At 35.3% G+C, this 144,179-nt stretch overlaps 10 protein-coding genes and 1 pseudogene across 21 annotated transcripts; 4 read left to right on the top strand and 7 right to left on the bottom strand.

Annotated features, from left to right (window-relative positions):
• Window positions 1-4,720: 4,720 nt before the first annotated feature.
• LOC115970346 lies at window positions 4,721-5,896 on the bottom strand. The gene is made up of 2 exons (XM_031089992.1): window positions 5,596-5,896; window positions 4,721-5,334 (listed from the first exon to the last, which is right to left on the bottom strand). Exons 1-2 carry the CDS (start codon window positions 5,894-5,896, stop codon window positions 4,721-4,723), a joined length of 915 nt encoding a protein of 304 aa, XP_030945852.1.
• Window positions 5,897-7,948: 2,052 nt separating this feature from the next.
• On the bottom strand, window positions 7,949-8,761 carry LOC115970345. The gene has a single exon (XM_031089991.1). It carries the CDS (start codon window positions 8,759-8,761, stop codon window positions 7,949-7,951), a length of 813 nt encoding a protein of 270 aa, XP_030945851.1.
• Window positions 8,762-16,816: 8,055 nt separating this feature from the next.
• Window positions 16,817-27,473, bottom strand: LOC115971060 (long chain acyl-CoA synthetase 1-like). 5 transcript variants are annotated; one of them, XM_031090733.1, is made up of 20 exons: window positions 27,369-27,473; window positions 26,016-26,181; window positions 25,589-25,652; window positions 25,420-25,509; window positions 25,239-25,295; window positions 25,092-25,140; window positions 24,433-24,509; window positions 24,277-24,316; window positions 24,112-24,206; window positions 23,401-23,568; window positions 23,007-23,117; window positions 21,812-21,899; window positions 21,652-21,718; window positions 21,452-21,527; window positions 21,051-21,168; window positions 18,470-18,715; window positions 18,243-18,382; window positions 17,457-17,639; window positions 17,193-17,312; window positions 16,817-17,106 (listed from the first exon to the last, which is right to left on the bottom strand). In XM_031090733.1, the coding sequence occupies exons 2-20, from the start codon at window positions 26,159-26,161 to the stop codon at window positions 17,077-17,079; spliced, it is 1,965 nt and encodes a 654-aa protein (XP_030946593.1). In that variant the 5' UTR covers window positions 26,162-26,181; window positions 27,369-27,473; the 3' UTR covers window positions 16,817-17,076. The 5 variants fall into 5 exon arrangements, with proteins under 5 accessions (XP_030946593.1, XP_030946594.1, XP_030946597.1 ...); XM_031090734.1 differs by having other exon boundaries at window positions 27,364-27,465; XM_031090737.1 differs by having other exon boundaries at window positions 27,326-27,416.
• Window positions 27,474-46,537: 19,064 nt separating this feature from the next.
• Window positions 46,538-47,164, top strand: LOC115970344. Its single transcript, XM_031089990.1, has one exon. The coding sequence runs from the start codon at window positions 46,538-46,540 to the stop codon at window positions 47,162-47,164; it is 627 nt and encodes a 208-aa protein (XP_030945850.1).
• Window positions 47,165-48,055: 891 nt separating this feature from the next.
• LOC115970343 lies at window positions 48,056-54,938 on the top strand. The gene is made up of 2 exons (XM_031089989.1): window positions 48,056-48,246; window positions 54,266-54,938. Exons 1-2 carry the CDS (start codon window positions 48,056-48,058, stop codon window positions 54,936-54,938), a joined length of 864 nt encoding a protein of 287 aa, XP_030945849.1.
• Window positions 54,939-72,409: 17,471 nt separating this feature from the next.
• LOC115970017 (DUF724 domain-containing protein 6-like) lies at window positions 72,410-86,334 on the bottom strand. Of its 3 annotated transcripts, none has more exons than XM_031089670.1 (10): window positions 85,713-86,334; window positions 84,075-84,494; window positions 82,500-82,976; window positions 81,040-81,151; window positions 77,555-77,695; window positions 75,035-75,222; window positions 74,434-74,527; window positions 74,249-74,353; window positions 73,594-73,752; window positions 72,410-73,520 (listed from the first exon to the last, which is right to left on the bottom strand). In XM_031089670.1, the coding sequence occupies exons 1-10, from the start codon at window positions 86,247-86,249 to the stop codon at window positions 72,721-72,723; spliced, it is 3,033 nt and encodes a 1,010-aa protein (XP_030945530.1). In that variant the 5' UTR covers window positions 86,250-86,334; the 3' UTR covers window positions 72,410-72,720. The 3 variants fall into 3 exon arrangements, with proteins under 3 accessions (XP_030945530.1, XP_030945529.1, XP_030945531.1); XM_031089669.1 differs by having other exon boundaries at window positions 74,434-74,530; window positions 85,713-86,333; XM_031089671.1 differs by lacking the exon at window positions 77,555-77,695 and having other exon boundaries at window positions 74,434-74,530; window positions 85,713-86,332.
• A 986-nt stretch (window positions 86,335-87,320) lies between these two features.
• On the top strand, window positions 87,321-89,674 carry LOC115970015 (nifU-like protein 1, chloroplastic). Its single transcript, XM_031089668.1, has 3 exons — window positions 87,321-87,810; window positions 89,004-89,137; window positions 89,238-89,674. Exons 1-3 carry the CDS (start codon window positions 87,489-87,491, stop codon window positions 89,424-89,426), a joined length of 645 nt encoding a protein of 214 aa, XP_030945528.1. The 5' UTR covers window positions 87,321-87,488; the 3' UTR covers window positions 89,427-89,674.
• Window positions 89,675-91,098: 1,424 nt separating this feature from the next.
• On the bottom strand, window positions 91,099-92,558 carry LOC115970014. The gene is made up of 5 exons (XM_031089667.1): window positions 92,167-92,558; window positions 91,931-92,049; window positions 91,625-91,813; window positions 91,481-91,532; window positions 91,099-91,398 (listed from the first exon to the last, which is right to left on the bottom strand). Exons 1-5 carry the CDS (start codon window positions 92,434-92,436, stop codon window positions 91,273-91,275), a joined length of 756 nt encoding a protein of 251 aa, XP_030945527.1. The 5' UTR covers window positions 92,437-92,558; the 3' UTR covers window positions 91,099-91,272.
• A 3,268-nt stretch (window positions 92,559-95,826) lies between these two features.
• On the top strand, window positions 95,827-96,540 carry LOC115970342. The gene has a single exon (XM_031089988.1). The coding sequence runs from the start codon at window positions 95,827-95,829 to the stop codon at window positions 96,538-96,540; it is 714 nt and encodes a 237-aa protein (XP_030945848.1).
• A 5,006-nt stretch (window positions 96,541-101,546) lies between these two features.
• On the bottom strand, window positions 101,547-103,061 carry LOC115970341 (annotated as a pseudogene).
• Window positions 103,062-119,681: 16,620 nt separating this feature from the next.
• Window positions 119,682-128,038, bottom strand: LOC115970013 (SWR1-complex protein 4). 6 transcript variants are annotated; one of them, XM_031089666.1, is made up of 17 exons: window positions 127,509-128,038; window positions 127,311-127,397; window positions 126,551-126,616; window positions 126,404-126,463; window positions 126,184-126,240; window positions 124,862-124,991; window positions 124,541-124,608; window positions 124,266-124,358; window positions 124,114-124,161; window positions 123,362-123,538; window positions 122,935-123,045; window positions 122,298-122,393; window positions 120,687-120,758; window positions 120,553-120,586; window positions 120,392-120,460; window positions 120,180-120,268; window positions 119,682-120,003 (listed from the first exon to the last, which is right to left on the bottom strand). In XM_031089666.1, exons 1-16 carry the CDS (start codon window positions 127,620-127,622, stop codon window positions 120,222-120,224), a joined length of 1,329 nt encoding a protein of 442 aa, XP_030945526.1. In that variant the 5' UTR covers window positions 127,623-128,038; the 3' UTR covers window positions 119,682-120,003; window positions 120,180-120,221. The 6 variants fall into 6 exon arrangements, with proteins under 6 accessions (XP_030945526.1, XP_030945523.1, XP_030945521.1 ...); XM_031089663.1 differs by having other exon boundaries at window positions 120,553-120,610; window positions 127,509-128,037; XM_031089661.1 differs by having other exon boundaries at window positions 120,392-120,450; window positions 120,553-120,610; window positions 127,509-128,037.
• Between the last annotated feature and the right edge of the window lie 16,141 nt (window positions 128,039-144,179).

The following is a 144,179-nucleotide window of genomic DNA, read 5'->3' as shown; positions in this document are numbered from 1 at the left end:
GACAGAGTGCACGTAATTGTTAGTAAGCCATGCAACCATTTAAACATGGGAATGTTTTATTAAGCCTCCTGGGAAAACAGTTCATGAAACAACAACTTAGGCTTTTCTTACAGAACTTCTCTCTTTTTCTTTCTCTTTTCCTTACTTTTTACTCTCCAGCTTTTTTCTCCTCCGATCGTGGGGGTTTTCTTCTCTTATATAGCATCCTTCGAATGATAATGGCCCTACACTTGTTGATCATCTGGGCCTCTACTTGAGTGCCTGTCCCATAGGACATCATCCTCCTTTTCTGTGAGTTGCACTGGCCAAGATAATACTGTTCTCCTGTCCTCTCCACATTAATGTGGCTGAAAAAGTAGCTTCCTTGCATTTAATGCGGCAGTTGTGGTTGCCCCCCTGTGCATCCAGCATTTTCCTTCGATTTGGGACGTTTTCCCACTATGCGAAGGGTGTGTGTTGGACTCCCATTTGATGCGTCCGAGGAGACATTCCTCCTCGGACGCCTTTTTAACAGGCCCGGCCCGGCCCAACAGGGTTGGGTTAGAAGTCCTCTGGCCATATCCTCACTTCTTGTCATGGTTGGGCCCCGCATGGGTGCCAAGACCCACTGTTGACTGATGAACTTTACCCCTATAATAGCCCCTCAAAATTCCGACTCTTTCTTCTTGATCCGAGGAGGAAAGGCGGGATTTTGATACCCACTGGATAGTTTGCTGGGGATCCCTGCTTTGCACGTGCGGAGGCGTGCCCTTACGTGCCTCATTAATGCTGCAGGCATTTATTGACCCTGGGGAAAGTAACTGCAGCTTTTGGAGTTTTACGCTCTTTCAATCCAACGGTTGGAGACCGGATCAACGGTGGACAACATTTCATTTGCTCTAGGCGGGAGTGTGTCTGTCCAACTCCCTCTGAATATATAAGGTTTTGGAAGGCGTTCCTTCCTCGCTTTTGACGAACACTCCAGTATTCAGAACACCTTAGAGTCTTCTCCTTCAGCGCATTCTTTCCTTCGCCGCCGTTCTCTTGAAGGTTCCGTCGAGCGCCTTACCCGTAAGTGCACGCTTCTTCTTCGTTACTCTTCATTAGACAGACTGCCTTCACGTTGTCTAGGATTAGAGGGGATGGGTAGGCTTGAAAAAATGGTAAACACTCCGGCCGGTATGGCGGGCTTCAGGGCGAAGTATCGTATTCCACCGGAGGTAGGTTTAGAGTATTGCCACCAGGAGGAAATTTTTTTCAAGAGAAGAACGGGGGAAGTCACAATTCCAATGATAGCCTTCGTGGAAGGAGGAATGACGATTCCAATGGGGAGAATAACTAGGGACTACCTACGTTGTCATAGGTTGGCCCTACACCAGTGCACCGCGAACCTGTTCCGGATCCTGGGGTGTGCCGACGCCTTAAACGACCAGATGAACCTCGGCCTTTCATGGCACGACGTGGTTCATCTTTATGAATGCCATAAGCTCGGCGACTCATATTACCTAAAGTCCAGGACTGACGAAGTGAGGTTGATATCCTGTCTTCCCAAGTCCAGCAAAGGCTTGAAGGACGACTATCTGATCGTCTCCGGACCATGGCATGACGGCCTTCACTGTCCAACTAGGGCAGGAGAGCCAGGTGGGGTGTCATAGAATTAGATTCCGTGGGGAGGACCTTAGTTTCGAGCTCTCCCCCCTTTTTGTTTTTCTTTCTTTCTTTTCCTTTTTAAGCTTGTTGGTTTGGTTGCATGCCTCCTCGGACTAACACAAACCCTGTAACGGCCTTTGCAGACAAGGAGCGAACATCCCCTCGGCTGAGCTTGGTCAACGTCCCGGCTTTAAATTTCCTCCTGCGATCTGAGATTTTCGTGAGCGAGGACGGACAATTACGGTCGGCTACTTTGATTTTGGACTATGTTCCTCTCACTCGATCCTTGGTGGACCCCGGCCAAGCTATAAGGGCTGGCAGTCCTCTATTGGCATGTATTGACGTATCCATATCGGGGTTCCTTGCTTCAACAGACTTACCTCCTGTTCAGCTGCCTCCCCAACGTGCCTTTCCCCCAGTGGTTATCCCGGAAGAGGAGGCTGGTTCTTCGCATTCATCCTTGGAAGAACAAATAGACCAGTTCCATTTTCCCGAGGAAGGAGAGGTGTCGGCCAGGGTAGTAGAGCTCTCAGACTCCGACGCCGATTTAGACCGTGCTTCAGCGGCTCTTGATACTGGTCTAGTCATCGCACAAGTTGACACCAGCGAAGAAATTGAAGAAGAAGGAATGGACTTGAAGCTGAGGACAGGCCTCAGGGGCCTTCTATCCAACAGGAGTAAGGGGTAGTCCTCTAAGGATGCTTCGAAGGAACAAGCTGCCACTAAGGCTCCCGTTCCTCCTCTCCCTCCCCCCTCGTCAAATGCGGCGCTGCAGCCTATGCCTAACTTAAGGCGAAAAAGGCAGGTAGAAGAAACGGAGGAGGGAGAGATTGGCCACGAGAAGGCCAGGCCTCAGAAGAAGGGTAAGGAAACGAAAGAGCCCCGAGATAAGAGGACTAGGTCCACTGATACCTGAGACGAGGCGGCCTCTCGTAGGGAACAACGACCATGGTCGCCTCGGATCGAATTGGACGGCGCCTCGATCCCCTGGGATGCGACCCTATGGGAATCCCAACGAGAGCAGGCATCATACTTGGCCGAGGCCCTGCAGCAACCTCTTCTCTTGCCTCGTGATATGGAGGGGCTCAGAAAGACTCGCTAGCCAGAACTTTTCATGTCCTTGAAGAGGGACATGGCCATGGTAAGTGGAATCTTCTATCTCGTCCCTATATTGCGCACCCTATTATCGTCATGTTTTAATAGGGTTTTTATTTACTTCCGAGCGCAGGTCACTCAACAGATTTTTGTTGCGGAGGAATGGGCCAAGAAGACTCGCGAGGACTTGCATAGGGAGGCTCAGTCCCGCTATGCCGCCGAGAAGGCTGCTGGTAATCTCAAACAGGATTTTGAGCGTCAGGACAAAGAGATAAAGGAGGTGAAGAAGGCTCATGCGAACGTGGAAGCCGGCCTTAAGAATGCCGAAAAACAAGCTGATGAACTGCGCATAAAGCTCCGCCAATCTGAGGAGAAACTTACGGCGGAGCAGCAGGCGGTCTCCACGCTCAAGGCTGAGCTTGCAAGGACCAAGGAGGAGGCCCGCTTGGCCAGGGAAGCTGCTGAGAAGGCTGCGACGGCCTCCTATGAGCGTGGAGTTCATGATACTGAGGCTAGGCTGGCCGAGGAGGTAGCCATTGTCTGCAGGGAATACATCACCACGTCTTGGGGCGTAGCCCTGGATCGGGCAGCTGTCCCAGCAGATTCTGATCTCAGGAAGGCTGAGAACATCTTCTTCCCAAAGGATGTACGCGAAATTCTTGACCAGGATGCCTCCAAAGAGCCTCTTCCAACAGACTCCCTTATTCGTTGGGGGCGATGAGCAGGTCGCGCAGGACAAGCCACCTGAGGACAGCCTTTCCATAAGCGCGATCGTCGCACAGGCCAAGGAGGTTGCCCCGGGGACCCAAGCAACTGATGGTCAGCCCACTCCTGCTCAGGGCTCTTAGGAGACTAGTGTAGGATTTCTTTGTCTCTTTTTGTATTTTGTTTTGTTTTGCCTCGTCAGTGTTTGTAAACAGAACTGCTTTTAGATTTTAATGACAAAGGCTATTTTCTTTCAAATGTTATTGTCTATTCCCCCCTTTTTTTTTTATCATGAATGGATCTCTATTTCTTCACTAACTGTTGATAACCGAGCATAAGTGAATGAATACGCGAATAGAACGATAGTTAATAATTAGGCGCACTGGCTGCGAACCTTATTTTTCCAAGTCCCTGGTCTAGAGAGCCAGATAGGATTTGGGCCCTATTTAACACTTAGGGAGAACTGCACCGCGGTTAATTTCCCCCAAGTCTGTGGCCGAGGAGCCATGCAGGACTTGGGTTCTGTTTAACACTCGGCTAGAGTAGCTTAAATGTTAATTTCCCCCAAGTCTGTGGTCCAGAGGGCCATGCAGAACTTGGGTTCTGTTTAACACTTAGTTGGAATTGCTTCGTGGTTAATTTCTCCCAAGTCTGTGGTCCGAGGAGCCAGGCAGGACTTGGGTTCTGTTTAACACTTAGTGAGAACTGCCTCGTGGTTAATTTCTCCCAAGTCTGTGGTCCGAGGAGCCAGGCAGGACTTGGGTTATGTTTAATACTTAGTTGGAATTGCGTCGTGATTAATTTCCCCCAAGTCTGTGGTCCGAGGGGTCAGACAGGACTTGGGTTCTGTTTAACACTTAGTGAGAACTGCGTCGTGATTAATTTCCCCCAAGTCTGTGGTCCGAGGAGCCAGGCAGGACTTGGGTTCTGTTTAACACTTAGTGGGAACTGCCTCGTGCTTAATTTCCCCCAAGTCTGTGGTCCGAGGGGCCAGGTAGGACTTGGGTTCTGTTTAACACTTAGGAAGAACTGCCTCGTGGTTAATTTCCCCCAAGTCTGTGGTCCGAGGGGCCAGGCAGGACTTGGGTTCTGTTTAACACTTAAATCAAGCAACTGCACAGCAATACGACACCAAAGATTACATCTTACATTAATAACAGTACCTTTTCAGGTTGTTTACATTCCAAGGGCGTGGAACTACACGTTCATCCAAGTCTTCTAAAATGTAGGCTCCTACGCCAGCTACGGAAGTGATACGGTACGGTCCCTCCCAGTTTGGTCCGAGCTTTCCCTATGCGGGGTTCCTCGCAGTGCCCAAGACTTTCCTCAGTACTAGATCTCCAGGCGCCAATGGCCTGGACTTCACCTTGGCGTCATAACCTTGCTTGAGCTTCTGCTGATAGTTAGCTAGGTGGACCATCGCGCCTTCCCTTCTTTCGTCGATGAGGTCCAAGCTCTTTTCTAGAAGTTTGTCATTGGCAGCGGGACAAAAGGTGGTGGTCCTCTGGGTTGGGAAGTTCACCTCTAGTGGAATGATAGCCTCGGCCCCATAAGTTATTGAAAAAGGGGTTTCCCTTGTGGACCTACGAGGCGTGGTGCGGTATGTCCATAAAACATGGGCTAACTCTTCCACCCATCTTCCTTTTGCGTCATCTAGTCTCTTTTTCAGTCCGTTCATTATGGTCTTGTTGACGGCTTCTGCTTGGCCGTTACTCTGGGGATAAGCTGGCGTGGAATACCGGTTAACAATTCCCAGCTCGCTGCAATACCTTCTGAAGGCTTTGCTATCAAACTGGAGCCCGTTGTTCGACACCAGGGTGTGCGGGGTGCCAAACTTGGTGACTATATTCTTCCAGAGAAACTTCTTGACATCGACATCCTTAATGTTTGCCAACGCCTCAGCCTCTACTCATTTGGTGAAGTAGTCGGTGCCGACGAGAAGAAATTTTCTATTCCCTGTTGCCTTGGGGAATGGACCAAGTATATCTAGGCCCCATTGTGCAAATGGCCAGGGACTGGACATTGGGTTTAGCTCTCCACCAGGCTGGTGTATGCTCAGAGCGAATCTCTGGCATTGGTCGCACTACTTCACATAATCCAGGGCTTCCTTATGCATGCTCGGCCACCAATAACCTAGCGTTAAGGCTCTGTGAGACAAAGACCTACCCCCCGTGTGACTTCCGCAAATTCCTTCATGTAACTCCTCCAGGATGAGTTCTGCAGCCTCTGGATGCACACATAGCAAATACGGCCCTGAAAACAAGCGTCTGTAAAGCTTGGAGTCCTCCGATAACCAGAATCGAGTAGCCTTTCTCCTGATTTTGCCAGCCTCAACCTTATCGTCTGGCAAGGTGTCATGCTTTAAGTACAGAACGATAGGGTCCATCCAGCTCGGTCCTGCCCTGATGTTATGTATTCCAATCCCATTTGCCTTTTTTGTTGATGGACGGAGGACCTCTTTTACCATAATGACTCGAGGTAGGGGTTGAGCCAAGGAGGTAGCCAACGTCGCGAGAGAATCAGCATGAGTGTTCCCACTTCTGGGTATGTGCGTCAGGCGGAAGTGATGAAATTGGGTCTGCAGGTGCTTAACCCGAACTAGATACTCTTACATTCTTTCGTCCTTTGCTTCTATGTCCCCATTTATCTGCCCCACAATAAGTCTTGAATCCGAGAACATGTCTACAGATTTTCCCCCCAACTTCCGGATCATTCCCATTCCTTCCAATAGCGCGTCATATTCGGCTTCGTTATTCGTGGCTGCAAACCCGAGTCTCAATGACTTCTCTATGGTTACCCCTTCAGGTGAGAGCAGGACAAGTCCTAACCTTTAGCCCCTTTGGTTCGCTGCGCCATCAACGTGCGCTTTCCACCAGGTGTTTTCATGCTGGGAGACCGTGCTGATCATCTTCTCATCAGCCCCTAGAGGTCCTGCCACGTTTTGTTCCTCTAGCGTGGGCTCCGCAAACTCTGCTATTAGGTCGGCAAGGACCGGGCCCTTTACAGCAGTACGAGGCATGTACCTAATATCGAAAGCGCCCAAGATCGTTCCCCACTTTGCAATTCTGCTTGTGTAATTGGCGCTGCGTAGGACAGACTTTATGAGGAGTTGTGTCAGCACCACCACAGTGTGCGCTTGAAAGTAGTGTGGAAGCTTTCGCGTGGCCTGGACAACAGCCAAGATAGCCTTTTCGAGGGGAAGATAACGTGTTTCTGCCTCCTGCAGTGATTTACTAACGTAATAGACTGGTCGCTGTGTGCCGTTGTCTTCTCGGATTAGCACCAAGCTCACCGCATGCGAGGCTACCGCAATGTAGGCAAACAAAACCTCGTCGGCATTTGGACTGGACATAATTGGTGGTTGGGCGAGGTACTCCTTTAATTGTTGGAAAGCTACAGCGCAGTCTTCATTCCACTCAAATCCTTTCCACTTGTGTAATAGGAGAAAGAATGGCTTGCATCTATCTGCTGAGCGCGAGATGAAACGGTTTAAAGCTACTATCATACCAGTAAGCTTCTGGACTTCTTTAGGGTTCCGAGGAGGCTGCAAGTTATGGATGGCTCTTATTTGGTCGGGGTTAGCCTCAATGCCTCTGTGAGTCACCATATAGCCTAAGAATTTTTCAGATCCCACTCCAAACGAACATTTGGTTGCGTTCAGCCGTAGTTTATACTTTCTTAGTATTTGAAAAACGTCGCCAAGGTCGTCAATATGGTTGGGTGCCAACTTACTTTTAACCACCATGTCATCTATGTACACTTCAATATTTTTACCAATCTGCTGTTCAAACATCTTGGTCATCATCCTTTGATAGGTTGACCCGGCATTTTTTAGGCCGAAGGACATCACTTTATAATGATAATTCCCAACTGGGGTGACAAAAGCAGTCTTCTCCTAGTCTTCGGCGGCCAATGGTATCTGGTGGTAGCCCTGAAAAGCGTCTAGAAAGCTCATTCTAGGATGTCCGACAGTTGAATCTACCAACCGGTCTATCCGGGGCATAGGGAAGGGATCCTTTAGGCACGCCTTGTTTAGGTCGGTGAAGTCTACGCAGACCCGCCATTTCCCGCTCTTCTTCCTTACCACTACCGTGTTAGCCAACCACTCGGGATAGAAGACCTCTTTGATAGCCCCTGCTTTCTTCAATCTTGTGACCTCTTCTATCACGGCGTCAGTATGTTCTTTCGACGGTCGTCGAAGGGCTTGCCTTTTAGGTGTTATGGCCGGGTTCACGTTAAGGCGGTGGCAGATGAAATCTGGGTCGACCTCGGGGGCCTCATAGGGGTCCCAAGCAAACACGTCTAAATTCTGTCGGAGGAAGGCAGTCAGCGCCGACTTCTTTTGGGGCGGCAATTCCGAGCCAATTTGAAAAAACCTGTCAGGGTCAGATCTAACAAGTACTTTTTCCAACTCCTCACAGTTCACCTCCATGACTGGTCCTCCTCTGCCCGCAGTTGGGACCGTAGTCAGTAATTACTATAAGCCGCTCTCGGCTGGCGTGGAAGTTAAGCGATCCTGCTACCGCAAGATTGCCGACACCATGCATTGCCTAGCTACTCCCTGGTTCCCTATTATCTCTTTGATCTGACCTCCTGACGGATATTTCACCTTTTGGTGCAAGGTGGACGACACAGCCCCTAGTGTATGAAGCCATGGCCGGGCCACGATGGCTGTGTAAGGGGAGTATGCATCCACTACAATGAAGTTCACTTCTACCACCTCTGAGTCTGTTTGCACAGGCAACCTAATCATGCCTCTCGGGATTACGACCTTTCCTTCAAAGCTAACTAGGGGAGAATCGTATGGCAACAGGTCTTCCTGCTTCAAGTTCAATCCCTTATACAAATCAGGGTACATTATCTCCACTGCGCTGCCTTGATCAACCAACACCCTTTTGACGTCATAACCTCCTATCCTGAGTGTCACGACTAAGGCATCATCGTGGGGTTGGATAGTTCCTTGTTTGTCTTCTTCCGTGAACCTGATTAATGGCGTGGTGCTCATTCTAGCCCTCTTGGATTCCCTGTCATCTGGCTTAGTCGGGAAGCTGCTCACTGACATTACCCTGAAGGAGACAGAGCCTGTCCTTCCAGGAGCGGCGAGAATGACATTAATTGTGCCAATGGGTGGCCTCAACGTACTTTGTCTGGTTTCGTTGTTCGACGGTTCTTGCCATCCTTCGGAGCGATGCAGCAGATGTCTCATCTTCCCTTCTCGGACGAGCCGGTCTAAATAGTTCTTCAGGTTTCTGCAATCATCAGTAGTGTGACCGGGCTCCTGATGGTATGCGCAATACAGGTTCTGATTACGCTTCAAAGGGTCGCCTGCCATCTTGTTCGGCCACTGAAAGAAAGGCTCATACTTCACCTTCTCTAGGATTTTGTGAAGAGGTTCTCGGAACACAGCATGGACTGCCTGAGCCCTAGTAGATCCGGACTGCTCTACATAGTCCCTTCTCGGCCTGTTGCTGTTGTTAAATCATTCCAACCTGAAGTCCCTCCTCTCCTGAGGGACGACCTTCGCCTTACTTTTCCCCGTCTGCTGGTCCTCCTCGACCCTTTTGTACTTGTCAATTCGGTCCATGAGTTGGCGCACGCTGGTGACTGGCTTTCCAGTGAGGGACTTTCTTAAGCCGTGTTCGGTCGGCAAGCCCCTTTTGAACGTACTGATGGTGACGTCATCATATTTCCCTTCGATTTCGATCTCGTTATACATTTCCCAGTATCTATCCGAGTAGGCCTTCAGCGTCTCTCCTTCCCGCATGGACAAGGATAGGAGGGAATCGAGGGGCCGAGGGACTCTGGTACTGGTGGTGAAACGGGAACCGAAAGCCTGCGTCAGCTGTTTAAAGGAATCTATGGAATTCGGCTGGAAGGAATCGAACCACCTCATCGCCATGGGTCCTAAGCTAGATGGGAATATCCTACACATTAACCCCTCATCCCTGGCGTGGACGGCCATCCTCTGATTAAATTGGCTCACATGCTCCACTGGGTCGGTCCGACCATTGTATATAGCAAACGTTGGTTGATGGAACCGCCGAGGAAGCGCTGCCCTCTCTATCCTACGGGTAAATGGCGACCGGGAGATGCGATCCAGGGCCTTACTCATGGCATCGTTGGCCAGGCCTTGGTAAGATGGGCTCTTGTGGCTGCGTTTACGAGGTCTCTCTTCCTTGTAGGAAAAGGTCTCGCTGGGGGGGTTCCTGATCTTCGCCGATATTCATTATCCTCGTCACTGCTAGAGCCCGAGGAGGGTAAAGGACGTTTCTGCTGTGCTCGGCGCAGCTTTTTCTTCAAGTCATCAATCTCTTTTCGTAAAGCCTTTCGATCGTTTTTCTCATGAGATGCATGATCCTTCCCCTTTGAACGGCTTTTACTCGTATAAGAGGTGTTCACGCTTCCCTCTCGTTAGTTATCTTGGTCGTTCCCTCGTTCGACATTTAAAAAATTGTCCTGCCGTTGAGAATCTGCACGTCCGGTTTGGCGCGGGCCTGATCCTTCCATTTCTTACTGTTGACTTGTCGAGACACAAATTCTTCCCACAGACGGCGCCAATTGTAAGGGCGGATTTTGGGGCCCAGGCCCAGTGAGCAGGCGATTCTGGCCCAAAAGACCCTCAACAATGAATTTGTAGAGAGTGGGTCGAAGAACTAGGTCAAGACAGAGTGCACGTAATTGTTAGTAAGCCATGCAACCATTTAAACGTGGGAACGTTTTATTAAGCCTCCTGGGAAAACAGTTCATGAAACAACAACTTAGGCTTTTCTTACAGAACTTCTCTCTTTTTCTTTCTCTTTTCCTTACTTTTTGCTCTTCAACTTTTTTCTCCTCCGATCGTGGGGGTTTTCTTCTCTTATATAGCATCCTTCGAATGATAATGGCCCTACACTTGTTGATCATCTGGGCCTCTACTTGAGTGCCTGTCCCACAGGACATCATCCTCTTTTTCTGTGAGTTGCACTGGCCAAGATAATACTGTTCTTCTGTCCTCTCCACATTAATGCGGCTGGAAAAGTAGCTTCCTTGCATTTAATGCGGCAGTTGTGGTTGCCCTCCTGTGCGTCCAGCATTTTCCTTCGATTTGGGACGATTTCCCACTATGCGAAGGGTGTGTGTTGGACTCCCATTTGATGCGTCCGAGGAGACATTCCTCCTCGGACGCCTTTTAAACAGGCCCGGAACGGCCCAACAGGGTTGGGCTGGAAGTCCTCTGGCCATATCCTCACTTCTTGTCATGGTTGGGCCCCGCATGGGTGCCAAGACCCACTGTTGACTGATGAACTTTACCCCCACAATTGTTATACTAACACAACAAATTTCACAATACACAATTATTAAGGTGTCAATTTTTTATAAGTCGAAATAAAATAATAAAATATGAGACTATAACCAATCACAACTGAAAAAAAAAATGTTTTGTGAAAATGTTGTAAAACTTGTTGTTATCACGATATTTTCACAATTGTTAAGATCTTAATTTCTTATAGATCAAATAAAAAATTGCTAGGTCCATAACATTTTCACATTAATTTCACAACAAATTATAGGTGATAAACTACTATTGATGGATTAAAAAGTGATATCAGTTGTGGGTTCATTTTAAAATTAATAACAACTTGCCATTTCGAATTTTTTATGTAATATTATGGAGATAGCATTTCTATAAAATATATATATATATATATATATATATATATATCAAACCGAAATTTACCATGGCTAAAAGTAAAAGTATTATGAAAATATTGTGACATTTTGTTATGTTCCTAAACTTCTTTTTTGGTTTAGTCAAATTTGGTGAGCAAAAATTCATTGTTTCACGCACAATTTTCTTTTGTTGTTGTTGTTGTTGTTGTTGTTTTTTTTTTTTTTTTTTTTTTTTTTTTTTTTTTTTTTAATTTTAATGCATAGTTTAAAGTGATTGTTCCAATTAAAAATCAATAACAATTTATCATTTAAGATTTGTTGTGAAAATGTTGTAGATATAACATTACTCTAAAATAAAATTATAAAATATCATACCAGGGCCCACCATAGCTAAAATAAAGGTATTGAGAAAATATCATGACATTTATTGTGTTCCTGACATTTTTTATTTTTTTATTTTTTTATTTAACTAATTTGTTGAGCCAAAATTCATAATTTTACATACAGTTTTCTTAGGTTTTTTTTTTTTTTTTTTTTTTTTTTTTTTATATTGTTTAAAGTAAAAAACACATAGTTTTACAATAAAAAAAAATTATAGAAAAAAGTACTTTCCCCCTTTATGTTTGGAGTAGTTTCATTCCCCCAACTTTAAAGTTTATAAAGTTGTGATTTACAACTATGTTTTATATTAGCTTTATTCCATGACAAAAAGTGTTGTAATTGCTTTAATTTTGTTCCTTGTATTTTGTGGGATTTTATTGTATTGGGTTTAGTATGAAGTTGGTGAAGACTCAAGCTTAATTGAAGATTAATGCATTTCGCGACTAGCTTGCGAGAAGTTCGCGAGAAGGGTTCCTGCGAAAAGGGCATGTGAGGAGCACATGACTGGAAGCTAAAGAGTTGTGCCAGGCTGTCGTTTTCGCGAGTGTCTCGCGGGTAAGGCCTTCCCGTGAGGTAGTCGCGAAACATTCTGCTTAAAGGATTTTTAAGTGTGACTTCCCTACCCTTCACCTATACTATATATACCCTCATTACCCACAAATGTAAATGAGGTCATTCAGAGAAAAAAATCCTAGATAGGTTTTCTACAATACACACGCCCATCTTTTAGAGAGAGCTATTCATCCTTAGTGAGAAATCATTGTAGTCTCTTCTCCTTCCCTCTCCCATTGTCATACCTTGAGAGAAGATTTGTACCCAAACACAACCCACACATTTTCAGAGTCTTTTGGAGCTTGGGAAGTTTTGGGAAATTGCCAAAAGAAGCCGGTGAGGCTTGGCAGATGCAATCAGGCGTATTGCGGGATTTGGAGAGCTAGACAAGACACGGTTCTGAGAAGCCTTGTTAGAGTAGGAGTTTAGAGGGCTTAGGTACATCGGGCAAATTAGGCTTGGAGGGTCTTTTACTAACCCATGTATCCCAACTGATTGTCTAGTGGATCAATTACCACTTGGAGGGCGGTGGAGAGGTTTTTCGTCGAATTCTTCGGTTTCCTCTTCGATAACATATCGGTGTGTTATCTTGTGTTTGCATCTTTCTTCCCTTACTCTTGTGCTTTACTTTTATTGTTTGTTGTTCATGTTTATGCACTAGAGTAGTATCAGTTGATTGCGCTTCATTTACTCTTATTTCCGTACTTAGATAAGTTAGAGTAAAAGCAATCTAGCCGTAATTTATTGGAGGTCTAAACAGCTCTTGTGTTTTTTTAACACATTTTCGAGCATTCAAAGTTAAATAATTTCCTCCTTTATATTTTGTACACAAGCATATAGTCCCTGCTGTTACTCTCTTGATTAAATCCTAACAAAATCTTATGATTCCTAGAATATATTTCATTGTGCAATATCTAAAATGCCTCACTAAATTTTAATGTCCCAGAAATTTTCTTTGTATATTTTGAGTTTTATGTGTTAATCATACTTAAAAAGTAAAAATGGTGATCTATGGTATTCTATTTTTTACCTAGAGAACACTAATTTATTAGAGGTTTAAATCTTCTATATTTATAATTTTATCTAATAGAAACTTCAATGACATATGTCTTTTGTTATGTTGTTCTTTTTATTTATTTCTTTTATTTATTAAAAAAGTGTTCATTAAAAATTAAGTGAGCTAAGTATCATAGTTAGGCTCATAAAATAAAATGATAAAGAAGGAAGTATGTATAACAAAATATTCATTGCAAATTGTTGTAGGTATTTAATTTGATGTAGAGTTTCAATTGTAGCATATATCATCATTTATTGTGAAAATTTAAATATTGTGACAATGTTTTATCAAAACTTAATTGTTTATTGTTGGGAGATGATGACATTTATTATCATTCTTAGTATAATTTTTTTTGTGAGTAGATACTGTCTTTAGTAAATAGGTTCTAAGAAATTATTATACTAAATAAATAGAGAGCCATATGTTAAATAATTATTCTAAATTTAAATACATGATTTGATACTACAAAAAAAATTCCTATCTAAAATTTTTTCACTCAAGGGGCAGCACGTGCAACCGTTACGAGTGCTTTCTAAAAGTGAAAGTTCAAATAGTGTGTAAAACACCTATGAACGTTTAGACCCTCAAATACAAAACTACCAACACAAACTTATAATCAAACAATATATGTGTGGAATATGAAATATAAGCTATAACCAAATTGGTAACACACTCTAAACCATTATTAATCACAATCACAATAGTAATTAAAAGGTAAAGAGAAAAGGAAAAAAGATGCAAACACAAAGATAACACAGCAATGTGTTATCAAAGAGGAAACCGAAGTACTCGACGAAAAACATTTCCGCCGCCCTCCAAGTGGTCAATAATCCACTAGAGAATGAAGTTGGGATACATGAATAGCAGAAGACCCTCAAAGCCTAATTTAACCAGTGCACCTAAGTCCTCTAAACTTCTTGTTCCAATAGGGTTACGCCGAACCTTGTTTTCTCTAGTTTACCGAGTCCCGCAATCGCCCATTACATCAATCAAAATGAATTGGTTCCTTCTGAACTGCTTCCCAAGCACCAAAATACCTCCTCACTGATATGGGTATGGTGAGATAAGAATTTGGCTAATGTACCTCTTAAGGATATGTCAATGGAAATGGTGAGAGTAGAGGAATTTGGAGAATCAAAAGATGAAGATTGTGGATGAGTCAATCTTGTTTTTCTCTAGGGTTTCTCTCTCAAAATTCTCTCTAGAAGCTCTCTACATTTCGTGGGTATAAGGGTATTTATAATCAAGTGTATGAGGAATGCAAAGAGTCAGTTACAACCAAACAGGGCATTTTGGCGACTTGACCTTGCGACTGGAATGAGCCATGAGTTTAAGTCGCAAGCTAACTGTCTGGCCAGACTGGAAGTTTTGTCCTGTAGTACTACAGCTGGCGTGACCCTTTAGCTCCCCCTGCATACTTCACATGTGTGCTATTCTAGTGACTTGCCAGTCGTGAGCCAGTTGTGAGATCCAGTCGCGAGACTCCCTTAAATTACACACTTCTTGAGATTTTTTCACACTCTCTCACACACTACCCTTACATAATTCCCACCTAAATATAGGGTATATAATTGCTAAATTACAAGAAAATTTGATACGGAATAAAGCTAACACATGATTGAATAAATTCAACCTTACAAAAAGAATATATGTTAACAAAAGTTTGAAAATATATATATATATATATATATAATATTTAAAAGTGCATATATAGTTGCCGCTATTGAGCATATTAGCGTAACATTTTGCTCTATTCGGTTCGTTTAGTGTAGTTTGGTCCACTTAGGTCCATTCAGTCAAGTTTAGTGATGGTTTGAGAGGAGGTTTGAAGAAAGAGAAGTTGATTTATTGACAATTACGTTACCTTATCAACCAAATATTGGTAAGTTCTTGATAAGATTACAATTTTATTATGTTATCAAAGTCTTGTACTTTTATTTTTTCTAGTATAAGTTATGGATTTGCTTAAACTGCTTCTTCTTTAAGCTATTCAAGACGTATAGACGACGAGCTATTTGTAAGGAGTACTAGAAACAAATTTCAATCACACATTACATTATTTACAAAATAGCTCACCTTATACAATATTTGAATGTAAAATACATTATGTTCATTGAAAAAAAACTCACAAAATTTAAAACACTTTCAAATAACAAATATAGATAGATTTTATTTATAAAATCTAATATATCGCATCAACTATACTTTGTTAAAAAATAATCATATCATTTTATAAAAGGTTTAGTACTAACACTTATAAATCTCATCTACTATTTTCATTTTTCACTTAACCAAAAAAAAATTCATCAAATTTTTCTACACATTATGCGGGTGACTAATTTTATGCTAAAAGTTATGAAATATATATATACACATACAGTTACACACATAGGGAAATTTCTTTTCTTAATGCCCCTATTCTCCTTTCATCCGGAGCTACCGTGACTTGGGCTCATTATGCTATACTTGTGGGGAAGTTTATGCTTTAGTATCTCCCATTTCATTCGCTCTATTATTCATGGGCTTTCAAGGAATGAAATATTATCAAGCACCACTTCATTATTTCAAATAGTATTTATGGTTCTACCTTTTTCTTAGCAACTGGCTTTAATGCTTTCATTTGATTATAGATACTCTTTTCTTGATCATATGTAGTATTTGTCAATATCTTGGTCATTTGACCAAAAGAGCATCATGTTGGCTTTAAAGCAGCTATGCCTGCGCGTGCATGCGTGTGCGCACGCGCGCGCGCGCGCGCACACACACACACACATATATATATTAGGACCGTCCACGGGTCGGTTTTGGGCTCAACCTGAACTTAACCCGCTCAAGTTGAGTGGAACAAGAACAGACCCGCAATCTACCACCGACCACCACGGGTTGAGTCGGCCGGGTTTAGGGGAGTGAACGGTCGGTTTGGTTAAGTCCGATGATGAGCGACAACGGGTGGAGGAGAAGATCTATCTTCATCGATCTGAGTTGAATAGGCCGACCGGATCTAACGGAATATCGCCGAATTTGAGTAGATTGAAGCCCAATCTAATCAAGAATAGCCGGATTTGAGTAGATCTAAGTCAAATCTAACCAAATATCGTCAGATTTGAGCAAAGGAGGAGGCAAATCTTGACCGGATTTGAGTGAATCTGAGCAAATACCACCAGATTTGAGCGAAGGAAGACCAAGGATGGCCAGATTAGAGTTGAGGAACACCAGAACGTCGCCAGATCTAGGTAATTTTGGCCCTTTTTTTAGCATTTTCTGGTCGGATCGAGTGGCTTGGGTTTTAGAGACCGAAACCCGCCACTTGACTCGCTGGAGTTAGGTTTCAGAGGTTAAGACCCATCATCGATGGCCGGAGGTGTCGGATTTGGCTGTGACGGGTCGGTTTGGCCGAGTCTCTGGGTTGTTTGGACAGCCATAATATATATATAATATATATATATATATATTTTTTTTTTTTTTTTTTGAGAATTTCAACTTCTAGGAATTGAAATTCACAAAAATTAGATTTCTTAATAACTCACATTATTTTATTTTGGGTATATTAATTGAATTTATAAATTTTGGGAATTTTGTAAAAGAACAACCAAACTTTAGCATGGGGTGGCAAAGAGGGATTTTGAATGATTCATCTAATTCATTGTGCTGGTTGGATTGAGTAACAAAATAAACAAAGCTCGGTAGCTAGGGCCGTGACATTTTATATGTAGGCCAACAAGTGTACTTGTGCTTCGTGGCATGCTATGCACTTGGTAATTTTGATATGTTGGAAATGAATTATTATTATTATGACCAAAATCCAACGCATAAGAGGACTAAGATGTAACACAGTTTCACACTCTACATTTTTCACACTCTAAATTAGTATTCAGCAGAGAAATTACACCAGTAGGACAACAATTTTGTAGGCAATTTGAGGAGAGGGACAACTGATACATTTGCATACACAACTCCCGTACCAACTGTCTCTTATTAATCCCAAAACCTTTATTATTGCCATCCAGTCAAATTCCATAGAGTTTGTCAATTTGTGCCTGTAAAATATGCAGTTACTCACTTAACTTAGGCTTACAATGATTTAATAGAAACTCAAGGAGAAGAAGAGAGGGCTTCAACGTACCTGATACAATTTAAGCAACTTATTTCTTTTCTTCTTCATTGTTGCTGTTACCAAATCTCTTTCCATGTCAAAGGGAAGGGGATCTAGAATGATTCCTTTGATTTGTTCAAAACCTCTCAGCTGGTTTAACAAAAGGGAAGCAATGTATTTTGGTAAAAAGAATAAAAGCTAATTACTGGCAAAGAGCTGGTAGTCATTACTGTTTCTCAACTTATACGGGGGAACACAAACATGTATGAGTTTATTTGAAACAGGTATTAGTACCTTGTTTCTCTCAGCAGTAAACTTCAGCTCAGCGAGTACATAATTCTTTAACTGATCAAGGGAACACAGTTCAGCGAATGAACCCACATGACCATTTGAATATGCCCACTTTTTGGCGTTTTCTTCATGTGGTATAACTACTGCAACTAGCTTTGACTTAAGGCTGTTCCCATATACCCAGATCTTCAAAACAATGGAGATATTATCAACTAAGCTATATATACCCATTATCAAAATCTAATGACTGAATTATAAATTTTTGAGAAATTACAATTTATCCTATATGTGGTTTGGCCATATCACAATTTAGTACATAAGCTTTTAATTGCTATATTTGCCCCCTAAGGTTTTGACTAAAATAAAACCATTAGGGTTCCATCCAAAGACCTATTAATGATTTCATTTTAATCCAAACTTCAGGAGGTCAAAATGTAGCAATTAAAATATTTAGTGGGATTCAATTGCGATAGGGCCAAACCATAAGGGGCAAGTTGTACTAGAACTTTAAAAATCTGTCCACAAAATGCAAAATTTGTTAATTTGGATGGAATCCTAACAATTTCATTTTCAATCAAATTTTAGAGGGTGGTCAAACATAGCAATTGAAAATTTTTATGAACTAAATTGTGATAAGAACAAACCTTAGAGGGTGGATTATAATTTTTTTTTTTTTTTAAATATTGTTTAGGCATTCAATCAAACCTTAGGGTCAACTATATTATTATTGTTATTATTTTTTTTATAAATTTTTTAGACATTCAATCAAAAACAGGATAAGATGCTCACATCTTCAACAATTGGAGTGATAACATAAACATTTTCCAAATGCTCTAGTGCAACATACTCTCCTTGGGAAAGTTTTATGAGATTCTTCTTTCTATCTATAATCTTAACAACTCCATTTGGAAGCATTTCCCCTATGTCCCCTGAGGATGCCAAAGAATGAAAAAATCAGGACACACACAAAATTCCAAAATAAAACTAATAAAAACAGGAAATGACACTTCTCAAACCTGTATGAAACCAGCCATCTTTGATGGACTCTCTTGTTAATTCAGGATTTTTGTGGTACCCGGAAAAGACACTCTTTCCTCTCACACATATCTCACCACATGCTCGCTCCCCAAGTGGGTTGTAACCCATCTCTGGGACCTCCTCAAGGCGCAGCTCATTGTACAAAGTAGAGGTACCGACAGTACCAATCATGCACATCTCATCAGGAAAGCCCATAGTAGTTGGTCCACAAGTTTCTGTCAACCCTGTAACACAATGGAACTTGTTCAATATGTATGAATGCGGAGTCCATGGTGTTAGGTTGGCAAACCGTGAACAAAAATCATACATAGTGCATTTAAAGTTTATTTGAAGTCCACATATTCCAGTTACTGCTCAGTAAGAATTGAAAAGTTAGGATTCTCGACACTTTCTCAACGCAGTCTATCAGTCGAGATCTGCCAATAATGTTGATCGATTGAGAACTTATGTCATTCAATCAAGAATCTTGTTGTTAGAATCCTATTTCAGCCCAATTATACGTCAGTGCTTCTAGGGTTTTGTTGATTCCAAGCTGAGGTATAAAAGAAGACCTAGAGCATGTTATTTCAGAGTTTTTGGAAGCTGTGCATTGTACACCTAGGGTTAGGGTTAACCAAGCTCTCTTAAAGCGTCATCTGGAGATCAAGTGGAAGATAACTGAAGAACTAGTGATTTATTTGAAGTTGCTGCATCCAGTACACATAAAAGCTGCTGGAAACAATCTTCAAGATGGTTTTGGAAGTCATAAGTACCACAGATAGAAGAATCCACGGAGTTGGAGTTGTGTGGGATCACGTTAGTAAGTCTACATGAGGTAATAGTAAATTCAAGGTTAAATCTATTTTAAGAAGTGAAATTTTGGATTTGCCTGTTCCTAGTCATCATGATAAAGAAAACTTCCATTCTATAATAATGGATCTATTTTACTTTGGGGTTGGTGGTTAAACTCTTGAAGAGTTTTTCCTGCTTTAGGTTTTTCTCTTTGTCACCGTATTGTTTGTCTCATTTATTTCCTTTGTGACATGGTATGCATTGTTTAACCAAGATCTGACTCACATAAATAATTGATTGCTTAATTTAACTTGGTTTAAAATATGTTTATTGGCACAACCGGGTCTAAATTTGTCCCCAAAAAAAAAATGCAGCATTAATAATGAAATCAACTCCTTGGCCTAGAGAAGATTTCCACCAACCCTAACTAAAGCATAATATTTCAAATAGAAAATAATGTTCATGTTTGTAGGAAGGATGATATGTGAAGCAGTTTTGAAGAAATAAAAAATATAGCTGTCATAGAATACTCTTAAAATGGGATAAAAAACTTTATAGAAGTCTGCTGATTATGCTACTTCATCAAAATCAGTTAATATTTATGGTGAACTGTGTAGTGCTGGTGTTTCATGCTATTAAGTTATGGTTTTTTACATAACATTTATGTTGGCTTTATTCCATGACAAAAAAGTGTTATAATTTCATTAATTTATTTCCTTGTATTTTGTGGGATTTAATTGTAATGAGTTTAGTATTAAGTTGGTGAAGATTACTCAAGAAGTTGATCTCGCGACTTGGCTTGCGAGTGGTGCAACCTGTGAAGGTCACATGAGGAGCACATGCCGGAAGCTAAAGAGTCAGTGAGTTTCGCGACTCATCTCGCGACTTGGCCAACTTGCAAGATGACTCGCAAAATGCACTGACAGCTAGGATTTTAAGTGTGACTCTTATACTCTTCACCCATACTATATATGCTCTCTTTATTTACAAAATTGTAAGGAGACTATTCAGAAGAAAACCCTAAAAAGATTTCTACAACACACCCTCCATTTGAGAGAGAGCTACTCATCCTTAAGTGAGAATTTCTTTGTAGTATCTTCTTATTTCCCTCTCCTATTGTTATATCTTAAGAGGAGATTTGTACCCAAACACAACCCACACATATTCAAAGTGTAGAGAGTGTTTTGGAACTTGGGAAGCATTGGGTATTTTCCAAAGAAGCCGGTGAGGCTTGGCGATGCAATTGGGCGGAATTGTGGGATTCGGATAACTAATGAAGACAAGACTCCGAGAAGTCCGTTGATAGCTGGAGTTTAAAAGGTTCAAGTACTTTGGGTAGAATAGGCTGGAGGGTTTTTCTGGTATCCTTGTACTCTAACTTATTCACTAGTGGATCATTTTGACTTGGAGGGTTGCGAAGAGGTTTTTTGTTGAGTACTTCGGTTCCCTTTTCAATAACACATCTCGGTGTTATCTTGTGTTTGCATATCTCTTCCCTTACTCTTTAAGCTTTATATTTGTTAATTACTTGCTTGTGGTTATGCCTTAGAGTAGTGTTCCAGTTTTATTACAACTCATTTATTCTTGTTCCGCACTTAGTTAAGTTAAAGTAAAAATAATTAAGCCATAATTTAAAATTAGGGGTCTAAATTAGCTATAGTGTTTCACACTATTTGAGTTTTCACATGCAAATATAGTTTTAGCTCACACCAGAATATCCTCCTTGTTGTAACTAAACCTTCATGGTCTGTACTTGCAATGTGTACCACTACAAAAAGAAGTGCTTACCATAACCTGTGACAACAAAGGCACAACAAGTAACCCGCAAGAATTCTTCCACCTCAGAGCTCAAGGGTGCTCCTCCAGATAATATTAGCCGGACTCGACCACCTAATCTGGCTTTAATCTAAACAAAATTGACAAAAATAAAGGACATTTCAAAGTCAAGGGAAGCTTTTCTGAGCTAAACTAACGTATTGTTTGGATAAACAGGAAAGACAATAATGTAGAGAGAGTTCCATTTTAGTTTGGTTCACGTTAATATCAAGATTAGACTTGGTATTAACATTCTAGTCATGGTTGCAAATCTGGAATTCAGATTTGGGCCATGAGAACAGCATTTTGTGAGCTTCTGTTTGTGGCCAGATATTCAGATTTGAAACACTAGTACATAAGGAAAAAGATGCTACCTTCCTGAATGCCAACAGATCAGCTAATGGTGATGCATTTTTCTGTTTACACCCAAACTTCATCCAAGCAAGTTTGCTGTATTGTAATAGAATGGTACAATAGCGTCATAAAATTAACCTAAATCTTATTACATAAGAACTAGACAGAAAAGCAATTATTATGAAGTGAACATGTTGGAATATATATAAGACCAACTTACTGTCTGTACAGAATGTCAAAAATTTTTCTCCTTACTGGATTGAGTTCTTGTAATGCTTTTTTTATACCTAAAATAAAGTTGAGCAGGAGCGGATAAGTTGCTTAGCCAAAATTGATGATTTTATAAAGTTTTGGCTGACACAGATGACTAGTTTCCATACCTTCATGCACTCTTTCAAAAACTCGAGGTACCCCACCAAAGAGTGTTGGCTTCAGCTCCATCAAATCATCCAGCAATGCATTAAGATCCTTCAAATAAGACGTCATAATTTTAGACAAAAACATATAAAGGTCAAAGAGTCATGAGAAAATTATGGACCATTAGAAGTGAAATATAGAGTTCTACATGCTAATATTTGGATTCTTTAAAGCAGTGGGAAATTATACACAGCATTACTCCCTTTGAAGAAAAAAATGGAAATTAACTATCCTTACCCCGCCCCCCCCCCCCCCCTCCCCCCTTCCCCCAACAATGGCACCACTACCACAAGTTACCAACTATTTATACAACCATCATCAGCACACCACTGCAATACCTAGCACCCTGACAGTACCTTTTCAATGCTGACATTGGTGAATTCCATATTCTGATTCTTTGCTCCATGATGCAGCCATGGAAGATTAATTTTCCATTTACTTTTGCAAATTCATCTATTCAAGAATTATCTTTTGGGGTTCACATGTGAAGTTAAATTGAAATATAATTTGTGTCATTTTAAAGGTTTGAGTATGAGTCTTTTTGGATTAAAGCAGGGTTTTTTTTTTTTTTTTTTTTCAACTTTTTTTTAGGGTTAAATTTATAAATTCTACAATTCCTAGGAATTGAGGGCATTTTGGTACTTTAGAAGTCTAGAATTTTCTAGAATATCCTAAATATCTTAGACCAACCCTGCTTAGAAGTTAAGCAGGTCAGGTATAGATTGACTTGTTTTTCACTCCGAGTCCAAATCAGGTATTCTCCTTCGGGTTTGGGTTGGGTTACAGGGTCCGAATTCAATTCTGCCCAGTCTACTAGTACTTATCAAAACCCTAAATCCCCTCTAACTTTCTTCTACCAAATAGCTATCAAATCCCCTTTTACTTCCTAACACAACCCCATAACCCTTTCTTCAACAACTCTAAATCTTATTTCCACAAATCCTACTACACTTTAATCCACCACAATCACAAGAAGGCAAATTCCTCAATTTGTCCTATGTCACTGCATCAATCAAGCATGAGAACAATTTATGTGTGTGTATACATATCATCTCCCCCCCCCCCCCTCTCTTTTCTGATGTATACCATATAGATGAAAGAAATAAAAAAATGAGGCCCAAACTTCAAACAAGTGATGAAGTAGTTTCAGCAGCATACCCCATGATAGTAGCCAACAGAAGCACCATTACGGAAAAAATACTCTTCAATCACGCGATCAAGGATATGAGCCAGGGGCAGGAAAGAAAGATACACATCATCTTCATTCATCTATCCAGAGTAAAAATTGCATTTTGTTAAATGGTGTTGATCCATCAAGTTTAATAATGAATACAAAACATATCACATGGTTTCAGTTGATAGGGGAGACACATACAAAGTGAAACATAGATTTTGCACAACAAAAGTCCTTATCTGTGTATTTGGGACTCATGCAAAGGAAAAGAGTCACCAGAATTTTATATAGCTTAGCAAGATGTCATGGAGATTAATTAAACAACAAGAGAAGAGATATGTAGAAAAAACCTATCAGCTGTTCAAGAACCATGTTTACCTTGTCTTCAAATTGTGCCATAAATAGATCCATCCCTCTTATAAAAGAGGCAATGTTCTCATGTGTTAACACAACACCTTTAGGATCTCCACTCGTGCCACTTGTGTACATAATTGTGCAAATGTGGAAAGCCTGAGGTGGACAAATCTCTGATGGGGTTTCTTTTCCCTGATGAACAACAAAATCTTAAGATCAACCAAAACAGAAGAAAGCATGCAAATTGACAGTAATATGTTGTCAGTGAGAATGAGACATTTTAAAGTTAGTTAACCTAAGCTTTGATGAGAAGTAACCCATATATCTTACAAATTTTGGGGGGAAAATGAATTCACTTTTTATGCAAAATGGATATATGGGACATGACAACACACAGCATGAATTCCACTTAAATTTGCATATAAGATGGGCCCAAACACACAATGCTCGCATAGCTGTGAGAGAGATCCACAGCATAGATTTATTTAAGATCTTCAACTAGAGATATACTAAGACCAATTCCAGGAAGATAGAAAAAAGCGTCAAAACATATAGAGCAGAGCACAATGAATCGCAAATACTAGTTCTAATCTAGTAGAAGATGTACAAGTACTCTTTTCTCTTTAAGGAAAAGTTACTACTGAAGAAAAAGAAAACACATGTTCTATGTTTATTTACATTATACGCAGATTAGTTTATTGAAAAAATATTCAATCAAGACAATGGGAAACTGACCATATAAAGGAACTCATTCCATGAATATGGTTTTATCCTAATTTCAGCTGCCTTATTCTTCTCTTCCTCTGTCAAGGAAGTGAAGCACACCATAACTGCAACCACAACCAAACTCAGTAGAAAGCCTTAACATCGACCAGACAGCAGTTATTTAGTCATTCTTACTTTTCAGCCGTTGAGCAGATTTACAATCAGGATTTAGTAGCTGCAAATACAAGAACATTTGTCCAATCAGAACATCCATTGCTTTTGAAATGTGAGCTCATGTGATTAAGCATATCATTTTATCACAAAGCAACTCAATTTTTTTAAAGTTCTTACTTCTTTCACTTTTTTATCCTGGACAAAAACAAAATCAACCTCTGCATGATCGAGAATAAAATTGACAGCACCTGGCCCTGCATCCAACACAACCCTTAAGTATTTATTTATATTTCCAAAAATTATATGTAGAAAAAAAAAGCCTCAAATCGATGAAATGTTCCAAAAATGAAACTTGAGAATAGAAATTAGCTGCTGAAAAATACAAGAATGAATCAGGAATTAGAAAATCCATGACAAAGTGTACTAGTGAGCAATGTACAACCAGGCAGGAAAGCCAATGATTCTAGAGGGTCAAGATATGAGAGTCAATCAAATTAACTCAATTTTAATAAAATTTTAATATGATGCTTTCATTTGGACCAGAAACTGAAACAAAAATAAAATAAGACACATTTCAAAATTAACCCTGGCCCTCAAACGTGGTTTAGGAGAAAAAAAAAAAGCAATAAATGTGAGGGTCATTATCTGGCAAAGCTTCTACTTGAACAAAATTAATGAATGCCACCAAGCATGGTGGACGGTGGACCCATCTCTTGCCCAAAGAAGTCAATTTGGAAGCTTTTAGGTCAAAAGAATCAATGCTGGTCCTTGAGAGAGAGAGGGACCAAAAAAAAATTAGGACAGAAACTAGGAAAATTTGCAAGAAGAATGTTTACCAAGGGTATCATAAAGAGGCACACAAACCAAACTGTGGGCGTTGCAAGCCTACACAAAATTTGAACAGATTATTCATTTCAGATTATCAAAAGATAAAACACTTTTACAAAGAGTGAAACAAGGCTGGAGAAAATGTCAAAACAGACCTCCATGGCCATAATCCACTGAGGGCAGTTTGATCCATAAATCCCAACCCGGGAGCCCTGTCAGAGGAATATCAAGAAAGCCAGAAATAAATAAGCCTACTGAAAGAGAATAGCTCTAGTTGCCAAAAACTTTTATTTAGTATGCACTCTAATCATAAGCCCCTAGCATGTGTGGACTTACAGGTTCAGCACCAGATGCTCGTAATGCAGAACCAATACACATGACTTCATCATAAACTTCCTTGTATGTCTTCCATACATAAGGTCCTAGCTAAGGATCAAACAAAATCACAAATCACTTGTCAAAAATACTTGACACAAATATAAAGATTACTCCAAAAGATAATTACCTTCCCATCAACAAATTTACGCCATCCAAGCATCCTATTTTGAGGATTCTTCTCCACAGATACGCTGCATAACAAGACCCTTAGATAGTCAAGGAAATGAACTAAAGAAGAATTATTTATCTTTGAAGCATCCCCCAAACTAAAGGAACAATGTTAATCTTTTTTGGCCTATAATAATATAAAGCCTTGGCAATCACCAAAAGTCAAATTTTAAACTATGTTGCAACTTTGATCATAAAAGTTAATTTGGTTACTCAAGCTGTTCACTTTACAATGGTCTGTAGCTTTTGTTTTCACCTTTATGGCCTGGTTCACATAATTTAACATATTTACTAAGAAATATAGCAGAAGTTGAATCATATGTGATATGCAACACATCCTTGCCTTTTGTTATGACTGAAAACAAATCATTTATGAACAGAAATACCTGAAAACATCCCAAGCTGTACTAATATTGGGATCAGGTGGAGGAAACTCATTCTTGGAGAGTAAATTACGATACACAGGACCAACTGCTGGCTTCTCACCTAGGCCTTCTCTTCCCTCTTCAACCTTAGCTGAAAAAATCTTCATTTTTTTCCAAATTCTGAAACCTGGACAAGAGAAGTATCAGCACATAGACTTATAGATTCAAAAGTCTAGAAAATTTATGGCACCACTAAATCATTTAGTCAACGGTCAATAAAAAGCATACGGAAATGGTCAGAAACATGATTTTCTATTGGTCCAGATAATAAGTGCTAAAACTCGACTACTGTGAGATATATACAAAAAAACTCTTTTCAGATAGTGTAAGCCCTTCACTATTCTGGCTTGTTCTGGAATTGAAGAAATTGAGATGTGTCTTTTCAGTGCCAAGCATTCAAAAACAGTAGAAAATTTATATACCAAAAACATTAAAATAATTGCAAAATTGTATGCCGCAAGGCTTGTAGCTCAACTTGTACTTCATGGCATTTCCAAAGTGCAATATTCAAATTCTCCCTTCCTCAACAATCAAATTATTAAATTATAATTAAAAAAAAAAAAAAAAAGTCATATGCAATTCACCCAGAAAAGGAAGGAAAAATTAGTCTACTAGGCAACTGAAAAGCACCATTAGAATCTTAGATAATCTGAGTATGACACCAAATATATAGCAAAGAAAAAAATCATGAATGACCGAACTCTTTAAAAAAATAGGGTCTATAAATCAAAAGAGAAATTTCTTTTACAATACTTAACTAACATGAATTAATGCAAGAAACAAAAATGGAGGGGACAAAAAGAACAAGAGAAAAAGGTGATGAACACATTTACCTGATATGAGAAATATGAAAACAAAATTACAAACCCAAAGCTATGAACATTTTAATGTCAGAGATGGTAAAGAAAAAGAAAAAAGAGTCAGCTGGACATAGTTTTAGAACTTAAATAGTATATCTAAAACCATATGCAAAAGTCCACAGGAAAAAGAAAACAAAATAGAACTCAAATGAAAAACAAAAAGAATCTTCATGACTCATGACGCATATGACGCCATCAGTGATCACACTAGCCGCATAAAAAAGGTTGGCGCAAACTAAACCATGGTCCTTGGAAACACTGAAATTAATCCTCAGACACACACAAGAAATCCCATTTGACAAAACAAAAGGCTTATATTATATTATATTATATTATTTTAATTATTACGCAAACAGAAGGGTTAATTCACAAAACCACCATAACCCCTTTATTAAGCTATCATAAACCAACCTCTTTCGCATACATAAAACACACACACACACAAAGACCTTACAGAAGCTAGCAATAGAGTGTGGAACTGAAATGATGCAATGGTGGTGGAGCTTATGGGGAAATGGAATTGAATTTAAAAAGAAGAAAAGAACAGAAAGGCATGGTTGTTAATGAGTTAGTTGTAACGGATGGAAAGTAATGGTGTTTGATGATGCATCAGTGCTTTGCATTTATGACATTAACCAGACACTACAAAATTTCACAATATGTTATTTTGATTTACGAGGGACTGACATGCAGCTTACCACGATTTGTTAAGTGGGTAACACAACTCGCAGGTCACGATATACATATGCTTGTCTTTCAATTTGGACAGACCAACAAACAACTCAAGCAGAACACAAGAAATGAATGAAAGTGATAACTTGGCCGTGTTATGGCTTTTCCTACAAATTCTTTGAGAACTTGACATGTCTGTACATGAACATGACCATATTATATCATTGATTACTATCTTTGCTTACTGTTTCCTTTTTAATCAAATTTAAAATGCCCACCAATCAACCGTGCATTACAACTAAAACCAATTATTTCCTTCAATCAAATATATTTCCCCAACAACCAACCATTATAATCTATATATATATATAAAACCGAAGCCTCTGCTAGCACCACAATTTTCCACGCCAGCACAATAAAACCGAAGCCTCTGCTAGCACCACAATTTTCCACGCCAGCACAATATTTAAAAAATAAAAAATAAAAATAAAAACATTATAACTCCTCAAAACCCTAACAACTTTACCCCTCTCTCAAGTTAAGAAATATAAAGCCACGGTTTCTGCAAACTCTCTCTCTAAACGTAAATATCAAATTCAACCCCTTTAATTTCTCTTTATATTTTTGAGGCTTCTATAGAATTATAGTGAGTTATGTTGATTTTGTTTTGTGTATGTGTGTGTATAGATGGTCATAATACTCCAGTATTTCAAGAGAAGTTTGTGTTTTCGTTAATTGAAGGCCTTAGAGAGATAAGTGTTGTAGTTTGGAATAGCAATACAGAAGACGATTTCATTGGCAGCGGAAAGTAATTACTTTGTCTCATATTTTTGTTTTTTGAATTGATTTTGTGTGCTTTTTAGACCCTTTTGGATTAATTTTGTTAATTGGGTGTTTTTTTTTTTTTTTTTTTTTTTGATAGGGTCCAATTGGGGAAGGTTCTTTCAAAGGGTTACGACGATCGCACTTAGTTTCTGTATACTAATAGTTTCTGTATACTAATAGTGGGGCGTAAGTGCTATAAATTACTAACCCTTTTAAGTGTATAATCTGTTTCTAAAATTTAAGTGGATGGAGGGGTTTAAGTTTGCTCAAATTAACAGAATTTTCACATGTTCTTGTAGTGGAAAGGCTTTGATAGTTTTATTGAGTTAATTAAAAGTCCTGATATATTAATAAGTTTGGATTATATAGTAACACAATCAAATTAAATTCGTTGCTACCCGTAGAATACTGTGTGAAGAAGTTGTTACAATGCTTAAATTTTAACTTCATTTTTGTTCACCATTGAAAAATCATATAATCAATTTCCAATTCAGTGTTCAAGAATTAAACCAAAATTCTAACTGCGCTATCATAAAATATTATTATTAATATGAATTTTATGGAGTTACAGTGTTCAGGAATTAAACTAATCAGTGTTCAGGAATTAAACCAAAATTCTTTTAAATTATCTATAATATTTTGTCCTTTGAAAATTTTCTCTCTTTAATTTTAGTATATTGTGTTTCTTAAGCTATAGAGAGATTTTCTTTGTTTCTTATTTTCAATAATAAATCATTTTATTGCAATACTGGTAATTGTTTGAGAAATCCAATATGTTCATATCTCTATAAAATAGAGAATAGTAGAAGCCAATTTTATTACAACTACTTAAATTGAGTTGACTTAATTCCGTACAATTACAAAGTATAGCATGAAAGATAATTGAATTAATTGTTGTAATTTTTATTTTTTTCCATGTTTTGAATTTCCTCTATATTATTATTGCAATTGAGCAAAGATTGAGAAAGTAACATTACTACTCTAATTTGAAGTTTAATGCGTCCTTCTCAAGTCATGGTCTTTATTTATATATTTGTAGTTTATTTTTCTAACCGTTGATGAGAAATTAAGGCTCAGTTGCACAATATGTGTAAATTCTTCAGAAGGCTACTTTAAATAGTAAGTCAATGTGTCTCTTACATTTGGGTATTAGTTAGAATTATTTTCAAATGATTGTACTAATAAAAGTGAATGTGTATAAATTTTGTTTAATTATCCCGTGCATCGCACGGGTTAGCGACTAGTTTTAATTAAAACCAATTTTATAGAGGCGCTACATTCATATTTAATGGCCAATACCAACACCTAAGGGATCATGTATGTTATTTATTTTTATTTTTATTTTTGATTTCCTTAAATTATTGTTTCATCAATATCCTGCTGTCAAAAAGGTAAGGTCCACCTGAAGGGAATAGTGCTATCGAAGAGTTGAAGAAGTACTACAATTACCTAATATCAATTAATGTGATGCAGAACGATGCATTTTCAAAAGCGCGTGGAGAAGAAAAGGACAAAAAGATACGAAACTTATTAATAGATTGAGAACCCCAAGCGGTGAGAAATTAAATTCCCCAACAAATTTTATTTAGAAATAATAAACTCTCCAATATAAGATTCCCAAATTACATCAAGCATGGAAAGAATTCTTAGGGAATGTTAGGTACATTGAATGAAAATTACTACAGAAATTGTAATATTTATTATTAGTAATAAAATGTGTTGTAATGCAATAACTAAACATATTCATTAGTTTGATTGTGAGTTATAACATTAAAATGAAACTTAATATTTATTTTAAGAAATATTTTACTCATACAATTATATTTCTTTAAAATTTGTTATTTTTAAATTTAAGAGAGATATGTGTTTTTTTTTAATGATTTTTTATTTATATAATTGTTAGATGTATATGAAAAGTTTGTTTATTTGGAAATATTTTAAGTTTTGAAATTATTGCACTTACTAAGGAATAGCTAATGTAACATTTTTAAAAGAAATAATTATTCCTCATTTTGAAGAATAACTATTCATAAAAAATGACTATTCCTTATAATAAAAATATAACCAAACTAAAGAATAACTAAACTATAGGAATAACTATTACATTATAGCGTCTATTACAGTCTACTAAACATGCCCTCAGTAATCAAATTACAGCAAATATGGAAGTTTATAACTAGGTTAGGTCCCAATTTTTTTATTATTAAAAGTTAGAACCCTAAATTTTTTAACACATAGCTTCAAGTCTATGTCAAATTTGATTGTCATTGAAAAAAATAATACAATTTTTTTTTTTTATTATTTGAGAAACAGACACACACATATAGGGGAAGGAGGATGAGATAAGGGAATACACTCACACGCCAACACCAAAACTGCATGCGGCAGTTAGTGTCCAACACCAAAATAATACAATTTGTTCTTTATTATCCAATACAATCATTTTTTTTAAAATAAAACTAGCCGATCGTGTGATGTGTGTGTACGCTGTAAGTTCATTTTGAAATTTTTAATAAAGAATTTATTTATATGGTTCGTGTATAATACTCATTATTTATTATAAAATTTTGGAAATTAATTTCAATTATATTACACATCACTTAAAAATAGAATAATATAAATTGTTAACATTAATATAGGTCTGAACATGGATATATTTCTTAAATTGAGTTAAAAAAATATTTAATTATTCACTAACTTAAGCACACAATTTTTTAAAATTATAAATTCCATGTGTTCTTAAATATGCTTTTATCCACCTGGTTTGATTTTGTTTGCATTATTATCAAAGTCATTAAATTTGAGCAAAAATACCAATTGTTTCCATATAAATTTTAGGAAAAAAATAAATATAAAAATTCATTTTAAATAAACAATTAGTGTACCACCTATTCATAATTAAGAAGTGAAAATAAATACCACCGCACACCCTTGGTGCGATGGTCACTCCACAAGTACTTGTAGAGTGTGGGGGGCAAGGGACAGGGTTCAAGTTTTCAGGAGGGAGCTTCACACACATATACACTTAGATTAGGTTAGAGTAGAATTCTATCTTGTATAAAAAGTAAAAATAAAAAATAAAAAAGAAGAGAGAAGTGGAAATAAATGAATTTAACCGATTAAACTTCTTGACGTATAACAAATTTAGGTCAATAGTGTCTTGGACTTCTTGGTTTAAATTACATGTGATCTAGCATAATTTTTAGCATGTATACACTTACACTACTTATTTAATTGTTATTGAATTTGTATTTTGACAAATACACTATTAAATTGAATTGCATTATCCAAATTTCAATGCAACTAGAGATTAACAAATATTTCATTTATATATAAAAAAATTTGTTGTATTTTCAAATTATACATAAAAGATGAGTTTATAAATTGAATAATAAAAATAACATGCTATTGACATAAAAATTGGCATGCATGTTAATAAGATAGAAAAAATGTAACATAACGGTTAGATTTTAAAAATAATATTTCAATCAAAATTTATGTAGTGAAACATTACACCATGTATAACTTGATCCTAACTCATATATATTCTCTAAAAACTCCTAAATTAAACTAGTTTTTGCAAATTTTATTAATATGAAGTAGTCATTAAGTAAAATTTACAAATAATTTAAAATTTTTCATTAATTAAAATGTAGGGGAGGTGAAACTTTTGAAAAAGAAAGAGGCTTATGAACCCTACCCTAAATGCAGGGTAGTGTTTTTATGACCTTGTACAATTCAGTACACATGAATATATATTGAATGTAAGCAAAATCTAGATCTTATAATTTTTGAGACTTTAAATTTTGTTGTTTTAATAATGCTATCTATGACAGAAAGAAAAAGCAAAGCTACTCAGCCCAAAAAAAGAATTAAGGGCATGTTAGGTAGACTGTAATAGGCACTGTAATATAATAGTTATTCCTATGGTTTGATTAGTCTTTAGTTTAGTTATGTTTTTATTATAAGGAATAGTTGTGGGTGCTCGAGGATCGAAGATAAAGTTGAAGGGTTGCAGTATTGGTGTAGGAATGCCTCGGGCCATGGGCCCGAGGAAGGGAACAGATAAGTCAAAATACTCTATAATGTTCTAAGTAGGAGCTGGATCCTGAAGAGAAAGGAAGTTAATGGACATTAGGGAAGCTTTTAGCCTGGTGTAGTCTGTTGCATAGGAATGGCAACGGGTCGGGTTTGGATCGGGTTTCTTTATATCCGGACCCGACTCGCGGATCTGTATCTGTTACCCGAACCCGACCCGATTAATAAACGGATTTTTTTCCAGGCTCCAAACCCGGCCCGTCGGGCCCCGCGGGCCCCGACCACTTTAGGGCCCATTCCTAAGCCCTAATGGCCTAAACCGTGGCCCAATTTTTTTTTTTAAAAAAAAATTCCGTAATTAATTTAATAAATCTCAGATTCTACACTAATTTAATTTATAATAATTATTTTAGATTTCTACAATAATTTTAGATTTCAAATTTCACATAAATCTACAATAATTTACTTATAATTTCTCATTTTCCCTTTCAAAACACAACCCCAAATACAGAAATCACAAGAAATAATACATAAAAATCACAAACCCATACATAAATCCTATACACATAACCCAAATACATAAAAAAAAAAAAAAAATTCTTCCTTACAACAAGATTTGCCGCAAGTTCAAATATATACAAAATAAATCCCCCAAATCCAAATCCGGGACCATTACATCAAGTTCAAAAATCTACAAAATAAATCCCACAAATGAATATACACAATAATACCCCTTTCAGGCACCAAGTAATGAACCCAAAAAAAAATGAAAAAAAAAAAAAGAGATCTTGGTGGTGGCAGATCTTGGCGGAGATGGCAGATCTTGGCTGAGCTACACTTGGAGAAGACAGATCGGAGCTCAGAGAAGACAAAGAAAGAGAGAAACAAACCAGTGACGATCTTGAGACCGGCGGTGACAGAGCTTGAGACTGACAATGACAGAGCTTGAGGCCGGCGGTGAGATCGTGTGATGGTAGCGGTGACAGAGGTTAGAGCTTGAGGTTGAGTCCGTGAGTGAGAGGGAGAAGAGAGTGAGAAAGGGAGAGGAGACTGAGGCTGTGAGGGAAATGGATGGAGAGTGGGACGGCTGAGTGTGAAAGATGAGAGAAAGTAGGGTTTTTTTAGTTTATATATATATGGGGGGTTTTTTGGTAATTTTATACTTAAACGGGTCGGGTCCGGGTCGGGTATGCCAAAAACCCGGACCCGACCCGGACCCGCTTCGGGTTTTTTTTAAAAGACCCATACCCGACCCTATTATTTATCGGGCCGGGTAAAATCCGACCCATTAGGGTCGGACCGGACCGGGTATCCGCGGGTCGGACCGGACCGGGTATCCGCGGGTCGGACTTTTATTGCCATCCCTACTGTTGCATCCTTATCAAATGGTGGGCAACAACTTTATCAGCCGCATTGATGAGGAAGTGACTTGAACAGTGTAAGTCACAGTTAAGCAGGATCCTTCCACCATCTTCTTCAGATGTTAAAAGCAACAAGTGTCATGAAAGGATGAGACTTAGGTGAGAATGGATGGTTAAGATATGATAGGAGTAGAAGTATATAAGGAAAGGAAAGAGCACTAAAAATGAGATCGAGACAATCAAGAAGCAAACAGAAGGAAGAATATTGGGAGAAGAGAGTGAGCAGTGTTACTTTTTGTGTAAACTTAGTCTCCATGGGAGAACTTGTGGAGAGCTTGATACTCATTTATTTCTTAATACAAACCTTACTTTTCCCTGCTCTTGTCATCGGGCAAAGCCCTCTATTGTTGTTTGTTCTCTTCTCTTACAAATTTCATTGATTTGGGCCAAGGTTGAATTGCACAACCCACTACTCTAAGTGGGCTTGGGCTACCAAATTTTCTGGTCCGTACAATAGTCATTTCTTATAAATAACTATTCTTCAAAATGAGGAATAACTATTCCTTAATAAGTGCAATAATTTCAAAACTTAATATATTTCCAAATAAACAAACTTTCTATATGCATTTAACAATTATAAAAATAAAAATAAATAAATAACACATATTTCTCTTAAATTTTAAAAATAACAATTTTTAAGGAGATATAATTGTATGAGTAAGATATTTCCTAAAATAAATCTTAAGTTTTATTCTAATACTATAACTCATAACCAAACTTATGAATAGGTTTAGTTGTTACATTATAACACATTTTATTCATAGAAATAAAGATTACAAATTCTGTCGTAATCCCCATTCATTGTATCAACCATACCCTAAATAAGAAGCAGCTGAGGCTGCTGAGCGAAAGCTCCTTTGGTTTCAAATTTCAACTTTCAATTTTCAAAGGCCGAAGAGGCGGAGCCGAAGGCCCAATTAAATGAAATGTAGTTTCAACAGATACATCACATTCAAAAAATCTTCTCTATCGGCCTTGGAGGAGGTAATTCAGTAATTGCCAATTAGCCATCATCCATCAATAGTGGACTGCAATGTTTTTTTCCGACAATTTGATAATAATAACTAATAACTGGGAGAAAAGATTTGAATCCTAGATGTTAGGGACCTACTAAAAAATACTAACTAATTAAGTTATAAGGCTTTTTGACCTTCACTTGAAAATTAGTCTAATTAGATCAATGAATTTGTGGATTTATCTTTTATGATGATTCTTCCTTAATTTCACTTTTCTACATTTACAAAAATTATTATAATAATTTAAATTCAAATATATATATATATATATATATACACTACAAAAATATTTAATTAACTAACCAATGTCCTGCATTATGCACCTATATCCTATAAATTCACTTTGAAATTTTTTTTTTTTTTTTTTAAACTCGTGTGTAATACTCATTACATGTTATAATATTTAGGGAATTAATTCTAGTTATATTACACATCATTGTAAAGAAAGAAAGAAAAGATAAATTTTTATTAAAAATTATAATTAAGAATATATAGATATATATATATATATATATATATGAACTTCTTTTTTAAGTTTCTTGGAAAATATTTAAATTTTTACACAGAAAATTCTTGGTTTACATTGTAGACATTTGCATTGCTAGTACAATGTAATCTTATAATTAATCACCAATTTTTACATTAACTTAAGCACACAATTATTTCAAAATCTAAATTGAAAAAAACCACAAATAATGAAAGAACAAACATTGAGATCGTGACACCACACCCACGGTGGCACCAACATCTTTTTTTGGCTTTGGCAATGGATAAAGTATACCATGTTTCGGTAATACCAACTCAGCATCTGTTTTGGTATTTCTTACCCAATAAATGAGTGACACCTGTTTCAAAAAATCACATCAAACTACTCTAATAAATTAATCACAATCTTCTATACTATCAGGAAGATAAATTAATCATTTATTGAAGTAGTCTGATGTGGTTTTTTGAAATAGGTGTCACTCATTTATTGGGTAGGAAATACCAAAACAGATGCTGAGTTGGTATTACCGAAACATGGTATACTTTCTCCTGGCAATGACTTTGACAACGTGTATGGTAGTGTGAAGCTTTAATGCTAAGAGGAGGAGGAGGATGAGATTTGCGCTTAGGTATGAAGTTTGAAACTATTGTGTTTGTGGTTTGGTGATTTAAGTAGGTTATTATTTTGTGCGGTAGGATGTATTCAACTTTACTAAAATGATGATGTGGTGTTTTCTTATTGGAAGGTGTTAAATGGTTTTGCACCGTGATTGTTTATAATTTAAACCCTTATGTACTCTTTTGAGTGTTATGTTGAGTGTGCAGTGCTTGTGTTTTGTTGTTGTGCCTGTTTTCTGAAAGAGTAAGGAAGAGCACGATACAATTTGTAGGTTGGATTGCTGCAGAAAAAAGCTATGGTCACATCACACCTCTTTTTTGTAACCTTAATGTCTAGGCACTCATAACCCCTCTACACCATTGAATATAAGGGGAAAATGGGCTTTTGCCCTTATTTTTTAAAATATCTAACACAATATCCTTATTTTGAAACTATTAAGCACCGTGTCCCTATTTTGAAACTTGATTTTTAGAAAATCGAGTTTCTCATAGTCGATTTTATGTTTATCGAGTTCTAGGTGAGTTTTTGCAACACTGGAGGAGCACCCATGGCTTTTCCCAATTAAAAAAAATCTGGTTGGAACTCAATTTTACTGAAATCGAGTTCCAGGGAAAAAACTTAACTAAAATTCGATAATCATAAAATTGAGTTACATTGAAACTCGATTTTTAGAAAATCGAGTTACATTGAAACTTAATTTTTAGAAAATCGAGTTTCAAAGTAGGGACATGGTGCTTAATAATTTCAAAACAAGGAAAATTTGCTGGATATTTTAAAAAAATAAGGGCAAAAAGCCCATTTTCCCCTTGAATTTCATGTAAAAGGATCGATCCACCTTTCTTCACAAGGTATACAATGTTGATGCAGCCTAATTGCTCTACCCAGTTGACATTAACACTTTTGTTAAGTGTAAGTGGAATATTGTGGTAAATTGATAGTTGTAAGTAAAAGGACGACATTAGAGATGGACCTAAGTGAGAACTAGTAAAAATTTGCTAACTCAACTATTGTGAAAAATATTGTGAATTTTTTTTGTGTATTACTTTTTTTTTTAGAAGTGTTACATTCACAATATTTTTCATAACAAATCCTAAGTGTTAAGTTATTACTAGTTCTAATTTGAACCCACCACTTAAATTATTTTTTTGCCATCAATAACATTTTGTAACAACTTATTACGTACTTAGAATCTGTTGTAAAAATATTGTGGACGTAGCATTTCTCACTTTTTTTTTTTTTTTTTTTCATTTGATAAAAAAATATTATTTTATTTATTGGTTAATAAATAGGTTTAATTAACACTATTACAATGATTAAAATTTGGAGACATTTTTTCTACTTGAGGTCTTAGGCGACCGCATCCATTGCTTATATAATAAAGCAAACACTGTTTTCATGTAAATACTAAATACTAGCTAGAAACTTATGGTTCGTTTGGATTGAGGGGGAGGGGGAATAGAGCATAGTAGAGTAGTTGGTCCAAAATTAGCCTATTTTTAGCCAACTCTACTTTACTCCCCTCCACTCCCACTCCTTTCCCCCTCAACCCAAACAGGCTCTTAGCATCATATATAATCTTAAGTTACACTTAGAGACATTTAGTTTGCTGTGATGTTACATTACAACATAATATTACATTATTATAATCTTATATTAATGTAATATTACATTATTGTAATCTTACATTGCATTATTGGAAGGTAATAAGATTAAGATTATGTAATAAATTTTGTAATTTTAGATTATGATAATGTTAGAAAAAATAAATTAAATAAAAATTTTAATATTACGTAATATGCATTGTATTAAAGACATATCTCAATGAACCAAAAGCTGCCTACAAGATAGTTTAAATTCAATAATAAAGGCATAAAGGCATGCATTGACCCTCGACGTTATAAACCTAACTAACGAGATTACATGATGCTTGAAAACCAGAGAGGAGGCCATTAACAGGCTGTATGATGTGCTTCTGGAGAGTGACTTGTCCTTACGAAGAAAAAGAAATTGACATTAGAATAAAACTATAACATGGGTATTCCTGAGGTTTTTACCGACAAAGAGTGAGATGATACCTGTCCATCGTAAAGTCATAACAGATGAAAAAGTTGTACACAGTTAATAAGTGGGTCAATTCCATTAAATGACTTATTATATTCATATAAGAAAATATCATTTTTATTCAACATAAATTTATATTTTAAGTATAGAATTGAGTAATTAAAAAATTTTAATGGTTATATTAATAAATTCTTCATTTTAGATAGATTTAAATGAACTAAAATGGGTAATGTTTATATTGATCCAATATTAAACCAGTACATGTTTATTAAGGGTCTGTTTGGCCCTGGATTTTTTGAATTAAAATGCACGTTAATGGAAGAAAATGCAAGAAGTAATGCGTTTAGCTTTGTGTTTGATTAAAATTCATATTTTTGAAAATGGTAAAAAGGCTCGGTTTCGAAACGCAATGAAAAGCAGCTTTTTCGAAAATACGGGTGTAGAACAGAAACTGCGTTTCCGAACCAAAGTTCCATTTAACTGTGAAATGCTTAAAATATCCTCTTACAATTGAAGACGGACCAAAATACCCTATCAAAAATTCATTGCCTTGTCACCATGCCTTGCTGCTGTTGTTTATCTTCTCTCTAGTTGTTCTCTCTCCTCTCTAGCCGACAAGTTGAAGTTTGTTGTTTCCTTGCCACTGTCCTCACCATTTTTCATGACCTAAATGTTGTGGGCACGGGCAAAATTTGGAGTAAAGAGGCAAAACTTTACTATGAAGTAGAGCCATTGTAGGGTCTTGTTAGCTTTATGATGTTGTACACTGATACATCATACATACAAGTTTGTCTATAAAATAGCCATTTATACATTTACACCTATAATCTCATGTTTTGATAAATGTCTACTTATTTATTAAAAAATAATTTTTTTAAAAAAAGAGGGTACTTGTCACCATTACACTATTAAATAAAATATTATTATTATTATATATCTAAGAAGATGACAAACGAACCTAACAAAATTATTATTATTATCTAAGAAGATGACAAACGAACCTAACAATATTATTATTATTATTAATGCATTTGTTAATATTCTTGACATATTTTTAAAAATTATTATTATATATTTTAGAAGATGATAAAACATAAAAGAACCTAACAAAATAGTTATTATCATTATTATTAAAGCAATTCTCAATTTTCTTAACATATTTGGCTTAAAAAAAAACTTTGGTTACATTAAAAAATAAAAAAGACCAAATATTCTTAACAGCACAGTGAAGTCCTTTTTGGGAATTAACACCCAAAACAGCTACTTTATATTAATGTTATCCAAACACTTATTGTGAATTAAAAAAATAGAAAGCACATTTTTTTACATTTTTTTTCCAAACGCTTATTTTTTGTTTTAAAAATTGTGTCTTTAAAACGCACATTTTAAAATTCTATTTTTTTAAAACGCACTTTTTAAAACAATTTATCCAAATAGGTCCTAAAACAAGTTAAAATAGGTCATGCTTGTGCTTGTTCAACCTAACAAAACTTAGATATTAAACATGTTACATGGGTCATATCGTGTTAACTTGCTTAATACGATTATTAAATGGGTTGAGTTAGGGTTAAGAGAGTCAACCTCACACTGGAGGCCATATCGGTTTGGCCAGCGGAATGATATATTTTGATACTGGTTAATACCGATGTACTGTTTTGGGTTTACCGCTATTTTTTTATATTTATAAATATATATAGATATATATATATAATAAAAATAAAAGTTTACCATAAAGCATTACCTCCATTCAGAACAAATTATTAATGGTTTTAGTCTTTAGTATCAACTAAAAGAAAAAAGAAAAAAGAAAAAAAAGAAAAGAAAAAGAAAGCTTAATTGTTCATTGCATACTAAGAAAACAAATAATACAAATAAGTTACTATTCTACTCTTACAAAAATTTGAAAATTACAAAACTAAAAAAAAAAAAAAAAAGGCTTTTTTTTTGTACTGTTGATACACCTGGTATCAACTGATACGCCTGAAATCAGTCCGTACACGGCCAGTACGGCTGGTATTTAAACCGGTATGAAATAATTGCGTTTCGGTACTGATGCACATACCAAAATGGTAAATACCGACCGGTATGGTACGGTATCGATTATCTTGATTAGGGTTGACCCATGTCGTTAAATACCCTTGTTTTGACATGACATGAACACAATATGTTAATACAAATTGTCACCTCTAGTGCATTGGCCAGTGAACTTATAGTAATTATGCTATAGTTATGGAGTACAATAATGTCATACCCTCACCTCTCACATAATAATAATTCACACCAATTAAATTTATGGTGAGATTCATTATTTATGTAAGAGGAGGGAGTACAACATTATTAAATTCCAAAAGTACCCAATAATGTTTCTTAAAGTTCGCCTCCAACTATTGATGACAAACCAATAACACACTAAATAAAGAGCAAATTTTTTATTTCTAAAGATTTTTTTTTTTTTTTTTGAGAAACAAAGAGAAATTTTTTTATTTCTAAAGTTGGAAGCAAACTAAGTGTGAAAATGTTAATGAACAAGTTTAATATGGAATTGTTAGTAGAAAATGGTTTATGATGGTAATGTCTCTTTGAAAATTTAATTTACGTCCAACCTAATTATTGGATTTATTTTATGATGGATTTTTATAGTAAGGTAAAAAAGTTCAGCTTAAATTAGTCTCCAAAAAAAATTATCATTGCAAAATTTGTAATTTCGCTCGAGTAAAGATCACAAAGTTTAGAAGGCTTGCTAGTAGGCTTCGTCCAAGCGATCATTAAAATCAGGTGGAGACTTCGCTCAACACTTAAAGCTCTTTGCTGAAAACTTTTTTTTGAGAACCACTATGCTGAAAACTTCACCTAACTAAGCTGCAATGATTATAATCCCCAGCAACACATTTTACCTAAGCAATTATACATTATTTCGAGATTACCCAATAATTTTCCTATTTTGACATAGAAATTTGCCAACCCAAACCCAAACCAAAGCCTAAACTCTTTCTAATCTTGGACACCGACTTTATTTTCTGATTTTAATTAGGCTTAAATACACATTTAGTCCTCAATCTTTATCCATTGTTTCAAAATAGTCTCTATCCTTTGAAATAATTCATTTTAATTCTTATTCTTTAATTGGTATAAAAAAAGAGTTGGTGCCTTTATTTCTTGTTTTGATTTTTTAATTGAGATTGTTCAATGAAATTCGAAGGATTTTGATATCAACAAAAGAGGGAGGAAAGTGGAGGTTTTCTCTCTAGGTTTCCTTGGAAACTTTAGAGGTGAAAGAAAGGGCTTTCATAGCATGCGGGTTGCCGTCAGGCAAACTCTCTCTCCACATCAGCGGTAGAACAGTTTTACTTGGGAGAACATATGGATGACATTACAGAGAGATGCGCAGGTCTAAAGTTATCACTAAGGGAAGATGCTGAAGTGGAGATCAATGTGCCTCTGTTAGAGGATGGCCCAGTTCTCATTGGGAAGTTTTGTACGAAGCGAAGAATAAATCTGGAGTCGGTGGCTAGAGTTCTGAAAATGGTGTGGAAGGCCGAGAATGGTTTCGAAGTAAACGATTTAGGCGACAACAAGGTGATGTTTTTGTTTCACACAACGGAAGACATGGACAGGGTTCTCCTACTTAGCCCATGGTCCTTTGATAAGTATCTATTGATTCTGCACAAAATGGTACGTGGTGAGGCGGTGAAAGACGTAAAGTTTGAAAAGTCTCCCTTTTGGATCCAAATCCATTAGCTCCCCACCATGTGCCAAACGAAGGAAGTGGGAGAAAGCATCAGTGCTACTCTAGGAAAGGTGGAGAAAGTGGATGCCAATGGGAAAGGTTTTTGTTTGGGAAACTCTTTACGCATAAGAGTGCTCTTGGACATCTCCTTGCCGTTGTATCGGGGTCGGAAAGTTCGTCTAGGTGAACAGGGCCTGAAATGGGTGGATCTCAAGTATAAGAGACTCCCAATATTTTGCTACCTATATGGGAGAGTGGACCACGATGAAAAGGAATGCATGCAGGGGCTTCGAAGCAACAGCACCCTATGCCCAGATGAGAAGCAGTTCGGACTGTGGTTACACGCGTCGCTGGACAGATATCAAAAGCCTCAGACGATAACCACGGTAAAAACTGGAGAAATAAACACAGGGGGAAAGGAGAGTGGATTATCGGAAAACTAATGTGTGTGTGAGAAGGACTCCAAGCTAGTAAAAACACCGGCGGAAAAAGCATATCTAGGCAAAGTGATAGGGGTGGGAATCTTGAGGGCTGACGTGGTGAAAGTAGGTGACCCAACAACTCACGTCAAACTCAAATCCCCGGATATCCAGCAGGCCTTGAGTTTCGAGCAACAAATCCGGGATATCGATGCTGCAATTAATGGGGAGGGGACTTATGTCCATTTTGAACCACGCAAAGAGGAGATACTGACAGGGAAGGAGATCACGCAATCTCTGACTGATATAGCACGGGTAAAGGAGGAGAGGGCCAGTACAAATGGGCCGGTTCAAGAAGCCCAACACCACATGGCCATATTTAAAGCACAGAGCCCATCTACCATGCATGGTAAGTTACAGGATGCTAGCTTGGGCTTGTCAAGTACTGGCCTGAACTTCACTTTAGGCCTTGCATCCCCAAAGAAATAAAAAGCCCAAACTACAAGAAAGGCCAAAGGAAGTAAGCTGAAGAAGTATAAAGAAAATAAAGGCCCAATAGGGAAAGAAAGAGCTGTGGACTGGTTAAGAAAACAAGCTCACGGAGACGACACAAGCAATGAGACAAAAATGGAGATTGATCATTCAGAAGTAGGAGTAAAAAGGAGAGCCCGGTCACCTCTGTCTGAACTAGTCAATAATGAAGGTAATGGGAAACGAATTAGAGTGGAAGGGGAGGTCAAGAAGCTGGGAAAAATATTAGCTCAACACTTAGGATCGGCGAAGGCTGGTAACCAGCCCCGCCGGGTGCAATGAGTGCTATTAGCTGGAACTGTAGGGGGCTTGGGAACCCCCTAACAGTTAATGCACTCCAAAAGGTGATTTTGGAAAAAAGATCCCACACTAGTCTTCCTCATGGAGACTAAGCTGGATATTACGGAGATGGATAATATTAAACGAAAAGTAGAAAAGCAGCAAGGCCTAGTGGTTCCTAGTATTAATCGGGCAGGTGGTCTAGCCTTGCTATGGAAAAATTCTATGCAAGTAGATATATAGACATACTCCCCACGATACATTGATGCAATTGTAACTGAAAAACAGGGGATGAAGAAATGGTGATTCACTGGTTTTTACGGACATCCGGAGACTGGAAAAAGGGAGGAGTCATGGAAATTAATGGAAAATCTCAGTCATAGAAGCAACCTGCCGTGGGTATGCATGGGGGACTTCAACGAAATTATGCATGCCAAGGAGAAAGAAGGTGGTGGTGTAAGGCTGGGTGGGAAATGCGGGCTTTCCGTGGGGCGATCAACAAATGCCAACTAAGGGACTTGGGGTACGTGGGCTCAGATTATACATGGAGTAGAAGGCTTGGAAGTCGAGGGTGGGTCCGAGAAAGATTGGATAGGGCTCTGGTATCAATAAATTGGGATGAGACCTTCCTTGCAGCAAGACTCTTTCATGTTGCCACCTCGATTTCAGACCACTGTATACTAGTTCTCAAGGAAACAACCTACCCAAGGAAACAAACTACCCAATAAAACAAAAGCAATGTCCCAAGGTGTGGAGATTCGAATCCATGTGGCTTGAGGATGCAAGTTGTAAAGAGGTGGTTCAAGGGGCGTGGGACATGGGAAAGTCTAGGGAATCTCCTTGGCTTTTGGAAACATGCATTGAGGAATGCCAAGTCTCCTTGAAGACTTGGAACAAGCAAACGTTTGGCCATGTGGGAAAACAAGTTGTTAAGCTTCAAAGAAGAATCCAAGCTCTTGAGTCCATAAAGGGTGATACTACGATCCTAGAAACAGTCCATGCAACTAAAAAAGAATTGAACAGGTGGCTTGGCATTGAAGAAGAAATGTGGCATCAGAGGAGCCGAAACAACTGGTTGAAGGCAGGAGACAGAAACACCTCCTTTTTCCATACAAAAGCCTCAAATAGGCTCCGTAGGAATACCATCAGCAGGATTTTGGACGCAAATAATTTGTGGCATGAGGATATGGAGCAGGTCGGGCAAATTTTTGTGGATTATTTTGATCAGCTTTTCTCTACCTCATAACCAAGGGTGGAGCGAGATCTTTTAGATGCTATTCTTCCCAAGGTCTCAAAGAGGAGGAACGCTACCCTCACTAAAGATTTCCATGCTGGAGAGGTGGAAAAGGCCCTAAAACAAATGCACCCCCTTACTGCCCCAGGCCCAGATGGTATGCCTCCCTTATTTTATCAGCATTTTTGGCCCACGGTCAAGTCCATTGTTATTATTACTGCTTTGAATTTCTTAAACCATGGTATTGCCCCCCCTAAGTTCCATGATACTCACATTGTTCTTATTCCAAAGACAAAGAACCCTAAAAAAGTAATTGACTATAGACCAATATCTCTATGTAATGTGGCTTACAAAATAGCCTCAAAAGCTGTGGCGAACAGAATGAAATTGGTTTTGCAGGAAGTTATAGGTGGGAACCAAAGTGCTTTGGTGGCAGAACGTCTCATCACCGACAATGTATTGGTGGCGCACGAGCTGATGAGCCATATTAGCAAGAAAAAGAAAGGAAAATGTGGGGAGATGGCGATTAAGCTAAATATGAGCAAGGCATACGACCATGTCGAATGGGACTGTTTGCAACAAATCATGCAGAAGCTTGGGTTTCATGATAAATGGATTAGTATTGTGATGCGGTGCGTGACCTCGGTGAAATATGCTGTTCGAATCAATGGGCAACCATGCGGCCATATCCAACCAACCTGCGAATTGAGGCAGGGTGATCCACTGTCACCATACCTCTTCCTCATTTGTGCTGAATGCTTATCGGCATTGCTTCATCAGGCCACCCACAGGAAAGCCATCAAAGGGGTGGCTGCCTCAGCCCGGGGTCCAAGGGTGTCACACTTATTTTTTGCGGATGATAGTTTGGTGTTTGGAAGAGCTTCAGTGAGTGAAGCAAAGGAAATCCAACAAATCCTAAAGGTCTATGAACTCTCCTCTAGCCAACAATTAAATAGCAATAAAATCTCCTTGTACTTCAGTCCCAACACCGACAATGCAACAAGGGAGAGAGTGAAACTCATGTTCGGTGCTCAGGTCATCAAGCCCCACGAAGCCTACCTCGGCCTACCATCTCTTGTGAGAAGATCAAAAAACAACACCTTCGCCCATCTCAAACAGAGGGTGGCTAACAAAGTGTCGGGGTGGAAGGAGAAGCTTTTAACACACACCAGAAAGGAAGTCCTAATTAAGTTGGTAGCCCAAGCAGTGCCTTCGTATACAATGAGTTGCTTTCTACTTCCCAAGAAATTGTGTGAGGAACTGACAGGAATGATCAGACAATTCTGGTGGGGTCAGGTAAAGAATGAGAAGAAACTTGCATGGCTGAGCTGGGACAAAATGTGCATGCCAAAGGACAAGGGAGGGCTAGGCTTCTGGGACCTGAGAAGCTTCAATTTGGCTCTGTTGGCTAAACAAGGATGGTGGCTGCAAACAAACTCCTCATCCCTGTTTTGCCGAGTATACAAAGCCAAATATTTCCCGCATTACAGTTTTGACGAGGCAACTATGGGCCAAAGTCCGTCATATGCTTGAAGAAGCTTGATGGCGGCTCAAGGAGTAATTCGAAAGGGAATGAGATGGCAGGTTGGGTCAGGAAACAAAATCAGGGTGTGGAGGGATAAATGGATTCCTAGGCCAAGCTCATACAAGGTCATTTCACCAGAGTTACAAAATCCAAAGGATGCTCTGGTTTGTGAGCTCATAAATAGAGCATCTAATGAATGGGATATTGACAAGCTTAGCCGATGGTTCGTTCCCGAGGACAGGGACACGATATTAGGCATCCCCCTGAGTTCATCCATCACCAGTGACAAGTTGGTCTGGGCAGAAACTAAGAATGGAAAGTTCACCGTGAAAAGTGCATACACTTTGGCACTAGAGGAGCTCAAGAACACAGAATCGACGGAATGCTCAAACGGAGTGGCTAGGAGGAAATTATGGAAGACAATTTGGAACTTGAATATCCCACAGAAAATTAAGCATTTTGCATGGAAAGCGAGTCGGAACATCCTTGCTTCGAAGGAAAATCTGGCTAAGAGGAAAATAACTCCGGACGGAGTGTGCGAACTATGCGGGAGAGATGAGGAGTCCACTGGCCATCTTCTTTGGCTCTACGAACATGCAAAAGAAGTTTGGAAATGCAGCAAGTTTGCCTTTCCTTTTGAGTTCTCAGTGAATGGAAAGTTCCTTGACGTTGTTGAGTGCCTACAACGGTGCGAACACCATCGGCCTAGACTGTTGGAATAGTTCATCTCAGTCTGTTGGGGCATTTGGAAAAACCGTAACGATCTTCGAATGGGTGGCAAGGGAAAGGCTGGTCGAACCATCCTAAGAAACGCCATGCTGCTGGTTGAGGACTACCGTGTCGCAAATGCTCCCAAAACAGAGCACATGTTGGCTCCTATTGGACCGGTCTCCTGGAAACCTCCAAGTCACGGGTTTTACAAAGTGAATATTGACGGGGCGGTCTTCTCAAAAAGGAAACAAGCTGGGGCAGGGGTGGTCATTAAAGATGGTGAAGGAGAAGTGATCGCTGCACTTAGCAAACAGTGGAAATTCCTATTGGGAGCAACTGAGGCCGAAGCAAAAGCATGGGAAGCTGGTATACTCTTTGCCAGGGACGTGGGGATCAGAGATGTGGAATTTGAGGGAGACTCGTTGGAAGTTTGCAATGCATTACAAGGCTTGACATCCCCACCCTCATCTGTGGCTAATGTTCTCACCGATTTTTTAAACCATGTCTCACATTTTAGGCAATGGAAAGTGTCCCACATTAAACGGCAGGGAAATGTCCCTGCCCACTTACTAGCCCAACATGCTCAACATGTTGGTGATTATGTTGCATGGCTAGAGGAATGCCCTAGCTTGATTGAGCATGCTTGTGCTCAAGACAAATGTAATCTGTTTTCTTGTTTTCAATGAAGCTAAGTATTTCCTATAAAAAAAAAAGAGGGAGGAAAGTAGTTATTCAAATACTTTATTTATTTATTTATTATTTTATATATCTGATTGGAGATAGAGAAAATCAATCCAATATAATTAAACGGCAGGGGTCTTTTTCACATAAACGTAAAGGGATAAAGACTAAAGTAAAAAGTTTCAAAGGATAAAGATTATTTTGAAACACGAAGTAAATATTGAGAACTAAAAATTGTAATTAAACATTTCAATTATTAACAATTAGGCCCTGAATTTGAAAGCAGATGCCAATTGCCAATTAGCATAGTTGGCATGGTGCGTGGAAGAAGGCAATGTCCACAGGGACATCATAACCCCCACCTTCCAAACTGAACAACAAAAACTCTGTCTGCTGTGCCCACCTCTTCTAGAATTAAAAAACTCTTGTAGTTATATAATCAATACAAGGCCAAAATTGGGAATTAATCCTGTTTACCAAACAATATAATTAGTAAGCACTGTTACAAAACTATATTTTTAACTAACATCTTGAGTTTAAAAGACTCGATTTAGGGCTTATAAATCGAGTCTCAAAGACTCGATTTCAGTGTTCTGATCACGTCTAATTGGGCGTATTTTCCACATGGCATCCACTTGGAAATCGAGTCTCTAAGACTCAATTTATAAGCCAAAAAAAAAAAAAAAAATTTAAGCCTAAGTCTTTCATGTACAAGCCATTCCCAGAAATACCCAAAAAAAAAAAAAAAATTAAGAAATCCCAGAAACACAACAATCCCAGCACTGCCTGATCTCTCCTACAAAAATAGAAATTACAATAGAATTTGTTTCATTCTTCTGAAACAAATTTGATTCATCAAAAACACAGTTTGATTCGATCATTTGGTTCAATCAAAAATGGCTTTCAGCACCAAGAGAGGAGGAGGGAGCTGGGCCAACTCACTCCTCCCATTCTCATCAAACAACCCCAAATCCAAGCTCACCCGCAAATCCTGCAGGCGATTCTCTCTCAAAGACTTCATCTTCGCAAACTTCTTTACCATCGAGCTCATCGTCTCCCTCATCTTCTTCCTCCTCGTGATCCTCCGGTATGGCGTTCCGAGACCCATCTCTTCCCACTTCAACAAATCCAAGGTGGGAAATCTACGGTGAGCAAAACGTAGGCCCACGATGGCAAACCCAAAAATGATCCGGCCACCACTCCATCTACCACTCCCAACCCAGCCACCGATTTCATCCAAGCCCAGCCAGCCACCACTCCCAACCCACCTACCCAAAATCAAAACCCACCCATCACTCCACCACCACATACACCCCAGCAACCACCAACCAAAAAAAAAATAGCAACCCTAAAGAAGAACAAGCGTCAAAACCACCGATCAGCAACCACTACTGCCTAGATCCATCACCCCCACCACCTACATGCAGTCCGCAAACCTAGATTAAAAAAAAAAAAAAAAAGGATTGCAGATCCGGTGAGAGAGGAGAGACGGGGAGAATGGTGAAAAGGAAAGAAAAGAGAGTAAACCCAGATTTAAAAAAAAAAAAAAAGGATTGCAGATCCGATGAGAGAGGAGAGAGGAGGAGAATGGTGAAAAGGAAAGAAAAGAGAGAGAGTAGTGAGAGAGGACTTGATTTGTAAGACATTTTACTTAATTTATAAAGGGTGGACTTATAAATCGATTCTTAGAGACTCGATTTCCAGGTAGACGCCACGTGGAAAAAATGTCATATCAGACGTGATTAGACCATGGAAACCGAGTATTAAAGACTTAATTTATAGGCCTAAATCGAGTTTTTGAGACTTGAGATGTTAGTAATATATATAATTTGAAAACAGTGCCTACTAATTATATTGTTTGGCAAATAGTGTTAATTTCCAATTTTGGCCATCAATACAGTTTTTTGGTTTCTGGTTTGGGGAAATTAATTCCATGGTCTTAGTCTCACACAGTTGAACAAAGACTTGGGGGATAGAGATAGATTGCAATATAAAATTTAAGTATAATTTCTTAAGGAATAGTTTTAAGACCACAAATTATTTCACAATTTTTTTGCCACAACTTTGACATGATAGACTATGAATAGTTAACCATCACTTACACATAGACCCACTATTTTTTCTTCATCAATCATACTCTGCCACGTCATAATTGTAGCAAGAAGTTGTGAAAAAATTTATGGTCCTAGATTTTTCCTTTCTTAGGTACAATACATTATGTTTTTTAATTAAATTCAAACAAATAGTAGCTGTAAGGGCACGATTTGGAGCCCAAGCCCAAATGTATGGAGTCCTAGTCTAATAAGCCCAATACAATGAATTTGTAGAGTATGGGTCAAAGAACTAGATCTTAATGAGTTGTGCAACAGCTAATGTTGAGTTAAGAGACAATCAAGCACAAATAAAAGACATCGGTGTCAATGGATTTTTAGTTCGAGGAGGCCAAAGTTTAACGTATACTGATCACAATTGAATATTAAGATTGTTTAGTATGCTACAGTGTTCTCTCTCTCTTTTTTCCCCACCCCCACTCATGGGGGTTCTTCCACATTATATAGCTCCTTTCTGATCATCTAGACCTTACACTTGTTGATCATCTGGATCCCCAATTGAGTAGCCATCCCATCAGACACCCCTTTCAACCTTTTGTGAGTTGTGGCAGCCAAGGCAGCACTGTTCAGAGGTCCTCTCCACATATACTGATCACAATTCAGCTACTTTTCCTTAGATATTTTGAGTTTCCTTCTCTCTCACATGTTCATGGGACGCATTTCAATTGCTAGAGTACACACTTGATCTGCATTTGTCATGTCCGAGGAGGGGTTCCTCCTCGGACCTCCTTCCCTTCATCCCCCACTGATGAGACTTTTAATGGGAGTTATTTAATAGTTATCTTCTCCTACTCGGACTTGTTAGTGTCCTTAGATAAGGCCCAAGGCCCAATACATTAATTTGGGCCCTAATCCCTACAGTAGCAATGAATTTAATTATTCTTGAAAAAAATAATTATTTGTGTTTCATTGATCAATGCAATCACGTCTTAGAATTTAATTACGGAGAAAGTTTGGCCACAAATTCAATTAAAAAATTTAACATGCCTACATATTTTGAATATTTAATCATTAGATTGCATGTTCTTTATGTTCTTAACACGCATATCAAATTCTGTGTCAATCTGATATTATTTACTATTTGATCCATAAAATTATTTTTTATGCAAAATTTTATATTATAAACACTTGAAATTTAAACATTTGATTAATGACATAACTATTGATCTTTAATCTTCGAGAAATTTTGGCAAGCACGAAAGATATAAAAAGCAAATGTTATCTAATGGTAGATTTGTCAAAATTCACATTTAATGAAACAATATTGACTGGAGTTGTAGCCATTAGCTATAATTAAGTTTGTAACTAAACTTTGTCATTTAATTATTATTGGATTATGGCATTTGTTATTGGACCATTTAGGAAAATTTAAAACTACTTATATAGAAAATAAAAAAAAATAAAAAAAAAACTCTAAAAAAAAAAAAATCAATTACTTTATTATTTTTCTATAAAAAATTTCTAAAAATATTTCCTCTCCTAATATGGTGGTTTTGAGAGTTAGGGTTCCATGTCTTTGAGAGTTGGGGTTAATTTCATGGAACATGCATGTGAAATCAACTATCTGCTTACCTTTACAGCTTGCTGGATCACTTCAACAATTTTACCTTTTCAATTTGGCTGTTGTATTAGTTGCTTTAATGATTTGAGTTGACTACATATTTTTCCAACATCGTATAGCCAAAATCTATAAATCTTGTGAAGTTGTTCTTGTAAGATTGTTAGGTAATAGGTAGGCTATTTTATGAGTGTGGCCCTACTAGGATGGGACAAATCTTTAGGCTGATTGACCCAATACAAAGGGCTTCACATGGAGGTCCTGGTCCATCTCGATTCTATGGGACAAGGACCCCGACCCGGGAGATAAGAGATCTTGGTAGTTAAATATATTTTTGTTTGGTTTTCTTTCTATTAATCACCTGCCTAATTGGGAAATAATTGAAACTCTTTGGAGTATAGCAATATGGTCTCACATGAATGATATATTGATTTATCATAAATTTATTTAGTATGATCTATTGTTATGTGAGAGGATGAAACACCGTATTTTTAAAGTAATAATTACTATTTAATTGGCCTAAAAACTGCAAAGCCTCTTGCATATATCTAATATATTCATGTTATAATAATGATTAAATTCACAATTTTTTATCAACTCAAGCTTTAGAAAAAAAAAAAGAAAAAAAAAATTATCATGTTACAAGTTTTCAGAGGTGAGGGAAGTATTAAAATAATGACTAAAATTTACAAGTACTGTTGTGGATACATCAATTTCTTCTTTTAAAACAAGGATTTTCTATAAGTTATTGAAACAAGTGATAGGTTATTAATAATTGAAAATACTTTTTTTTTTTCGTACAATGATTTCCCACATATAAATTTCAAATGCAGATTTGAAGCATATAGCATGGGGGATTCGTGTTACTGTGAATACTATATAAACTTCTCAGTCTTCAAAACAAACCCTAAAACTAGCTCCATGCCTAATTCAAAAAAAGTGAACAATAAATCGACAGGGAAATAATCAAATAGAAAATATGAAACAGTGAATGAAAGGTCTGTCTCTAAAGTCTAATCATGAAAATATCACAGGTAATCTTCAAAATTCCTGCAAAGAAACAAAATTTTCACGATCCCCTATAAGTTGTAACACTAAACCATCCGACTAGTATCATTTTATGTGTAAACAGTTAATTATGTCACACTTAATCTCCCTAAATTTTCACATAAAATAATATCACTTTGCATTACATTAAACCGCGTAGATTAAATGTTACACAATTAACGAATTACACATATAAAACAATACCACAAAAATATAACAAGAAGTTGTGTCATTCTATTTCTTATTAAATTGTTTCATTCTATTTCTCCCTTGATCTTATCTCATTTAGTTCTTATCCTTAATGATTTGTGGCAGATATCCACCAATATTAATGCCACTTAAATCTGCGATTGGCTTGTGCAACTAGAACATTAAGTATTCTACCAAGATCCCTTTTTTTTTTTTTTTTTTTTTGAGAAACTATTCTACCAAAAAACTGAATTTGTACTTAAGTTTTTAGAAAAGAATATAAACTTTAAAGGACTTGGTTTAGGTTTAGTGTTTCAAGTTTATTGGATTCAGTCAGATAATGATACGTGTCTAAAAGTGAATACATATCATCATCTCAACGGATTCAGTACTACTGGACACTGAACCTACCTTTTCTCACTTTTGGAAAGTACAAATATGCTTTAACTTTAACATACTTTCAGTAAAAAAAATTAAATTAATTGTTTCAAAAAGACACTAATATCATGGTAAGTAACAGACCTCTGTAACTGTTAGGGGAAATATAAATTTTTGAGACAAGTGCTTTTTTAATAATTATTAAGATTATTAATGATGATGCCGTGAAATCACCAGTGAGCCGCACAGTCACGCTCGCCGCAACTAGCAACCTGCAAAGAAACGAGAAAGTGATCTCGCCGTGGGCACCGGTGTGGTGTCGACCGAATACCCTCCGACGATCAAGTTAGTATTGTTCTCAACTCTAGGGTACTAGAGAGGGTATTTTTGCGTACCTTGATTTGCGAGAGTATTCAAGCTTTTATAGTAGAAGAAGGTCGATTTTTCCTCTTTGGACTAGAAGTCTTTTCCTTGTAGGACTATGAAATCCCTAACGTGATGGGCAGATATTTCCTTGTAGAGCGAATCTCTTCATTAAGGCGGATCTTCTAGAATTGCCCTAGTGCGAGCCTCCTGATTTTCTGGGATTCCCTTTGATTCTAAACGTGCGTATCAAGCATTGTATGCGGGACTAAGCCTTGGGCCTCTGCTTAATGTCGGCCCATGATCCTGAATCCGTCAGGCCCAGATGTTGCACAATTTTTTACCCATCAATTAAGATTACATCATCAACTTCTTTTACACAAAACTTTCCTGCCAACTTTTAAGACATGTTTTTTTTTTCATCCTCTCTCACATAACATTGCTACTTCCCTTGACGGAGAAAAAGTCTAGATCACAAAATATTTCACAATTTTTGACCACAATTGTAACGTATGTGATAGAGTGTTATTAGTGGAAAAAAAAGGGTAGATTCATATATAAATGATGGTTAACTTTTTACAGTCTGCCACTTTAAAGTTGTGGCAAAAAAATTATGAAATAATTTATGATTCTAAAACTACTCTTAGACTAAATCTACAACACCACAAAAGCACAAGAGAGGGTGTAACAAATTCGGTGAACTTTTTGGTGTTGATAGACTTTTCTTTTTATCAAACGTTAAAGGATACATCAACTTGTTTTTAAAAATGAAAATTGTTTCTTTTTGGATTATCTTAATCAAAACCTTGATTTTAGCTCACAAAAGACCATTTATCCTTACATTCCACAATGAATCTTTACGATAATGATTTTAGCACTTGGTTAGTAATGAAAATTTTAAAATATGTAAAATGATCATTTTGTCTTTAACTCAATTTTAATCGAAAGTAAGACTTTTTATGATTGTGAAAGGGAATGTTTATACTTATTTCTTTATTAGACCCATCACCGGCACTTTGCACGTGCAATAAAACTCTTCTCTATTTTTATTTTTTATTTTAGGCTTAATGAAATAATGTTTAAAAGTGAGATAAAGATATTTTCCTAGTTTTTAGGATTTCGATAAAAGTTTGAAAGTCTAAAACTTAGAAACTCTTTTAAAAATAATAAATTACTCTTTTAACTAGATTGTGTTTTTAAATTTAAAATTATTGATCTAAAATATAAGAGTATTTTAGAGAGTTTAAGATTTGTGTAAGACTGGTCAATCTTCACCGACGCAGCATTGTGCCTAGTCCGATCTGTGCCCAGTGCCAAAACTATCCTGAAGACGCTCTCCATGCAATATGGTGTTGTGAAACCATCAAAGGAGCTTGGTCGGCCTTGGAGTGGATCCGTTAAACTGCACCGCCACAGCCTGCATCCTTTAGCGAACTACTAGCTGGATTCCTGTCCTGTAGAGAAGAATTCAGAGCTGAGATCTTCGTGACCAGTGCGTGGTTCCTCTGGAATAGAAGGAATGCTGTCCATTTTGGCCGGCCCTCATTGCCTGTGGATAGCATATGCAGCAGAGCAGGAAACTACTTGCAGGAATTTTTGCAAGCCCAGATAGAAGAGCCAATTCCAATTCGTCTTCCTCCCAGTCAGCAGTGGCGTCCTCCGGATCATCATTGTTTAAAAATAAATTTCGATGCAGCGGTGTTTCGTCGACCAAGTAAGGCGGGCATTGGTGTCGTTATCCGCAACAACGCAGGTGAAGTTGAAGGTGCTCTGTCCTCGTCCATTCCCATGGCCCATTCGGTGGCTGATCTTGAAGCCTTAGCATGTTTGAAGGCTGTCCAGTTTGCATTGGAACTGGGTATTACCAGAGCAGTGTTTGAAGGCGATTCAGCAGTTATCATTAACGCCCTCCTACACGGTGCGGGTGCATTTGCTTCTTTTGGCAATACTTTGGATGATATTCGCATGCTTTCTTCGGTTTTTCAGTTTGTAGAATTTATTTTTGTTAATCGAGGTTGTAACTCGGTAGCTGATGCTTTGGCCAAAAAAGCTAAGCTTTTAGTTGGGGATCAGGTTTGGCTTCATGATGTGCTAGCAGACATTGCCCCCTTAGTTAGTTTTGACATTCATTGAATCTGTTAGTTTTTTTTCAATAAATTGTCCAGGTCCTTGATCTGGTTTCTCAAAAAAAAAAAAAAAAATTTGTGTAAGAGTATTTTAGTATGCAAAATGTTGAAAACCATAAAAGAAACCCTATTATTAATAGTATAAATATTTTGTATGTAAGGTGTTTTGATAAAGTGTAATATAATGATGGATTTGTTAAAAAAAATTAAAATATATCCAATAAAAAGTTATTAAGCAATGTAATATGAACAAAAAATTATATCACTTAGTTATAACTTAAACCCAATTTTTTCAAAGTGAGCATGCATATATATATATATATATATATTTATATGAGTTAGAGCTATGAATGAATCAAGTTATTTTAATACTCATCTCGTTTATAATCCTATATAAAGAGTAAGAAATTTCAAAAAGAATTAAATTCCATTGTCTTTACCTATTTGCTTTGTGTTTCATTCTCCTAACGCCACTATAGTAAGTCCTTTCCCTAATAAAGAGTAAAAACTTGCAAAAAGAAATGAAAAATTAAAACCTAGCGACCCTATTTATTTACTCTCTGTTTCATAATTTCTTTCTCCAACGCCACGACAAGAAAGTTCTTTCCCTTGGAGTTGGACCCATTAGTACCATCTCTTACGAATGGATTGAGATCAGTATTGCACCTGATGCAATTCCTATAAATGGTTGAGATTGATAGTTGCAAAAAGTAATTTTTAATCTCAACAATTGATTCAAAAAAGTTAAGAAAAAATTTAAAAGAAGTTGTTGGAAATAAGAGAAATATTGCTTGACTTCTCCTTGGAAATTACACAATATGATTTTACCAAAAGAGATAGTGGAGATGAGGCGTGGACCAAGTCACTATCTTGAAACAAATCGTGCTGTCTACAGTTTATCCGATGTAGTTAGACAAATAATTTCTGCATGTTGTCTCCAAGATACAACAGTTCAGCCACCTTTGCTGATTATCCTTGTGAGCCTATACTGCTCATAGGATATAAGCTCTCTATAGCACTTTCTTTCCCAAAAAATAGAGTAAAGACAAAATATTTATTAAGAGTAAGACGCAGTAGATGATGGGCATTTTGAACAATAACAAAATTGATTTTTGAAAGTCTATAACTTGGTAATCCAAATAAGGTGATATGATAAACTTTTATTTCTTTCTATATATATAATATAATAGCCGGACATGAACTTGTCTTTTGCCAAAGTACCATATGTTGAAATCAATTAAAAGAGTCATAACTCTATTGCAATTAATAGCCCATAAGGTGGGTGTTCTTTTTTTTTTTTTTTTTTTTTTTTTTTTTTTTTTTTTTTTTGGAGGAAACAGTAAACAGACTTATAATATATTACATAACCAGAGTACCACTACAAAAGGGCCTAACCTTTAGATAGAAAGCTTTTGGTAGTTCTTTCGAGGGAACTAGGCCTCTTAAAGAGAGAGAGAGAGAGAGAGAGAGAGGGAATGTAAGAAGAAAATTGCATATGCTTGTTGCTTTGTTTTATTACTCCCCAGATTTTGCTCTTATAGTAGAGCAATCTGTTATACAATTGGATGCAAGTACAATTCTGTTGTTCAATCAGTTATATACAACTAGCATAACTAACCAACTTCTAGGCTAGCTATGTAATAGCAATGATAGGTATAATAGCAATACTCCTCTTATTCCATCCTGCCTTTTAAGACCTTGTCCACAAGGTAAAGCAATTACATTACAACTGTTGAACTCAATAAAGCTCTAGTTACAATACAATTACTGGACAAAGCAATACACTACAATACAACTACCGGACACAACACTTCACTAGTGCTGTGACACACATTAACATAGTATCTTGTTGCAGAACTGCAGAGCAACTCAACCATGCGATGCTACAGACTTCAAATTCAGCCAAACCCAACAATGCACCCCCCAACAATACACCAGAAAATACAGCTACACCCAACTTCACCAATACACCAATTATAGCTACACCAGAGTTATACAACTCTCAGAATACTCTCCTTCCCATCATAGAACCTTGCCCACAAGGTGAGGAAATCGAAGTTAAAGCTTGTAAAGAGATTCCCAAGTTGCATTTTCTAGTGATTGCCCTTGCCATTGGACCAAAACCTCAGTAATGGATCTACTTCTGAGTTACTTAAACCTCTGCTATAAAATTGCAGTAGGTTCAGGGTTGAGAAAACCATCTAAGTCAACTGGAGGAATGGTAGGGAAAGGAGTAATGTGAGCACCCAACTTAGGCTTCAAGCAAGAGACATGAAAAACTGGGTGAAGCAGACAACTAGCAGGCAAAGCTAACTTATAGGCCACCTGTCCTACCCTCTGCAGAATTTAGAAAGGACCAAAATACCTGGGAGATAGCTTGTTAAACCCTTTAGCTCTAAGGGACAATTGCATGTAAGGTTGAAGCCTCAAGTAGACCCAATCATCAAGATATGGTAATTTTGAAAAGCTAGTTCATTCTTTCATAGGATTGAATTTTTGTTGCCATGATAGAAACTTGGTCCTTCTTTGTTTTAAACAATAAATTCAATGCTCTTTCTCTTGCCACATACCAAAATGCACACGAAATATAGGCAATCAATCAGAAGATAGATGCTCTCACAGGCATGTTGCAAAATTTGACTTAGACTGTGCAAGAACTTAAGACTAGCTACTCCAAAAGGGTCAGCATCCCCAGCTTTTCAAGAAACAACTTTAGCACCAATCCCAAGATCAATGAAATTGGAATTTCCAAAGTTCAGAGGTGAAAATCCATCGGGCTGGATGTATAAGGCTCATCAATTCTTTCAATTGTATAATACCCCACCTAATCAAAAGATTTTGTTGGCTTCATATCATATGGAGGAAGAGGCACTGATTTGGTTTCAAGAGGCAGAGGAAGTTGGCCAATTCACAAGTTGGGAAGCTTTTGTGAGGGCTCTAAACATTAGGTTTGGAGCAATTGCCTATGATAATCCAATGGAAACTCTGACTAGGCTAAGACAAGTTGGTAGTGTGGCTTTGTATAAGGGTCAATTTGAAACACTGTCCAACAGGATCAAAGAATTATCTGAGAAGCATAAACTAAGTTGTTTTTTAAGTGGTCTTAAGGATGAAATTAGATTGCCTATCAGAATGTTGAACCCCCAGAATTTGAGTGCTGCATATGGTCTTGCAAAGATCCAAGAAGAGTATTTAGGGGCTAGTAGAAGGAATGCAAATCCAAAACCTTGGAATGAGGGAATCAAAAACTCAATTCTTGGTCGTCCACCAGTGATCAAGAATGATCCTAAAGGTTCCAAGCTACCAATTCAGAAGATTTCTCTTGCACAAATGGAGGAAAGGAGGAAGAAAGGCTTGTGTTATGACTATGAAGATAAATAGCATATAGGACATAAGTGTAGGACTCCAAGAATCTTTCTTATGGAAGGTTTACAAGAAGTGCCTAAGGAGGTTGAGCCAAATGTGCAATTGGAGGAGGTGAGTGATGTCTATAATTCTCAATAGGAGTTGCACCAGTTTAAAGAAAGTAGATGCCCTGAAGGGTTTGTAGAAATCACTCTTTATGCATTGTTGGGTAGCCCATCACTAGGCACTATGAGAGTTTGAGGCAAAATCAATCATCATGATATGGTAATTTTGATTGATAGTGGGAGTACTCATAATTTTCTGGATGAGGCATTTTGGAAATCGTTGAAGTTACCAATTTCGACTCAAGACTGTTTTGAGGTTAAAGTGGCTAATGGGGATGTCCTACAAACTAAAGGAGCTTGTCATGAAGTTCAAATCAGGTTACAAGGGACTCTTTTCCAGATGGACTTGAATGTTTTTCCCTTGGGGGGATGTGATGTGGTCTTAGGGACTTAGTGGATGTACTCATTAGGCCTTATTCAGTGGAATTTCAAGAATCTTACTATGCAGATTGACTACCAAAACAAATCAATGCTGCTACAAGGCTTGAAATCCTCTACTCCTGTTCTTCAAGAGGGTGACTAGTTCTTTAGGCCCCCAGTCAAGAAAGGGCTGGTATTGTAGATTGTGTCTTGCTCTTCTCCGCTTCCTCTAGTCCAACAATCATTAGCCATTTCTAACCTGTTACTTGGGTTCAAGCAGGTCTTTGACATGCCAATTGGCCTCCCTCCTATAAAGGCTCATGAGCATCAGATTATTTTGAAGGAGGGCTCTTCTCCAATCTATGAAAGACCTTAAAGGTACCCCTTTTACCAAAAAACTAAGATAGAAAAAATAGTGCGTGAGTTACTTGAAGTTGGTTCCCTTAGGGTGAGTCATAGTCATTTTTCTTCTCCTGTTTTGCTGGTTAGGAAGGCAGATGGTAGTTGGAGGATGTGTATTGACTATAGGTCCTTTAACAAAGCCACTGTTGAAGACAAGTACCCCATTCCTGTTGTAGATGAATTACTAGATGAGTTATGTGGTGCATCCATTTTTTCTAAATTGGATCTCAGATCAGGGTACCATCAAATTAGAATGAGGGACTGTGATTATGAGTTTCTTATTATGCCCTTTGGCCTAACCAATGCTCCCTCTACCATCAAATTATAAACACATGGTTAAACTTACACTTAACCAATGTGGGACACTAGGATCATAACATAACACCACGCTCTGCAACCAACGTCCACAACGGCTCACTCTAGCGACATTGACCCGTTGGTAGCCCTTTTTTTTTGGTGGCTTTACTCAATTATCAGTAATTTTAATCCAGCCTCTAGGTCGCCCCTTTTGGGATCTGACCACAAAGTCGCAACTCATTTGATCCCATACTCAATGAGCTATGCCCGATTAATCAGGGGGGTGGTTGGCTCTAATACCAAATGATAGAAAGCTTTTGGTAGTTCTTTCGAGGGAACTAGGCTTCCTAGAAAGTTTAGAGAGAGAGAGAGAGAGTTAGAGAGAAAGAGAAAGAGAGATAGAGAGAGAATGTAAGAAGAAATTGCATATGCTTGTTGCTTAGGTTCATTACTCCCCAGATTCTGCTCTTATAGTAGAGCAATCTATTATACAATTGGATGCAAGTACAATTCTATTGTTCAATTAGTTATACCACTGGACATTCAGTTACACCACTGGACCAACTAACTACTCCCTATACAACTGGCATAACTAACCAACTTCTAGGCTAATTGTGTAATAGCAATGATAGGTATGATAGCAATACTCCTATCACCTTGTAGTAGTAGCCTAGGGTTATAAGGACTGAAGTTTTAACACACACACCCAATGTGGGATAAACATCTTTTTTTTTTCTTTTTTCTTTTTTTTTGAGGAAAAAGTAATACTTATTATAACATATAAATACGAAAGTAGTATATAGATTTTTTTAAACTAGCTTATAATATATTATATAACCAGAATATCACTACAAAAGAGCCTAGCCTTTGTAGATAAGGTGGTTGAAATTGAATACCAAATGTTTAGAAAATTTCAGAATTTAAAATATTTCCAAAAGTTTTGACTTTCCATTAATGTTTTCCTTTAAAACTTTGACTATACATAAGAATTACAACCAGGAGTGGAAAGCAAGTTGTAATGCTATAAACCATGAACGGTAAATTATATAAATATATAGTTGTATAAGTTTCTGATACTTTCCATCCATAAAGTTACAATTAATATATTCCAAAAAAAAGAAAAAAAAAACGTTTGAAAGCAAAAGTTTATAAAGGAAAGCATATATAATGAAATAAAACTAAAAGCTGGCAATTGATGGTACTAAATAATCACGTTAAAGATAGGAAAACTTTCCTAACTAAAAACATTGACGGCAACTTTTCAAATTTTAATTTATATTTGAATTTCAAATTTAGCAAATAAACCGATTTGTCATAAAGGGAATTATTTCCTTAAATCACTTAAATGAGCATTAAAATTGTGGGGCCCAAATAATTTATGGACCGGGCCCATTTACCCGTGAGGAGGCCAGAGGCCCAAGCCGAGGAAGGCTATGGCCCAAGCTCGGCAGGATAGCCCTGGGATTCAGCCGAGGACAGTTCAATCCTCGGCAGACCCGAAGTCCCACCAGAAAGAGGGGTAAAAACGGTATAGGACTAAAACTAGGAAGAAAAATCTAAAATATCCAGGGAAAGCTGCCCTTACTGCCATTTAATACTCTGAACCTGACAGAGCTGTATTCTTTGGCTTTTACAACCACCTCCAACGACTTTGGGTATGGACTGATGGGACAAGTATCAGTCTTGGAAAGGTTGACCCTATACGTGGACGAAGGACAATGAACGCAGGCCGATATAAAAGGATCATTAAAATAATAATAAAAAATTTTATTTTGTCATTAAAAAATGCCAAGTCAGCATTTAAATTTTAAAAAATAATTTATTAATTTTAATTAAATAAAAAAAATAAAAAACAGAAATAAAAATAAAAAATCACATTAATTGATATTGAAGTGTGTCTTGAGCAAGAATAACAAGAACACAAACTCAGATCTAAGAACACAAAATTAAAATCCAAAAATCACAAACCCAATAAATAAGAACATCAAATTAAACCTGAACAAGGAATTAAACATGAAAACAAACACAAAACACAAACCCAAAAAATTAAAATAAAACCAGCACAAACCCAATCTCCATCCTCCCGTACTCCTGCTTCTCTCCGACCTTGACCTCGCCGCCGAGCCTCTGAACAATGAGCTGCAGCCCATAACAAATCCCCAAAACCACGATGCCGTTGGCCTCGGCCCATTCGGGGAATTTAGGCGGAAACGAAGGGGAATCGGGGGTGTGGACGGAATGGGGTTCGCCGGAGAGGATGACGACGCGTGGGTTGAGAGATTCGATGGTGGAGAGCGGGGAAGTTCCGGAAATGCAGAGGGAGAAGATGGAGAGGGATTGGATTCTGCGCGTGATGAGATGGGTGTATTGGGATCCGAAGTCTAGGATCAAAACAGAAGGCTGGTTTTATTTTAATTTTTTTGGGTTTGTGCTGGTTTTATTTTAATTTTTTGGGTTTGTGTTTTGTGTTTGTTTTCATGTTTAATTCCTTGTTCAGGTTTAATTTGATGTTCTTATTTATTGGGTTTGTGATTTTTGGATTTTAATTTTGTGTTCTTAGATCTGAGTTTGTGTTCTTGTTGTTCTTGCTCAAGACACACTTCAATCTCAATTAATGTGATTTTTTATTTTTATTTCTGTTTTTTATTTTTTTATTTAATTAAAATTAATAAATTATTTTTTTAAAATTTAAATGCTGACTTGGCATTTTTTAATGACAAAATAAAATTTTTTATTATTATTTTAATAATTCCGTTTGCCACATAAGTCAGTGTCCTAATAGCACTAACAGAAAGGACTAAAACAGAAAGTGTTTTTCTAAATAGGGATTAAAAGCAGTAAAAATAAAATATAGGGACCAAAGTGGGAATCGTGTGAAAATGTAGGGACAAAAATGTGCTTTTCGCCTAGTATTTATTGCACACTCTACCAATAGTGGCAGTACTATCACAATGAATTAATGCAGGTGGAATAGGTTTCTCCCACATGGGAATTTCAGATAATAAATCACAAAACCAACTTGCTTCTTCACTAGCTGAAGATAAGGCAATTAATTTTGCCTCCATGGTGGATTTAGCAATAATTTGTTGTTTTTTAGATTTCCAACATATTGCTCCACCACCTAAAATAAATACATAGCCAGTAATGGACAAAGAATTACCTAATAAGGTGTTCCAACTAGCATCACTATATCCTTCAAGAACAGCAAGATATCTTTGATATAGCAAACCATAGTGCGCAATTCTTTTTAAATATCTCATTAATTGAGTCATGGCATTCCAATGCTCAAAATTAGGTTTGCTAGTAAATCTTGCTAGAACTCCTATGGCATAAGCAATATTAGGTCTAGTACAATCAATAGCATATCTAAGACTACCAATAATACTAGCACATTCCTTTCGATTGTAAATATCATTTTCATCTTTAGTAGGAAATAGATGCACATTAGAATCAAAAGGAATACTTGTAGGTTTACAATCAAAGTATTTATATTTTTTCAAAAATTTTTCTTTACAATGAGATTGATCTACAAATATGTCATTTGAAGTTCTAGAAATTTTCATGCCAAGAATCACATTAACTTCTCCTAAATCCTTTGTGTCAAAGTTATTTTTAAGAAGCATTTTGGCAGCATTTATAATATCCATACTAGGACAAAAAATTAGAAGATCATCAACATATAAACAGATTATAACATGAGCATCATCAAAAGTTTTATAATATATACACTTGTCACTTTCATTTGTTTTAAAACCATTAGAAAGCAAACATTGATCAAATTTCTCATGCCATTGTCTAGGTGCTTGTTTTAAACCATATAAAGATTTCAATAATTTATATACCTTGTGTTCATTACATAGCATTGTAAAACCTTTTGGTTGGTCCATGTAGATTTCTTCTTCTAAATCTCCATTTAAAAATGCCGTCTTTACATCCATTTGATGTATCATCAAATTATGAATAGCTATTACAGCAATCAATAATCTAATAGATTTAACTTTAGTAACAGGAGAAAAAGTATCGAAAAAATCAATATCTTCTTTTTGTTTAAAACCTTTAGCTACAAGCCTTGCTTTGAATTTTTCAATAGATCCATCAGGTTTTAATTTTCTTCTAAGTACCCATTTACATCCAATTGTTTTACAACCTGGAGGTAAATCTATAAGTTTCCAAGTATTATTAGAGATAATAGATTTCATCTCATCATTAATGGCTTCTTTTCAAAAACCTGAATTAGGATAAGATAAAGCTTCTTCTAAAGAAGTAGGGTCACCTTGTAAATTATACACATAATATTCAAGACCAAAAACCTTTTCAATTCTAGGTCTTTTACTCCTCCTAGGTTCAATCTCATATTCATTAACATCATTTGATTTAGATGTTGAACATTCAAATTTCTCTTGTTGTTCAAAACCTCCATTATTTTTATATTTAAATGGAAATTTATTTTCATGAAAAATTGCATCTCTAGATTCAATTATTGTATTATTATCAATATCAAAAAATCTATAAGTTGTGCTATATAACGAATAACCCAAAAATACACATGTAGAAACCTTTATCCCAAATTTAGGTCTTTTAGGGTCAAGTAGCCTCACATATGCTAAGCAACCCCAAACTTTGAAAAAATTCAAATTTGGTTTATATTTTTTCCATAATTCAAAAGGAGTTTAAAAAGTTATTTATTTATTTATTTATGAGGTACTCTATTTAAAATAAAATTTGCAGTTAAAACAACTTCACCCCAAAAATATTTAGGAGCACCAGAACTAACAAGCATAGCATTGGTTAAATTTATGAGAGTCTTATTTTTACGTTCAGCTACTCCATTAGAAGATGGAGAATAAGGGGCAATAGTCTCATGAACAACACCAAGAGATTGAATATAATTATTTAGACCAAGTGTATCATATTCTTTTCCTCTATCAATTCTAAACCTTTTAACCTTTTTATCAAAAGTATTCTCAACTTCTTTTAAGAAAATTGATAATTTTTCAAAAGCATCACTTTTGTTTTTCTTAAAATAGACATAAGAATATTTTGAAAAATCATCTATAAAAGTTATAAAATACCGATTATCTCCACATGTCAAATGTCCTTCAAATTCACAAATATCACTATGAATAAGTTCTAGTAATTCTGTATTTCTTTCAACAGATTTATGAGGCTTTCTAGTAATTTTAGTCATGCTACAAATTTCACATTTTCCAAGTTCATTTTCAAGTTTAGGAATTAAACGTAAACCACACAAATTTTTCATATATTATTAATATGACATAATCTACCATGCCAAACATTCCCACAAGAAACAATATAAGCAGAACTTGAATCTTCATTCATCTCAACATTAAGTTTAAACATGCCATCACATGCATAGCCCTTGCCAACAAACATGCCTTTTTTAGAGAGTACATAATGATCAGCCTCAAAGACTTGTTTGAAACCAGCCTTATTCAACAAAAAGCTAGAAACTAAATTCTTTCTAATGTTAGGAACATGAAAGACATCTTTGAGAGTGACTTCTCTCCCATAAGTAAATTTGAGAAGGACCTCTCCAATACCCACAACCTCAATGGTACGAGAATCATCAAGCATAGTTTTCTTTTTCTCATCTAGGATGGTGTAGGTCTTGAACCAAGTTTTATCATAGCAAACATGTCCAGTTTCCCTAGAATCAATCCACCACCCTCCTAAGCCTTCAAGAATATTAATCTCAGTAACCATAGCCACAAGAGGCTCTTCAATGACATTGGCATGAGCCATAGGCCCATGTTTCCGAAAACGACAATTTCTAGCCAAATGTCTAGGCTTACCACATACAAAACATGCATAATTGCTATTATTAGCATGGCTGCCATTATTTGGAGCATGCTTAGGATGGTATGCTTGGTTCTTTCTTTGATTAGAATGGGTCTTATGTTGAGGCTGATTTCCATTTGGCCTTCATTTGAAATTTCTTTTCTTAGGCCTTAAATAGTCATCATTTTTTGCATGGACTTTTGGCATGTTTTCATTTGAAGAAATAAAATTTACCTTAGAACCATTTGCTCCATGGAGTTCCACAGCTTTGTCTTGGTTCCTTGCCTTTTCCTCCACTCTCAAACGGGTGATAAGGGATTCAATGGAGAGTTCCTTTTGCTTGTATCTCAGGATTTTGGCAAACTCTTCCCAAGACTCAGCTTGTCAATGATGGCTGAAACTTGCATTTGTTCATCTACTCGAATGCCTTTAGATTGAACATCTTGTGAAATCATTTGGAGTTCATAGGCTTGTTCCACCACGAACTTGCCTTCAACCATCTGAAACCTGAAAAATCGGCTACATGCATATTTCTTGGATCTAGCTTCCTCTGTATCATATTTTTTATTCAATGCCTTCTACGTCTCTTTGGCTAATTTGTAAGCTTGATCATAATAATCATACAAATCATCAGAAAGACAATCAAGTAAATAATTTCTACAATAAAGATGATCCTTATCCCATTTCTTAACATCTTTTTCATGTTGAAAAAGTTCTTCTTCAATAGAATAAGATAAAATAGTCTTTTGTCTCTACCTCTTTAAGTTAACACCACAGAAGCGGAATGGCTTATTAAGATCACCCCTCCAGAGGAATTAGACATAACATTACCATTTTCCAATGATGATTTTGTGTTCTCCATTCGATTTGTCTCAAAATTGTTAGAAATAAAGGAGAGAATAACATGAATTTTCCTTGGAAATTGCACAATATGATTTTACCAAAAGAATGGCGGAGATGAGGCGTGGACCAAGTCACTATCTTGAGACAAATTGTGTCGTCTACAGTTTATCCGATGTAGTTAGAAAAATAATTTCTACACGTTGTCCCCAAGATACAACAGTCCAGCCACTTTTACTGATTATTCTTGTGAGCCTACACTACTCATAGGATATAAGATCTCTATAGCACTTTCTTTTCCTGGAAAGTAGAATAAAGATAAAATATTTGTTAAGAGTAAGAAGCAATAGATGATGAGTGTTTAGAACAATAACAAAATTGATTTTTGAAAGTCTATTGCTTGGTAATCCAAATAAGGTGATATGATAAACTTTTATTTCTTTCTATATATATATAATATAATAGCCGGACATGAACTTGTCTTTTGCCAAAATACTATCGCTCTGTTTGTTTCAGCATTAACGTTTTCTGGAAAATGGTTAATTTTCCAAAGAGTATTTTCTAGAAAACTGTCTTATTTTCCAGTGTTTGGTAACGACCTTGAAAATGCGCTTGAGAATGTTTTCTGGTGTTTGGTATACAATTTTTTTAAAATATTTCTTGTATAATTTAAAACGTGTATATTATGTAGACTAACTAATGTAATCATTATAAATAAAAAATCAAGAATGAATTTGGTTTTCATACTAATTAATCTAAAATTTTGACAATAAATACAATCAAAATTAATTAGTTGTCAAATTTTCATGAACTTTATCACTCATCTTGCTCATATATATAGACAGTAACGTACGTACACACACACACACACACACATATCAACCATTTGTCTACTATGGTCAACTACAAGTCTTCAATATTACTCTAAATTATGTATTTACATAATGTACTGCATAATATATCATCACTATATAGTATCTGCTAACAAAAAATGTATTTGCCAACAAATGCAATTCTCCTAAACAATTATCATTCATTATATAACAATATTAGTCCACGGTAAAGATTGTCCCATGTAAAAGCAATTTAGAGCAATATAGTTACTATGTTTAAAATTTTCATCTTTTACTTCTTTTTCATTCTTTCTTCTTCTTCTTCTATTATTTATTTATTTATTTATTTATTTTTTTGCACTTTATGTATGAAAAAAAAGTAACTTTTGCTTGGAATCCATCAAACCGAAAATTTCTTAGAGAAAAAAGAAAATCGAGCTTGAAATTCAAAGCAAAGAATTGAGATTTTGGTAGAGAGGAATGAGATAATTACCGTTGCAAATTTGTTCTCCTTTGCAAGTTGGAGCTATTGATTGATCAGTGAAGTAAAGAAAAATCTAATAAGAGAATTGTGTTACAGAAGGGAAGAGAAACATGGAGAAAAGAGAGAAGAGAGACAGTTAAAGAGAGAGATATATGGGAAGAGGAGAGACCAGAGTTAGTGACGGTGAGGGTGTGAGGAGAGAAAAAGTAAAGGGAAGAGAGAAAAAGTGAGAAAACTTACCATGAGAGAGAGAAGGCACCAAAAAATTATGTTTCCCACGGCTATAGATGAAGATAATATTTATAGGAGATGCAACGCATGAGAGAAAGATTGTTTTCCAAAAAAAAAAATTGGAAAACAACTTATAGAAAATAAGCCTTATTTTTATTAGAGTTTTCCGTTGACCAAAGATAGTTTTCCATTTATCAGGTTTTTTTTGTGCTACCAAACACTGGAAAATGTGGAAAACTATCTTTACAGAAGGTTTTCCAGCGAAACAAACAGAGCGTATATGTTGAAATCAATTAAAAGAGTCATAATGCTATTGCAATTAATAGCCCATAAGGTGGTTGAAATTGAATACCAAATGTTTAGAAATTTTCAGAATTTAAAATATTTTCAAAAGATTTGACTTTCCATTAATGTTTTGCTTTAAAACTTTGATTATACACAAAAATTACAACTAGGAATAGAAAGCAAGTTGTAATGCTATAAACCATGAACGGTAAATTATATAAATATATAGTTGTATAAGTTTATGATACTTTCCATCCATAACGTTACAATTAATATATTCATAAAAAAAAATAAAACGTTTGAAAGAAAAAGTTTATAAAGGAAAGTATATAAAATGAAATAAAACCAAAAGCTGGCAATTGATGGTACTAAACAATCACGTTAAAGATAGGAAAACTTTCCTAACTAAAAACATTGATAGCAACTTTTCGAATTTTAATTTATATTCAAATTTCAAATTTAGCAAATAAACCGATTTGTCATAAAGGGAATTATTTCCTTAAATCACTTAAATGAGCATTAAAATAAAATCTGATATTTTTGTAAAAATATCCAATAGAAGGAAAAGGTAAAAGTTACAAAAATAATGTAATCTTTGATCACCTCGAAATTTTGCAAGCATGAAAAATATACGAAAATAATGTAATCTAACGATGGATTTGTTAATATTCGCATCCAATTAAAAAATATTGAGTGTTGTAACATTGCTTAGAGTTACATCACCTAATAACTTGTTATTGAATTAATATTTTGAAAATCCAACCATTGAATTACATGTTCTATATGTTCTTAACATGCATGCCAATTTTCATTTCAATCGGATGTTATTTACCATTTGATCTATAAACTCATCTTTTATGCATTATTTTAAACTACAAAAAATTGAATTCTAACAATTGATTGATGACATGACTATTACTCTTTAATCACCTCTAAATTTTTCAAGTATGAAGAATATACGAAAATGATGTAATCTAACGGTGGATTTGTCAATATTCGTATCCAATTAAAAAATATTGAGTGGTGTAACATTGCTTAGAGTTACACCACCCAATAACTTGTTATTGAATTAATATTTTGAAAATCCAACCATTGAATTACATGTTCTATATGTTCTTAACATATATGCCAATTTTCATATTAATCGGATGTTATTTATCATTTGATCTATAAACCCATCTTTTATGCATTATTTTAAACTACAAAATTTTGAATTTTAACAATTGATTGATGACATAACTATTAATCTTTGGTCACCTCAAAATTTTGCAAGCATGAAGAATATACAAAAATAATGTAATATAACGGTAGATTTGTCAATATTCGCATCCAATTAAAAAATATTGAATGATGTAAGATTACTTAGAGTTACACCAGATGTAACTTGAACCCAACCCTATATATATATATATATGTGTGTGTGTGTGTGTGTGTGTGTGTATAATGTGGAAATAATGACTTTCTAAAAACTTATGTGACAAAAACATAAGAAGTTAATCAAAAATAAAAAGATTAAAAAAAAAAAAAAACTTTCCTATTTATATTATGGCAAAAATTCAAAACTGACCCTATAACTTTCAACTTTTGTCGTTTGAGTCCTTTAATTTTCAGTTTTATTATTTCAGTCCTCTAAGTTTTAATTTTTGTCAATGTAGTATTCCGTTAGACATCTGTTAAATGGTACCGTTAAGTTTTTTTTTTTTTTTTTTTTTAAATCATAATTAAAAGAAAATAAAAATCTGTTAGTAAAAAAAAATAAAAAATAAAAAGGAAAACATTGAAGGGAACGACGTCGTCCCCTTCCCTGAAATGAGAGAGTGCATTTCAATCCACATCGGCTAGGCCGGAATTTAGGTCGGCAATGATTCCTGGGAACTTTATTGCCTCAAGCATGGCATTCAAGCCGACTCTCAACTCAAAAGATGGTTCTGAGTTGCGTGCAGCCACTGCCCACATGGTAGAGGTAATTCTTGGGAACTTTACTGATGTGGATTTGCTTAGCGCCCATGGTAAGATAGGTGACTATATAGTGAAATAGTCCTAAATACGCCTATCTTTTCCTCTACTGATTATATACTTGAGTTTTCCTTTAACTTCTTATATATGAGTTTGACAACTGTATTGTTTAATCATATCTGTCTCTGGGTATGGTTTTCTTGTCCGATGGACATTGGAGCTTGTGTTACATGGTTTCTGGTCAACTTTTTCATAGTATTACACTTCTTTAGCCTGATATTTTCGCATTTAGCTTCAGGCCCGCTCAAGAATATTTTCGCTTTTTTTTTTTTTTTTTTTTTTTTTTTTTTTCTATTTCAGCTTGATGGCCAGATGCCCGAGTGATAAGACTGTCAACGGAGGAGACGATGCCTTCAACACCTTCTTTAGTGAAACTAGTGCCAGAAAGCACGTTCCTCGTTCCCCTTCCAACGTTTTTTTTTTATAAAAAAAAAAAAAAAAAAAACAGATTTTATTTTCTTTTAATTAATTACCAAAATCAAAAAAAAGAAAAGAAAAAAAAAAAGAGACGTAACTGTACCAATTAACAGATATCTAATAAAATGACAAAAATTGAAATTTAGAAGATTGAAATGACAAAATTGAAAGTTAAAGAACTAAAATGATAAACGCTGAAAATTAGAGAGACAGTTTTGGATTCTTGCCTTATATTATTGTATAGTTTTCCGATATTAGCATTAAAGTTACTAGCATGAATACGTATATCAAATTATCACATGGGACCACTTGCAAAAGTGGTGACAAAAGTTGTCCACAAATTTTTTTTTCTTCTTATTTAAGTTATTGTCAGATGCAATCTATGATTCACAATTGCAGAAGTGACAAAATGTGACAGTTTATGTATGAAATCTACAATTCATAGTGAGTAGACTGTAGACAGATCAGACCATTTAATAGGAGAAGTTATATTATGTTTCCGGTGTATTTAAGTTTTGGATACCGTTTATTTTGTTGAAAACTAAGAACTTATTATTAAAAATACTGTAACAAAATAATTTTTAAACTATAAATAGTGCCATGAGACCCACGGCTGACCTGCTTATGCGTATTTTTTAAAGTTTGACTGGGTTGTGAACAATGTCATGAGACCCAACCAAAAAACGCAAAATGCCTAATAAACCTCAGGCAAACGCATGCGAAGATAGGATAGATAGTAATAAGAATATTTATTTTTGACAACACTGACAAAGAGGAAGATAGAATAGTTCTCACCTTTAAAATCTGCAAACCACTGACTAAAACATTCATTGTGTGAGTTCTCCTAAGATATTTTTAGCACAAGCAGTCTCATTGTGATTAGGTCAACTGTACTTTTTGCTTAAATGTTTTAGATTAAATTGATATCCTTGTCCTAGTTTTCCTTATAACAGAATACCATGGTAAATTGTGCTTCAAAATACATTATGGAATTTGAGTTCCAAATTTGATCCTAAATTCGAAAGCATTCCCTAGCACTTTCTCACCAGGAAAAGAAGTTACTAGCTTCTTCTTTCTTCTTCTTCTTCTTCTTCATTTTTCTTGAGTGAAAGGTAGAATTTTTTCTTCCTTTCATTTATTTCTAATGCTGTTTACTCCATTTTCTCAACAACCCAAACAGGATTAATAAAATTTTGTAAAGATTATTCAAGTAAAAAGAAATATTACGCAACAAAAAAGGTAAAAGAGAGAAATATGAACATGAAAAACTGCTACAGTCGGAGGAACTTAACCAACATCTTTGATCTGACCATTATGCCATACTGCATCCTCTGGGCAAACTAATTATCTCTACAAATTGAATAAGGTCTGGCACTGGGACTTACATTGTAATTCACATTTTTTAAAAACTGATTCATTTAAATTCAATTTAGAAACTGTTTTTCATTCCCATCAAAACTATTATAAATATATATATATATATATATATTGCCTTCAAAAAAAAAAAATATATATATATATATATACACACACACACAGGAAGTTACACCCGTGTTTACCGTGTACATTTGCTGCATGAATAGGCAGCACCCCTATTATTTTTTTACAAATTTCTAAAGAATGACATTAATATGTAGAATCCGATAGAGTTCAGTCATGCTCACCACTCCTCAATCACACTCATGGGCCATGATGGTCTCAATGTAACCCAAGAACTCGTCGTTGATGAAGATGGCCGGATGGGCTGCTGCTAGTTGGAGCAGAGGAAGATAGGCCGCAGATGACTGTCTGAACTTGAGTTTGCATTGCTAAGTTTTGAATTTCTGATGGGTATAAGCGAGGATTAATTGTGTGGCATACCCTATTTAATTACTTGTAAAACGATGATATGGCATATTGGGTTTGAATGGTGTAAAACAAGGGTTTTACACCACATCATTATTGAATTTAATCTCCTTTAACACAGCTTATTTTTAAACAAAATAAGCCAATGAATATATATAAACTCATCCTCACACCACTGGTGACTGCGAGCCAATAAAAATATTATAACATTAATCACTACCATAAATATATAATCACTACCATAAAAACTCAGATATATATAATCAAGAGCCCAAATACCATCAATCACTAACCAGTCTAAACCTGCCATCAATCATCCAGTATGTGCTATCTTTAAGGCTAGATACAAAACTAAAAGGAAGTCATAAAAGCATACGTGGTTGGAGTCAAACAAATGCCTACTTCTATCGCCAATACTCTAAACTTGTGAGTTAAACCAACTACCATTACAGTTATGCAGCACTATTGGGGTCATGAACAGTAAGGGAGACAACAGGATCTTGGAGGATATCACCCTGATTTCCAAGGGGCAGCAGCTAGCTTCTCAAAATTAATCCGGTTGTTCTGAATGTCTTCCTTGATTGCATCTGCATGCATCTGCAAACCGGCAATTTCACGTATTTTGTTCTCCATTTCTGACTTGATCGATGCACGTTTTTCCTGTAACTCAATGATCTTCTTAGAAATATTGGCCATCTCTTCAGCCATTTCTGCTTTCTCACGATCAAAATGCAATATCTTGCCCTCAGCATCTTTTGACTCATTCAGAATCTGTGCTTCCCTATCTTTAAATGATATCATTTCATTGATACGGCTTCTTAAAAGTGTAACATCAAATCCTTGCTTTTCCAAGTCACGAAGACCCTCCAAATAGCTATCGAAAATGCTTCTAGGATCACCGAATTGCAACTTGGATATTTTCTCAACCAGACTGGAAAAAGTTACCATATTACCAATTGCCAATCCCTCACGGTATGCCTCTGTGCACTTAACCAAAGGACGAAAATGTGGATTTTGTGGCAATGCTTTAAATATTTCCATAGATTCAATTGTCTTCCAGAGTGGCGAGCTCTTCACAAACGGCAAGCTTCTATTCTCATCCAACGCAGAGTCACCTGTTGTATCAGTTGCAGGAACCTGCTGTTCAGTACCAACAGTTGCAGGAACTTGCTGTTCGGTATCAACAGTTGCAGGAACTTGCTGTGCAGTATCAACTTGTCCTCTTGCTTCACTGAGTTTATCAGCAGTTCCATCAACTGGTCCTTCTCTTTCTTCACTGCGTTCATCAGCAGTTCCAGCAGACAATGGTCCTAAGCAGAAAACAAATATAATCAGAACATATTGCTATAACAGGGAATGAATTAATATGTAAAACTAGCTTACTTGGCTCATTGACATTTGGTGGACTCTGCACTCCAAACCATGCTGATAGAGGTCGATCATCATCATCAGTATTGTCAACCCTTGTCATAACAGCATCATTTGACGTGCAATTTGTCCCAGAAACTTCAGCTAATTTTCTTCTGGAGGCATCATGAGAGTCTACAAAATACAAGCTATAGCTTCAGTTCGAGACATCAGTTGGACAATAGGATAATACACTTCCTTTCATGTAATTATTTGTAATGGAGTTGTTTCCCAGGAAGGTGGGAAATCACCTCCCCACCCCCCCCCCCTCCCCCCCTCTCTCTTACTGGACAACAGGATAATACATTTTCTTTCATGTAATTATTCGTAATGAAGCTGTTTCCCAGGGGCGGGAAATTTCCCCCCCCCCCCCAATTACTTCTTGGGGCTAGTCAAATTTTATCTCTTACTATGATCTTGGTCCTTGCTTCTGGTCTCTAATAATCTTCAGAAGCTACTTATTTGGGGACTGAAAAAAAGAAGCTAAAGTTGAACAAATCAATTTTTTTTTATTAGTTTGGGCCCCAAGGGGAGGAAGACAGGGTTATTCACATTAGTGGCCTCCACTTTATAAGACATAGTCCCAAGCTGATTGTGCTACCCCTTGGGGAATAAGATTGCACAGTCATACCTGTAGACTGCTCCCCTGTAACCATATCTGAAGCAACTTCTTGAGTTAGATGATCTTTTACATCAGTTTCATTAGCAGCACCTCCAACTCCATTCTGCTCCTGACCTACAAATCAGAATGCACAGTGGTTTTTGTAAAAATGAGAAATATTTAGAGCATTATTGTGGCTTGAAATTATTATATACCTCCCAGTGAAGCTTCTGAGCTTGTGATTACTAATTTACGTGGTCTTCCTCTCTTTCTTTTATTGCTGCTTCCTCCAGACTTCTGCTGATCTATCTCCTGCACAGAAAAAACAAAATCATAACCAATTCCACCAGGCTTAGTAACAAATGGAAATTAGAGAAAAGACAAATCACTATGGTGGACCATTCACTAGGTGTTGAGTACCAAGTCTAGATACAGAACCAGCGGTGGAGAAGATTAGCCAAAGTTGAATTACTAGCAACTTGATATGACACAACCTGGTATTGTAGCTTATTTTAGATAATGTCAAATGGAATCATGTCCAGAGCTGGAAGTTTTTAACACTTAATGTTCAATCTCAATCCACAATTTGAATACTAGGCCCCAACATATTGATTAAATTGATAATGCTATAGAAATCTATGTGCCTTTTCAAGTGCTCTCTCTCTCACACACACACACGCATTGTACACCATACTAAAATGGCTATACTTTGCCTAAAAAGAGTGGCACACTAAATACCCCTGACATTTAGATAATTGGCTGTAATTTACTTCTGAGTTCTAACTTAAATAAGGTGAATCCCAATATAACACTTACCATGATGCCCTTGTCTTTTGTTGAATGATTTGTATTCTTCTTCTTTGAAAGATGTCGAGGATTTCCAGAGACTAAACCTCCCATCTCCTTAGCTTCTAACCCTAAGATAAAAGGTATTCCAGCTTCTTTTTTTACACCCGCCTGATCACTTTCTTTTGCAGTGCCACCACTTGCATTGCCTTTCTTACCTGCATATAATCAAGCATCAACATTCTTTCCAATAGATGATGATAATAATAATAATAATAATAATAACAATAATAACAATCTGTTAGTGTTAGTGGTATGTCACTATGCAGTTATTAATTAATTGACTAGTTATTCTTGTATTAACTTAAGGGTATTCTAGTAGACATGTCATATCACTCCAATAGATTTGATTCTTATGAGAGGGGAAATGAAATTAACTTAAGGGTATTCTTGTAGTTGTGTCATATCACTCCAATAGATTTGATTCTTATGAGAGGGGAAATGAAATTCATGAGGCTTGGGAAAGAACCTTGGCACTTGAGCATAAAGAAATGGGGCTGGATGAATTTTGCAGGAGGAAATTCTGCAGGCTGAATCTGATGGAGCAAGAATTCCTCTCCACTCAACGGAACAAGACCAAGAGCTAGGCTCCGATACCAAATGATGCAATACACAAAATACTTGCACTTTCTACAGAGAAAGATTCTAGAGAGAAAGGGAAAGTCCAGAAGAAGAGGAGGAACTCACACCTCAGTCTAAACTCAAAACCTGAAATTCTGGAACTTTTATAGTAAAATAATCAAGGAATATTACAATGCATGTACATGGATATTTACAGCCTAGGATTTAATCATGGGTGATGGCATCAAGACGACATCACCCACAACTAACTCACATTTATCACATGCTAAAATACAATTGTAACATTTATCACATGCTAGATTTAATAAAGCACATTTACTTATAAAATTAAATAAAAATATTTAATAAAGCACATGACTTCCAACAACTTCCTAAAATCTAACATGCACATGTGCCAGTAACTAATTCTCTCCAATTTCAATTACCATAACAAACTTGGCAAATTTGGATTTAGCTACAATAACCATGTGGCACCAGTGAAATTCAACTAGCCTTGGCCTTCTTGTGCAACTTGGCCAAGCTAGGCCCCCATGCATCCCATATGGCATTGTGATGCTATGTCATCATGCCACATAATCTTTCCCATATATGCATTACACTCACCACCATATTGCATTCTTCTTTGGTTGTAATCATGGTTGTCAAGATTGGGATTCTACACATGATTGGCAAGGGGGTCTCGTGAATTGGATTGAGGATTGTAAGATTCTACTTTTCGTTATATATTATGACTTATGATTACTAGTATATATAAGGATTGTAAGATTCTACTTTTCGTTATATATTATGACTTATGATTACTAGTTTATATATATATATATATATATATATTATTCATAATATATGTTAATCATTGGAAAATAGTAAACTTTGAAAGAAATTACTTATAAAAAGCAATAACTACCAAGTACCAAATTATAAATACATGACCAAATGACAAATTTCAAAACTTCAAAGTTACAATTTCAAAGTTCTTAACAGCCCAAACTTTACATACTGTCCTCCTTTTTTTCCCCAAAAAATTTCCAAAAAAAATTTCCTAACTTCCTCAAGCACTTTTGAACATGGCTCCACGTTTAAAAACTAGTTCTAGCGAAACAATGCTTAAGTCGATAAATTTCACCAGAAAAAATAATCCCTCAATACTTACACTTATCCTTTTTTGAATTACTATCTACTTCAACTTACACAATGAAACTCAAATTTGAGAAAGCCTTTAAACATAGAGAGTTAAAACTTAAAAGTTATACATCATGAGAAGGATAATTAAACTCAATTCCAAGCAAGAATAAGTTGTAAGAACTCAGGGCAAGTGATATAATGAACTTAAAAGCACAGCTATGAGCAAAATGCAACAAAAACCATAAAGCTATAGAGTATAAAACATAGCAAAATATGCTGACCTGAACTTAAAAGACAGTCATACAGCTTTTAAAAAAATAGAGGCAAAAAGAGGTACACATTACACAATGAGTTTAACTATGAGACTGAAGAAGCTTGTAAAAATAGCAAAGAGTAGTTCTGAGGCTTGTATTGTATCTCTGTTTTTTTTTTTTTTTTTTTTTTTTTTTTTTTTTTTTTTTTTTAAATAAATTAAAAAAAAAAAAAAAAAAAGAGTTTCAATTGCTTAGATTAAATTTTTAGATACACGACCGGAAGTAACAAACCATCCATTTCCTAGAAAACAAGTTATAAGAAATTCCAAATTCCAAAATCCATTTTTATTTTCCCCGTAAAGTAAACAATGCTAAATGATCACCAAACAATTCATTTTCTGTCAAATTAAGATCAGAAACTTAGCCCCAGCAAAAAGCATGAAAATCTATATCAATTACTAGATGAGTGAACAAGCCAACAAATATGGGGAAAAATTAAAGAACCGGCACCGGAACCAGAGAAAAAACTCACCAACACGGAGTTGCATCACCGGCACAGGAGTTGTCTCCCTCGATTGGGCATGGCAGTAGGCGCGACGTCGTCTCGGCACAGTAGCAGTCTCTCTCTCTCGCAGCAAGCACACCAGTCTCTCTCTCTCTCTCTCGGATTGTGCTGAGTTAGGGATTTTGGAGATTTTTTTATATTAAAAATTCAATTTTTACACAATGGGTTGAGCTGACAAAAAACTCAGCAGGGCCCTTTTTTTTCTCAGCTTGGACTCGAAATTGGAGCCCCAATAACCAAAACAAATTCATCTAATCCCATGCAATAGGATCGCGTTACGCTCTGGCATGCGATCCCATCGTGATTCCACATCCTACTCGATCCAAATCGATTCAGGGGAGTGGGATTGTAGGAAGATCCTACAATCTAAGACTGCAATTTTGACAACCTTGGTTGTAATTGATATGGCTGTAGAAAAGTCTATTGTGATGTCTAAAGAAAAAATATCCTTGCTTAACAATGATGACGTGCCAAAATCAATTACCTCAAAGAAGTTAAATGGTTTACAACAAAAAATTTGACAGATGTCCTTGCTTTTTCTTTTTTCTTTTTTGGATAAGTTTGACATATGTCCTTGCTTGGGCACACTTTGTGAAAGTCCTTTTAAGTGGGAAACAAAAATAAAAATATTTGACAGGTGTTTAGATGTCCTAATGCAGAGGATCCGACCTATGAGAATTGGATGAGTAAGTATTCCGTTGTTATGGGGTGGTTGTGGCATAGCATGGAACTCCATATTGCTACTATAGTCGTGACTCTTTAGCTCTTCCAAGCAAATTTAGGACTTTATTGCAAAATCTTTTTCGCATCAGCATAACGTTTTTTTTTTCACCAAACAGTACAGAAAATCATTGTCTAAGTACTACAGTGGCCTTGAGAACCATGGAATTAATTCTGGCAGTATCAGCCCTTTACTACTAATTTGGAGCAACAAAAACATTAGAAGGAATTTATGATTACTACATTAGTCTTGTTTAGGTTCTAATCTACATGGTTCCAAAGATCATAATTGCTAGTGAAACCTTACCTTCAACTTGCCAGCGAAACCTTAACTTCAACCGCCAATGCTCATTCTCATTTACTTAACTCATCCTTAGGCCAAGGCTCTATTTACATAACTTTGAAGAGTCTTCTACTTTAGTTTCTAGTAGTGGAGGTAGTAGTTCCTATAGTGGTTCTCGTGGTTATGGTCATGATGTTGGACATGGTTACAAGAAGTGTGATCATTGTGGTGCTCCAATCACATTGAATGTTACTATTGGGGTATGGCAATTTAGATTACGCACATCAGGTCAAAAATAATACTACACAATCACATTCTACTTAAGCTCTAGCTATACATATGACTCCTAGTTTTGGTTCTCAGGAAACACTCATTGTTTAACTTAGCAAGCTAATTCAGAAAATGCATATTTCTCTTTCCTCTTATTTCACTATTACATTAACCAATTCTGATAATGTTACGTGTGCAACAAAATCTTCTCTGTCCTGGGTCATTGACTCCAACGCTAACATTTGTTTGGTTGATTAACTCTCTTTTCTGATTTTCATCCTTTAAAATAAACACCATATTGTTTTAGCGCAACCTTTCCAATAAATAAACCAATGAGTCCCAATTTACATGATCATACGCTCTCTATATCCCACTTACAAATCACACCCAGGATACAACTCTTCACTCTATTATCCAAACATTCCTTCGCGCTAAGGACCGAATCCAATATCTGCCAACCCCCAACAACAGCATTCTGTGTCTCATATACGAGTTTATCCAACACCAACCACCAATAATTGATACACTTCCCATAAGGCTAATGGGCCGAAAATCCCTAATATTAATAGCATTATTCTTTTTGGGAATTAATGCTTGAAAAGAGGCATTAAGGGACTTTTCAAATACAAAATTCCTCTAGAAATCTACAAAGAAAACTTTCCTCCTTGGAAACAAACAGTAGGCTATCTAGAGACATTCTGTCCCGTTGCAATACTGTCCAGACTTTGCTTTTTGTTGCTATTAGTCACACTTAGTTTTTATATCAGCTTGATATCAAGAATGTCTTCCTTCATGGAGATTCCTAGGAGGAGGTCCACTTGGATCAACCACCTAGACATGTTTTAGCCAGTAGTGAACATCTTGTATGTCAACTGAGAAAAGGCTCTATAAGATTTGAAGCAATCCCTTTGTGTATGGCTTGATCGATTCAGTTCTGTTGTGCTTGAGTATAATTCTCAGCATTCTAACATTGCTAATTTAATCTTTTTACGCCACTCTTCCATCAGTATACCATTGTTTTGATTGTATATACGAATGATATAATCATTTCTGGAAGTGACTCCACCAGAATTGCTGATTAGAAATGATATTTGGGTCAAAAATTCCATACCAAAGATTTGGGTTCTCTTTGCTATTTCCTTGGAAGTGGAGTTGCTCGTTCCTCTCAGGGAATCTCTCTCAAAGGAAATATGTATTTGATCTTCTGTCAGAAATAAGACTCTTGAGTGCTCATCTTGTTAAGACTCCTATGGACTCTACAGTTAAACTTGATTGTGAGCGGAGTGAACTGTTTACTAATGTTGCTGATACAGAAGTTTAGTTTGGAATTTGATTTATCTTACTAGTAATTGCCCTGGCATTACTTATATCATTGGTGTGATTAGTCAGTATATGCATGCCTCTCATCAACCCCATTTTGAAGTTGTCTGTCATATCTTGTATTATTTGAAAGGATCCAATCAAATAATACATGCAGAAAAATCAGCTTTAACTCCGTAGGATCACTTGGGCGCAAACTGCTCTACAAGCCTTTTGCTTCCCCGTGTATTATTGGTTTCAATGATGCTAATTGGGCTAGTAGCAGCTCTGATAGGAAGTCTATCCCTGCTATTGTACCTTGGTTGAAAGTAACCTTGTTACTAGATGTTATGGGTTCATTCTTTTCTTCAAGATATTGGTGGTGGTGTTCCTCTTCCTATGGAGATGTGTAATAAAAAGATTGTCATCCTCATTGCCAACAATATCATTTTCCATTATCACACCAAACATATTGATGCAAACTGTTGTTTTAGTCAAGATTTATTGATGATGAAACAAATTGCCACCCCCATGTTCGCTCCAATGATTAGCTAGGTAATATCTTTACAAATCCATTAGCTAGTGCCTCCTTCCCACGATTATCTTCCAAGCTGGGTATATTTTGATCCATATGCTCCAGCTTGAGGGAGTGTTAGCATTAGTTGTTATGTGGCTATTTTATAATTGGCTTGTTAGTCTTGTATTAGCTTAAGGATAAAATAGAAATATATGCAATGGTGGAGGGACTGAAAAATTAAGCCCTAAACCGATTTTCTAATATATCTCCTTCAGTCTTCTCTTCCTTCTCATCTAACCCTAATCTTCCAAAGTTTATAACTAAAAAAAAATCCATAAAATGTACATGTGGGATTATATATACCTGATGCTGAAGTCAGTGGGTCTTTAACTGGTGTCTTTGTATATCTTCTTTTTGTATTTACAGGATTTGTTCTTTGATTGTCCAATTTACCAAGCTCCCGTTGCTTAGTCCACTGCACAAGGAAAGGAAAATGCCCCGGTTAGCCATATCAGGTCACTGAAAAAACAAATTGATGCACAGATAAGTGATTATCATCGCCCTTCAATGTGATAAAAGAAAAAGGAAAAAAAAAAAAAAATCATATAGAATGGTTTACTTTAAATCAAGGTGTTCTCACTAGATACCTTTAACACAAAATTGCTTCTTGAGCAGTATCCACCCCAAATAAGCCAAATGGATGAGGTTTTCATTAACAGTCTTACAAGCTATACACAAATGTTTGTTTAAGTGGTACTTCAACAAGAAAACTTCTCTCTTTGGCTATTCGGAAGCAATCATGTCAGCAAGTTTTGTTTCAAGACACATGCAAGCACACATAAGAATACTTAATACTATAGTCCACAGCACCAAAGCCGACATATCTTCTTATTCTTTTTATAATTTCTATAATTCTTTATTCCTCACACCCCCCCCCCTCCCCCACACCCCCTCTTTTCATTTTTTAAGGATCTCGAATTATGGGGCCTACATCTGCTGACATCAATCAGCAACCAATTGATACAAAAAATAAAAAATGAAAAGAAGGCTGCACTCTTTTTTTCTTTTTCTTTTTCTTTTTCTTTTTTTAAAAAGAGAGAAGAAAATTACCAATAGCAGGAATGTGCACACACTTGTGAAGCTGGAAGTTAGCATATAATTCAATAAACCATAAGAGTTGGGTTGGGTATAGCAACTATATATTTAATTTAGTACTAAAATAATCCTATGATACAATTTCCATTTAAAAAAAAAAAAATTTAAAAACGCACTAAAAGCAAAAACATTTTGAGATCAAACAACCCATATCTGTAAAATTACTAAAGTAATCCTAGAACAGGGTTCCCTTTTTTTAAAAGTAGAATTGTGAAAAAAACCAAGGGTAAATACATTTCCTTGCAAAATAGACTATAATATGTAAGATATATAACTGAATCCCATGTTAGCTTTGCTAATGTTCAAGAGTACATTCTGCCTCTGAATTTGCAATCTTGACTTGGAGTAGAAACTTTGAGAAGAGAACAAGTACTCATTATGGATGGGACAAGGGGTTAATTGATAAGATTTCAAGGTGAGACTTTGTCATGAATTGCAAATCATGTGAAGGTTGATGGTGTCTCTTATTTCAATATGTTCACATTTGACACGGATTAAAATTTGAGTGTATACTGTATATGGCAAGGGCATAAATGAAGGACTAATGGGAGAGATTTCCTTTCCCCTAAAAAAGCTCTTACATTAACATATCCATGTTTATCTTGATTGAAAATTCAGCATAGAGGTTTTGAACAACTAAAATGATTTCAAGAAGAGATTCAACTCACAGCTTTCCTTGGCCTAACAAGGCTCTCAGTTTTAGCAGAAGGTTGATTCCCAATGACACCTGATAATTTTGATCCTTTACCACCACTGTTTGGAGTAGCCATTCCAGAAAGTACTTTCATTGATACTTTGCTTGGCGTCTTCCTTGACTGACTTGCTGTAATGGATAATGGGGCCTCAGCAGCATTCTCTGTTTTCAACTTTTTTGAAGGAGGTGTCCGTGTAGCATCACCATTAGGAGTGGGCACTTTAAATTTTATAGTCTTCATGCATGGGGTCAAGGCAGGAGTAACTTCTTTTCCTTCGTTAGGATGCTGCTCCATCAAATTCTTCACAGAATTTGTAGAAGGAGGGGTTCTATTTTCAATTTTATCCTTTGCAACACCTGAACTTTCAATTTGAGTGGTTATCACAGGGCTACCAGTATTGTTTTGAGCATGTCCTGACCGTTCTTGAACATCTGAAGCAGGCAGTACTTCCTGAAACAAACTCTTGTTATTTAAGCTACCAATAAATGTGTAATATCACCTTATGATTATAAAAGTATTCATTAAAAAGTGATTGTAACTTTAATAACTCTATCTCATGCATGCCAATAAACTTTTAATTTAAATTCATCTCTGTTATCTAAAGACCTACTTAATGACATACTTGATTGCCTAGGCATGGTCATTTGTATGCATCTCTTAGCAAGTCATGCACCAAAGTTGAATCTTTATAAGAACAAAATAGTTAATAATGATGCAGCTAGAAGTAACTTCCTAGGAAAAACAATAACCATCTAGATTTTTTTTTTTTTTTTGATAAGTCTAGAAAATTTATTATATAACCTGTTACTAAATATACCTCATACCAACAAACACATGTTAAACAATAGTAATGCCACCAAATATTATGTCATAAAAATTAATTTAGTTTATGTGTCAAGTCAATCTTCCAATTGTCCCTTTCCTGATGAAGATTGGGAAACCACTCTTTAGCACATTAACGTTAGCATTAGATGAGTCCGACACTATGTGAAGGTTTGGGAATAACTTATTTAGTTTTTTGCTGAAAATGTTTTACTAAAAGTGTGGTAAATATACTTGTACTTTGAAAAAGTGAGGTTTTAAAAAACTTTACATAAAAGCTAAAAAGCAAATAGCTCACTTATAAGCTATTACCAAACACACACTATGATTCCAAGGAGATTCAAGAACATTATTGATTGTTTAATGAATTTATTTTTATGGCCACTTCCCATGCTTCTCTCATAACTATCAAAAGCAATAAAATAGATGTGGGTTCATCCAATCAAGCCATCCATCCTACAAAGATATTCTCATGTTGGCCCTATGCACTGTGTAGTATAAAAGAATTTAATTTCTCTGTCCCCTTTCTAAGGAATGATTTATCCACCACAGGTACTATGAAAACATAAAGATCATTTAAATAGAGAAGGGCAGCATGACATTTACACTTTCTTTTGGAAGAATAGAGAAAGAGATACATAAGTTTGTCAAGAGCATAAGAATGCCAGCCACAATAACAATAGCAAACCTAAATTCATTGCCACCATAGAGAGGGAGAGACCATACCTCCGATCCTGTATCCCATTTTCCATCTTTCCATTCCACATGGGGTCTTATTTCTGACTGATTAATTATCTTATTCTCATTCGCAAGCTTGAAAAAGACAAGATATCTTGTATCAGTATAAAGTTTCACAATCACACCAGGCCGCCAAGCGAAGTCCCAAAATGCATCCACTTTTTCCAACACGTCATATCTCTTGTTCACAGGAGGATGTGGAGGACGAGGCCGAATATGAAGTAAATCTACGGTAATCTTCTCAAGCCCAGCCTCATCACCATTTCTCGAGCTCTGACACTTCACAATGAATGTGTCATCCTCGTTTTCTTTAATGACAATCGCAGGGAACCAAGCATCACGTAAATTTTCTTTTTTGATATTCACTTCCACATCCGTTCCTGAGCTAAAAATTGACTCTGCCTTTTTCTTTAGAACCAAAATACCCAATCAGCCGTATGGAATAAAAGTTGAACGGTTAACAGATATGTAGCTATATAAACGAAGAGAGAGCAAAATAGAAATAGGGGATCTTCAGTAACATACAAACAAAATATTAAATAGATAAATTGAAACACACTAAAACCGAGGATAAAAAAAAATAGTATCATAAATACATACGTTCGTATAAATAGTATAAATAGTATCATCCCTAACCATTTGTATAAATACAGTGCATACATTTCAACAAATTAGTAAAAATTAGAATCTGATGACACCAAGTAAAATTAGTACTAAACATTAAGTACTATGAAGATACCATATAATTCACACACAAAAATCTATCAAGAGATTCAAGACAACATTGTCTGCTCATAAATCACTACAACACAGTTAAAATTGTGTGTGTGTGTGTGTGTGTATTCTTTTGACATACCATTTCATTATATCAAAAGTACTACTTAGTTCATGAAATGAACAAACCCAACAGATTAGCACCCACCAAAACAATTAGAAAGACCATACCACAGTCAAACAAATAAAAATCCCTCCAAAATATTAATTAACCACATAACATATCTAGATAAGCAATTGAACAATCGAAAGCATATTACCATTAAACAAACATACAATACACACACCAAGATCAGCAGTTTAACAAGCCAACCAAATTAATACAGATAATAAAAAATAAAACAACAATAACAGTAGCACATAATCCAACAAAGAACACAACATTACTGTCCAACAAAGAAACAATCCTTCAGAAGACTAGTTAAGCACATCTAGATCGACAATTTAACAAGCCCACAAAAGTATTTCCCATCAAGACAACAGTATTTAGCACATGCACCAACGAAAAACACCACATTCCATAAAACAAAGAAACAGTTCTTCAGTATACTAGTTAACCACATGTAGATCAGCAAAATAACAAGCTCACAAAATGAATACCACTCAAAACAACATCTTTTAGCACATATAGCAACAAAAAACACCATATTACCATCAAACCAAAAGACAATCCTTCAGAATACAAGTTAACCACATGTAGATCAGCAAATTAACAAAAACCCACAAAAGTATTACCTAGAAAGACAACAGCTTTTAGCACATGCACCAACTAAAAAGACCAATTCAACAAAAACCCACAAATTAAAACCCATTTTCAACAACAACGAAAACCCTAAAAGCCACATGGAATACCTGCTTTGCAGGCGGAAGCCACTTCCCCTCAAGCCATTCAAGGTGCACCCTCAAATCCTTAACCTCAAACTCAATCACATCAGGTGGGTTCTCAAAGAAAACCCTGTACCTCGACTTTCCCAAAGCCTTCTTAACCACACCAGTCCACCAACCGTCTCTACAGTAAGCACCAACAATCTCACCTTCAACGAAATCCTTAGTGTTAGCAACGTCGTCTTTGGGAGGCAAAGGTCTCACGTAGGACAAATCAACATCCTCCTTCAACTGCTCAGACCCATCTTCGGTTAGCAAAGTCTTGTACTCGACCCGAGCTCTCTTGTGCTTCTTGGAAATAGAGGACTCAAGAACAGTGGCTATGTACCAAGAGCCTTTGAACCCTTCTTCGTCACTGCTCACCTCGACTTCTGTGCCTACTGTAAAAAGCTGATGTGGCAGTGGTTGTGGCTGTGGCTGAGGCTGTGGCTGTGGCTGTGACTCGCTGCTGCTTCCGAAGCTCCCCATTTTGGTTGTATTACAAGTAGGGTGGGGTTGAGTCATGACTCATGAGTGAGAGAGAGAGAGAGAGAGAGAGAGACCCTCGGGGATCTACGCTTTTTTTACGGTCAAAGCTGTGAGACTCGCTTCACTCCCTAACCCTTTTTTTTTTTTCTCTCTTTTTTCTTTTTTTTCTTTTCTTTTCTCGTATAGTTTAATACATGCGTCAATTGAGCTACAAGTTTATAGACATTAAACATAGGGTAACTCTAATTAATAATTATACTTACATTCTTTTCTTGATCTTATTTATTAGTTCAACTCATCAAGTTTTTTGTCATCCAATAAGAGATTTGAGATCCTAAAAACCACCATACATTATACAAACCATGTTATAGTTATGCCTTTATAAATTTTTAACAAGAAAGTTTAGGAACACAACGTGTGTCGTAATTGTGAGATAGTCGACTATAAATGGTAAAGAAAAAAATAGTATGTTCATGTGAAAGTAACTATCCACCACTCACAATTCACAACTTCAAGAAGTTGTTGCAAATATTGTGAACTTAGAAAAACAATGTTTGATAGTGAGTAAATGAATTATGAAGACAAGTATTGCACATAATAGTATTAAAGCCTACTTTAAAATAAATAAGTAATTGTTTTACCATTTTACTTGGTACAAGTAAAATATACTTTTTATATGTATATTGTTATTATATTTATGGGTTTTTTTTTTTTTTCTTATAGAAAAGCAATGAGCCAGTGACATTTATTTTATCAAATTAAAACCAATGAGAATCATCTCATATATAATGTTCAATAAAACAAATAGAGACTTTTGTATACAAGTCTCTCTCCTCAAATTTAAAATTAAAAAAAAAATCTGAATACTAATATTATATTAAGATAAAATTTAAACTAAATTATATTTTGACTATTAAAAATTTGAATTCCTATCTTAACTTTTTAATTTTGTTTTATCCATCTGATTGACGAAATTAACATTTTAAAAACAAAACAAAATTGAAATTTACCTATGGTAAAAGGAGGGTAAAGTTTTTTTTTTGGGTAATCGAAACTAAAGTAGGGTAAAGTTGATTGTGAACCAATGTTCCTCCAACACCACACAGTGCAGAGACAGACAGTGACAGTCACACACAACAGTCCACTTGTATTACTTTTCATATTTTACAGCTAATCGGGCCCCCTCAACTTTCTCAAAATCCCAAAATCTCCCAAAACTTCATAAAATCTTTTTATCAAAGTCAATTGCAACGCCTCCAACTTCCAAGTCCGAAAATGGCGTCTCTAACAAGCACAAGAATTCCCAGAACCCCATCAACCTCTTTCCCCAAAATCCCATCCAAATCCCACCAATACCCACAATCCATATCTCTAAAACAACCCCACCAAAAACTACTTCTAGCCATTAAGGCCTCGAACCAAAGCACAACTAGCTCTTCTTCTTCTTCGCCAGGATTGTACTCAGCCCAGAAATTCGAGCTCACTGCTCAAAACGTGGACTTGGTTCTCGAGGATGTTCGGCCTTACCTCATTTCTGATGGTGGAAATGTCGATGTTGTCTCTGTTCAAGATGGTGTCGTTTCTCTCAAACTCCAAGGTGCAAATATCACCCCCCCCCTTTTTTTTAATCTGCTAAGCTTAATAATTTTGTTAATATTTATTGAGTATTGGGGTGTTTTTTGTTTTGTTATTGTGTAGCTTGTAGTTCAAGTAATTTCAATGGTTTTGTTTTTACAATATTTGTTCTTTAAAACATGGAGTTAGCTCATGAACTATTGGTATGATCAATCGTGTAGGATTACAAGCAGTATTTCTGTATCTATGTTTCATGAAATGTTCCATTTGAAGTTTATTTTATGGAACCCACAAGTCAAGTTAATTGGGGAACATTTATTTGTTGCCTTGGATTGGTGATTGGTGGTATAGAATAGATGTACATGTAATGAATGAAAGGAAGTTGGATCAAAAGCTTGGAACATTATGAAATATCTTGGGAGTTTGTAGTGAAAGAAAGAGCCCAAAATTCTGTGGCTGTTTCAATGTGTTTGTGCTACTACTCAACTTAACATAATTGTTAGAACTCATAATTTGATTGATTTGTTATCCTACAAAGTAATTTTTTTAAGGATTTTGGTTTTCCGGATTACTTGTGTTGCTACTTTCATCAAACATTTTGATGTAAAATATGTAAATTTCAAAGCCTACCAATTTGCATATTGTTCTGATTGTCCGAACTTTTATGTTTTATGAAGCTTCACTAGATGTTGAAGCTTTTCGCCAAATATCCCTTATTTATTTGACAATTAGGAAAGATTTCACAATTGGCACCACTGGAATTGGATCCTGAACAGACCATATACTGAGACACCTGAATTGGATGCCCCTTCTGAGGGAAGGGGGAATCTGGTAACTCTGCGTGATAGAGTGATGTACATCCAGATCATTGCCTAACCCTGCTTGATAGGGTGATGCACATGCAGATTGTTGTCTACCTCTATTCTGGATGGATGGATTAATATGATAAGCCTTAAATTTTCCAATTATCAGTAAGAAAAGACGGGAAGGAAAACAATATTGGTTGATTTGGTGAATGGTTTTCATTTCCATTTCCACAAAATATATAATTCTTGTTCTTGTGTCTTTTTTAAGTATGTGTTTAACAGAGTTACATGTTTGCAACACATAACTTTTTTCTTTTTTTTTTTAATTATCAAAAAAAAAGTATGTGTTGCAAACATGTAACTCTGTTAAACCCAGCTGAGACTTCTGTGGCTTTGAACTAATATGCAGGAGCTTGTGGGAGCTGTCCTAGCTCAACAACTACAATGACGATGGGGATTGAACGAGTACTGAAGGAGAAGTTTGGAGATGCAGTCAAGGACATTCAACAAGTATATGATGAAGTACAGGAGACTAATGTTGAGGTGAGTTTTATACTGACATTAGCTCATAAGGAAAGAGAATAAGAAATTAGTTGAATTTTATTCAGTGATCATGACATTTCTATATGCTCTGCCATTGTAGGCAGTGAATGCTCATCTTGACATACTGAGACCAGCCATTAAGAACTTTGGTGGGAATGTGGAAGTGTTGTCTGTTGAAGGTGGGGATTGCCTTGTAAAGTACATGGGGCCGGAGTCCATTGGATCAGGAGTTAAAGCAGCAATTAAAGAAAAGTTCCCTGATATTGTGAATGTTGTGTTTACTGACTAGTTTGTTCATAATTTTAGAAATTCGGCTAATTTGTTATATATTCTGCATTTTCCACTGGGACAAGGATCGCTTTGTCAAACATGGTTGAGCTGCAACTTCTGAAGCCAACTTGTCCAAGTAATTCATAGATAAATGAGCTAAGGCAGTACATGTAATGCAATGCATATTTGTGTCTTGGATTGTACTATGTATCTTATATTATAATTTCAATAGATGGCTCCTCTGGCTCAGAGTGCACAGTTCAAATATTCCTTGCTCACTAGATGATTTGTCATTTATTTATCTTTTTTTTTTTTTTTTTTTGGGTTGAAGATTTGTCATTTTTTTTAATCTCTACATGAATGTTGTTCTAAATGTGTAAAGTTGTGATCTACAACTAATTTGTATTGGCTTTAATTCCGTGCCAAATTTGGTTGTAATTTTGTTCAATCTTTTGTACCCTGTATTTTATGTGGGATTTCATGTAAGGATTGTGTGTGAGAGAGAGTGTGAAGGCTCAAGACAAATTAAAGACCAAAGAAGTTTTCGCAGGTAGCTCGCGAGAAGCCTTCCCGCGAAGTGAAGCATGTGCTCAGCACATGACTTGAATGTGAAGAGTCATGACAGATGGTGACAGTTGGTTTTCGTGAGTGTCTCACGAGTAAGGTTTTCTCGCGAGATACTCGCGAAACACTCTGTTTTGCCAATTTGTCATATTTGATACATTAGGTCTTTACCCACATTATATATACCCACATTACCCACATATATTGTGGAGTGTTTTTCAGAGAGAAAACCCTAGTCATTACCCTTGAAAGTGAGAAATTATCATACCCATCATTTTTTATAAAATCCATTGTGGTTTTCTTTAATTCCTACCTCTCCATTTTTAAATCCTTGAGAGGTTGATAGTCCAAACACTTACCACACACCATCTTGAGTGTAAAGTAAGGTTTTGGTGCTGCTGGGAAATATTGGAAGAAGCCATTTGTTTGGTGGATGCAATTGGACTGAATTGCGTGATCCGGAGAGCTAGAAAAGATAAGGTTTTGTTAAGTCAGTTAGTAGCGGGAGCTTTAAGGGCTCGAGTACATGGGGTAGATTAAGGTCGGAGGGTCTTTTGTTATTCGTGTACTCCAACTTATTTTCTAGTGAATCGATTTACCGTTTAGAAGGCAGTGGCGAGGTTTTTCGTTGAATTTTTCGGTTACCTTTTCGATAACACATCGACGAGTTATCTTATGTTTGCATTTTTCTTCCCTACTCTTTTAGCTTTCATTTTAAAGCTGTGATTTATTGAATATAGCTTAGAGTAGTTATATTGTTTATCCGCTCACATTTACTTTATTCCGCACTTAGTTTAAGTTAAAGTAAAATCAACCGAATTATAATTTTAATTTGAGAGTCTAAACAGCTTTTGTGTTTTCACACAAATTCGAGCTTTCAAAATGAATCACCCTTTTCATTGTTGGCCTTGGGTAAAAATTATTATCCCCATTGATTCTTTTGGGTGTAGATTTAGCTTAAAAAAATTGTTTGGATATCTTCTTGGTGTAGATTGCTGCTACTTTGGAAAGATCTGTTTTAGTTATAACTGGTCGAAAGCTTTATTTCAGCTATTGCTAAATGCTAATTACAGTATGTATTAAACCAAAACTAATGGACACAGCCAAAAAAAAAAAAAAAAAACTAATGGATCCATAAGATGCTTTTCTAAGATAGCTTCATTTATGGTAGATCAATACAATTTAGTTCACTTACTAAACATATTAGATTACATCATTAGCTCTATTCAGTTCGACTTGGTTGCCTTTTCTTAAACTTTGGCTCAAGCCATGGCACCAAGTCCTGACTAAACATATGTTGTCTAGGCAGACTTATTGTCTGTGTCAACGGCAGCAGCAGCAGCATTAATTGATTTCAACCAGCGTGATAGATTGATCAAAAATATTGTGTAAACAAAATAGCATGTAACTGTCCAGCTGACTAATCCCTGCATACAACAGAAGTCTCAAATGTTAGAAAATTGAAGATTTAAAGGTAATTTGCACTCACTCAGTTCTATGGTCTATTACCTGGCCAAAGATTTCTATGTTTGCTTGTGGATAATACCAAAGGTGGAAGAACCTGAATGCAAACATCAGACAAATCCTTTAACACCTATAGATTTTTCAGTTAATGATTGATGCTGAATCCATTGAGAAAGAAGATAGCCTTACTTCATCAAGGGAATCTCAGCCAGTGGGCAACCAATTCCAACAATGCATGCTAGGGTGAACCCAAGCCATGTCCTTTCCAGGGAAAACCAGATGAACTCTGCTGCTGCAAATAATATGTAGGCCTCTACATTGTCTGCTACTCCAGCTTTATAAAGCACAGCACTCAGTTCAATAAATAGCACCAGTGCTCTGAGTTAAACAAGGACATAGCTATTATCAGGTAATACATGTCACAAACTGGAAAATAAGCATGCATTCACTGTGTTTTGGACTTGTTTTACGATTTGGAGATCAAAGATTACTCACATCAGTGAAAAAGCTGCTTTCTCCGGGGTCCCCTTTGATTTCTTTGAGGAGGCCCTTTCATCCAAGAAGAGTTGAAGCAACCCAATAGTGCAATAAAAAGATCCAAGCAAGAAAGGAACCTAGCAACGTTAAGCATTTTAAGAACATGTAAAGCTGTAATAATCTGGCATCTGTTAGACTTTTAAACAAGTTCAAAAATAAGAGGGCTGAAAAAAGTGCTCAGAAACTCAATTTACCCAGATGTCTGTGTGGAGAGGACCAATATCTATTGAGCCACTTTGGTATTCCACAAGATTCACCCCAGAATGGAGTCCATCAATAAGGGGACCCAAGAAGAAACCTGAACCCAAAAGTGAGAGTGAAATGGAAGGCCAAGTGGTTCTAAGGCTTATTCTTCTTTGCTCTCTCATGCTGCAATAAGTTTTAGGTAGAAAACTTTTGGACTTAGATTGATGAGGGGCATTGTGAAAAAAGGAAGAGGACCCGAAAGCAATAAAGGCTTGCATTCTTCTTTCCTCACATTAGGACATTCATAGTTTCAGACACCTTCTATAATATCGGCTAGAAGAAGACAGTACCAAAGTTAATTCCCCAGTAAAGTTTGGAAAGCCCATTAATCTAAGACCACAAAATGCATGGCTGAGATTTTTTCCACTTTAAGATGGAGAAAAAAAAAAAAAAATCATGTTATGTCACTACGTCCAATCAATAGCAGATGTGTTACCTTGGTTCTTCCGTCACCACAAACTCTTACCTACATCAAATGCTCTTCTATCTTTACTAAGGTTAATTTTAGGTTTAGCATTTTTCAATTGTGCTTTTAAAAAACTGTTTTTTTTTTTTTTTAGTTATTGCTACTCACTTTGATCCCAGCTTAATTGTGTTTTGTTTTTTGTTTATTTATTTATTTTAATAATATAACTTTTAGTTTTTTTATAATAATTATCTTTTTACTTTCTGTCACACATTTACATAAAAGTAAAAACTATATCTTTTAATAAATACTATTGTAAGGACACGATTTTAGTGACGAACCTAAACAGTATTGGGTTCGTACGTAAAAGGCCCAGACAATATGATTTGTAGAGCGTGGGCGTAAAGAACTAGGTTAACTGTGGTATCTACCTCCAAGATTTACCCTCAAGCCCGTTTAAGGTTTTAGAGTTGGTATAACGAACGTCTTTCTTTAGTGACTAGTAAAACTCTCTCCCTTTCCCTTCTTACTTTCTTCTCTCTCGTTCTCCCCGTTTCTTTTTCTTCTCCTTTCTCTTTTTCCCGTTTTTTTCCTTTTTCATGTTCTTCTTTTAGTTTATATATCTCCCTTGGCGCTCCATCCTCGCCGCACACGTGTAGGTTGGGTTCGGAGGATTTCTTTCTGTCCCATCTGGCACCTCCTGGAACTTCCTCTAGGCAGCTGTAAGGCTGCTTCCCCACTATTCAGGTATCACTTCCACATTAATGCGGCCAAAGAGTTGGTTGAGAGGTCATTAATGCGGAGGTAGCTATAGCCTCAGATATTTGTTTGCCTTATCTCTTTCATCTTTAGTCGGATACTCTATCCTTTGAGATGACTGAATTCTGAGATTTGATCGCAACGAGACCACGTCCTGATCGTCCTCGGACGCGATCGTCCTCGGACGCGTTCTGCCGAGGACGATGGTGTCCTCGGACGGGTATATGGCCTCCGATGGGCCACTGGCCCAACAATCCTGAACCCATTCTGAATCCTAGGGGCCTATTAATCGAATGATCCCCACAACTATATTAATAAATTATTAGAAATAATCACAAATATGCATGTATGCATACATACAACAATAACCAGTCTCAATGGCGATTTCAGGAATTTTTTTTAAGGTGGTCATTGAGAAACTTAAATTATACAAAATTTAATAAAGAAATAACTTGAATATATCAATATCACAACAACAACAACAACAACAACAACAACAACAACACAAAAAAAAAAAAAAAAAAAAAAAAAAAAACGAAAATACATGAAGTGTTACCATTTTTTTTCTACTAACAGAGAGAAAAAAAATGATTGATAAGAAATAAAGTGAGGATTGAGAATGTTGAGATGGGAGTTATAAAGTAAAAGAATTGAAATGATAATAGAAAATAAAAAGAAAAGTGGATGATAGTTGCTACAACTATAAGCTAAGTCACTAAAGAAAGCAAAATTATTGCCACTGCAAAACCAAAAAGAGCATAACTACTACTATTATCAAGAAGAACTCATGACTACAATATTTTTCTTGAGAGGACAGAATTATTTTTGGAGTAATGTTACATCTACAACATTTTTAAAACAAATCATATACAACAATTTGTTATTAGTGGTTTAAAAAGTAATATTAATATTGGACCTAAATTAGAATTAGCAACCCATTTCTGCTTATTACATACAATTTGTTATGAAATTATTGTAAAAATGTTGTAAATGTAGTATTATTCTTATTTTTATTGAATCAAAATTCTTGTAATTCTTATCAGGGTGATTAATATTCTTATCAGGGTGATTAATATTCTTATTAGGGTGGTCAAAATAGGTTAGTTTAGTATATATAGATATTTTTTGGCAAGTCAGGGTAGTCTTGTGATCACCCTAAGATACATGTAGAGCCACCCCTAACCACCACCACCACCACCAAGCCTTAGTCTCAAATTTTTGGAGTTGGCCATCAATCCTTAACATATTTGTACGGGTTAGCCTCACGTTTTTTTTTTTTTTTTTTCCTATCATTTTGTTATATCTTAAGTAATATCCTCTATTACTTCCTTAATCTACACGTCTTTTTTTACTACTCTATTAATGTTATTTTTTATCCTTCTGTACATTTTTTCTTTCCCTCAATGTGAATCAACTCATTCATTCTCATCAATGCATTCATCACTCTCATCTAAACATGACTAAACCATCTCAAGTGACTCTCCCGCCTCATACTTGCATCAATAAGGAATACTCATTTCTTTAAGGGAATTTTAAATTAAATCTTTCTACGTATTTCCACTTATCCATTTTAATATTCTTGTTTTAACCACACCAATTTTTTGAATATTTTGCTTCTTAGTAGCCCAATATTTACTTCTGAACTCACGAGGTGAAAATTAAAAAAATAAAATAAAATTGTCTTTTTGAAAATTTTTAATGTTTTGGATATTTGAATAATCAAAATAAACCAAATCAAAATTTGAAAATTACAAATTTCACTAAATAAATGAAAGAATTAAATTAGGGATAAAGCGAATAACACTCACTCCAGGAAAAATTTTCTCACCCACACAACATGTGTCTTTGGCTTCATAGATGAAGAACCATGAAAAATAGAGTACTGTTCTTGGAAGAAATTAAAATTCACTGGAGAGAGACCAATTTTGAAATTCTTTTTGACATACCACCAATCTTATTTTTTTCAAAAACTCATCATCAAACCTCATATTTGAGAGCTTGTTCATTAAAATAAATAAATGTTTGAGCTTGACTTATTTAGTAGTCAGTTCTAAACCAATGCTTGAGCTTGCATTTCTACTAAAATATATATATATATATATATATATATGTAAACAAACATCTTTTTTGAAACAAGCTCTAGGTATTCATCAATAGCTTTAGTTCATTTATAGCCCTAGATAATCCTTATTAGACTCTTAAGCTCTTGATCCACAAATCATAATTCTTCACATACTTATAAAGACAAAGAATGAGATTCGAATTTGTTACCACTAAATGTGATAGCAGCTTTTTCTCCTCCTGGTAGGAGCATTTCTTCTCACAAAGTGTGAGCTATCATTTTCTTCTCTTTTCACCACCAGTTTTGGAAAGGGTAAGAATCTTTCTTTGCATTACTAAGTGCTCCCATATTCATCTCAAAACTTAGCCATCAGATATTACTATGGAATCGGAGGTACTTGAACATATCCAGAGTAAGAAGCTAACAACGGAAGAAGACAAGGTCATGGCAATTCGGCCAATAAGAGTAAGGTGGGACAAAGTGCTGGAGGAATTCTCACTAAGCTTGATTGGACGTTTCCTCATGTCAAAAACCATCAATATTAGGGCGGTAAAGAACCTGTTAAGGGCCTTGTGGAAATTAGGGAGTGATTTGAAGATAGTGCAGGTGGGCAATGGACTCCTCCAATTCAAGTTCACTTTGGAAAGTAAGCTAATGTGGGTCTGGAACAATAGCCCATGGTGCTTTAACAACCATCTTTTGGCCCTCCGACTGTGGGAAAAAGGAATAATGGTCGGGCCTGTTACTTTTATGCACCAACCTTTTTGGATTCAAGTATGGGGCTTGCCGTTTGACTTAATAACTGAAGAGGCAGGGAGCAATATAGGTAACGACTTAAGGAAGTTAGTGGAGGTGGACTGCAAAGCCTTCCAAACTAAGCAAGCTTATTTCCTCCGGCTTCGCGTGGAAGTGCAATTTAATAAGCCGCTTCGTCGAGGTGGTCCTGTGATCAGTCTCGAAGATGATGAGTTGCATGTGGCTTTTAGGTACGAGTGTCTCGTTGGATGGTGCTTCAAATGCGGGATGCTCGGCCATGATCTTAAGGAATGTGCATCACCTGACACTAGGGGTGGCAATTTTTATCCATATCTATGAATCCGCCCATTACCCACCTTATTTGAATAAGTCTTAACCCAACCTATTTGAGTATTTGGGTTAAATGGATAAAGACCCATTTGGTTATTTAATTAGATGGGTCTAAATGGATAAATCCACTAATACCCACTAAACCCATTTAAAATTTAAAATTAAATAAACCCACTAATAACCACTAATACCCTTCTAAAATCTAAAACTTAAATAAACAGTATAACCAAGCCCTCAGATTTTCCTTCAGATTTTCTCAGTAGCCAAACACTTTCCTAAATACTTTAACCTCTATATTTTTAAGCCCAAACACTTTCCCTCATATTTTCTTAGTAGCCAAACACTTTCCCAAACACTTTAACCTCTAGATTTCTAAGCCCAAACACTTTCCCTCAGATTTTCTAACCAAACAAAAGGAAATTCTAGAGAGAATAATAAGGGTTAAGAGAAGAAAAGAAAAATTAATCTTTTAACATTACCTACCGCAAAAATCTCAATCTTTTACTCTCTTCTCTGCTTTCCCACGTTGCAGACAATGGCGGTTTTTACAATGCCACCATTGGCCAAGGCCTCAGCAAAGTTTATGCGCAAGCACTTTGTAGAGTAGACCTTGATACAGCCAAATGTTGCAATTGTATGAACACCACAATTCAAGAAATCACAAAGCAGTGTACTAACCCAAAAGCAATTTTCTCAACCGGAATTCTTGTAATATTCTCTTCAACGTTTATCTCTATCTCTCTACTTTCTCCAGGTACTCTCTCTCTTAGGGTTTGATTCGATTACAAATCTCTATCTTTTAAAAATTAATTGTTGTTTGAAATTCACTTAACTTCTGTTTGGTTCCCGAGAAAATAATAAGGGTTAAGAGAAGAAAAGAAAAGAAAATAATAAGAATTGGATTGTAAATATGATTGTTGGTTGTTTATAATTCTTGAGACTATAATGTGATCCCCTTACTCAATTCTTTGTTGCTGTGCTACTGAATTGGCTTTAGTTGAACTGAATTCCATGTTTCTAGCAAATCCATTCTGAGATGATAATTTTCAAAATTTTACTTTTTTTTTTTTAATTCTGTTTCTATGTTTTTCTGGGCAGCCAAACAGATTTCTTCTGTGTTCTACGTTAAAGATTTTGGGTGTTGATATATTGCTTTGTTGACTATATAAAATTGGTTAAAAGATTAAAAAAAAAAGGGTTTTTAAGTGAACGAATTGTTTTGCATTTTTTTCTCAAAAAAAAAAAAAATTGTTTTGCATTGGATAGAAGTGTGGAGAATGTTGGATTTGAGTTTCTAAAGGATCTATTTATTTGGGTTATATTGGGTTAAATGGGCAGGTTACTAATTAAATGGGTTGGGCGGGTAATAGATAATTAATTTATATATAAACGGGTCATAAATGGATAAATGAGTAATTACACACCCAACCCATTTATGACCCAACCCACCCATTTGCCACCCCTACCTGACACTAACGAATTGGGGGAGAAACCGTATGGCGAGTGGCTCAAAGCAGGTGCTCGGGTGTGACAGGACGGGTTGAGTGAAGGACAGCCACAATCACGACGGGAACCACAGCCACGATGGGAATAGGGACTAGCACCGGTGAAGACAAAAACCGAGACCACATACCACTAGGTGTTGAATCGAGCAGTGCAATGGAACTCGATACCAAAAAAACCGGTTCCTTGTCAACGTTCAATACGTCCCATGCACTCGATATGGATAGCCCAATAATTCCAGAACATCAAATACGTTCCAAAAACCACATTAAAAGCTCGGTCAGTGCACCACAGCTGGATGATATAAATGTCTTGGTTACAAAAACATTCCATTCAATATAGAATTATGGTGAGGCCGAGAATCATGGAGAGGAGTTATTTTCGGTACCTACTAGTTACGGTGCAAGTGAGAGATATATCAAAACCCTAGTACCATGCCCACGTGACCAAAGGAAAAACACACCACCCAAGCCCACTTGGACCAGGTTGCTACGCACCCCCACCAGTGCATGCATGGATATTTTTGTGGGTCAGAAAACAGTGGGTGCAGAGCGACATTACGACTCTAATGAACATGGAGACCGAATACAGAACGGAGTGGCAAGCAAGCAGAACAAGACCGCGGAGGATTCTTTACAAACCACAGCACCAACGGCGGAGGCTGATGCTCAGCCCCGTCAAACACAATGATTGTCTTAAGCTGGAACTACTAGGGGCTTGAGAACCGCTTTGCAGTTGAGGTGCTCAACGAATTGTTGAGGCAGAAAGCTCCCACAATTTTGTTTCTCATGGAAACAAAGTTGTCTGTTCGTGAGATGGAACCTATAAAGGCTAAGTTAGGCGACCCCTCCATGCTAGCTATATCAAGTGAAGGAAGAAAGGGAGATTTGGCTCTATTTTGGGCTATTGAGGTGGTCGTCGACACACAAACTTATTCCCCAAACCACATAGATGCCAATATATGTATACAAAACTCACCTCCATGGAGGCTAACAGGGGTTTATGGGCATCTAGAGAAGGAGCGAAAGGATGAAACTTGGAGGCTTATGCGACACCTCCACGCATGTGGGACACTACCATGGGTATGCCTAGGAGACTTTAACGAGATTTTGTCCTCCGACGAGAAAAAAGGGCAGTAATCCTAGACAAGTAACACCTACGTTAGCATTTCGGCACACTCTTCTCCAATGTGGGCTAGCTGATCTTGGTTTCAGGGGCTATTGGTTCACTTAGAGGAATGGTCGGTATGGGTCAGCATTTATGGAGGAGAGATTGGATAGGTTTGTTGCCACGCTAGAGTGGAGAGAGATGTTTCCTAAGGCCATAGTGCACCGCCTTGCTGTGTCTTATTCCGATCATGACCCAATATTGTTGGACATGGATCCAGCAACCTACCCTCAACACCGACGTCATTGAATCCAACGTTTCAAGGAGAAATGGGTGACACATCCCAATTGCGAAAACATAATTCAGGATTCATGGAGTCAAGCTCAACCACGTGGCAGTCCAATGTATTGCCTCTTTGAAAAAATAAAAAAGTGCCGGTTGGATCTTATAGCATGGAGTAGGCGAACCTTTGATGATACTAGAACCATGTTGGATGCCAAGCAAAGAGAGTTGGCTAACTTGTTGCGTGGAGGTTTTGGGTAGAATGTGGAAAGAATAAATGGGGTGAAGAAGGAGATAAGGGAACTACTACATCAGGAGGAAGTTTTTTGGCGACAAAGATCAAGATCTATTTGGCTACCGGTGGGGGATAAAATCACAAAATTTTTCCACCAAAGAGCAAGTCAAAGAAGAAGGACGAACAATATTGAGGGGCTGCATGATAATGATGGGGTATGGCAAACAAGAGGGGATGAAGTGGCCAGCATTGTGGAGGGGTACTATAAAAATTTATTCACTTCCTCAAACAATTTGGAGATGGAAAAGGTGATTGAGGCAGTGGGCATGACAGAGGAAATTGCACAATCATTGGTTTGGCCTTACATCGAAGAAGAAATAAGGATCGCCCTCTTTTAGATGCATCCATCCAAAGCACCGGGACCTGATGGTATGTCGCCTTTTTTTTTTCAAAAATTATGGCATATTGTAGGGCATGATGTCGCTATGGCTGTCTTATCTTTTTTATGCTCAGGAATATATTTACGGAAAATGAATTTTACACATATTGTACTCATCCTTATAAAAGAGTTGTCACCAAGGGCTTCGATCACACTGGTATTGTCTACTCTAACACCGCTAGTGAAGTTAATATCTCCTTCTCCAATTGTGATGTTTGTTTAAAATTATAGGTTCTACATTCGAGAATGGTTGCTCCTTGTTAAATGTCGTGGGTGATGGAGTTTAGGCCAAAAGTTTTGGTCGAAAAAGGAATATTCTGACATTGGTAGTTGAATTTCTTGGTCGTTAGTCCTTGAAATATATAGGAATTATTTGAGTGAGAGAGATAGGGTACTAAACTTTGGTAAAAGAATAATTATTTTTCTATTTTAGAGGTAGAATGAATTTTTATATGTATATTAAATAAAAAATAGACAATAAAAAATTGAATTCTTACTTTTCAAAAAATTTAAGTTCAAAATCCATTGTTCATTCCAAAATTTTAGTTTATGAGCTATTTTAGTTCTTAAAATTAATCAATCACTTTTAGACGTTAACAACTTTAAAGTAATCACAAATACTTATTAAATTATTGGCAATATACTAGTACTCAGTATTCGTCAATATCAAAATATTTTATTTCAGTTATCAATTCAAAACAAACTTTGATATGGTATTAACAACATTGCTTCAACTGAAAATGAATCAACTCCATTTGAAATGGATCTTTCATAATTTCATATTAAATATTACAATTTAAAAAGTGCATGGACTTCTACATCAAATAAATTTTTAATTTTGAAATATACTCCCTTCAATTCTAATGAAATATAAAGGATCTTGTTTGACTTCAACCACTTGAATATGATAGTCTTAAGTAATTGCCCCTGCAAATATTTTCATTTGAATAATTATTGTTTCTCTCTCTTGGAGGTAGAAAGTTTATTAGAATGGTCATACTTTCATACCAATTATCTGCAATTTACATATGATATGAAAGAATGTAGAAACGTTGTGAAAGAGTTTATTGAAATTTCCATCTAACCCAAAACATGTGGCTCCTACACAAAGTGCTTAATGAATTATTGCAAGTGCACAATCCAAGTATCTCATGCAACTATAATTATTCGGAAACAATACTTTCAACAATATTTATTGGATGACATGGAGAACTACTTTGCCACCGATGTACTTTAGAAAGTACTATAATTTTTTTTTTTTTTTTGTGAGTAATTTATTATACACAACTTATTAAACATACATTTGCTTGCACACACATCAAAATTAGACTAAAAACATGATTTGAAGTCGCTCTTTTCAAGTTGAAAATCGCGATTCTAGTGCAATTTTTATGTGCATGCAAATGTGTATGTAACAAGATGAGTGAATAAATCATTTCCCTTTCTTTGTCAAACAATTCTTTTGCATATTCTTACCTTCAAACCATGCTTCATGTGAAGTACAATGGAAAAACTCGGTGAAACAGGATGACCTTCAACCATGTGAACATGATAATTCCAAATGATGGTGCTTGCAATTATTTTCATTTGAATGAAGGTCATATCCTTACCTAAACAAGTCCTCGGTCCTGCATTAAATGGTATGAACTTGAAAGATGGTACATGCACTATTCTTCCATGCCTTGATATCCATCTCTCTGGTTTGAATTCCAAGCAATCTTGACCCCATATGCTTTCCATCCTTCCCATTGAGTATAAAGAGAGAACCATTTTTGTATTTGGCTTGATAGAGTGACCGCTAGGAAGAATATCAGATTGCAATGAAGTTTTTTGATTGAAAGGTAAAGGTGGAAAAAGGCGTACGGATTCACATATCGCTCCGTGGAGATATAATAGCTTACTTAGCTTGTCTATGTTCAAATCCTTCAACTTTCAGTTATCCAACAAATGCTCCTTGATTTCTTCTAAAATCTTGGCTTCCACTAATGGGTGTGTTGCAACAAGCCAAAAAAGCCACGTGAGTCCAGAACTTACAGTGTCTCTCCCTGCTGCCAAGAGATTAAATGCAGTGTCCCTTAGAAACTTGTTGGATTTTGTAATTTTATCGTTCATTTCTCCTTCTTCTTCCTCCATAACTATAGTTGTAAACAAGTCCATTTTTAGTTCCTCCTTTTTCAGGGTTTCCTTTCGCTTGGTTGAGATGCATTCATATACAAATTCATCCAAAACTTTCCATCCACGTAATAGCTTCTTCTCTGATCCAATCTGAAGCTTTCTTTGTAACTTCCACCATCTTTTTGGCACAAAGTGTCGATAAAACGAATTTTCCTCCATTTCATTAAACGCTTTTGAATGTGCAACGTTAGGGAATTCAATGGAGAGACAATTTGGATCGTGACCCAAAACCGTTAAGCAAACACTATCAAAGGTGAATCGTTGGAAAACATCTCGTAAATCAACCTCAATTCCCAGACTTGAAACGTGATCAAGAATTGGAATGAGGCCCTTTTCCACCTTTCCCTTGACAGCTTCCTCAAAGAACGCCTTATACCTGTTATCCTTTAACAATGTATGAAATAGCTTCCTTTGAAATCCCCACGAGTCATGATCAGAATTGAAAATCCCATCTCCCAAAGATTCAAAAGCCTCTTGAAACTCTGGCCCTTTTGGATAGTTAGAAAAGTTTTTGCTGCAAATGTTGTGGACATTCATGGGATCGCTAGTGAGCACGAAGTTCATGCCAGTGAACCAAGGACCTTTAAACTCGAAAGTGCCCCCATTATGTTTTAGGAGCCATGTAAAATACTCGTGCACATTCGATAGATTTTGAAGAAGGCCTGGGAGCATTCCGACAATAGGCCAATTTGTGATGGTTTGGGCTTTGCTCCATCTCCATTGACAAAGAAAAAGGAAGCATAAAAATATTGCTATGAGTATCTCTGGAGTCAAAAGTAGCGTGGCCATTGGAGTTGATAGAAACTTTGTGGTTAATTTCATAAAGTCTCAGACTCCCAAAGGTGGATGGCTTTTATAAGCATGCAAATGGCTAAAGGTGGGTGTATTTATTTTACAGCCAACTGTAGGATGGTTAGGCTTGTGGTACTAACATTAATTCAAGAATAGAAAACAATCATCCCATAATGGAATGAAAGTCCTCCATTACCTATAGAAATCAATCAAAGAAGACAAAAAAAAGGGAAAGAAAGCAATTAAGGCCTATCAATACCATCACCTGTTATTTAATTAGAATAAGAAAAGGTCGCCTATGTGAAACGTTCATAGGTTAGTCAATGATACAATTGGCATGTTTCGATAGAGTTCTAAAAAATAGTGCCACATGGCAAAATGGCATGTTTTTAAAAAAAAGTCAAATAAATTAATAAGTGTAGTTGTTATTAATTTATTTTGCTGGAAAATCTTCTAGATATTTTTCATATTTTTCAATGTTTGGTAGCATATAAAAAATTGGTCAATGAAAAACTATTTTTAGTCAACGGAAAACCCTAATAAAATAAGGTTTATTTTCTATAAGTTGTTTTCCAAGAAAAAGATGGAAAACAATCTTTCTCTCATGCATTCGCATCTCCTATAAATATTGAGTGCAAATTTGGTAAGAATGTGATGTAAAAGCTTATATTTACACTTTTCAATTAAATACTGCCACATCAGATTTGCTTAAAAGTAAGAATATAGCCTAAAACACTAGATCACAGTCTTAACACTACACTCTGAAATCCGAATATAAAAAAAAATTGTCCAGATGGAGCAGATACGACGTCAGAGACATCGTACCAAACAATAACGGATCTCCTTTCCAAACTCCTTTATGTTATTTCTTCAACTGCGTACATCATCAATTTTCTTTTGTGTATGTTTTTGAAAAATTAAAGGGTAAATATCTTATACTCCTTATAATAAGAAGTTTAAGATCATCCTTACGACCAAAACATAATTAGGTGGTTTTATTGTCTTTCCTTGACAAAAGAAAGCATTTTTTGGTTGTGTTAATTCTGTTTAGAGGAGTACCGTGTTTCACTTTCACTACATTAGTAGTTTCAAAACACTCAGTGATGAGCTGGCCACCATGGATCTGATGGAAAAGATTTGCTTCTGAAGAAATTTCCTTCTGGGTACTCTGGAATGGAACACAAAGTCATTCAACAGAGGCCTTGATAATGGTAGGTTTAGATTTAGTATTCTTGTCGGAAGATTATTGTCACTTCCCTTCTTTGGTGTAAACTGTTTTTCTTTTCTTTGTTTAGTTGTTTGTTTTTGTCCTTTTTTTTTTTTTTTTTTCTTCGTGAGATTATGAGACTGTGATCTAAGGAAAATTATTAGGTACTCTTGAAATATCATAAATGTGTAATCCCCTCTTTCACATGAATGATGGGTCCCACCATGAATTAGTAGGACCCACCATTTATGGTACTCCGGGAGTACACAATAATTTCACGTGATCCAATGTGTTAAGACTCTATTATAATCTTTAGACAAATTTGATGCGTCATGAAATGATTGGAGGATGTAAATATAGGCTTTTACACCGAGTCCTTATTAAATTTAATCTCTAAATATTATCTTTTTCTTTGCTACAGGAACATAAATTTTTTGGTGCTTTCATTCTTTCTCATGGTAAGCTTTCTCACTTCTTCTCTCTTCCCTTTACTTTTTCTCTCTTCTCACACCTCATTGTCACTCCCTTTGCCTCGTCTCTTCTCTTCCCACAAATTAGTATCATCAAAATATATTGATTAGGATGTTGCTATACATGAGAAGTTGCCACCAAAATATTAGGAGTGTGGCTATCAAATTATATTGATTAGAAATTTAGAATGCTCCAATGTTGATTAGGATGTTATCAAATTATATTGATTAGAATCTATACTATTAATAATAGGATTCTTGGTTTGGTTTTTAACTTTTTATGTACTAAAATACCCTCATACATATTCTTAAACTCTCTAAATACCTCTATCATTTATTTAAATAATTTTAAATTAAAAAACACAAGCTGGTTAAAAAAGTAATTTACTTTTCCTAAGTTTTATGTTTTTCCCTTTATCTTCTCTATTTAGTTTAAACTTAGGGCACTATTTCTATCTTATTTTTAAACATTATTCTACATTACCTTATCTCTTTCTTTAAAAACACCAAATACACACAGTAATTTATATAACACAGTTATTTATATATCACTTTTAAACATTATAACACTAAACCAAAAAAAAAAAAAAATAAATAAATTATTACATGCGCAAAGCACATATGATGAGTCTAGTGCTCCTATGTTGCCATACATGAGAAGCCGCCACCAAAGTTGCTCTTATCATTGTATAACCATACTATTAGGATTTGTTAGTTAGTTGCTGAATAAGTCTCCAATTGAGAGATAATTGTTTAGCTTTAAATATTAGGATGTAAGCCATTATTAGGAGGTCATGGGATGAATTCCAAATTATACTGGGATGAATCTCTGTTCCTATCATTTATGGACAAAATATAGCTTTTAATTATGTTTTTTTATCCATGTATGCATGACACAGGCATATTTAAGCTTGATTTCTTGTTCCAAAGGCCTTAGAACCATCTAATAAAATTTGGTCAACAAACCGGAGCAAGCTGTGCCATTTGGCTGTGCAAGCACAAATTTCCTTCCGTTTGAAACATGTGTAGTAAAGTGATATGCATCCATACTCAAGTCTAATGTGTAATTGGTGTTCAATCTTGTATATTAGATAATACATGTTCTTGTATATATGTTCATTCCTCTCTTCCAAGATTTTTCATTACTCTCTTCCAAATTCTATTTGATAATTGGTGCTCTTGTATATATGAGTGCTTTCTTTAAGTACACATTTAATTCATAATCATCAATTTTTTTTTTCTTTTGGGAATGTAGATGGATAACCCATCACTTCCGGCTGCCATAATGTGGGCAGCTACATTTGTCATTGCTTTGGGTATTGTTCTTTTAAAATGGAGCTTATAGTTATTTTGAATTATGAGAAGTATGGATATTTTGAATTATGAGCTTATGGAGCTTATATATATGAGAACTATATAGGTCATATATATATATTGTACGTTACAGTCCATATCTATTGTGAAAATTTTAGTTTGAAAACCAAATTCATACTTTTTTTTTTTTAATGTTGATTACATTAGTTGGATTTACATAAATTTCATATTATACATGGTTTATATTATACAAGAAATGTTACGAAAATCTTGTGCATACCTAACACCAGAAAACATTCTCAAACTCATTTTTAAGATTGTTACCAAACACTGAAAAATAAGATAGTTTTCAAAAAACTGTTCTCCGAAAAATGACCTATTTTCTAGAAAATGTTAATACTGAAACAAACAGAATGTTATTTTCAGTGAAAGTAGGGCATGCCTTCATCGGTTGCTACCTTGCCCAGTCTATGATTTCTTTCCCTTTCTTTTTTAATATATTCAATTTGCATTGATCTACTACCATTTGATTCTTTCTTTTGAAGTTTCACTTTTAATATAAGAAATACTACTCATTAATTAGGTGGATATATAAATGGTAAAACTACTTTAATGGTCCCTAAAGTTTGCCTATTGAGCACATTTGGCCTCTGTAATTTCAAGTGAACACTAATGATCCTTGAAGTTTAAAAAATGAGTGTTATTGATCCTTCCATTAACTTCAATTAGGCAATGGCATAGCATGTTTTATCGAGGGTGGCCACCATTTTATTATAAAAAAAAGTTTGCATCACATATTCACAATACAGTGAATATACATGTCAGAAACTGGTCATCCCAAATATATGGGTCTTTTAACGTATCAAACACCCTTATTAGAAACGAATCTAACGAGAGAGAGAGAGAGAGAGAGAGAGAGAGAGAGAGAGAGAGAGAGAGAGAGAGAGAGAGAGAGAGAGAGAGTTTCATACTAAAAGACATTTTAATGGAACCCAGGGGGTTGGCCGAGTTGGTTGGGCTCTCGGTCTCAAGGTGCTTGTACTGGGCTTGATTGGGTGTGCTCCCTAGTTCGAGTCTTGCTACCTACACTTTGAAAAGAATTTCCTGGGCCAACGTTTTACCCCTTCGTGGGCCCATCCAGCGCGAACAGTGATTAGTTTCTGGTTGAAACCCTTGAGAATACGCTGTGCGAGAGCAAAAAAAAAGACCTTTTAATGGGATTGTATTAGAGCTAAGTCCATTAACAGGAGCCAAGAACATCTCGTGATCTGTCTCCAAAACAACGAGAATATTGTCGTTGTTGCCTTTTCTTTATTTCATTTGTTTGCTTTCCCAACCAAAAGTGAAAGGTAATAAATTGTAATATGAGATCTATATTGTACCATGTAATTAGTGAAGGCGTAAATGCACTTTTAATCCCTACATATTGGCTTTTTTCCATTTTGGTCCCTACAGTTTAATTTTACCACTTTTAGTCCCTAAACCAATTAACGTGTGTTATTTTCATCTTTTCCATCGGTCAACCGATGGAAATATTTGAGGTGGCTGACGAGGGAATTAAAATATTATAAAAAATGCCACATCTGCATCTAATTTTTTTTTTTTAAATAATGTATCAATTTTAACTAAATAAAAAAACAAAAAACAAAATTAAAAACAATAAATTACAAAAATTTAGATCTAATTCATTTTGAACAAGAACACACAAGAACATGATCATAGATTTAAATATCAACACAAGAACATAAGAGCACAAACCCAGAACCAAACACAAACTCAAATTTAAAAACACAAAGAACACAATAACAAACTAAAAGTGCATTTACACCAACATTTTATTGTTCTTCATGTTCTTCTCCAAGAAGATGGTTGCCCAAAAAATTAAAAAATTCAAGATTTTCTTCTATTTTCTTACATTTTCTTAGCAACCAAACATACAAAAACACCTACAAAACCATGATCAAACTCAGCAATGCTAACACAATCAAACCAAAAATACCAAAACCCAAACCACGGTCAAATCAAAGCACAAAACCAAAAATACCAAAACCCAAACCAGTCAGACCAAAACCAAAAATACCAAAACACAAGCCAAAAATATCAAAACACAAAACCAAAAATACCAAAACACAAGCCAATCCTCATCAATTTCAGATTTGATTTCCTCTAAACGATCCTAGCCAAAGAGAGAGATGATGAGATTTCGGCCATGGGTCTTTGGGCCTTTAACCATGGGTCTTTGGGTTTCGACCATAGGTCTTCAGCCATGAGATGGATCGGCCATGAGAGAAGAGAGAGAGCCCAAGTTTGAGATGAGAGATGAGAGAAGAGAGAGAAAGAGAATGAGATGATAGGCGTGTGTTTCGACCATGGGTCTTTGGGTCTTCAACCATGGGGTTTGGCCATGGGTCTTTAGCTATGAGATGGATCGGCCATGAAAGGAAAGAGAGCTCGGGTATGAGCCATGAGAGAAGAGAGAGTTTGAGATGGAAGAGAGAGTTTGAGATGAGAGAATAGTGTGTGGCCATCTAGTTTGAGTTTGAGATGAGAGAATAGAGTTTGAGTTTGAGATGAAAAAAAGAAAAAGTGTGTGGTCGGTTTGAGAATAGTGTTCAGGTTTAGATCTTATGTAAATTTTTTGGGTTTTAAAATTTTTGGGTTGGTGTTCTTGTTCAAGAAACTTTTAGATCTTAATTCATGTGAATTTTGGTTTTTAATTATGTTTTTATTTTTTTTATTTAGTTAAAATTAATAAATTAATTTTTTAAATTTATATGCTGATGTGTCATGGGTGATGTGGCATTTTTTATAATATTTTAATTCCTCCGTCATCCACCTTAGATATTTTCGTCGGTTGTCTGACAGAAAGGACGAAAATAACACGCGTTAATTGGTTTAAGGACTAAAAGTGGTAAAATTAAAATGTAGAGACCAAAATGGAAAAAAGCCAAAATGTAAAGACTAAAAGTGCATTTACGCCATTAGTAAATTGGAAAACAAATGACAATATATAAAAGAATCTTTATAGATTTGGCAGTTATTGTGGCTGAATCTTCAAAGGTTTGAGAGAAAAAAGAACTCCAAGGAGGAAGGTCTTTTAAATTTTAGGGAATCCGTTTTTATAGAGGAGAATGGGATTGAATTTCCAAATGCTTGAGGGGCATTTGGTAAAAGATTTTCAATACGTGTGGATGAAAAAGTGTGTGAAAATACGTGTTATGGTATTTAAACAACAGTTTTCATTGTTTAAACACCGTTACCAAACGGAGCCTTGCTTTCTTTCTCTAGAAATTTTCATTTTCAATGCATTGCAACCTTAGATGAAAACGACTAGAATGCGTTTGACAGATAATTTTCCATTTTCACGTCCATTCGTTTCTTCTTCTTTCTCCTACTAATCTGCAGTAGTATTTCTTGTGCCAAAAAGCAAAAACAGGGGCAAGCTTTCTGGCTTTCAATTGCGAATTTGGGATTTGATTAGTTTAAGTTGCTGTGATATGTACCTTTTTTAGTAGTAAACGGCGGCCACTTTACTTAAAACATGCTATGTCATTGCTCCGTTAGACACATAGGCAAAAAAACCAACAGAGGTTAATGGAGGGATTAATAGTGCTCATTTTTTAAACTACAAGGATCAATTGTGCTCACTTTAAACTTCAGTCTTCAGGGATAAAAAACGCTTAGTTGGCAAATTTTATGGATTACATCTTGGCTTTTTTTAGGCTAAACCAGTAATGGGTCTACGCGATGTATAGATAATGTTGTAAGATCCTATGTGAGAAGGTTATATAGAATATTCAAAATATTTTAAAGTAATAACATCAACAAATGTTGTGATAACAAGAAGTTTTTGTTAAATTAATGATGAAATAAAAAATTAAAGGGACAAAGAATTGAGACCATAGAGTAAATTAGAAATTAGTTATTATGTGATGTAATAATTTTTTTTTGGAGAAAATGTGGTGTAATAAGTTGATTGTTTGTTTAATCATAATTTTTGTTACTTTAATGGATTGGAGTTAGTATAGTTTTTTTTTTAATATCATATTAATGTTTAATTGTCTTATAGAAATATCATAGAAAATTTATGATGTCACATTTATGTTATTGAAAAACAGTAGTTGTAGGTTAAACACTTCATGCAAATAGTAATATCATACTAATAGAAATATTATAATCCAAAATATATAAAGAAGGTCAGGTGGAAAGCTAAATGAAAAATTACTCTAATAAAGAGCTACATGGCAGAACGACAAATTCTCCCACATCATGAGGTTTTTGTTTTCTTATATAATTTTTTTTTAAACCATATATATATATATATATATATTGATTTTATTAGAAAAAATTTACAAAGCGATAATATGACTATAAATGTGAATAACTGATTTCAAAACAAAAATGATTGCTAACTCTTTCTTTTATAGGTAAATACAGTCAACAACTATGTGGTTTGGACTAATGTCAGCCAGGTTTAAGACATTTTAAAATTGACTAACTTGATCCATAAACTGTTACTCATTTTTCTGTTATCTGTCAAGGTGATTAGGGACCAAATTAGTCAATTTTGAAATATCTTAGACTTGGTCAGCATTATCCAAATCTAAAGGATGTTAATTGTATTTTACCTCTTTTTATTGGTCATTAATCATTATGATGTAAATGATGAATAGGAATCTATTTCCAAGAATGTAAGATATTAGAATTGAATAATAGACAATATTTAGCTACAAAATTAGTTGTAGTTTTAGGTTACAATCTTATTCAATAAAATAAATATTACTACAAATTTTGAAAATCTAACCGTTGAATTGCAAGTTCTTTACATTCTTAATACACATGTCAAATTTTGTGTCAATCGAATATTATTTGTATATGATCTATAAGCTTATACTTTACGCATAATTTTAAATTACAAAAAGTTGCAATTTAAACAATTTTGCAAGCATGAAGTATATAAGAAGAACATGTAATTCAGTGGTGGATTTGTCAAAATTCACATCCAATAAAAATATATTGAGTAAGGTTGTAACCCGATTTTGTAGCTAAACTTTGTCCTTGAAAAATTACGTCTATTTATTTTTTTGGTGCTAACACTAGAATACTACCTTAAATGAAATTCAGTAGTTTCTTTTTCTATTGCCCTCTTCCACATGTTGTCATTGCAAAACTCATATACAACTATTAATCTTACTGTCAACAAAAACTGCACCACCATTGGATCTCTAGGGTCCATAGTCCGGCCCTAGGCCTAGGCCACTTAGGCCATTGCCTTGGGTCCCCCTACTAGAAAAAGACCCAAATTTGGGAGGAGGGTGGGGGGGGGGGGGGAGGGGTTTTTTTTTAATTTTTTTTAAATAGGAGATATTAAAAAAAAATTAGTTTACATTTTTTTTTCACTATTAAGAAGACCCAAAGAATTAAGTAATGCTAGAGATAGAGATAAGACAAATTTAAATAAATAGGTCTTACAAATAGACGTGTTACTAATTACAAGTAATTTAAATAGAAAAATGTTAAAAATACTATAAATTTTATTTCATAACTTTTATAATTTGATATGACAATGAATATGATAGGTGCACTTCAACAAACTATTAAATGCATTTTTGAATGGATTTTTGTGATTGGTGATATATCTTTGTAATTCTCATGTTGTAAATTTTATAATATCTCTAGCATTTTTGTAAGCCTCATGTCACTAATCACATCCGTTACAACATCAGTTTCTACTAAAAATTTTTATAACTTTTTCATTTTCTCAAAAAGAAAAAATCATATTAAAATCTAAAAAGAGAGGAATTAAAAATATATATATATATATATATATTATATAAAATGCTACTTAAATATTATTTGAGTGATAATATAAAGGTCACATTTGAAGATTTCGCATTAGGCCTCCGAAACGTTTGGGCCAGCCCTAGTCCATACTCTCACCATAGATGTGAGAAATGAAAATGAGTCGATTTGAGCTTAGCATTAAAATTTTAGAAATCGTTCATTTATTTTTATTTAAAATAGGAGCTAGAATTAAGATCAATGTCAAATTAGATTACATGTAAAACCATGATTCATGAACAAGTTTGATTTAATTAATTAAATAACATGATTTCTTTTATTAATAAATTATAAAAATAAGATTCACCAAACTTGTATTGTTAATAATTTTAACTCGAAATTGATTGTTTCTATTATCAATAAATTACAAATAATAATTTCATATCTTATGAACTTATTAATTACAAACTTTCACAATCTAATCTCAAATCTACTTATGTTGTTATACATGTACACATACAACAACAACAACAAGCCTTAGTCCCAAATTTTTGGAGTTGGCTATCATTTCTCAACAAATTAGTTAGGGTCAACTATGTGTATTCTTTTGCGCAATTTTATTATATCAAAAGTCATACTCTCTACTACTTTCTTAATTGACATGTCATTTTACACTACTCTACTAATGTTGACTTTTATCTTCCTCTACATTTTTTTTTTTTTTTTTTTGGTTCTCTCAACATGAATAAACTCACTTTTTCTCATCAATGCATTAATCACTCTCCTCTAAATATGACCAAACCAATGCAAGCGACTCTCCTTCATATTTCTATTAATAGGGAACACATTTATCTTTAAGATACTTTCCTCATTTAGAATCCTATCTTTTGTGTATTTTTTATTTATCCATTTTAACATTCTCATTTCAACTACATTCATTTTTTGATATTGTGTTTATTAGTAGCCCAACATTTAGTACCATAGAGCAAAATTGGTCTATGATAATCTTATAAAAGTCAACCTTACTTGGAAGGTATTCCACAATCACACTAGACTTTTGATGTGCTTCTCCACTTCATCCATCATGCTCTTATCTTATGATTCCTCTTCCATCTCCACATCTTTATAAATTACTCGAAGATATTGAAAATTCTTGCTCTTTAGTGTATCTTTTGACCATCAAGTCTTATTGACCCTTGATCTTTGTTTCTACTTTCACTAAACTTTGAAAAAAAAAATTACTCTATCTGAATCCTACTTAATCAAAAACCTTTAAATTCTAGAGCATTTTGCCAAATTTTAAACTTGGCATTAACTTCATATCTAGTTTCATCCACAAAAATTATATCATATACAAAAAGAATATGGTAAGGGATTTCCTCTTGAATTGAATTAGTGATCTCATCCATCACTAATGCAAAGAACTATGGACTTAATTCTAATCCTTGATGCAAACATATAGTGATAGGAAACTCACCTCCGATGCCTTCACTTGTTCTCACACTAGTTATAACTCTATGATACATATCCTTAATCAACTTAATATACTTTAGATGAACTCATTTCATGTCCAAAACTCACCACATAACCTCTCTAGGGACCCTATCATATACTTTTTCTAGATCAATAACACCATTTGGAGAACTTTATACGCCTATCTATATTTTTTATTTGACATCTAAGTACGAAAATAGCTTCCATGGTATATCATGGTATAAAACAAAAGTGATTCTTTGATGTTGTTGTTTCATGTTTTAAATTTTTTTTAAATCATTTTTTTTTTCCAAATTTTCATTTATGCAACTAATAAGTTTAATTCCATGATAATTTGTATAGTTTTTAATATCCCCTTAGTTCTTGTAAATATGTATTAAAGTACTTCTCAAACCTGAAATGTGTATAATTTCAACTACAACCCAAACCCAATATCAAACCTGGTAAAAAAGATGGAAGCATGGAAAACCCATTAATGGAAATAAAAAATAAAGCCAAATCAAACTCGGTCAACAACACGAAAAATTTATCAACGAAAAACATAATTTTCAAACCCATCAACACAAACCTAATCAACACCACAACAGCCTACTAGTCTTTGAGACCCAAACTGAAACCAATTTGAGACCAATGTTGTTAAGGCCAAACACAAACCCAACGAAGGCAGAACGTGCCTAAACTTGGCTCCATTGATTTCATCCTTCTTTAACAACAAGCTCTAACGTCCAAAGAGAGAGAGAGAGAGAGAGAGAGAGAGAGAGAGAGAGAGAGAGATTTCTTTGGGTCTCAATGAGTGCAATAGAGAGAGATTTCTTCTTTTGCCACAAAGAGAGACTTGAGAGGAGAAAGAGAGACTTGAGATGGAATAAAATATAAGTTTTTAATTTTTAGATGTTGCTACAATGTCATTTATAAATTTGAATAGTAATAAAGCACTGGATCATATAGGTGTGTTTTTGGTGATTTTTTACTACAATATCATCTAAAATACATTTATATGGATTTTACATTCCCTAATGGGAATGCTTTTATACAAAGAGTTTCTTTCACGCGTATATTTATTGTTTTAATAGATAGTGTAGGGACTCAAAGGTTTAGGGCCCAAACCCACTTAGAATAGTAAGGCCTGTACCACCAAATTAGGCCCAAACAGATAGAATTTATAAAGAGAGTGGGAAAAACAAGTCCGGGTTCAAGTCCGAAGATTCAAGTAAGAAGGAATGAGTTAGAAGCGAAAATCAAGTAGTATTAATGTTTTCCTCAGGCTAACCCAAGGACAAATTCTTACACAAGGATATGCACTCTCCTTTTTCTCTTCCTCCCTACTGTTCTTGATCTAATCTCTTTTTCTTCCTTTTTTTTTTTCAGTCCCTTCACCTGGAAGTTCTCTTCCTTTATATACTCCTATACTTCTTGCATCCTAACCCTCCATTTGCATCCTTCTATGTTCTCCTTAGGACACTTGTCCCATTAAACTCTTGTTGAAGGTGTTAGAAAGGGCTGCTTAGCTGGAAATCTACTGTTCAGGTGTCATTTCCTCATCAATGTAGCTAATAAAGCTATTGCCAATCATTTAATGTGGAGGTAGTAAGTAGGCTCTCACAGGAAACATCTTTCAAATACCTTGACCCTCTCCTTCAATGCCATTTTCTCCACTCGGGCTTCCAAGAGATATTTTATCCCGAGATATTTTGTCCCTTCCCACCTTCTTTGCGCGCAAACCCACTCCTTGGGTTTAAGGTGTTTTCTCCTAATGAACAAATAATGGTCAGAGCATTCTTAGTTTTCCTCGGTCCTTGAGTCCCCACAAATAGATATTTAGGAATTATATGGATGGTAAGATTAAAAAATATGTGAGAAGACAGAAAAATGGAAGGATGAAAAAGATTTCAATTTTTTAGTAGGTTTAATATGAATTTATTTTGCTTGGTTGAGAAAAAAAAAAGAGTTGATATAAAAATTAATTTTTTTGACTTTACTATGTGCCATTATTATGTCAAAAGATTCAAAACTAGTATCTTAGTAGTATATAAGAAGTAAAATTTTTCCATTATCATTTAAGAAAAAATAAATTTAACAATTAAATTAGTAAATATAACATCTTATAAAAGTGAACTCATCACACTTACTATATTATTTTATTTTTATTCATCATCCATTATATATGCAAGGAAAAAAAAAAACTGTGATTAATTGAATTAGTTAGAGTAACGCATCACAATGATTATACGATTTTACACTACAAGAAATTTCGTTATTTTCAACGGTAGAAACCATTGAAAAAAGTACTATAAACTGTCGAAAAAAGTATTTTCAACAATAAAAATGACTGTTGAGACTGTCACTCAAACCTATGTTGAGATTTTTTTTTTCTACAACCTATGTGACCATTGAAAAATGTGTTCTACCTTTATCAATGGTTATTAAAAGTTAAACTATTATTAAAAACCGTTGAAACATATGCACATAAATATTGAGAGTATAGTATGCTTATTTCCTTTATCCACATGCACTCAATCGTTGATAAAAGTTGTCTTGAGATCAATTTCAACAGTTTGTAACTATTAAAATAAGTATTTGTAAGGATTGGCTTTAGACCTTTGGCCCACTAGCAATGGATGATGGCCCAACAAGCCCAAAACAATATATTTATTAGAGAGTGAATTTTACAGGTAAGACTTAGCAAATCATGTAAGGGCCACAAGGGATTGGATTCACGCCAAAAAGATAAGAAAACCAGTTTAAAGAGGGAATAATGCTCCTCGTTCAAGTCCAAGGATCCACTGTTCTTATATTCACTCAAGCTTTTTAAAGTACAAGATATTCTTTCTCTCTCTTTATTTCGATTTTTCTTTCTTTCTTTGTGATTACCTCCCTCAGTTCTCAAGGGGGTTTTTTCTTTTTAGAGTTTTACTCCTTTTCAATCCCAGCCTTCCATCTGTTGATTGTGTAAGTGATCGGGGATGCTTGTCCCATCAGAGCCCTCATGAAACCTTTGTATATAGCTGTAAGGCTCAACGTCACTGTTCAGGCATCATTTCCACATAAATGCAGCCAGATGGTTAGGTGTGGAACATTTAATGTGGTGGTAGCAGCTTTCTTCTCAGATATTTACTGGTTCACTGTTAACTCTTTTATCTGAAGCTTGTCATTAGAGGTATATTGTCCTCTTGCACGGTATCTTCTGGGCAATCGAGCTTTGATCCCCCTAGGACATTTCCCGAGGAGGGGTGGATCCTCAGGAGACATCCCTTGTTCGTCATTACTTGTCCTTATCCTCGTCCCTTCGCTGTACAAGCTTATCTTACTGTTCAACCCTCCTCAGGTTATCCTACATCCTCGGACAAGGCCCACAACCCAATATTCCTACTTGGCTCATTTATCCCCACAATGTTCATTTTAAAAAATAAATTTGGATGCACTCTTTCGTGTTGATCAAAATTTAATAACCCGATCAAAATAAAACATAAACACAATTGTTCAATTCCAAATTGAACACCATTCTCATATAAAAACTAAAACACTAGTCTAGTTCTCAAGTATTCAAATAGTTCCAAGTTTTCAAAATAAATAATTAAAAAAAATAAAATAAAATAAAACACTAGTCTAATTCTCATATGCTTCCAACTTCTCAACTTGCATGCCTGCAATAAAAAGGAAAGAACCTATAATTAAACAAATGATGTCTTAAAAATAATGCTAAGAAAGTATACAAGTAGAGCTTTTTTAATTTAAAGAAATAAATATTAATACATATGGGTCCCTACATAACAATTATAGAAGTCTAATCTGGCAATTATGGACACCCATATCTGTGAGGCTTGTGGATGAATGATACACATCCTCTCAGTGGCGGTTTTAGGAATTTTATTTAGGGTGGTTATTAAGAAATTGAAATTATTACAATATTTTTCTTGGTACCATTTTTTAAGGAAAAATAAAATTAGAAATTAATTTTACTGAAGCAAGTTACAAATTTTATATATATATTTTTTTTATAATAGGTTTTTTGTTGAATAATTTTTTCACTTGTTGTTGTTTGGTCTTGTATTGTTTTTGTTTGGTTTATGTTTGTTGTTATTTAAGCTTTAAAAAAAAAGATTAAGAATTATGTTTGGGGGTAGAATTAATTTGAAGTAATACTATGTCCACAACATTTTTACAATAAATCTTATGCAAAAAGCTATTATTGGTGGGTAAAAAAATAATATTAGTACTTGGTCTAAATTAGAATCAATAATAGCTTATCATATTAGATTTGTTATGAAATTATTGTGAAAATGTTGTGAATATAGTAACACTACTCTTATATTTGTTGAACTCAAATTTTTGTAATTCTCAAGTCAGAGTGTTCAAAATTTTTATTAAGGTAGTCACAATAAGTTAGTTTAGTATATAATATTTTTTTGGCAAATATATATACACATTTTTTTGCAAGTTAGGGTGGTCCTATGACCACCTTAGCTTACATGTAGAGCCACCACTGCATCCTCTTGAGTTATATATAAATTATTCTGAATTTTTCGTGAGGCTTCCTAGGTATCTCGTATGAGGATTAGTTAAAAGCTGAGACAGACCTTCCTTATATATATATAAGGAATATTATGTTAGTAAAACTTAGGTGTTTACATTTATAATAACTTCAAGGGGAGTGTCATTTCATAAAACGTGTGGAGAAGAATGTCATTTTGTAAAAACTCAAGTGAGTTTGCTATAATTTAACCTTATCAAATTTTAGTTAATTTTCAGCCCCTTACCCTTTTCTCTACTACAACTCTAAAATCTTCGATTTGAATTATATTGACTCTGATCCCAGCCCAAGCACAGGATAAACAGATTTCCCTACTACAAGTTTAAAGTTAATTTTCTTTTAGTTTCAATTGGCTAATTATTTGTACTAGGACGTCATTAATACATTTCTGCTACAAATATCATATGAATTGGTAGTTTTCAACTTTCAAGCCCTCATGTTATCATGAACTTGTTTTTCGTCAAGCACGTGGTTGTTTTCCGAGAGATTTCATTGAACGAAAGGTCTACTTCCTTGTAAAGTGGAAGGGGAGATCATGGGTTCAAAATTCATGGGTGTGTATATAATTGATGATGCACTTGGAGTTTAATGCCATGCCAAAAAATAAAAAAAAAAAGTGGGAAAAAAAATCACGTTAAAGGACACAAAAACCACAATTAAGGCCTATTTGTTATTGTTGTTTAAACAACAGTTTTCAGTCATTACACGTATTTTCACACACATTTTCACCTACACATATTTTCAAAAAATAAAAACATCGTTACTAGAAATTTCTTACCGAACAGACCCTAAATCACGTTTTGAAATTGCAAACATAATTTTTTTTTTTTTAATCCAAAATGTGATAACCAAACGGGCACTTAATGGATCATTTTCTCCCAATTTCATGATATATAAATATAAAATATAACATTGTACATTATAATGATATTGCAAGGTACACATTTAAATTTGTAGTAATTTTTTAAAAATATAGATATATTAAAATAACAATTTATTACATCCACTTCTTGATAATTGCTCTTTATTATCTTGCTAAGATATCAATTGGTTTATAGTACAGGTAGAGTTTAAATCTCAAATCTCTTATTCAATGATAAAAAGCTTCATCGATTGAGCTAACTAGAATCTAAAATTTGTAGCTAATCTAAATGAAATAAAAGGAGGATTACCAAACAACTATTGGTTTCATGAAAGATTGTTGGTTAGACACACCCAAATCCACAATATGCTTAAGTGTCACCTTGTAATTAGTTCACCTAATTTTCCCCCCTAGCAAGTACCTGTCATGGTTCTGTGTAAGTGTTGAAAGTCGATCACAAATTAACGCCCAAACATGTTATGAAATTAAGTATGGGTTCAAGTGCGCTGTGGGCAGTGGATTCATGGACATTTTTCCAGAAATTCCCCCACTCGTTGAAGGGGTGGAGGAAATGAGGTTGAGGCTTGTGTGTGTATGTGTGTATATAGAGCTTCGTTTAGAAATATATATACTTACTAATATATGCCACCCCGTGTCTCAAACGAAGACCCCCACAACCTAGGAGTTGCCATTAGACCAACACGGTCATTGGCTTCAGACTTGTATATCAAGCTATCAATTGCTGCAAGTAATCAAAGTTCCTGAGATTGGACATTTTCTTATGAGGTAGACAAAGTTCATTTCCGGAACTGAAAGCTCGATACATAGTATAAAGTAGGTTTTGATCTTTTCCCCATTTTGCCTTCGAATAATGATCGTGCTGGTGACTTCTCAAGTCTCCACTATCTGGCTAAGCTGTTCTTTCTCAGAATCTTGTATAAATCATATATTCAGGGCAGATGAGAAATTAGTATGCTTGAATATAAGTCATTGTATAATTGTACTAAAAAAATAAAAACTTCTACAAGAACTATTCCCATGCCTCACACGGGTCAACCGCTAGTTTCTTATGTACAAGAAATTCATCATTCATAGAGCTCGCTATTTCGCCACCTTGCTACAAACATCACGGCATAAACTTAACTAAATTAAGAATGATAATTGAGCTAAACCTATTTTTTAGGTAAGTTACACAAACTAAACTTCCCTATAAGGAACATGAGTTGGTCATGAGTTAGTGCTTCTACTTCTGACTGCCACAAAACATCATACTCGATATTCTGCATAGAAAGGTTCAGCAACCAAAAAAATTACCTTCAGTATATATTCTGCATTCTACAATAACACAACCACAATGAACTCTACATTCTACCCTTTTTTTTTTTTGGAGGGGGGGGGGGGGGGTTGGAGGTGTATTCTGCATTCTACTTTTTTGAAAGTTCATTTGCTTCCTTACCTTTAGATTCATAGATCTGATGCCTTTAATTTTCGGGGCCTTTTAGACTGAGCTGGCGATGATGGAGCTTCTGATAACCTTCCAGGTGCCTTAAAGTTACAATTAAAAAGAAAGATTATATTACATTCAGCAAAGAATGCAGAGAAGCAAAAAAGGAGAAGGGGGGGGGGGGGGGGGAACCATTAAACAACAGGAAGTAGATAACTGTGTACCTTGCGTTTCTGGTCCCTTTTGCCAACTCTTTCTCCTGATATACCAATAATACATGATTCTGAATATTACTATAAAAATGACTTACCTCAATAAGAAAACAAAAAACCATGCAGTCTAGCATTTATAATGCAAAGACGAGAGATAAAATGTCCAATATTACCTCCAAAACTCATGTCAGGAACAAAGGTCCTATCCTGATCCCCACCACGGTTTGAACGCTGTTAGCATTTGAGAATCAAAATCTCAAGATTTGGAAACAAAACCATAAGGAATGAAGAGAAAATAATTTACTACCTTAGGCGTGCTTGGTGTATCAGCATATGAGCAATCACGAAAAGATGAACCTTCTGCCTCCTTATATTGCAACTGGTTATCAAACATTCAAGATAAAATGTCAAAGAAGATCAATAATTGAGGAATGCGAAACACTACTCTGTATTGTCATGCTTATATATTTACAAAAAAGTGCAAGATACTAGGTTGAGAGAATACATTTAGGTTGACAGAGAAAATGACAAAATGTTTGTCGTACCCTTCCCAAGTAGTTCTATATCCCTAGCATAAGCCACTTGCTTATATCTCTCTCTCTCTTTTTTTTTTTTTCTTTTTTTTTTTTTTTGGGATAAGTATGACTTGCTTATATTTCAGGAATTCATAAATTCATGTTAAAACAAGAAACATAACCCAAACATCTAGCATTTCCCTCTTTGTGTGTGAGATATGTAGAATGACTGAGCAGCAACTGGAAAGTACATTTATCATGGAATGTTTATTTATTAATTTTTTGATAATCTGCAATGGAATTAAACAAAGGAAACGAAACAAGGGGGATAATCTTCCTTACAAACCGACTTGATAGCACTTGGAAGATTACCCTTATTAAAACAGACAGAAAAACAGGAATTTAAAGCAAACTTAGCAGTTGCGTAAGCAGCAGAATTGCATTTTCTGTTGACCCAAACAAGAGAACTCAAAAAGGACCTAGCTTGAATCTTTTTTTTTGCTAATCCTTAGCTAGAATCTTAACGTCACTAATGATAGAACATATAGCCCAGTCAGGGGTGATATTGGAATATAAAGGACTGTAGCATGCTTTAGCATCCCCTTCAAAGATAACACAGTCCCAATGCTCTTTGGCAGCAAGCTCTACTGCCCAGAGAATGGCAGATGCTTTGGCCTGAATGGGGGGGCATAAATGCAGAGTTTGGTCCACACTTTAATCACTTCATCATGGAATGTTAATTGAAACTGGATATTGAGCCATCAATTCAGTAAGCATATGACTGCCCAAAACATGGAAAATAACCAGGGTTATGACCAACTGCCCCCCAAAGGATGCAGTTGGTTAGGAGGCATTGCTATCCAGATGGACATGCGCCTCAGTTTCCAAAAGTAGTTTTCAATTCACATCCTTAAATCAGCAAATCACTTCCTGAATGATGAATAACCCGCATTATGTCTGAAATTTAAAGGATCTGGTAAAGGTCATTTAGTAAATTGTAGAACCTTAACAAACCAAGCAATAATAGTAAGCAGAGATAAACTTTAAAAAAAAAATATATATATATATATATATATTTATTGGCTGAATTACTTACACTTGACATAAGCTTGATATATACATAAAGAAGCAAGGAGCCACAATTACTACAAATTTGTCTTAATGAAAAGAAAAATAAGAGGGCAAATGAACTTGATAAAGATGCTTGTCCAGAACACTAAGAAATTCAAATTGGACAATATAGCAAGATTTCAATTCATTTGATAAGGAAGAAATGCATAAACATGTGCACATGACCAATGTAAGAGAGGAACGTTTGCTACCCTAAAAAAAAATTAAATACAGAGAAGACGATGTCAACAGAAGAAATTATTTTAAATGTAAAGAATAAACATTTGTGATACCTGTTTCTGAAGATTCAGCAGAGTCAATATTTCTTTTCTTAATTCGAGATGCTCTGCACAAACTGATTTGGTTGGAACTCTTGGTTTTAGATTGACCTGTAAATGATAAGGACAAAGTATTATACCCTTTTTATAATATTTAGGGAAAAAAAAGAGAGAAAAAGATACAGGAGTATTGCTCATAGAGTGAAACAACGATTTAGCAATTCAAAAAGCATCTAACCATAAGAAATATTCCTGTAAATTAAGGATAGAGTCTGGTTGCTCTTAGACATACTTAAAAAATGAATACCAAATATTAAAAAGAAAAGAGGATGAATATACATGGTAGTCCTTGGATTTTTTTCTGGGTCTTTATAAATATCAAGATATATATTGTTTGTCTTATTTCGCATTTTCAAAATAATTTCTTAAAAGATAATATCAATTGCATGAACATGTTATGTTTGAAAATATCTATGATACCGAACCTGCAATAACAATATTACACAAACACAAATGAAGAAAAGGAATTAACTTTAATGGGATAAAACCACAATCTTGCCGGTCACATGGATATTATACTATCCACCAACTCATGATATGACAAGGAATAAGTATATCTACAGCACTAATAGTTCAGGGAGCAGAAACAAACCCCAAGTTCTTGTAAAGTTTGCTCAACCCGCTTTATTGTCCGAAGTCCAGCAGATGAGCTTGCAGCTTGCACCATTTGGTCAAGTGCATATGTTCTCAAATACACTCGAAGCTGAAAATTTTCACAATCAGTGAGAGCATGTTTTCAAGTACAGATGAATTTGGCAATAGACTCAAGGTGAACAAATTTCTGGAAAAAAAAAACATTTTAAGGTGAGGTACATTAAACTCAAAATTTTTTATTGGTAAAAAATAAAAGAGAAAGAGAAGCAAATACAAAACAGTTAATTTAAATAATATCAGAAACAAAAAGTTGAACTATAAGTAAATTGAGAGGTATTGACATGATTGTGCACACACATGCCAACACACGTGCACGCACACAAACACACACAGCACATAACTGACAAACAGCCTATTAATTGTACCATGCGAAGAGAAGCTAGAGTAGAGGCATTGTCCGCTGTTAATGCTGAAGATGCAATTGTTGCAGAGGGAAGCTGAACATTGGATGAAGGTGATACAGTATCACCCGGAAAACTAGCTCTCTCAGCACTTTCTGGACCAGCATTTGATGGGACAGGCAACTCAGACTCTTCAGCTACCTGAAAACACATAAATGAAGCAAATAAACTAACCTGTAGAACACATACACAATAACATGTGCAATACACAGTAACTCATGCCTTCCTTTATAATTACATAATATAAATTATAATCTCACAACATGATAGCTAACAACTCATTAATAACCATTCACGATACTTCTATTAACAACGACAACAAAGATGATTAAGCAATTGGATGCTGTATTCCATGAATAGTTTGTGGCAGTAGTGTGGAGTGCAGGTTCCAAAGATGAGGAAGTACAATTGAAACATTTTAAAATGATAGCCTCTGAAAAAGAAGAGTATAGACTGAAGAAGTCATTGATGGTACAGCTTTAAAGCCAGCTTCTTTAGAACTTACAAGCACAGAGATACGAACTTCTCACCCAACATGGGAGCTTCAAGTTACCACCTTCAGTTTGATACCAAATTAGGGTTGATGCAAAATTAAAAAGATTAGAACTAATCCTTAGAGCCAGTTAAGTTTAAATATGTCTCCTCTTTCATGCATAACTTTGAATGTCACCAGTTACTTAAAAGAAACAAAATCGCATAAATAATCAACACCTTACCTTTGCAGCCATCCGTGACTCAGTTATTCTTTTTGCTTCAGCAAGAACCTGGGGAAAGGGAGAGTGGATATCCAACAGACAAGTTACTTAAACAATTCAACTACTCAGAAATGCATAGATAGAATTTTAGAAATGCATTTATTGGCTTAGACCTCAGCATCTTTTCGCTCTTGATGTTTTGTTTGAGAGAGGACCATGGATAATGCTCGCTTGCGTTCTATCTCTTGTGAAACATTGTAAGGTTCCTACATTGACGAGGAATCAGATACTAAAACAAAAGAATGTTGAAATACAGGCATATAGCAGACATCAAATTTAAACAACAGTATACAGTCAACTAAAGAAAATAATAATTTATGATCAACATGGGAACCTAACCTAAAAGACAAATATTCAAGTGTATATTGCATTAACAAAGCTATCAAACCTTAACAAGAGGGTTCCCAGAAATGTCTCCAAGAGCTGGAGCTCTAGCAACCACTATGGCTCGACAAACTACACACAGAAAATGCCACAGTTATGAAGAAAAGCAGTCAGATGTGTGTGTGTGTGTGTATGTTATATGTATGTGTATATAGATCATTAAGTCACATACATAACCAGTGGGTCTTGAACATATGACCTCTTCCTCCATCCCATTTTTATGTGAGGAGGAAGCACCAATTGAGCTATAGCTCGTTGGTATAAGACTCAATAAATTTGAACCATAAAATCAGCAGCATAAAACGTAACAGAGAGTGATCAATACCACTGTAATAACGATCCTTCAATTCCTCCACAGTCCGAGATGATGAGAACCTGTCAGCTATCACAATAAAGCGGAGATCAAATCGTTGGCACAAGTCAAACAACTGATCTGTCTCCTCCTTGGTCCATCCCTGACAAAGATGAAATATGACAGAGCTTTAGGTACTTAATCCAAAACATAATGCCAAAAGATACAAACACTTTGACAGGATATTCCTACATCAATACAATATCAGTCCTGTGAAACATAAAATACATACTGAGTTTTTTAATAAATAATAAACATATAAGAAAAAATCACAAAAAGGGTACACCATCCTAGCACACCAGAGGTACACATGGCAATTAAGACATCTAAAGTTTAGCAGCTCTACAAAATCTCACAGAAGAAAAAGCTAGACAATAGTTGCAGTTATCCAATCATCTTGTGTTCTAAGAAACAAAAGCTTGATGTCTTAAACTGCAATTTCTCATCCTAAATTTTTTTTTTTGAGAATTTTAGTCATGCCAAATACACCACATAAGAACCAATGGCACAATATTCCAAATCATAGATTTTTTGTGTTTCCCCAATTGACCTCCCCAACAAGCCAACAAGTCTACCAGAGAATGGCATGTCCCAGATGACACCAAAATAGAGAAAGCAGAAGACCAAATGTCTCTTCTTATGGAGCAATGGAATTGTCAATGATTCACAGTCTCACTGCCTTTTTTGCACATACAACAGCAATGTCCTATAATTATACTTCCCTTAGATTGTCAATTGTTTAAAAATTTTGCAATGCTGCCACCTGAGTGAAAGATGCAACTCTAAGCAGTGGTTTCACCTGCCAGATTCTCTACCAAGGAAAAGATAGTTCCTAGTCTACTTTTCTCAACACACTGTAATATGGCCTAACCATGAATTCCTTTGTTCTAGAAGCAAACCATATTATCCTGACCTAAAGAATCTAGATGACCAAGTAACATGCCCAGGAGAATAACCTATATCATCTGCCACTGTTACATTCCTATCAGCTGCAATATGGAATAATACATGCTGATACGTAGTCACAAATCAATATGAAGCACAACTACAATCAAGAGATGATAATGTAAACGAAAATGTATGAAAAATGGTGTATAACTGGAACATTAAATCCAAATACTGCAATTTTAACACAACTTTGCAAGTGAATGAATACTTTTATAACGCTTAAAACTAAAATCATGACATGCACAATGATATATATGTATTTTCCTTTTCTGCCTTATTAAAAGATGTCTTGCTATTAAGTAGAGGAAAAGAAAATTAAAATGATGTAACCTTAAATTGATACCTACAGGATCATTCAAGTACTTCTCATACTCCTCATCCGTGTATTTGACAATGTCAACAGACTGCTCCACATCACATAAATTAAATATATCAATCAAATGAAGAGAATGGGGTTAATGGTACATGTATAGCAGGAAAACTAATGGAAGGGTAAAAAACAACAAAAGAGCAGAGTAAACTCTTTTTAGCTTAGCTGCACAAAGATAAGAGTGTATGCTTGTATACCTTGTTATACTTGGCAAAGGAATAGTCACCTGTTGGTGGAACACCATTTACAACCCTGACCTGCCAAGTAAAAGAGACAGGAAAATATCTTTAATACTCCCCTTATAACAATGCACTAGACAAATATCCAGACACACACAAACCTACCCAGTGATAAAGCTGCAAAGTATCTTTTCGAGCAGAATTTGTAAAAGGAAGCCACTGCCAAGTGATCTGAAGGCAGAATCCCAAATTTGTTAGAAATCATATCATATATTATAAACTCAATGAACTAAAACCATGTATATCATAAAAAATTACCAAATTTAATATATCAACAGAAGATCAACCCAAAGTAAACGAATAATATCAGAACGGAAAAGCCATAACAACTGGGAAACATTCTTGTACATCTATTATCAATTGACAAGAGCAGAGAACCAATATGCAATTTTTGAATTATACTTATCCTTATCAATCTGAAAGATAAGACAGCATCACCTTCTAGTTATGAATGTACAACTAAGCAACCCGGACACAAGAAATAAGCTCAGTCTCTACAAAGTAATACTAACAGCTAAAACCAAAGTCATAATCACCCAAGTTTCCATTACAAATTTTCCCATGAACATGCTAACTTAAACATCACATCAAACTCAGGAGCTGCTCTAGCAAACCTCAACTCTAGATCAAAATTTAACACCACCAACAACCAAAAGTAAAATCTTAAAACCCAGTACATTAAAAAAGAAGACGAAAAATAACCTATCCAACAATGTAGCACTTAATAAGCAACAAAAACCTAACTTTAAAGCAAGCAATACCTCAACTTTGACAAAAAAGCATATTCAAGCTCATCCCAACACATTATCTTCAACATAACTACCAAAACCTATAGAAAAATTACACAAACAACAGAAAAATTTACCTTCTCGTCCTTTGGAGGCTGCTTTTTCAATTGAGACGAATCGATCGCGGGCATTAGAGGCGCCAAACCACCCGTAAGTGCATACACCTACATTTCCGAAACACCCCAACACAAAATCTAATCTAAATTCAACAAATTTAAGCGAAGAAAACCAGAATTCACACACACAGATAGAAATAGAGATAGAGATAGAGATACCTCGCGAGAAATGCCATCGGGCTTTCGCTGAGAGTCCTTTGGGGGTCTAGATTTTTTCTCTTGGGGAATAGGGAGAGAGTTCTTGGGCAAGCCCAGGATGTCTTTGGCATCCATTGTTGAAGAAAAACCCCAACCCAGAAAATAAAATTAGGGTTTTTCTTCTTCTTCTTCTTCTTCTTCGCTAGCTCTCTATTTTCTGTGAGAGGCTTGGAATTCGCCAAGAATTCAAATTTCACAGTGCATGCGGAATTAGGGGAAATTTTTTTTGAGAGATTCGATCAATGAATTGCTTAGTTAGGGCTCGTTTTCGGTTCGAGCGCCAAAGTTTGGATCAGACCAGAGCGATGAACTGGGTTTGCGGTTTGCTTCGTTTACATGCGGGTGACTAACCGCACCGCTCCATGATGATTATTCAATGAGTTTTTTTTCTTTTTTGGAGAGAAAACAACAACAATGAAACTAGTTTAGTTTTAAGTTTAACCAAGTCGGAGTTTATTTCAACGGAAACTTCAATTTTAGGTGCTACTTTGGTATGGTTGAAAATGGTTTATACTTGGGGTTGGGCGTAAAATAGTTTATATCTACGGACACAGCTTGAGCGTAGGGGCGGAGTTAGGAATTTTTGTTTGGAGGGGCAAAATTTTGTTACTAATATATTAGTCTCAAGTTAAGATAAATCATCACACTCAGGCATAAATGCACTTACATAAATATAAACATTAATATTTGATACTAAAGTAGGTCATAATTTATAAATATATTGTATACTTTCACATTTGTATATTCGCAAGATAATTTTTTAGGGGAATTTATCATCTTTTAAACTCCAATACTATACAAAAGCTGTCTAGTTTGATATTAAACATGTAAAAAAAATCGAATTAGACAAAACAAAAACTACCTTGTCTTTATAACTACTAGATCAATTGAAAATTTCTATTGATTTTTAAGAGCATCATGGACTAACTCAAACATTTGGGGGGTCAACTTCTATTTTTGTAACTAATATTTAAATTTTTTAATACTTATACATAATATAAAATAATTTTTTAAAATTTGGGAGGGGGGTGGGGGAAGCGCACCACCCCTGCTCGAGCCCCCTCCTACCATAAGCCTCAACCTCCTTTGCATGTTGCCCCCACTTGCCTTCATGGATTAGGACCATCAATAATGAGATTGGACCTTCCACAACCGGATCATATCATGGTTTTAAAAACCGGACTAGGAGCAAAATCATATTTGCTTCCGGTTCCCAGTTTTTCCTGGGTTTGACCCCTTTTTTTTGGGTTTTTAGCCTTTTTTCGGACTAGACTGACCTCCGGTTTATAGTTAGACTGGCCAGTTCGGTCCGGTTTTTAAAACCATGGATCATGCCACCATAACCGAAACCAAATAGGTTCGCTCTCTCTTTTTCTATATGGTATGGTGAATTTATGTTAATGAAAAATTTTATTTTCAATACAAGGCAAAAACTTGAAAATGTTATTCCAATGATTTTCAAAAACACTATCAAACATTAGAAAACAAATTTTTTTCTCCAAAAACATTTTCAGTTAAAAATATTTTACAACCAAAACAAACACAAGAAACTCCTTAGGTAACTTTGAGTGTAATGAGTGATGTTAAGGATACTATAAGTTTTACTACATAAGTTTAATAAATTGACCTGTCACCAATTACAAAAATTAATTTAAATCTTTATTTATTACTATGTTGTTTAAGTGGTACCAATCGTATTCTTATCACAGAATTTGTAGGCACTTATGCTAAAATTTGTAATAATTTTACTATTTTCCAAAATGGAATACATATATCAAACAGTATTGATTATTATTAAGAATTTAAGATTTCAACTTCCCACTCTTTAAATTCTTAAGATATTAAATATTAGTGCTTGCTATAAGCCTATAACCTATGAAACTAGTTTTAGAAAGGCTAAAATGCAAAACTCACCCTCTATGTTTCACCAAAATTCATTTTAGTCCTCTAAGTTTCAAGTTTATTCAATTAAGGTTTTTCCATCAACTTTTGTTATAAGTTGTGGTTAATTTTTCAATTTTTTAATATTTTCTTAAAAAATTTTAAATTAAAAAAAATTCAATTAATGATTGAAGGATATTTTCTAGATTTTTTTTTTTTTTAAAATTTTAGTAAAAGTTGACGAAAATACCTTAATTGAATAAATTTGAAACTTAGAGAACTAAAATGAACGAAAGTAAAGTTAGAAGACTGAAATGAATTTTGGAGAAATTTATAAAGTGAATTTTGCATTTTAGCTTTTTAGAAATATAGAGAATTTATTGTACACTTAACGGAGAGAAAAGTCGTCCACATGTTCATTATGGTGAGACCTTTTTTTTTTTTTTTTTTTTTTTTGAGAATCCATTATGGTGAGACTTGGTAAGGAATATCAACTAGTTTTAGGTGTGATATTAACTAGTTTTATCAAATATTTTTTGATAAAAATCTATATTTACTTACATCATGGATCCTATAACTATAACATATTATGGGCCTGGGTTTTATTGCAATCGGGTCTACATAGTAGCAGATCTAATGGGTCCTTCCCTTGAAAAAGCCTTTAGTACTTACTTTCATAATCCTCACTTGCTAACTGTGCTCCCAGAACCATCTCAGAAAATATCTAGGAGTAATTACACTAAACCCACCTGTGGTTTGGCTCGAAATCATTTTGTCTACCCGTGGTTTAAAAAGTGTCACTTAACCCACCTAAGGTATGTTCCGTTTGTTTTCCGTAACTCACCTCTGTTAAAATCAGGGGTAAATAGGTATTTTTGCTCAAATTTTATGTCTCTCTCCTCCCAAAACAAAAAATAGCACAAAAATGCAAGAGAAATAAGATCAAAAAGTGGTATTGGTCTCTCTCTCAATTCACATAAATCTTGAACATGAAGAACATACCCAAAAAAAATAAAACCCAAACCTACCTACCCAGATCTCCTATGGCTACGCCGTCTTCGCTGCTGATCTCCTCGGCCATGGTAGATCCAATGGCCTCCGCTGCTACCTAGGTGACATGGAGAAAATCGCCAGAAGTTCCCTATCTTTCTTCCTCCACATCCGCTACAGCTAGCCGTACAAACTCCTCCCAGCTTTCCTCTTTGGCGAGTAAGGATAAGAGTTTGAAGCTTTATGATGGGATGTACCATTCGTTGATTCAAGGGGAGCCAAATCTACCTACCCAGATCTAATCCACTTTTAAACCCAAAAAAGGAAATGATAGCTAAGGAAAATAAATACTATCAGTTTCCATCTACAATAACTGAATTCAAACATCTACAAGACAAGCAACAATTTTTTTTCCCAGACAAATAGAAGTTAGAAACCCTTCTTTCCCTTGGTAGAGTAGTTGAAATCCCTCATTGTTTCTAGCTTTGTACAACTTTCCTTCTTTCAAGCTCTTTGTAATAATCACCAACCACATCAATGGTATGAAAAATCAGATTATTGAAATAAAAGTCACCATACTTTGTCATCACAAGACTAGCCAAATGCCAAATGTTGAGTTCCTGTAAGGTGGCTATAGCATTAACGCCATCTTCACCTAGATTATATAATTCTGCCCACATATTAATGAGGGCAACAACGTAGGTCCTTCGGTCTTCAGGAAATGAACCTAAATCCACGAAAAACTTTTTGAATTGGACCTCAGGACCTGAAAATTCTAGGCTTCTTTGGAGACATTTATGCAGATCAATATTGGAAATAATGTCGTCAATAGACCATTTCCTCAATCTACTGAGCTGAACCTCTGCACTCTGCCCACGAAATGATCCACCAATCACTTCAGGGCTAGTGGAAACCCCCTACAGCCTTTCAACATCTGCAATTTATGGAATCAAATAACATTTGTTATTACTTTTTAGGGTTAAATTTTTTTTTTTAATACTATCTCCAAATAACCTAGATCTACCTACCCAGATCTAATCCACCGTGACTCTCCAAACTCTCCCTTCTATGACCCTTTAGAAACTCCTTCACAGTGCATAGCCAAGGCTTTGCGTCGTTCCATTAACCATGTCAATCATTTTAAGCCAACTTCTTCACTCTCTACCAATGCAGCTCAAGCAGATACAATCTCAAATGGAGGTGAATACCTCTTGAAATACTCTGTTGGTACACCACCAGTCCAAATCCTAGGCATTGTTGATACTGGTAGTGAGTTGATTTGGCTACGATGCAAGCCTTGCAATGGCTTCTACAAGCAAACAGCTCCACTTGAAGTACAAATTTAGAGTTTTACACAGTAAGTTGGCACTTGAACAAAATCTGAAACCCTAAATCGAGAACAGACTCAACTACCTTGATTTTCTTTACCGAAATTACCTTCCCTAGCTTCGATGTTGCGAAACTAGTGTTTTCTCCCCCTCTCGACACTCCAAACCACAAAGAACATGTTGATCTCACCACAGGTCTCTCTCTCGAAAAGTTTCTGAGTTTTGGGTGTTTTGATTCGCGTTATGTGTGTTTTGGGGTTAAGAGGTGTTTTTGTAATGGCTGGGCTTAAGGTGGGTTAAGTGATATTTTTCAAACCACGGGTAGGCAAAGTGATTTTCGCTCAAACCACAAGTGGGTTATGTGTAATTACCCCAAATATCTACTTCACATAGAAAGAGAGCAAGCTGAAGTTTCTTCCCCAAGCTATAACAGTTAAATTTTGTGACACACTACTACTTGCTAGAGTTAGTGTGAGAAAGCGCTACACACACTTTCCATTGAACTTATTTGTTTGTCACTTTTTGACTTAATTTGTTCCTCAATTAATTTTATTTGCAAGTTGTACGTTGTTTCATTCATTAGTCAAAAGAAAATCTGCCACACAAAAGAAAATCTCCTTGGATGAAACAAGAGGTTTCCCAATATATATATATATATATATATATATATATAAAAGGACTTTTCTCAACTTAATTAGGTGCTATCCTACCTGACCTGAGCTTTATTCAGTGCTATTAGTAACGTACCCTCTATTGTAAGTTCTTGACCTTGTAAGAGCATTAGCATTGGAGAATGCTAATGCCATATCTAAGGGAAATTTAGAATTTTAAGCCCCAAAACCATCTGCATTGGAGAATGCTAAACAGCAGTATTGCAAATTTTTTTGCAATACTGCTACAGTGCAATTCTAAACATAGAATTGCACTGTAGCAAGTATTGAAAAAAAAAAAAAATTTATCTGACTCTCTCTCCTCTGTCTCTCATCTCTCGTCTCTGTCTCTCATCTCTGTCTCTCCATCGCCGAACCCAGCACTCGCAACCCAGCACCATATCACGCCATCCGCAACAGCCACTCGCAACCCAACACCACAGAGCACAGCCACTCCATCGCCGAACCTAGCACCCACAACCCAGCACCAAATCACGCCATCCGCAACAGCCACCCGCAACCCAGCACCATAGAGCACAGCCACTCCATCGCCGAACCCAGCACCCACAACCCAACACCATATCACGCCATCCGCAACAGCCACCTGCAACCCAGCACCACAAAGCACAGCCACTCCATCGCCGAACCGCCATCTGCAATAGCCACCTGCAACCCAGCACCACAGAGCACAGCCAACCCAACACCATATCACGCCATCGAGCACGGCGAAACCAACACGGCGATCCACGACCCACGATCCACGATCCACGACCCACGAATTTGCGATCCACGACCCACTATCGACAACCAGAGCAGTGTGAGTACGACCTCGTCATGGAGCGAATGAAGTTTTGGGTTTTATTGAAGCCGAGTTATGAAATTTAGGATTTTTTGTTTGTGGGTTTTGTTGATTGATGCGTTTTTGGTTGATCTATGAAGTTTTGGGTGTTTGAGTTGATGGGTTATTGTTGGACTATTTCACCACCTCGCCGGAAATGAAGGCTCCAACGGAAGTTACAGATGGAAGAGAGTTGAAAATGAGAGAGAGGAGAGAGATGGGAGGGAAAATATAATTTTGAGATATAATATTTTATTATGTAGATATGTTATTTTAATGAGTAAAAGAGAAAAATAGAAGTTTGGGATGTGGAAGTATTGTAAAATGGTATGGTATAATGATAAAGTGGCTTTTTAGAATTGTAAAATAGAGTAGCATTGGAATTTTCCAATGCTGATGCTCTAAGACCCTGTGCTAAATTAGCTACCCTTGTTATTATTTTAAAGAGAAATCAGCAATTAGTAATTGCTCTCCTTACCTAACTCACCATCTCCTTTTTTGTCTATACTAAAAAATCCTTATTTGTCATCTTAAAAACCGAATGAAATATTTTTAAGTTGAGCTTTGTGCGCTAAGTGCGATTTTTTTTTTTTTTTTTTTTTTTTTTTTACAAATGAAAAAAGTTATAATTTTGGATAGACTAAAATGATTAAAAAAAATAAAATACATATAGTCAATCCTAATTACCATGTTAAGGATTCATAATTGAATAAATTTTGAGACTAAGGGCACGTTTGGTAGACTGTAATAGGCACTGTAATATAATAGTTATTCCTATGATTTAGCTATTCAATAGTTTGGTTATGTTTTTATTACAGGGAATAGTCATTCCTTATGAATAACTATTCTTTAAAATGAGAAATAATTAATCCTCTCTAAAAGGGTTGTAATAGCTATTCCTTATTAGATGTAATAATTTCTAACATTAATATATTTCCAAATAAATAAACTTTCCATATCCACCTAACAATTATGGAAATAAAAAATTATCAAAAAATAACTCATCTCTCTAAAATTTAAAATATATTGTTTTCTATGAAATATAATTGTATGAGTGAGATATTTCCTAAAATAGATCATAAGTTTTATTCTAATATTACAACTCACAACCAAACTAATGAATAGGTTTAGTTATTTCATTACAACACATTTTATTCCTGGTAATAAAGATTACCATTCCTGTTGTAATCCACATTCAGTGTACCAAACGTGCCCTAAATTTTAGTGGTCGTTGTGTTAAACTTTATATTTTCTCTCGGGTTATATAATTAATATATATATATATATATATATAAAATTTTATAGAGAATATGTAATCGAAATAGAAGAAATATTTTTTGTTGCAGTACGCAATTGTTACCGATCGAGCATTTGATATTGATTGTAGACTTGTCAATGCGTACAGAAATGCAGACACCAAGGCTTATTATCAAATCCCAAACATTTTATCTGACTTTGAGAAACTTTTTGATACAATTAATATAAAACTAGAAGAGACTATAACTGTTCTTTTGGGTCTGTAAAGTAAAGTAAAGGGGATTTCCTTGTGACTGTTGTTGTATATATAGGTATATACAAGAATAGGTTGTAATAATGATACAAGGTTAGAAAGTATTCATTTGTAAAATTAATAAAGTGAAAATTCAAGTTCTGGAATTTTCTAAATGGAATTTGAAATTTAGTATGTTCGATTGATCAAAACTTTTTTTCGATCGATCAAAGTGATGAAGGAATTTATCCTAAAGTCTCTACCTGTTTTGATTGGTACTTGATTCCTGTTCGATTAATCGAAAGCTCTTTTCGATCGATTGAACAGGAATTTCTGCAGAATTTTCTGCTAACTATTCTAAACGTTTGAAAAAGTTTTAAGCCTTGTAAACAGTTTTATGAAGCATTTTAACTCTCCATATGTACCTTTTGAAGGGTTATAACCTTATGGGTATTGTAAGGGCTCAAATTGATCCATGGCCTAAAAATGACTTAGACAATGGCCCAATAAGCCCACCACGATAGATTTGTTAGAGAGTGGGTTAGATATTGAACGCTCAATAAGTTAAAGGTTAATCATAATGAGATAGGGAGCAAACGAAATGACTAGGGTAACAAGTTTAAAAGGAAAAATACTCCTCGGTCAAGCCCGAGGAATGTCCATTTTTATATATGTATGTCTTTCTTACTTATATAAGTGTTTTAGTTCTTCATTACAAAGTTCTCTCTTTTCCTCTTTTTTTTGTCCTCCCCCACATATGGATCTTCCTTTTCCTTTTATATCTAAACACAAATCATCTTAATCTTACACTTGGAGGGTTGAGATCGTATTCCTAGGACTTCTGTCTTATCCGGAACATACTAGTAAGCTTTTACCTTGCAATCTTAGCTGTGGCACCACTGTTCGTGGTCATTTCCTCATTATTGCGGCCAGGGGAGTGGTTGTCTTGTATTTAATGCGGATGGGATGACTTCTACATCCTTCTTCCTTCATCCTTCATCCTTCTCGTGTTCCATGCCAAGTCTGCCTTCTTTTCTTTTTGATGTTTTAACTTCATGCACCTCACACAACTAGTGCTCGTTCCCGAGGTCTGAGGTGTATCCTCAGAAATAACCTTGGTTGCTCGTTTAAATTAGACTCGGGATCCTCGTCCTCACAGGTATAAATAGTAAGTTTAAAGAAATACAAAAAATCTTATGTGTATTCTCCAAAATTGTAATTTTGTAGAACCCAATAAACTTGGCTGAATCCTGGGGACAAGTTTGTAGAAACCTTTTAACAACTTACATATAGGAATAAATATTACCTAAGAATAACATTCAATTATGCTCGATCACTAATTTCTATTTACTTAATATATTATTTTGTTCTTTCATTATTACACATTGATTTAATGAAATCCCCAACAACTGCTGGGTGGAAGCCTGGAATATACCGTACTTGTATATTGTATCTTTTTTATTAAATTAATTTGCTCTGTTCTTTACCGATTCTCTTTTCTTTAACTTTGGTAAGAACTCCTGACAAGTCGGTGGATATGAATATGAAGCTCTGGTATTGTTGCCTCATTACTAATAACCAAAACGGATAGAACCAATATATATTAGAAAAAAAGAGTTTTTTTTTTTTTTTTTTTGGATAAACAGAAAAAAAGGGTATATAATTAGCCTAACGAGTGTCATTAATTAGCGTGTCAAGCATGACTGGCCATCATTAAAAAAAAAAAAAAAATTGACTTAATTTGATGCAATTACGGATTACCTTCTAAAAAGAATATGGAAAAAATTGAGAGAGAGATTTATTTTTTTTAAGAAATTAAATTCTATAAGGATATAGTGTAAAATTCAAGTTTTACCTTTTCAATCCTAACATGTCATATCATCATATTACATATTATAGAATAAGCACAATCATACTCAATTAATTCTAATACCCATTTAAAAATCCAACTTAATTAAGTTTATTGATATATTATTATGTGTGGTAGGATGTATTGAATTTTAAGTAAAAAACTGATGTGACAATTTTTATTGGATGGTGTAAAACATGAGTTTTACACCCCATCCTTATTCAATTTGGACTTATTATTATTATTATTATTATTATTATTATTATTATTATTATTATTATTATTATCTGTGATAAAGAAAGAGAGATTTTATTATTATTATTATTATTATTTTATGTGATAAAGAAAAGAGAGAATTTTAGAATAGCTAATTAGATGGATGAGATATTGAGATACCAATGGTTGAATTAGATTAGCAAAGTTAATTAACAGTTAGTTACAACGGGATAGACAATAGTGAGTTCGTTAGTAGTCTATCACATATATAACATTAATCACCTTTTTTTTTTTTTGGAGAAGAACGTTAATCATATGTATCAAGTATTTCTTATAAACAAAATATTAGTAAGAGTACATAGAAGATTAATGAATCAATAGTCTTGAGCCATGTGGGTCAATTAGATTAGGGCTAGTAATCTATAAATATATCCATATAATGCATCTTTTTATCATCTTGAATACAATGAAGTTGTTGTCTTTGTACATTTCTCTTGGAGGGTTTTTTTTTTTTTGGTTTCCCACAATGTTTCCTCAAGCCTTTCAACCAGAGACTAATCAACCAGAGACTAATCACTGTTCGTGCCGGCTGGACCCACGAAGGGGTAAAGCACTAGCCTAGGAAATTCTTTTCAAAGTGCAGGTAGCAAGACTCAAACTAGGGAGCACACCTAGCCGAGCCCAGGAATGTTTAAAGGGAAAGACTTCAACACCATGCTTTTTCAACCCATTTGGCTAATAAGTGGGCAATTTTGGCTGATTAGCCCCTTTTAGTGATTTTTTTTTAGCCAACTTTTGCTAGAAAGTAGAAACTGATTCCTTAAACCTTTTCCTTTAGTTAGCTACTAGATCCGTGAATTGGCCCATTAATGGCAAGACTAGGTCTCCTTGGCCACTCAAAGGTCTTTCGAAGATTTTAGGACTGCTTCAAGATTTTCCAGCAAACAACACTGAAGATCACTCGAAGTATCAATGTGTGTGGTATTGAATCTCCTCTCGTTGAATTTGGAAATGGAGAGGGTGAAGGTACATGATTACAATGAAATTTAGAATATAAAAATTACATGTAAATTTGGCATGGAATACGCTAATATACAGAGATCCTAACAATTTGTGTGAATTTTAATTTTAATTTTTTTTTTTTAAATTGAACGTTTTATAAATGAAATAATTGTGGATTTTTTAAAAAAAATAATATTTTGTACAGATGAGAGAAGTAAAGAATGTAAGTGAAAAATTTAATAGAAAGTAATTAAACGTTACAATATCAACACAAGTTATAGTCACTCGAAACTAATTCATTTAAAATATTTTTTATTCATAGATATTTTAACAAAAACTATGAGACCTTCACATTATTACAAAAAATGATGACGCGGTAAAGTGAAGGTAAAATTAGATATTTTAAAAACTATGAGACCTTTAGATAGAAGAAGTGTTATATATTCACAATATTTTTACAACACTTTCACAATATATCTTAAATAGTACTACAAAGGTTAAACCCTTTTGTAGTGGTACTCTGGTTATATAATGTATTATTAGCCTGTTTAAAAAACTTTATATACTACTTTCGTGTGTGTGCTCTAATAAGTATTATTGTTCTCTTAAAAAAAAAAAAAAAACTTAGATAGTAAGTTGTTTTTAGTTTTAATTTGAAATCTATTATTGAAATTACTTTCTTATCTACTAGTCATAGGCTCACAACAAATAACAATCTATCACTTAAAATTTATTGTGAAAATATTATGAAAAGACTATCGGTATATCATTTCTCTTCACATATTATTGTAGAAAATGGTGACGCAGTAAAGTGAAGATCAAATTAAATATTTTAAAAACTATGAGACCTTTCCATTATTACGAAAAATGATGACGTGGCAAAGTGGAGATCAAAAAGCTAATAAAAGCTGATTATGATTTCCTTGATCCCACTTTTTATTTTATTTTTTATTTTATTTATGTCTATGTACAATCCATGAACACCACAAAGGCCGGGGATATTGGGCTTTCGCCCTTATTTTGTAAAAAATTTAGTATAATGTTTCTGTTTTGAAACTATTTAGATCTGTGTCTCTGTTTTAGTACTCGATTTAAAAAAAAATCGAGTTACAAGTGGAACTCGACATTGGCAATGTCGAGTTCTGTGCATATTTTGCTACTTAATTTAAAAAAAAAAAAATGTGAAACTCGACTTTGCTAAAGTTGAGTTTCAATTAAAAATTTACATATAACTCGATTTTGAAGATATCGAGTTTTATATCAAACTCAATTTTTTTAAAATCTAGTTTCAAAATAAGGATACACATCTAAATAATTTCAAAATAGGAACATATTGCAATTATTTTTGCAAACAAGGCAAAAACCCAATTAGGGCCAGCTCAAGGCCTAGGCCTAAGGCCCCACTAAAAAACAAAATTTTCCTTGGGAAAATATGCCCAATTTTTTATAGTTAAAGGTCCAAATTTTTATAAAATTATATATATTTTTTAAATGTTGTACATTTTTTTTTATTAGTGATGTACAAATTTTACTATTAGCTTACAAATTACCATGTTATTAATCACAAAAAATGTGATATAAACATTCATTAGTTAAATTAATGAAGTTCATCAATGAAAAACAATATCACATTATATTTTGAACATTTCATAGTACTTTTAATTAACGAATTTTTCTTTTTCATTTCTATTAAGACTCTCAAAGTACGAGACAACCTTAACTCAATTGAAACCCTAAAATATTTCAAAAAGATGTTGCAAATGTGTTAAATCATCAATTATAGATTAATCTCCCCTAATAGTTTGAGACTTTGATTTTTGTAAACTAATCCTACAAAACCATATATCAAATAATATATATATATATATATCTCTCTCTCTTAAAATCAAAATATAAAATTAAAAATTAGATTACAACTTTATTCAACTATACATCATCTTATATCTAAAATAAAGTATCTTTTTCAATCACAATATATTTTTATTTCTTTTTATTAATATTTATAATTCAACTATGATATTCAATTTTCTATATGAAATTAATATTAGTTTAGTTAATATTATTTATGTATTTAATGTATCAAATTAACCTTAATTTGATTAGTATTAAATAATTTTATTTAATTAATATTTACATATTAAAAATCCTGCATAAATTTTTCATCTTAGGTCCCAAATTATGTTGGCCGTCCCTGAACCCAATATAACACGTAAGTTTTTTTTTTTTTGGAAAGCAATATAACACGTAAGTTAATTAGGAAGGTGGTGGTGAATTTTAACTACTGTTGAAATCAGGTGACTCAAATTTTGACGGTGGCCCTCCCACCGCCATATATATATATATATATATATATTTTTTTTTTTTGGGTCCCGTGGAATCTTTTATTTTTACCAGAATAAAGTACCATGGATGGATGGATTCAAGTACTTTTACGTTAGTGTCAAGCACATGAAAACCCATCATTTCAAAAACGTCATTTCTTTCTTTTGGGTAACATACTAACATGGGACTATTAATTTTTTGCAAAGGGGGGTCAATATGCAGTAAGAGGTTGGTTTACTCTACTTGACAAAAAGGTTGCAAATTAATGACACTCAGCTAAGAAACATCCTAGCTAGCCTTCTTCTTCTTCTTTATTATTTTTATTTATGGGATGTAAAACATATAGCCTAGCTATAGCTATCATCAATATCTTGCCAATATCGGTGTCATTAAAAAAAAAAAAAAAATTTTGTCAATATTGTATGTTTGTTTTTGGGACTCAAATTCTGTCTGGTGTATCAACACACTGAACACATTAGGATATGGAAACATGTTGGTGCATTAGGTAAAGGTTGAAGTCATGTTTATGAGTCTTGTCAATAATGATCTATATCGATGGATAGTACCCTTTTAGAAGCCTAACTCATGTGTGCTTAATTATGATATATGATCATTTGTGGATTCTAATAAATTCAATTGGTTAAATTCAAAATTTTTTTTTTTTTAATTTTTAGAATTGAATTTTACCTACATAAAAAACTAATTAATGTCTTGGCTTAATAATAAAGTGCAATTATTATGGAGTGGACATTATAAATTGAAATTTTATTTATCTATTTAAAAAAGATGTATGATATTCTTTTGAACATTAATAATACTCCATTGCTAACACTTTAATCTTAGATTGATGATCCCAACTGCAATTTTATTTCAATTTAAAAAAAAATTATTATTATTATTAGATGCGCTAACATGTTGAAGGGTTAAAGAATCATGGATGCTCCGTTACATATACTACAGTATTTTGTAATTATGAACATTTATGCATAGAGGAATTGACATTAATTAGAAGGCCAGAGAAAAATGCAGCTCTAAGAATCGGATAATCCTTTTATTTAGGTCAGAGACTCAGAAGATTTGGATTCTTAAGACTTAAGAGTGAGGAACTGAGGGAATATATCATCTTTTTGTTTACTCCAGAATGGCTTTGAGATTGCCTTTTGGTTTCACCTTTTTTATGCGGTTATTGATTGAGAGTGAGCTTCATTATCTAACCTGATCTGAAGTGCGAACCAATCCCACCTTTTTTTTTGGCTCTTCTTGAAGACTTGAACCACTATATATTGTTGCTGGGCCATATAATTCCGATACCAGAAGTAGGTTATCATGGATTTTTTGTGTGTTTTGTTTATTTTTAGTTGGAGCTTTTATGTTTTTTGTTTTTTAATAGAGAGAGAAGTTGAAGTGTGATACCCCAATTTGATTGATTGTGTGATGTGTGGAGGTGTGTGATGAGTCCCACATCGGGTGTTTACTAGGTAGATCTGGGCTTTATTAACAACTACAAGGAGCCTCATTTGTGACTAGTCCTTTTGAGGTATAGCGCAGATGTGGCTAGCGCTTTTCCTTGGGTCGTTACATATGGTATCAGAGCCGGCCCGGTAATCCTGTGTGGGTTCAGAGACACTACCCCACAAAGTGGGTCCTAACGAGGACGTTAGGGATTTAACAACTACAAGGAGTCTCATTTGTAGTCCTTTTGAGGTATAGCGCAGATGTGGCTAACGCTTTTCCTTGGGTCGTTACATGGAGCATATTTAATATATTTGCTTATATAATTTTTTTTAATTTAAAAAACCTCACTTTTTCTGTGTACAAATGAATAACAATTTGGTTAAAGATACAAAATTTTCCCCATAATTTGTTGAGCTATTAAGCTGTAATTGGTCCACAATAAGTCTAAAATCACTTTCACATTAATTCATCATTATCACTACTTTTGTTAACTACTACTAAACACAACTTACCTTCTCACCAAATCATATATATTAAAAAAAGAAAAAAGAAAAACTGTCACCATAAACTTATTGGTACAGGAAACATAGATCTCCATTGTGACAACAGTGAGATCTCCCATATCCGTTATACAACTTTTACATCTTATCACTGCTCGTACATTTACATAAAAGACACAAAGAAGATCACCTTCTGTCGGTGATTCGGTTTTTGGCGGGGTCAATAGATTGTATATGTCGCGCGCACAACCTAGGACAGAGAAACAACGAATGACATTAAATGATAAATCAGCAAGAAAGTTTCAACCTATATATGTTGCATTATATATGTGCTGCATAATTCGTTTACTGCTTTTCCCTACTTGAAGACATATGTGATCTTAGCATTTTCTACATATGTATAAAAACAAACGAATAAAAAATTTTCTCAACTGGATATTATTTATTCAATAATTGATGATCAAAACTCATTTGGTTTCGAGCCATTTTTGTCCCCAAAAGAAGATCCATTCTAAGTACGACACCAGAATGAAAAATGTAAGTTTTCATGTGTTTGTGATTCTTTTTTGTTCACATCTCCAGTGTCCATTTGCCATTTGACATTAACTGAGTGGTACTACACTTTTGTTGTAGTAGTAGTAGTAGTATTTTAAATAAATAATGAGGGTATCTATATATCTCTGACTCTTCTACTTACATTTGGTATATACAGTCCATTTGGTTGTTGATGGAATGGTAGACACAGAATGGGTTAGTACTTAGCACTTAGCAATAATGACATTCTAGCTACTAACACTAGTTAAGTGGATGATAAACTGAAAATGAAAGATAACTGGTTTCAAGTTGACTACTCTTGTCAAAGGAGAAGACGGGGAAGATTATTATTTTATGATCATCAGTCTATGTTTACCGACAAGGGTTGTTAAAAGTCTTAGCACACTTTTGCAATAGCCACAACAGCAAGGCTCCAAGATAGAACTTGGAAAGCATTTTAAAAAGTATGTATATGTATATATATATATATATATATATAATTTTTATCTCAGATTATTACATGTTAATATTGAATTTGTATAGCTTCTCAGCATGTATTTAATCAATTCATGAGTAATAAAGGATGTAAGATTTGGTGTCTTGCATGCAGTTAGGGTTATGATTGATTCATGCTTTAAATTTGGCCTTATAGACGGGTTCAAACTATACTTGGAGTAATGTTGTCAATATTACACCACTAAAATATTTTACATTAAATGTATTTTTGGATAAATTTATTATTTAATGAACTATATTATTTCATTGTAATTTTTATTTTTGCAAAATATTAAGATGATCATAAATAAATAAATAGCTTATACTTAAAACATGAATTTATGGATATAATAACAAATAACATTTAATTAACATGAATTTCAATGAGCAAATTAAGAATAAAGACAAAATTTAATATAGTCATTCAATTGTGAAATTGTAGAAATATACTCTAATAAATAATTATTAAGTCAGTATAACATTAACAAAAAGTTTTATTATGCATAACTTTATTATAAACCATGTATATAGATTATTTCTGTTTTGACTTTTCTTTATTAATTAAGGTTATTAATCACCACAAGCGCACACACTCACACGCATGTACATACATGCACCCATACGTTACAAATAACTTATTTAGTAACAAATAAATAATAATTCTTTTTTATTTTTGATGAAATTAATATAGTAATTCAATTGTGAAATTGTCAAAATATACTCTAATAAATTATTATTAAGTCAGTACTATCTATAACTTTATTGTAAACCAAGTATAGGGAGTATTTTTGTTTTGACTTTTCTTTATTAAGGTCATTTATCACCACAAGCTCACAGGCATGTAGATACATGTACCCATATGCTATTAATAACTTATTTAATAACAAGTAATATATTAATTCTTTTTTATTTTTGAGGGAATTAATATAGTAATTCAATTAATTGTGAAATTGTCAAAATATACTCTAATAAATTATTATTAAGTATAACATTAACAAAAATTTATACTATGTATAAGTATAACTTTATCATAAACCATGTATAAAGAGAATTTCTGTTTTGATTATTTATTTATTTTTTTTA

This window comes from Quercus lobata, chromosome 12, assembly GCF_001633185.2.
Source record: "Quercus lobata isolate SW786 chromosome 12, ValleyOak3.0 Primary Assembly, whole genome shotgun sequence".
Classification (NCBI taxonomy): Eukaryota; Viridiplantae; Streptophyta; class Magnoliopsida; order Fagales; family Fagaceae; genus Quercus; species Quercus lobata.
The sequence above is the reverse complement of the archived record's forward strand: the minus strand, read 5'-3'. Positions and strand labels throughout refer to the sequence as shown.

Coding starts and splice junctions, on each gene's coding strand:
- LOC115970017 (XM_031089669.1), bottom strand. CDS start 86,249: ATGACTCAACCCCACCCTACTTGTAATACAACCAAAATGGGGAGCTTC. Junction 84,495..85,712: donor GGCTTCCGCCTGCAAAGCAG/GTATTCCATGTG, acceptor TTGGTTCTAAAG/AAAAAGGCAGAGTCAATTTT. Junction 73,753..74,248: donor TACAGGGGAGCAGTCTACAG/GTATGACTGTGC, acceptor TGTATTTTGTAG/ACTCTCATGATGCCTCCAGA.
- LOC115970342 (XM_031089988.1), top strand. CDS start 95,827: ATGGAATCGGAGGTACTTGAACATATCCAGAGTAAGAAGCTAACAACG.
- LOC115970345 (XM_031089991.1), bottom strand. CDS start 8,761: ATGGCAGGCGACCCTTTGAAGCGTAATCAGAACCTGTATTGCGCATAC.
- LOC115970346 (XM_031089992.1), bottom strand. CDS start 5,896: ATGGTAAAAGAGGTCCTCCGTCCATCAACAAAAAAGGCAAATGGGATT. Junction 5,335..5,595: donor TTGCGGAAGTCACACGGGGG/GTAGGTCTTTGT, acceptor CCAAATGAGTAG/AGGCTGAGGCGTTGGCAAAC.
- LOC115970013 (XM_031089661.1), bottom strand. CDS start 127,622: ATGGATGCCAAAGACATCCTGGGCTTGCCCAAGAACTCTCTCCCTATT. Junction 123,046..123,361: donor CTCTAGCTTCTCTTCGCATG/GTACAATTAATA, acceptor GAAAATTTTCAG/CTTCGAGTGTATTTGAGAAC. Junction 120,451..120,552: donor TCCTGACATGAGTTTTGGAG/GTAATATTGGAC, acceptor AGTAATATTCAG/AATCATGTATTATTGGTATA.
- LOC115970014 (XM_031089667.1), bottom strand. CDS start 92,436: ATGCAAGCCTTTATTGCTTTCGGGTCCTCTTCCTTTTTTCACAATGCC. Junction 91,533..91,624: donor GCTGAGATTCCCTTGATGAA/GTAAGGCTATCT, acceptor GTTTGCATTCAG/GTTCTTCCACCTTTGGTATT. Junction 91,399..91,480: donor ACATAGAAATCTTTGGCCAG/GTAATAGACCAT, acceptor TGTTGTATGCAG/GGATTAGTCAGCTGGACAGT.
- LOC115970015 (XM_031089668.1), top strand. CDS start 87,489: ATGGCGTCTCTAACAAGCACAAGAATTCCCAGAACCCCATCAACCTCT. Junction 87,811..89,003: donor CGTTTCTCTCAAACTCCAAG/GTGCAAATATCA, acceptor ACTAATATGCAG/GAGCTTGTGGGAGCTGTCCT. Junction 89,138..89,237: donor TACAGGAGACTAATGTTGAG/GTGAGTTTTATA, acceptor CTGCCATTGTAG/GCAGTGAATGCTCATCTTGA.
- LOC115970344 (XM_031089990.1), top strand. CDS start 46,538: ATGGGTGGCAAGGGAAAGGCTGGTCGAACCATCCTAAGAAACGCCATG.
- LOC115970343 (XM_031089989.1), top strand. CDS start 48,056: ATGGCTTTCAGCACCAAGAGAGGAGGAGGGAGCTGGGCCAACTCACTC. Junction 48,247..54,265: donor TTCCTCCTCGTGATCCTCCG/GTATGGCGTTCC, acceptor CCTGTCCTGTAG/AGAAGAATTCAGAGCTGAGA.
- LOC115971060 (XM_031090733.1), bottom strand. CDS start 26,161: ATGAAGATTTTTTCAGCTAAGGTTGAAGAGGGAAGAGAAGGCCTAGGT. Junction 25,141..25,238: donor AGTGGATTATGGCCATGGAG/GTCTGTTTTGAC, acceptor AATTTTGTGTAG/GCTTGCAACGCCCACAGTTT. Junction 18,716..21,050: donor CTTTGTTGTCACAGGTTATG/GTAAGCACTTCT, acceptor ATTGTGTTACAG/GGTTGACAGAAACTTGTGGA.